The sequence below is a fragment of the Schistocerca americana genome, chromosome 6 (assembly GCF_021461395.2).
Source record: "Schistocerca americana isolate TAMUIC-IGC-003095 chromosome 6, iqSchAmer2.1, whole genome shotgun sequence".
In the NCBI taxonomy this organism is placed as follows: domain Eukaryota; kingdom Metazoa; phylum Arthropoda; class Insecta; order Orthoptera; family Acrididae; genus Schistocerca; species Schistocerca americana.
The window spans coordinates 544,380,441-544,524,619 of NC_060124.1; positions in this window are offsets into that span (position 1 = coordinate 544,380,441).

The window sequence follows — 144,179 nt, forward strand, 5'->3', positions numbered from 1 at the left end:
TTGACGATGAAACACAGAAATTGCATCCGAATTCAATACAAAAGGCACAATGGCGACTTAAGTAAATGAGGACTGACACTCTCACTTTCTATGATTTAAACCTCTCCTGTGAGTCCAGTTTTAGATTCCGATGCTTCTCTTCAGGTTTACTGTATCCCTTGGACCTTCTTAGTGACGTAGAAACACAGTAATTGCATCCGAATTCAATAGAAAAGGCACAATGCCGACTTAAGTACTAGAGGACTGACACTCTCACTTTCTATGATTTGAACTTCACCTGTGAGTCCAGTTTTAGATTTCGAAGATTCACTTCAGGTTTACTGTATCCCTTGGACCTTCTTATTGACGATGAAACACAGACTTTGCATCCGAATTTATTACAAAAGGCACAATGCAGACTTAAGTACAAGAGGACTGACTCCCTAACTTTCTATGTTTTGAACATCTCCTGTGAGTCCAGTTTTAGATTCCGATGCTTCCCTTCAGGTTTACTGTATCCCTTGGACCTTCTTATTTACGATGAAACACAGAGTTTGCATCCGAATTTAATACAAAAGGCACAATGCCAACTTAAGTACAAGCGGACAGACACTCTAACTGTCTATGTTTTGAACCTCTCCTGTGAGTCCAGTTTTAGATTCCGATGCTTCACTTTAAGTTTACTGTATCCCTTGGACCTTCTTATTTACGATGAAACACAGAGTTTTCATCCGAATATAATACAAAATACACAATGCCGACTTAAGTACAAGATAAATGACACTCTAACCTTCTACGTTTTGAAACTTTCCTGTGAGTCTAGTTTTAGATTCCTATGCTTCACTTCAGGTTTACTGTATACCTTGCACCTTCTTATTGACGATGAAACACAGAAATTGCATCCGAATTTAATACCAAAGGCACAATGCCGACTTAAGTAAAAGAGGACTGACACTCTCACTTTCTATGATTTAAACCTCTCCTGTGAGTCGAGTTTTAGATTCCGATGCTTCACTTCAGGTTTACAGTATCCCTTGGACCTACTTAGTGATGAAGAAACACAGAAATTGAATCCGAATTCAATACAAAAGGCACAATGCCGACTTAAGTACTAGAGGACTGACACTGTCACTTTCTATGATTTGAACTTCTCCTGTGAGTCCAGTTTTAGATTTCGAAGATTTACTTCAGGTTTACTGTATCCCTTGGACCTTCTTATTAACGATGAAATACAGAGTTTGCATCCGAATTTATTACAAAAGGCACAATGCCTACTTAAGTACAAGAGGACTGACTCTCTAACTTTCTATGTTTTGAACCTCTCCTGTGAGTCCAGTTTTAGATTCCGATACTTCACTTCAGGTTTACTGTATCCCTTGGACCTTCTTATTTACAATGAGACAGAGAGTAAGCATCCGAATTTAATACTAAGGGCACAATGCCGACTAAAGTACAAGACGACTGACACTCTAACTCTCTATGATTTGAAACTCTCCTGTGAGTGCAGTTTTAGGTTCCGACGCTTCACTTCAGGTTTACTGTATACCTTGCACCTTCTTATTGACGATGAAACACAGAAATTGCATCGGAATTAAATTCAAGATGCACAATGCCGACTTAAAAACAAGAGGACTGACACTCTAACTATCTATGATTTGAGCCTTCCCTGTGAGTCTTGTTTTAGATTCCGATGCTTCACTTCAGGTTTACTGAATCCCTTGGACCTTCTAATTGACGATGAAACACAGAAATTGCATCCGAATTTAATACAAAAGGTACAATGCCGACTGAAGTACAAGAGGACTGACACTGTAACTTTTTATGATTTGAACCTCTCCTGTGAGTCCAGTTTTTGATTCCGATGCTTCACTTCAGGTTTACTGTATACCTTGGACTTTCTTATTGACGATGAAACACAGAAATTGCATCCGAATTTAATACAAAAAGCACAATGGCGACTTAAGTAAAAGAGGACTGACACTCTCACTTTCTATGATTTAAACCTCTCCTGTGAGTCCAGTTTTAGATTCCGATGCTTCACTTCTGGTTTACTGTATCCCTTGGACCTTCTTAGTGACGTAGAAACACAGAAATTGCATCCGAATTCAATACAAAAGGCACAATGCCGACTTTAGTACTAGAGGACTGACACTCTCACTTTCTATGATTTTAACTTCTCCTGTGAGTCCAGTTTTAGATTACGAAGATTCACTTTAGGTTTACTGTATCCCTTGGACCTTCTTATTCACGATGAAACACCGACTTTGCATCCGAATTTATTACAAAAGGCACAATGCAGACTTAAGTACAAGAGGACTGACTCTCTAACTTTCTATGTTTTGAACATCTCCTGTGAGTCCAGTTTCAGATTCCGATGCTTCACTTCAGGTTTACTGTATCCCATGGACCTTCTCATTTACGATGAAACACAGAGTTTGCATCCGAATTTAATACAAAAAGCACAATGCCGACTTAAGTACAAGAGGACAGACACTCTAACTGTCGATGTTTTGAACCTCTCCTGTGAGTCCAGTTTTAGATTCCCATGCTTCACTTCAAGTTTACTGTATCCCTTGGACCTTCTTATTGACGATGAAACACAGAAATTGCATCCGAATTTAATACAAAAGGTACAATGCCGACTTAAGTAAAAGAGGACTGACACTCTCACTTTCTGTGATTTGAACCTCCCCTGTGAGTCCAGTTTTAGATTCCGTTGCTTCACTTCAGGTTTACTGTATGCCTTGGACCTTCTCATTGACGATGAGACACAGAAATGGCATCCGAATTTAATACAAAAGACACAATGCCGACTTAAGTAAAAGAGGACAGACACTCTAACTCTCTATGTTTTGAACCCCTCCTGTGAGTCCAGTTTTAGATTCCGATGCTTCACTTCAGGTTTACTGCATCCCTTGGACCTTCTCATTTCCGATGAAACACAGAGTTTTCATCCGAATATAATACAAAATACACAATGCCGACTTAAGTACAAGAGAAATGACACTCTAATTTTCTATGTTTTGAAACTTTCCTGTGAGTCTAGTTTTAGATTCCTAAGCTTCAATTCAGGTTTACTGTACGCCTTGCACCTTCTTATTGACGATGAAACACAGAAATTGCATCCGAATTTAATGCAAAAGGCACAATGCCGGCTTAAGTAAAAGCGGACTGACACTCTCACTTTCTATGATTTAAACCTCTCCTGTGAGTCCAGTTTTAGATTCCGATGCTTCACTTCAGGTGTACAGTATCCCTTGGACCTACTTAGTGATGAAGAAACACAGAAATTGCATCCGAATTTAATTCAAATGGCACAATGCCGACTTAAGTACTAGAGGACTGACACTCTCACTTTCTTTGATTTGAACTTCTCCTGTGAGTCCAGTTTTAGATTTCGAAGATTCCCTTTAGGTTTACTGTATCCCTTGGACCTTCTTACTGACGATGAAACACAGACTTTGCATCCGAATTTATTACAAAAGGCACAATGCAGACTTAAGTACAAGAGGACTGATTCTCTAACTTTCTATGTTTTGAACATCTCCTGTGAGTCCAGTTTTAGATTCCGATGCTTCACTTCAGGTTTACTGTATCCCTTGGACCTTCTTATTTACGATGAAACACAGAGTTTGCATCCGAATATAATACAAAAGGCACAATGCCGACTTAAGTAAAAGAGGACAGACACTTTCACTTTCTGTGATTTGAACCTCTCCTGCGAGTCCAGTTTTAGATTCCGATGCTTCACTTCAGGTTTACAGTATCCCTTGGACCTACTTAGTGAAGAAGAGACACAGAAATTGCATCCGAATTGAATACAAGAGGCACAATGCCGACTTAAGTACTAGAGGACTGACACTCTCACTTTCTATGATTTGAACTTCTCCTGTGAGTCCAGTTTTAGATTTCGAAGATTCACTTCAGGTTTACTGTATCCCTTGGACCTTCTTATTAACGATGAAATACAGAGTTTGCGTCCGAATATATTACAAAAGGCACAATGCCTACTTAAGTACAAGAGGACTGACTCTCTAACTTTCTATGTTTTGAACCTCTCCTGTGAGTCCAGTTTTAGATTCCAATACTTCACTTCAGGTTTACTGTATCCCTTGGACCTTCTTATTTACAATGAAACAGAGAGTTAGCATCCGAATTTAATACTAAGGGCACAATGCCGACTAAAGTACAGGAGGACATACACTCTAACTGTCTATGTTTTGAACCTTACCTGTGAGTCCAGTTTTGGATTCCGATGCTTCTCTTCAGGTTTACTGTATCCCTTGGACCTTGTTACTGACGATGAAACACAGAAATTGCATCCGAATTTATTACAAAAGGCACAATGCCGACTTAAGTAAAAGAGGACAGACACTATCACTTTCTGTGATTTGAACCACTCCTGTGAGTCCAGTTTTAGATTCCGATGCTTCACTTCAGGTTTACTGTATGCCTTGGACCTTCTCATTGACGATGAGACACAGAAATTGCATCCGAATTTAATCTAAATGGCACAATGCCGACTTATGTACAAGAGGAGAGACACTCTCACTTTCTGTGACTTGAACCTCTCCTGTGAGTCCAGTGTTAGATTCTGATGCTTCACTTTAGGTTTACTGTATACCTTGCACCTTCTCATTGACGATGAAACACAGAAATTGCATCGGAATTAAATTCAAAAGGCACAATGCCGACTTGAGTACAGGAGGACTGACACTCTAATTTTCTAATATTTCAACCTCTCCTGGGAGTCCAGTTTTTGATTCCGATGCTTCACTTCAGGTTTACCGTATACCTTGGACTTTCTTATTGACGATGAAACACAGAAATTGCATCCGAATTTAATACAAAAGGCACAATGCCGACTTAAGTACAAGAGGACTGACACTCTAACTTTCTACGATTTGAACCTTTCTGTGAGTCTAGTTTTAGATTCCTATGCTTCACATCAGGTTTACTGTATACCTTGCACCCTCTTATTGACGATGAAACACAGAAATTGCATCCGAATTTAATACAAAAGGCACAATGGCGACTTAAGTAAAAGAGGACTGACACTCTCACTTTCTATGATTTAAACCTCTCCTGTGAGTCCAGTTTTAGATTCCGATGCTTCACTTCAGGTTTACTGTATCCCTTGGACCTTCTTAGTGACGTAGAAACACAGTAATTGCATCCGAATTCAATACAAAAGGCACAATGCCGACCTAAGTACTAGAGGACTGACACTCTCACTTTCTATGATTTGAACTTCACCTGCGAGTCCAGTTTTAGATTTCGAAGATTCACTTTAGGTTTACTGTATCCCTTGGACCTTCTTACTGACGATGAAACACAGACTTTGCATCCGAATTTATTACAAAAGGCACAATGCAGACTTAAGTACAAGAGGACTGACTCCCCAACTTTCTATGTTTTGATCATCTCCTGTGAGTCCAGTTTTAGATTCCGATGCTTCACTTCAGGTTTACTGTATCCCTTGGACCTTCTTATTTACGATGAAATACAGAGTTCGCGTCCGAATTTGTTACAAAAGGCACAATGCCTACTTAAGTACAAAAGGACTGACTCTCTAACTTTCTATGTTTTGAACCTCTCCTGTGAGTCCAGTTTTAGATTCCGATACTTCACTTCAGGTTTACTGTATCCTTTGGCCGTTCTTATTTACAATGAAACAGAGAGTTAGCATCCGAATTTAATACTAAGGGCACAATGCCGCCTAAAGTACAAGAGGACTGACACTCTAACTCTCTATGATTTGAAACTCTCCTGTGAGTGCAGTTTTAGGTTCCGATGCTTCACTGCAGGTTTACTGTATACCTTGCACCTTCTTATTGACGATGAAACACAGAAATTGCATCGGAATTAAATTCAAAATGCACAATGCCGACTTAAAAACAAGAGGACTGACACTCTAACTATCTATGATTTGAACCTTCCCTGTGAGTATAGTTTTAGATTCCGATGCTTCACTTCAGGTTTACTGAATGCCTTCGACCTTCTAATTGACGATGAAACACAGAAATTGAATCCGAATTTTATACAAAAGGTACAATGCCGACTTAAGTACAAGAGGACTGACACCTTAACTTTCTAAGATTTGAACCTCTCGTGTGAGTCCAGTTTTTGATTCCGATGCTTCACTTCAGGTTTACTGTATACCTTGGACTTTCTTATTGACGATGAAACACAGAAATTGCATCAGAATTTAATACAAAAGGCACAATGCCGCCTTAAGTACAAGAGGACTGATACTCTAACTTTTTTATGATTTGAAACTCTCCTGTGAGTCCAGTGTTAGATTCCGATGCTTCACTTCAGGTTTACTGTATCCCTTGGACCTTCTTATTGACGATAAATCACAGAATTTTTATCCGAATTTAATACAGAAGGCACAATGCCGACTTAAGTACAAAAGGACTGAAACTCTAACTTTCTATGATTTGAACCTTACTGTGAGTCTAGTTTTAGATTCCTATGCTTTACTTCAGGTTTACTGTATACCTTGCACCCTCTTATTGACGATGAAACACAGAAATTGCATCCGAATTTAATACAAAAGGCACAATGGCGACTTATGTAAAAGAGGACTGACACTCTCACTTTCTATGATTTAAAACTCTCCTGTGAGTCCAGTTTTAGATTCCGATGTTTCACTTCTGATTTACTGTATCCCTTGGACCTTCTTAGTGACGTAGAAACACAGATATTGCATCCGAATTCAATACAAAAGGCACAATGCCGACTTAAGTACTAGAGGACTGACACTGTCACTTTCTATGATTTGAACTTCTCCTGTGAGTCCAGTTTTAGATTTCGAAGATTCACTTCAGGTTTACTGTATCCCTTGGACCTTCTTATTCACGATGAAACACATACTTTGCATCCGAATTTATTACAAAAGGCACAATGCAGACTTAAGTACAAGAGGACTGACTCTCTAACTTTCTATGTTTTGAACATCTCCTGTGAGTCCAGTTTTAGATTCCGATGCTACACTTCAGGTTTACTGTATCCCTTGGACCTTCTCATTTACGATGAAACACAGAGTTTTCATCCGAATATAATACAAAATACACAATGCCGACTTAAGTACAAGAGAAATGACACTCTAACTTTCTATGTTTTGAAACTTTCCTGTGAGTCTAGTTTTAGATTCCTATGCTTCACTTCAGGTTTACTGTATACTTTGCACCTTCTTATTGACGATGAAACACAGAAATTGCATCCGAATTTAATACAAAAGGCACAATGCCGACTTAAGTACAAGAGGACAGAAACTCTAACTCTCTATGGTTTGAACCTCTCCTGTGAGTCCAGTTTTAGATTCCGATGCTTCACGTTAGGTTTACTGTATACCTTGCACCTTCTTATTGACGATGAAACACAGAAATTGCTTCGGAATTAAATTCAAAAGGCACAATGCCGACTAAAATACAAGAGGTCTGACACTCTAACTTTCTAAGATTTGAACCTCTCCTGTGAGTCCAGTTTTTCATTCCGATGCTTCACTTCAGGTTTACAGTATCCCTAGGACCTACTTAGTGACGAAGAAACACAGAAATTGCATCCGAATTCAATACAAAAGGCACAATGCCGACTTAAGTACTAGAGGACTGACACTGTCACTTTCTATGATTTGAACTTCTCCTGTGAGTCCAGTTTTAGATTTCGAAGATTCACTTCAGGTTTACTGTATCCCTTGGACCATCTTATTAACGATGAATTACAGAGTTTGCGTCCGAATTTATTACAAAAGGCACAATGCCTACTTAAGTACAAGAGGACTGACTCTCTAACTTTCTATGTTTTGAACCTCTCCTGTGAGTCCAGTTTTAGATTCCGATACTTCACTTCAGGTTTACTGTATCCTTTGGACCTTCTTATTTACAATGAAACAGAGAGTTAGCATCCGAATTTAATACTAAGGGCACAATGCCGACTAAAGTACAAGAGGACTGACACTCTAACTCTCTATGATTTGAAACTCTCCTGTGAGTGCAGTTTTAGGTTCCGATGCTTCACTTCAGGTTTACTGTATACCTTGCACATTCTTATTGACGATGAAACACAGAAATTGCATCGAAATTAAATTCAAAATGCACAATGCCGACTTAAAAACAAGAGGACTGACACTCTAACTATCTATGATTTGAACCTTCCCTGTGAGTCTAGTTTTAGATTCCGATGCTTCACTTCAGGTTTACTGAATCCCTTGGACCTTCTAATTGACGATGAAACACAGAAATTGCATCCGAATTTAATACAAAAGGTACAATGCCGACTTAAGTACAAGAGGACTGACACTGTAACTTTCTATGATTTGAACCTCTCCTGTGAGTCCAGTTTTAGATTCCGATGCTTCACTTCAGGTTTACTATATCCCTTGGACCTTCTTATTGACGATGAAACACAGAGTTTGCATCCGAATTTAATTCAAAAGGCACAATGCCGACTTAAGTACAAGAGGACAGAAACTCTAACTGTCTATGCTTTGAACCTCTCCTGTGAGTCCAGTTTTAGATTCCGATGCTTCACGTTAAGTTTATTGTATACCTTGCACCTTCTTATTGACGATGAAACACAGAAATTGCTTCGGAATTAAATTCAAAAGGCACAATGCCGACTTAAGAACAAGAGGACTGACACTCTAACTTTCTAAGATTTGAACCTCTCCTGTGAGTCCAGTTTTTGATTCCGATGCTTCACTTCAGGTTTACTGTATACCTTGGACTTTCTTATTGACGATGAAACACAGAAATTGCATCAGAATTTAATACAAAAGGCACAATGCCGCCTTAAGTACAAGAGCACTGACTCTCTAACTTTCTGTGTTTTGAACATCTCCTGTGAGTCCAGTTTTAGATTCCGATGCTTCACTTCAGATTTATTGTATCCCTTGGACCTTCTCATTTACGATGAAACACAGAGTTTTCATCCGAATATAATACAAAATACACAATGCCGACTTAAGTACAAGAGAAATGACACTCTAACTTTCTATGCTTTGAAACTTTCCTGTGAGTCTAGTTTTAGATTCCTATGCTTCACTTCAGGTTTACTGTATACTTTGCACCTTCTTATTGACGATGAAACACAGAAATTGCATCCGAATTTAATACAAAAGGCACAATGCCGATTTAAGTAAAAGCGGACTGACACTCTCACTTTCTATGATTTAAACCTCTCCTGTGAGTCCAGTTTTAGATTCCGATGCTTCACTTCCGGTTTACTGTATCCCTTGGACCTTCTTATTTACGATGACACACAAAAATAGCATCCGAATTTAGTACAATAGGCACGATGCCGACTTAAGGAAAAGAGGACTGACACTCTCTCTTTCTATGATTTGAACCTCTCCTGTGAGTCCACTTTCAGGTTCCGATGCTTTATTTCAACTTTACTGTATACCTTGCACCTTCTTATTGACGATGAAACATAGAAATTGCATCGGAATTAAATTCAAAAGGCACAATGCCGACTTAAGTACAAGAGGACTGACACTCTAACTCTCTATGATTTGTAACTCTCCTGTGAGTGCAGTTTTAGGTTCCGATGCTTAACTTCAGGTTTACTGTATACTTTGCACCTTCTTATTGACGATGAAACACAGAAATTGCATCCGAATTTAATACAAAAGGCACAATGCCGACTTAAGTACAAGAGGTCTGGCACTCTAACTTTCTAAGATTTGAACCTCTCCCGTGAGTCCAGTTTTTGATTCCGATGATTCACTTCTGGTTTACAGTATCCCTTGGACCTACTTAGTGACGAAGAAACACAGAAATTGCATCCGAATTCAATACAAAAGGCACAATGCCGACTTAAGTACTAGAGGACTGACACTGTCACTTTCTATGATTTGAACTTCTCCTGTGAGTCCAGTTTTAGATTTCGAAGATTCACTTCAGGTTTACTGTATACCTTGGACCTTCTTATTAACGATGAAATACAGAGTTTGCGTCCGAATTTATTACAAAAGGCACAATGCCTACTTAAGTACAAGAGGACTGACTCTCTAACTTTCTATGTTTTGAACCTCTCCTGTGAGTCCAGTTTTAGATTCCGATGCTTCACGTTAGGTTTATTGTATACCTTGCACCCTCTTATTGACGATGAAACACAGATATTGCATCCGAATTTAATACAGAAGGCACAATGCCGACTTAAGTACAAGAGGACAGAAACTCTAACTGTCTATGTTTTGAACCTCTCCTGTGAGTCCAGTTTTAGATTCCGATGCTTCACGTTAGGTTTATTGTATACCTTGCACCCTCTTATTGACGATGAAACACAGATATTGCATCCGAATTTAATACAGAAGGCACAATGCCGACTTAAGTACAAAAGGACTGACACTCTAACTTTCTATGATTTGAACCTTACTGTGAGTCTAGTTTTAGATTCCTATGCTTCACTTCAGGTTTACTGTATACCTTGCACCCTCTTATTGACGATGAAACACAGAAATTGCATCCGAATTTAATACAAAAGGCACAATGGCGACTTATGTAAAAGAGGACTGACACTCTCACTTTCTATGATTTAAACCTCTCCTGTGAGTCCAGTTTTAGATTCCGATGCTTCACTTCTGATTTACTGTATCCCTTGGACCTTCTTAGTGACGTAGAAACACAGAAATTGCATCCGAATTCAATACAAAAGGCACAATGCCGACTTAAGTACTAGAGGACTGACACTCTCACTTTCTATGATTAGAACTTCTCCTGTGAGTCCAGTTTTAGATTTCGAAGATTCACTTTAGGTTTACTGTATCCCTTGGACCTTCTTATTCACGATGAAACACAGACTTTGCATCCGAATTTAGTACAAAAGCCACAATGCAGACTTAAGTACAAGAGGACTGACTCTCTAACTTTCTATGCTTTGAACATCTCCTGTGAGTCCAGTTTTAGATTCCGATGCTTCACTTCAGGTTTACTGTATCCCTTGGACCTTCTTATTTACGATGAAACACAGAGTTTGCATCCGAATTTAATACAAAAGGCACAATGCCGACTTAAGTACAAGAGGACAAAAAACTCCAACTGTCTATGTTTTGAACCTCTCCTGTGAGTCCAGTTTTTGATTCCGATGCTTCACTTCAAGTTTACTGTATCCCTTGGACCTTCTTATTGACGATGAAACACAGAAATTGCACCCGAATTTAATACAAAAGGTACACTGCCGACTTAAGTAAAAGAGAACTGACACTCTCACTTTCTGTGATTTGAACCTCTCCTGTGAGTCCAGTTTTAGATTCCGATGCCTCACTTCAGGTTTACTGTATGCCTTGGACCTTCTCATTGACGATGAGACACAGAAATTGCATCCGAATTTAATACAAAAGGCACAATGCCGACTTAAGTAAAAGAGGACAGACACTCTAACTCTCTATGTTTTGAACCCCTCCAGTGAGTCCAGTTTTAGATTCCGATGATTCACTTCAGGTTTACTGTATCCCTTGGACCTTCTCATTTACGATGAAACACAAAAATAGCATCCGAATTTAGTACAATAGGCACGATGCCGACTTAAGGAAAAGAGGACTGACACTCTCGCTTTCTATAATTTGAACCTCTCCTGTGAGTCCACTTGCAGATTCCGATGCTTTATTTCAGTTTTACTGTATACCTTGCACCTTCTTATTGACGATGAAACATAGAAATTGCAACGGAATTAAATTCAAAAGGCACAATGCCGACTTAAGTACAAGAGGACTGACACTCTAACTTTCTATGATTTGAACCTTTCTGTGAGTCTAGTTTTAGATTCCCATGCTTCACTTCAGGTTTACTGTATACCTTGCACCCTCTTATTGACGATGAAACACAGAAATTGCATCCGAATTTAATACAAAAGGCACAATGGCGACTTAAGTAAAAGAGGACTGACACTCTCACTTTCTATGATTTAAAACTCTCCTGTGAGTCCAGTTTTAGATTCCGATGCTTCACTTCAGGTTTACTGTATCCCTTGGACCTTCTTAGTGATGTAGAAACACAGTAATTGCATCCGAATTCAATACAAAAGGCACAATGCCGACTTAAGTACTAGAGGACTGACACTCTCACTTTCTATGATTTGAACTTCACCTGTGAGTCCAGTTTTAGATTTCGAAGATTCACTTCAGGTTTACTGTATCCCTTGGACCTTCTTATTGACGATGAGACACAGACTTTGCATCCGAATTTATTACAAAAGGCACAATGCCGACTTAAGTACAAGAGGACTGACTCCCTAACTTTCTATGTTTTGAACATCTCCTGTGAGTCCAGTTTTAGATTCTGATGCTTCACTTCAGGTTTACTGTATCCCTTGGACCTTCTTATTTACGATGAAACACAGAGTTTGCATCCGAATTTAATACAAAAGGCCCAATGCCGACTTAAGTACAAGAGGACAGACACTCTAACTGTCTGTGTTTTGAACCTCTCCTGTGAGTCCAGTTTTAGATTCCGATGCTTCACTTCAAGTTTACTGTATCCCTTGGACCTTCTTATTTACGATGAAACACAGAGTTTTCATCCGAATATAATACAAAATACACAATGCCGACTTAAGTACAAGAGAAATGACACTCTAACTTTCTATGTTTTGAAACTTTCCTGTGAGTCTAGTTTTAGATTCCTATGCTTCACTTCAGGTTTACTGTATACCTTGCACCTTCTTATTGACGATGAAACACAGAAATTGCATCAGAATTTAATACAAAAGGCACAATGCCGACTTAAGTAAAAGAGGACTGACACTCACACTTTCTATGATTTAAACCTCTCCTGTGAGTCCAGTTTTAGATTTCGAAGATTCACTTTAGGTTTACTGTATCCCTTGGACCTTCTTATTGACGATGAAACTCAGAAATTGCTTCCGAATTTAATACAAAAGGTACAATGCCGACTTAAGTACAAGAGGACTGACACTGTAACTTCCTATGATTTGAACCTCTCCTGTGAGTCCAGTTTTAGATTCCGATGCTTCACTTCAGGTTTACTATATCCCTTGGACCTTCTTATTTACGATGAAACACAGAGTTTGCATCCGAATTTAATTCAAAAGGCACAATGCCGACTTAAGTACAAGAGGACAGAAACTCTAACTGTCTATGTTTTGAACCTCTCCTGTGAGTCCAGTTTTAGATTCCTATGCTTCACTTTAGGTTTACTGTATCCCTTGGACCTTCTTATTTACGATGAAACACAAAAATAGCATCCGAATGTAGTACAATAGGCACGATGCCGACTTAAGGAAAAGAGGACTGACACTCTCGCTTTCTATAATTTGAACCTCTCCTGTGAGTCCACTTTCAGATTCCGATGCTTTATTTCAGTTTTACTGTATACCTTGCACCTTCTTATTGACGATGAAACATAGAAATTGCATCGGAATTAAATTCAAAAGGCACAATGCCGACTTAAGTACAAGAGGACTGACACTCTAACTCTCTTTGATTTGAAACTCTCCTGTGAGTGCAGTTTTAGGTTCCGATGCTTCACTTCAGGTTTACTGTATACCTTGCACCTTCTTATTGACGATGAAACACAGAAATTGCATCGGAATTACATTCAAAATGCACAATGCCGACTTAAAAACAAGAGGACTGACACTCTAACTATCTATGATTTGAACCTCCCCTGTCAGTCTAGTTTTAGATTTCGATTCTCCACTTCAGGTTTACTGAATCCCTTGGACCTTCTAATTGACGATGAAACACAGAAATTGCTTCCGAATTTAATACAAAAGGTACAATGCCGACTTAAGAACAAGAGGACTGACACTGTAACTTTCTATGATTTGAACCTCTCCTGTGAGTCCAGTTTTAGTTTCCGATGCTTCACTTCAGGTTTACTATATCCCTTGGACCTTCTTATTTACGATGAAACACAGAGTTTGCATCCGAATTTAATTCAAAAGGCACAATGCGGACTTAAGTACAAGAGGACAGAAACTCTAACTGTCTATGATTTGAACCTCTCCTGTGATTCCAGTTTTAGATTCCGATGCTTCACGTTAGGTTTACTGTATACCTTGCACCTTCTTATTGACGATGAAACACAGAAATTGCTTCGGAATTAAATTCAAAAGGCACAATGCCGACTTAAGTACAAGAGGTCTGACACTCTAACTTTCTAACATTTGAACCTCTCCTGTGAGTCCAGTTTTTGATTCCGATGCTTCACTTCAGGTTTACTGTATACCTTGGACTTTCTTATTGACGATGAAACACAGAAATTGCATCAGAATTAAATACAAAAGGCACAATGCTGCCTTAAGTACAAGAGGACTGAGACTCTAACTTTTTATTAATTGAACCTCTCCTGTGAGTCCAGTGTTAGATTCCGATGCTTCACTTCAGGTGTACTGTATCCCTTGGACCTTCTTATTGACGATAAAACACAGAATTTGCATCCGAATTTAATACAGAAGGCACAATGCCGACTTAAGTACAAAAGGACTGACACTCTAACTTTCTATGATTTGAACCTTTCTGTGAGTCTAGTTTTAGATTCCCATGCTTCACTTCAGGTTTACTGTATACCTTGCACCCTCTTATTGACGATGAAACACAGAAATTGCATCCGAATTTAATACAAAAGGCACAATGGCGACTTAAGTAAAAGAGGACTGACACTCTCACTTTCTATGATTTAAAACTCTCCTGTGAGTCCAGTTTTAGATTCCGATGCTTCACTTCAGGTTTACTGTATCCCTTGGACCTTCTTAGTGATGTAGAAACACAGTAATTGCATCCGAATTCAATACAAAAGGCACAATGCCGACTTAAGTACTAGAGGACTGACACTCTCACTTTCTATGATTTGAACTTCACCTGTGAGTCCAGTTTTAGATTTCGAAGATTCACTTCAGGTTTACTGTATCCCTTGGACCTTCTTATTGACGATGAGACACAGTCTTTGCATCCGAATTTATTACAAAAGGCACAATGCCGACTTAAGTACAAGAGGACTGACTCCCTAACTTTCTATGTTTTGAACATCTCCTGTGAGTCCAGTTTTAGATTCTGATGCTTCACTTCAGGTTTACTGTATCCCTTGGACCTTCTTATTTACGATGAAACACAGAGTTTGCATCCGAATTTAATACAAAAGGCCCAATGCCGACTTAAGTACAAGAGGACAGACACTCTAACTGTCTGTGTTTTGAACCTCTCCTGTGAGTCCAGTTTTAGATTCCGATGCTTCACTTCAAGTTTACTGTATCCCTTGGACCTTCTTATTTACGATGAAACACAGAGTTTTCATCCGAATATAATACAAAATACACAATGCCGACTTAAGTACAAGAGAAATGACACTCTAACTTTCTATGTTTTGAAACTTTCCTGTGAGTCTAGTTTTAGATTCCTATGCTTCACTTCAGGTTTACTGTATACCTTGCACCTTCTTATTGACGATGAAACACAGAAATTGCATCAGAATTTAATACAAAAGGCACAATGCCGACTTAAGTAAAAGAGGACTGACACTCTCACTTTCTATGATTTAAACCTCTCCTGTGAGTCCAGTTTTAGATTTCGAAGGTTCACTTTAGGTTTACTGTATCCCTTGGACCTTCTTATTGACGATGAAACACAGAAATTGCTTCCGAATTTAATACAAAAGGTACAATGCCGACTTAAGTACAAGAGGACTGACACTGTAACTTCCTATGATTTGAACCTCTCCTGTGAGTCCAGTTTTAGATTCCGATGCTTCACTTCAGGTTTACTATATACCTTGGAGCTTCTTATTTACGATGAAACACAGAGTTTGCATCCGAATTTAATTCAAAAGGCACAATGCCGACTTAAGTACAAGAGGACAGAAACTCTAACTGTCTATGTTTTGAACCTCTCCTGTGAGTCCAGTTTTAGATTCCGATGCTTCACGTTAGGTTTACTGTATACCTTGCACCTTCTTATTGACGATGAAACACAGAAATTGCTTCGGAATTAAATTCAAAAGGCACAATGCCGACTTAAGTACAAGAGGTCTGACACTCTAACTTTCTAAGATTTGAACCTCTCCTGTGAGTCCAGTTTTTGATTCCGATGCTTCACTTCAGGTTTACTGTATACCTTGGACTTTCTTATTGACGATGAAACACAGAAATTGCATCAGAATTGAATACAAAAGGCACAATGCCGCCTTAAGTACAAGAGGACTGAGACTCTAACTTTTTATGATTTGAACCTCTCCTGTGAGTCCAGTGTTAGATTCCGATGCTTCACTTCAGGTTTACTGTATCCCTTGGACCTTCTTATTGACGATAAAACACAGAATTTGCATCCGAATTTAATACAGAAGGCACAATGCCGACTTAAGTACAAAAGGACTGACACTGTAACTTTCTATGATTTGAACCTCTCCTGTGAGTCCGGTTTTAGATTCCGATGCTTCACTTCAGGTTTACTATATCCCTTGGACCTTCTTATTTACGATGAAACACAGAGTTTGCATCCGAATTTAATTCAAAAGGCACAATGCCGACTTAATTACAAGAGGACAGAAACTCTAACTGTCTATGTTTTGAATCTCTCCTGTGAGTCCAGTTTTAGATTCCGATGCTTCACGTTAGGTTTACTGTATACCTTGCACCTTCTTATTGACGATGAAAAACAGAAATTGCTTCGGAATGAAATTCAAAAGGCACAATGCCGACTTAAGTACAAGAGGTCTGACACTCTAACTTTCTAAGATTTGAACATCTCCTGTGAGTCCAGTTTTTGATTCCGATGCTTCACTTCAGGTTTACTGTATCCCTTGGACCTTCTTATTGCCGATAAAACACAGAATTTGCATCCGAATTTAATACAGAAGGCACAATGCCGACTTAAGTACAAAAGGACTGACACTCTAACTTTCTATGATTTGAACGTTTCTGTGAGTCTAGTTTTAGATTCCTATGCTTCACTTCAGGTTTACTGTATACCTTGCACCCTCTTATTGACGATGAAACACAGAAATTGCATCCGAATTTAATACAAAAGGCACAATGGCGACTTAAGTAAAAGAGGACTGACACTCTCACTTTCTATGATTTAAAACTCTCCTGTGAGTCCAGTTTTAGATTCCGATGCTTCACTTCAGGTTTACTGTATCCCTTGGACCTTCTTAGTGACGTAGAAACACAGTAATTGCATCCGATTTCAATACAAAAGGCACAATGCCGACTTAAGTACTAGAGGACTGACACTCTCACTTTCTATGATTTGAACTTCACCTGTGAGTCCAGTTTTAGATTTCGAAGATTCACTTTAGGTTTACTGTATCCCTTGGACCTTCTTATTGACGATGAAACACAGACTTTGCATCCGAATTTATTACAAAAGGCACAATGCAGACTTAAGTACAAGAGGACTGACTCCCTAACTTTCTATGTTTTGAACATCTCCTGTGAGTCCAGTTTCAGATTCCGATGCTTCACTTCAGGTTTACTGTATCCCTTGGACCTTCTTATTTACGATGAAACACAGAGTTTGCATCCGAATTTAATACAAAAGGCACAATGCCGACTTAAGTACAAGTGGACAGACACTCTAACTGTCTATGTTTTGAACCTCTCCTGTGAGTCCAGTTTAAGATTCCGATGCTTCACTTCAAGTTTACTGTATCCCTTGGACATTCTTATTTATGATGAAACACAGAGTTTTCATCCGAATATAATACAAAATACACAATGCCGACTTAAGTACAAGAGAAATGACACTCTAACTTTCTATGTTTTGAAACTTTCCTGTGAGTCTAGTTTTAGATTCCTATGCTTCACTTCAGGTTTACTGTATACCTTGCACCTTCTTATTGACGATGAAACACAGAAATTGCATCCGAATTTAATACAAAAGGCACAATGCCGACTTAAGTAAAAGAGGACTGACACTCTCACTTTCTATGATTTAAACCTCTCCTGTGAGTCCAGTTTTAGATTCCGATGCTTCACTTCAGGTTTACAGTATCCCTTGGACCTACTTAGTGACGAAGAAACACAGAAATTGAATCCGAATTCAATACAAAAGGCACAATGCCGACTTAAGTACTAGAGGACTGACACTGTCACTTTCTATGATTTGAACTTCTCCTTTGAGTCCAGTTTTAGATTTCGAAGATTCACTTCAGGTTTACTGTATCCCTTGGACCTTCTTATTAACGATGAAATAGAGAGTTTGCGTCCGAATTTATTACAAAAGGCACAATGCCTACTTAAGTACAAGAGGACTGACTCTCTAACTTTCTATGTTTTGAACCTCTCCTGTGAGTCCAGTTTTAGATTCCGATACTTCACTTCAGGTTTACTGTATCCCTTGGACCTTCTTAATTTCAATGAAACAGAGAGTTAGCATCCGAATTTAATACTAAGGGCACAATGCCGACTAAAGTACAAGAGGACTGACACTCTAACTCTCTATGATTTGAAACTCTCCTGTGAGTGCAGTTTTAGGTTCCGATGCTTCACTTCAGGTTTACTGTATATCTTGCACCTTCTTATTGACGATGAAACACAGAAATTGCATCGGAATTAAATTCAAAATGCACAATGCCGACTTAAAAACAAGAGGAGTGACACTCTAACTATCTATGATTTGAACCTTCCCTGTGAGTCTAGTTTTAGATTCCGATGCTTCACTTCATGTTTACTGAATCCCTTGGACCTTCTAATTGACGATGAAACACAGAAATTGCATACGAATTTAATACAAAATTTACAATGCCGACTGAAGTACAAGAGGACTGACACTGTAACTTTCTATGATTTGAACCTCTCCTGTGAGTCCAGTTTTACATTCCGATGCTTCACTTCAGGTTTACTATATCCCTCGGACCTTCTTATTTACGATGAAACACAGAGTTTGCATCCGAATTTAATTCAAAAGGCACAATGCCGACTTAAGTACAAGAGGACAGAAACTCCAACTGTCTATGATTTGAACCTCTCCTGCGAGTCCAGTTTTAGATTCCGATGCTTCACGTTAGGTTTACTGTATACCCTGCACCTTCTTATTGACGATGAAACACGGAAATTGCTTCGGAATTAAATTCAAAAGGCACAATGCCGACTTAAGTACAGGAGGACTGACACTCTAACTTTCTAAGATTTGAACCTCTCCTGTGAGTCCAGTTTTTGATTCCGATGCTTCACTTCAGGTTTACTGTATACCTTGGACTTTCTTATTGACGATGAAACACAGAAATTGCATCAGAATTTAATACAAAAGGCACAATGCCGCCTTAAGTACAAGAGGACTGACACTCTAACTTTCTATGTTTTGAACATCTCCTGTGAGTCCAGTTTTAGATTCTGATGCTTCACTTCAGGTTTACTGTATCCCTTGGACCTTCTCATTTACGATGAAACACAGAGTTTGCATCCGAATTTAATACAAAAGGCACAATGCCGACTTAAGTACAAGAGGACAGACACTCTAACTGTCGATGTTTTGAACCTCTCCTGTGAGTCCAGTTTTAGATTCCGATGCTTCACTTCAAGTTTACTGTATCCCTTGGACCTTCTTATTGACGATGAAACACAGAAATTGCATCCGAATTTAATACAAAAGGTACAATGCCGACTTAAGTAAAAGAGGACTGACACTCTCAGTTTCTGTGATTTGAACCTCTCCTGTGAGTCCAGTTTTAGATTCCGATGCTTCACTTCAGGTTTACTGTATGCCTTGGACCTTCTCATTGACGATGAGACACAAAAATTGCATCCGAATTTAATACAAAAGGCACAATGCCGACTTAAGTAAAAGAGGACAGACACTCTAACTCTCTATGTTTTGAACCCCTCCTGTGAGTCCAGTTTTAGATTCCGATGCTTCACTTCAGGTTTACTGTATCCCTTGGACCTTCTTATTTACGATGAAACACAGAGTTTGCATCCGAATTTAATACAAAAGGCACAATGCCGACTTAAGTACAAGAGGACAGACACACTAACTGTCTATGTTTTGAACCTCTCCTGTGAGTCCATTTTTAGATTCCGATGCTTCACTTCAAGTTTACTGTATCCCTTGGACCTTCTTATTGACGATGAAACAAAGAAATTGCATCCGAATTTAATACAAAAGGCGCAATGCCGACTTAAGTACAAGAGAAATGACACTCTAACTTTCTATGTTTTGAAACTTTCCTGTGAGTCTAGTTTTAGATTCCTATGTTTCACTTCAGGTTTACTGTATACCTTGCACCTTCTTATTGACGATGAAACACAGAAATTGCATCCGAATTTAATACAAAAGCCACAATGCCGACTTAAGTAAAAGCGGACTGACACTCTCACTTTCTATGATTTAAACATCTCCTTTGAGTCCAGTTTTAGATTCCGATGCTTCACTTCAGGTTTACAGTATCCCTTGGAACTACTTAGTGACGAAGAAACACAGAACTTGCATCCGAATTCAATACAAATGGCACAATGCTGACATAAGTACTAGAGGACTGACACTCTCACTTTCTATGATTTGAACTTCTCCTGTGAGTCCAGTTTTAGATTTCGAAGATTCACTTTAGGTTTACTGTATCCCTTGGACCTTCTTATTGACGATGAAACACAGACTTTGCATCCGAATTTATTACAAAAGGCACAATGCAGACTTAAGTACAAGAGGACTGACTCTCTAACTTTCTATGTTTTGAACATCTCCTGTGAGTCCAGTTTTAGATTCCGATGCTTCACTTCAGGTTTACTGTATCCCTTGGACCTTCTTATTTACGATGAAACACAGAGTTTGCATCCGAATTTAATACAAAAGGCAATATGCCGACTTAAGTACAAGAGGACAGACACACTAACTGTCTATGTTTTGAACCTCTCCTGTGAGTCCATTTTTGGATTCCGATGCTTCACTTCAAGTTTACTGTGTCCCTTGGACCTTCTTATTGACGATGAAACACAGAAATTGCATCCAAATTTAATACAAAAGGCACAATGCTGACTTAAGTAAAAGAGGACTGAAACTCTCACTTTCTGTGATTTGAACCTCTCCTGCGAGTCCAGTTTTAGATTCCGATGCTTCACTTCAGGTTTACTGTATGCCTTGGACCTTCTCATTGACGATGAGACACAGAAATTGCATCCGAATTTAATACAAAGGGCACAATGCCGACTTAAGTAAAAGAGGACAGACACTCTAACTCTCTATGTTTTGAACCCCTCCTGTGAGTCCAGTTTTAGATTCCGATGCTTCACTTCAGGTTTACTGTATCCCTTGGACCTTCTTATTTACGATGAAACACAGAGTTTTCATCCGAATATAATACAAAATACACAATGCCGACTTAAGTACAAGAGGAATGACACTCTCACTTTCTATGATTTAAACATCTCCTTTGAGTCCAGTTTTAGATTCCGATGCTTCACTTCAGGTTTACAGTATCCCTTGGAACTACTTAGTGACGAAGAAACACAGAACTTGCATCCGAATTCAATACAAATGGCACAATGCTGACATAAGTACTAGAGGACTGACACTCTCACTTTCTATGATTTGAACTTCTCCTGTGAGTCCAGTTTTAGATTTCGAAGATTCACTTTAGGTTTACTGTATCCCTTGGACCTTCTTATTGACGATGAAACACAGACTTTGCATCCGAATTTATTACAAAAGGCACAATGCAGACTTAAGTACAAGAGGACTGACTCTCTAACTTTCTATGTTTTGAACATCTCCTGTGAGTCCAGTTTTAGATTCCGATGCTTCACTTCAGGTTTACTGTATCCCTTGGACCTTCTTATTTACGATGAAACACAGAGTTTGCATCCGAATTTAATACAAAAGGCAATATGCCGACTTAAGTACAAGAGGACAGACACACTAACTGTCTATGTTTTGAACCTCTCCTGTGAGTCCATTTTTGGATTCCGATGCTTCACTTCAAGTTTACTGTGTCCCTTGGACCTTCTTATTGACGATGAAACACAGAAATTGCATCCAAATTTAATACAAAAGGCACAATGCTGACTTAAGTAAAAGAGGACTGAAACTCTCACTTTCTGTGATTTGAACCTCTCCTGCGAGTCCAGTTTTAGATTCCGATGCTTCACTTCAGGTTTACTGTATGCCTTGGACCTTCTCATTGACGATGAGACACAGAAATTGCATCCGAATTTAATACAAAGGGCACAATGCCGACTTAAGTAAAAGAGGACAGACACTCTAACTCTCTATGTTTTGAACCCCTCCTGTGAGTCCAGTTTTAGATTCCGATGCTTCACTTCAGGTTTACTGTATCCCTTGGACCTTCTTATTTACGATGAAACACAGAGTTTTCATCCGAATATAATACAAAATACACAATGCCGACTTAAGTACAAGAGGAATGACACTCTAACTTTCTATGCTTTGAAACTTTCCTGTGAGTCTAGTTTTAGATTCCTATGCTTCACTGCAGGTTTACTGTATACCTTGCACCTTCTTATTGACGATGACACACAGAAATTGCATCCGAATTTAATACAAAAGGCACAATGCCGACTTAAGTACAAGAGGACTGACACTCTAACTTTCTATGATTTGAAAATTTCTGTGAGTCTAGTTTTAGATTCCTATGCTTCACTTCAGGTTTACAGTATACCTTGCACCCTCTTATTGACGATGACACACAGAAATTGCATCCGAGTTTAATACAAAAGGCACAATGGCGACTTAAGTAAAAGAGGACTGACACTCTCACTTTCTATGATTTAAACCTCTCCTGTGAGTCCAGTTTTAGATTCCGATGCTTCACTTCAGATTTACTGTATCCCTTTGACCTTCTTAGTGATGTAGAAACACACTAATTGCATCCGAATTCAATACAAAAGGCACAATGCCGACTTAAGTACTAGAGGACTGACACTCTCACTTTCTATGATTTGAACTTCACCTGTGAGTCCAGTTTTAGATTTCGAAGATTCACTTTAGGTTTACTGTATCCCTTGGACCTTCTTATTGACGATGAAACACAGACTTTGCATCCGAATTTATTACAAAAGGCACAATGCAGACTTAAGTACAAGAGGACTGACTCTCTAACTTTATATGTTTTGAACATCTCCTGTGAGTCCAGTTTTAGATTCCGATGCTTCACTTCAGGTTTACTGTATCCCTTGGACCTTCTTGTTTACGTTGAAACACAGAGTTTGCATCCGAATTTAATACAAAAGGCACAATGCCGACCTAAGTACTAGAGGACAGACACTCTAACTGTCTATGTTTTGGACATCTCCTTTGAGTCCAGTTTTAGATTCCGATGCTTCACTTCAAGTTTACTGTATCCCTTGGACCTTCTTATTGACGATGAAACACAGAAATTGCATCCGAATTTAATACAAAAGGCACAATGCCGACTTAAGTAAAAGAGGACTGACACTCTCACTTTCTGTGATTTGAACCTCTCCTGCGAGTCCAGTTTGAGATTCCGATGCTTCACTTCAGGTTTACTGTATGCCTTGGACCTTCTCATTGACGATGAGACACAGAAATTGCATCCGAATTTAACAAAAGGCACAATGCCGACTTAAGTAAAAGAGGACAGACACTCTAACTCTCTATGTTTTTAACCCCTCCTGTGAGTCCAGTTTTAGATTCCGATGCGTCACTTCAGGTTTACTGTATCCCTTGGACCTTCTTATTTACGATGAAACACAGAGTTTTCATCCGAATATAATACAAAATACACAATGACGACTGAAGTACAAGAGAAATGACACTCTAACTTTCTATGTTATGAAACTTTCCTGTGAGTCTATTTTTAGATTCCTATGCTTCACTTCAGGTTTACTGTATACCTTGAACCTTCTTATTGACGATGAAACACAGAAATTGCATCCGAATTTAATACAAAAGGCACAATGCCGACTTAAGTAAAATCGGACTGACACTCTCACATTCTATGATTTAAACCTCTCCTGTGAGTCCAGTTTCAGATTTCGAAGATTCACTTCAGGTTTACTGTATCCCTTGGACCTTCTTATTAACGATGAAATACAGAGTTTACGTCCGAATATATTACAAAAGGCACAATGCCTACTTAAGTACAAGAGGACTGACTCTCTAACTTTCTATGTTTTGAACCTCTCCTGTGAGTCCAGTTTTAGATTCCGATACTTCACTTCAGGTTTACTGTATTTCTTGGACCTTCTTATTTACAATGTAACAGAGAGTTAGCATCCGAATTTAATACTAAGGGCACAATGCCGTCTAAAGTACAAGAGGACAGCCACTCTAACTGTCTATGTTTTGAACCTCTCCTGTGAGTCCAGTTTTAGATTCCGATGCTTCTCCTTAGGTTTACTGTATCCCTTGGACCTTCTTACTGACGATGAAACACAGAAATTGCATCCGAATTTATTAAAAAAGGCACAATGCCGACTTAAGTAAAAGAGGACTAACACTCTCACTTTCTGTGATTTAAACCTCTCCTGTGAGTCCAGTTTTAGATTCCGATGCTTCAGTTCAGGTTTACTGTATCCCTTGGACCTTCTTATTGACGATGAAACACAGAAATTGCAACCGAATTTAATACAAAAGGCACAATGCCGACTTAAGTACAAGAGGACAGACACTCTAACTGTCTATGTTTTGAACCTCTCCTGTGAGTCCACTTTTAGATTCCGATGCTTCACTTCAGGTTTACTGTATCATTTGGACCTTCTTATTGACGATGAAACACAGAAATTGCAACCGAATTTAATACAAAAGGCACAATGCCGACTTAAGTACAAGAGGACAGACACTCTAACTGTCTATGTTTTGAACCTCTCCTGTGAGTCCAGTTTTAGATTCCGATGCTTCAGTTCAGGTTTACTGTATCCCTTGGACCTTCTTATTGACGATGAAACACAGAAATTGCAACCGTATATAATACAAAAGGCACAATGCCGACTTATGTACAATAGGAATGACACTCTCACTTTCTATGTTATGAACCTCTTCTGTGGGACCAGTTTTAGTTTCTGATGCTTCACTTCAGGTTTACTGTATACATTGGAGCTTCTTATCGACGATGAAACACAGAAATTGCATCCGAATTTAATACAAACGGCACAATACTGACTTAAGTAAAAGTGGAATGACACTCTCACTTTCTGTGATTTGAACCTCTCCTGTGAGTCCAGTTTTAGATTCCGATGCTTCACTTTAGGTTTACTGTATACCTTGCACCTTCTTATTGACGATAAAACACAGAAGTTGTATCGGAATTAAATTTAAAAGGCACAATGCCGACTTAAGTACAAGAGGACTGACACTCTAACTTTCTAAGATTTGAACCTCTCCTGTGAGTCCAGTTTTTGATTCCGATGCTTCACTTCAGGTTTACTGTATACCTTGGACTTTCTTATTGACGATGAAACACAGAAATTGCATCCGAATTTAATACAAAAGGCACAATGACGACTTAAGTGCAAGAGGACTGACACTCTAACTTTCTATGATTTGAACCTCTCCTGTGAGTCCAGTGTTAGATTCCGATGCTTCACATCAGGTTTACTATATCCCTTGGATTTCTTATTGACGATAAAACACAGAAATTGCATCCGAATTTAATACAGAAGGCACAATGCCGACTTAAGTACAAGAGGACTGACACACTTACTTTCTATGATTTGAACCTTTCCTGTGAGTCAAGTTTTAGATTCCTATGCTTCACTTCAGGTTTACTGTATACCTTGCACCTTCTTATTGACGATGAAACACATAAATTGCATCCGAAGTTAATACAAAATGCACAATGCCGACTTAAGTAAAAGAGGACTGACACTCTCACTTTCTATGATTTAAACCTCTAATGTGAGTCAGTTTTAGATTCCGATGCTTCACTTCAGGTTTACTGTATCCCTTGGACCTTCTTAGTGACGAAGAAACACAGAAATTGCATCCGTATTCAATACAAAAGGCACAATGCCGACTTAAGTACTAGAGGACTGACACTCTCACTTTCTATGATTTGAACTTCTCCTGTGAGTCCAGTTTTAGATTCCGAAGATTCACTTCAGGTTTACTGTATCCCTTGGTCCTTCTTATTGACGATGAAACACAGAGTTTGCGTCCGAATTTATTACAAAAGGCACAATGCCGACTTAAGTACAAGAGAACTGACACTCAGCCTTCCTATGATTTGAACCTCTCCTGTAAGTCCAATGTTAGATTCCGATGCTTCACTTCAGGTTAACTGTATCCCTTGGACCTTCTTAGTGACGAAGAAACACAGAAATTGCATCCGTATTCAATACAAAAGGCACAATGCCGACTTAAGTACTAGAGGACTGACACTCTCACTTTCTATGATTTAAACCACTCCTGTGAGTCCAGTTTTAGATTCCGATGTTTCACTTCAGGTTTACTGTATCCCTTGGACCTTCTTAGTGACGAAGAAACACAGAAATTGCATCCGAATTTAATACAAAAGGCACAAAGCCGTCTGATGTACAAGAGGACTGACACTCACACTTCCTATGATTTGAACCTCTCCTGTGAGACCAGTTTTAGATTCCGATGCTTCACTTCAGGTTTACTGTATACCTTGGACATTCTTATTGACGATGAATCACAGAAATTGCATCCGAATTTAATACAAAAGGCACAATGCCGAATTAAGTAAAAGAGGACTGACACTCCAACTTTCTGTGGTTTTAACCTCTCCTGTGAGTCCAGTTTTAGATTCCGATGCTTCACTTCTGGTTTACTGTATACCTTGCACCATCTTACTGACGATGAAACACAGAAATTGCATCGGAATTAAATTCAAAAGGCACAATGCCGACTTAAGTACAAGAGGACTGACACTCTAACTTTCTAAGATTTCAACCTCTCCTGTGAGTCCAGTTTTAGATTCCGATGCGTCACTTCAGAATTACTGTATACCTTGGACCTTCTGATTGACGATGAAACACAGAAATAGCATCCGAATTTAGTACAAAAGGCACGATGCGGACTTAAGTAAAAGAGGACTGACACTCTAACTATCTATGATTTGAACTTCTCCTGTGAGTCCAGTTTTAGATTCTGATGCTTCACTTCAGGTTTACTGTATCCCTTGGACCTTCTAATTGACGATGAAACACAGAAATTGGATCCGAATTTAATACAAAATTCACAATGCCGACTTATGTACAAGAGGACTGACACTCTAACTTTCTATGCTTTGAACATCTCCTGTGAGTCCAGTTTTAGTTTCCGATGCTTCACTTCAGGTTTACTGTACCTCTTGGACCTTCTTACTGACGATGGAACACAGAAATTGCATCCGAATTTATTACAAAAGGCACAATGCCGACTTAAGTAAAAGAGGACTGACACTCTCTCTTTGTATGATTTGAAACTCTCCTGTGAGTCCAGTTTCAGATTCCGATGCTTCATTTCAGGTTTACTGTATACCTTGCACCTTCTTATTGACGATGAAATACATAAATTGCATCTGAACTTAATACAAAATGTACAATGCCGACTTAAGTACAAGAGGACTTACACTCTCACTTTCTATGATTTGAACCTTTCCTGTGAGTCCAGTTTTAGAATCCAATGTTTCACTTCAGGTTTACTATATCCCTTGGACCTTCTTATTGACGATGAAACACAGAAATTGCATCCGAATTTAATACAAAATTCACAATGCCGACTTATGTACAAGAGGACTGACACTCTCCCTTTCTATGATTTGAACCTGTCCTGTGAGTCCATTTTTAGATTCCGATGCTTCTCTTCAGGTTTACTGTATCTCTAGGACCTTCTTATTGACGATGAAACACAGAAATTGCATCCGAATCTAATATAAAAGGCACAACGCTGACTTAGGTCAAATTGGACTGACACTCTCTCTTTGCTATGATTTGAACCTCTCCTGTGTGTCCAGTTTTAGATTCCGATGCTTCACTTGAGGTTTACTGTATCCCTTGGACCTTCTTATTGACGATGAAACACAGAAAATGCATCAGAATTTAATATAAAAGGCAATATGCCGACTTAAGTACAAGCGGATTGACACTCTCTCTTTCTATGATTTGAACCTCTCCTGTGAGACCAGTTTTAGATTCCGATGCTTCACTTCAGGTTTACTGTATACCTTGGAACTTCCTATTGACGATGAAACACAGAAATTGCATCCGAATTTAATACAAAAGGCACAATGCCGATTTAAGTAGAAGAGGACTGACACTCTCACTTTCTGTGATTTGAACCTCTCCTGTGAGTCCAGTTTTAGATTCAGATGCTTCACTTCAGGTTTACAGTATACCTTGCCCTTCTTACTGACGATGAAACACAGAAATTACATCGGAATTACATTCAAAAGGCAGAATGCCGACTTAAGTACAAGAGGACTGACACTCTAACTCTCAATTATTTGAACCTCTCCTGTGAGTCCAGTTTTAGATTCCGATGCCTCACTTCAGGTTTACAGTCTACCTTGGACCTTCTTATTAACGATGAAACACAGAAATTGCATCCAAACTTAAAACAAAAGGCACAATGACGACGTAAGTAAAAGAGGACTGACACTCTAACTTTCGAAGATTTGAACGTCTCCTGTGAGTCCAGTTTTAGATTCCGATGCTTCACTTCAGGTTTACCGTATACCTGGGACCTTCTTATTTACGATGAAACACAGAAATTGCATCCGAATTTAATACCAAATGCACAATGCCGACTTAAGTACAAGAGGACTGATACTCTCACTTTCTATGATTTGAACCTCTCCTGTGAGTCCAGTTTTAGATTCCGATGCTTCACTTCAGGGTAACTGTATCCCTTGGACCTTCTTATTGACGATGAAACACAGAAATTGCATCCGAATTTAATACAAAAGGCACAATGCGGACTTAAGTAAAAGAGGACTGACACTCTCACTTTCTATGATTTGAACCTCTCCTGTGAGACCAGTTTTAGATTCTGATGCTTCACTTCAGGTTTACTGTATCCCTTAAACCTTCTTATTGACGATGAAATACAGACATTGCAACAGAATTCAATACAAAAGGCACAATGCAGACTTAACTAAAAGAGGACTGACACCCTCTCTTTCTATGATTTGACCCTCTCCTGTGGGTTCAGTTTTAGATTCCGATGCTTCACTTCAGGTTTACTGTATACCTTGCACCTTCTTATTGACGATGAAACACTGAAATTGCATCGGAATTAAATTCAAAAGACACAATTCCGACTTAAGTACAAGAGGACTGACACTCTAACTAACTATGATTTGAACCTCTCCTGTGAGTCCAGTTTTAGATTCCGATGCTTCACTTCAGGTTTACTGTATACCTTGCACCTTCTTATTGACGATGATACACTGAAATTGCATCCGAATTTAATACAAAAGGCACAATGCCGACTTAAGTACAAGAGGACCGACACTCTCACTTTCTGTGATTTGAACCTCTCCTGTGAGTCCAGTTTTAGATTCCGATGCTTCACTTCAGGTTTACTGTATCCCCTGGACCTTCTTATTGACGATGAAACACAGAAATTGCATCCGAATTTAATACAAAAGGCACATTGCCGACTAAGTAAAAGAGGACTGTCACGCTCTCATTCTATGATTTGAACCTCTCCTGTGAGTCCAGTTTTAGATTCCGATGCTTCACTTTAGGTTTACTGTATCACTTAAACCTTCTTATTGATTATGAAATACAGACATTGCAGCCGAATTAAATACAAAAGGCACAATGCAGAGTTAAGTAAAAGAGGACTGACACTCTCTCTTTCTATGATTTGAACCGCTCCTGTGGGTTCAATTTTAGATTCCGATGCTTCACTTCAGGTTTACTGTATCCCTTGGACCTTCTTATTGTAGATTGAACACAGAAATTGCATCCGAATTTAGTACAAAAGGCACATTGCCGACTAAGTAAAAGAGGACTGTCACGCTCTCATTCTATGATTTGAACCTCTCCTGTGAGTCCAGTTTTAGATTCCGATGCTTCACTTCAGGTTTACTGTATACCTTGCACCTTCTTAATGACGATGATACACTGAAATTGCATCGGAAATTAATTCAAAAGGCACAATGCCGACTTAAGTACAAGAGGACTAACCCACTCCCTTTCTATGATTTGAACCTCTCCTGTGAGTCCAGTTTTAGATTCCGTTGCTTCACTTCAGCTTTACTGTATACCTTGCTCCGTCTTATTGACGATACAACACAAAAATTGCGACGGAATTAATTTCAAAAGGCACAATGCCGACTTAATTGAAAGGGGACTGACACGCTAACTCTCTATGATTTGAACCACTCCTGTGAGTCCAGTTATAGATTCCGATGCTTCACTTCAGTTTTACTGTATACCTTGCACCTTCTTATTGACGATGAAACACAGAAATTGCATCGGAATTAAATTCAAAAGACACAATGCGGACTTAAGTATAAGAGGACTGACATTGAAACTATCTATGATTTGAACCCCTCCTGTGAGTCCAGTTTTAGATTCCGATGCTTTACTTCGGGTTTACTGTATCCCTTGGACCTTCCTATTGACGATGAAACACAGAAATTGCATCCGAATTAAATACAAAAGTCACAATACCGACTTAAGTACAAGAGGACTGCCACTCTCGTTTTCTATGATTTGAACCTCTCTTGTGAGTCCAGTTTTAGTTTCCGATGCTTCACTTCAGGTTTACTGTATACCTTGCATCTTCGTGTTGACGATGAAAAACAGAAATTGCATCCGAATTTAATACAAAAGGCACAATGCCGACTTAAGTAAAAGAGGACTGACACTCTCTCTTTCTATGATTTAAACCTCTCCTGTGAGTCCAGTTTAAGATTCCGATGCTTCACTTCAGGTTTACTGTATAACTTGCACTTTCGTATTGACGATGAAACACAGAAATTGCAACGGAATTAAATTCAAAAGGCACAATGCCGACTTAAGTACAACAGGACTGACACTCTAACTCTCTATGATTTGAACCTCTCCTGTGAGTCCAGTTTTAGATTCCGATGCTTCACTTCGGGTTTACTGTATACCTTGCATCTTCGTGTTGACGATGAAAAACAGAAATTGCATCCGAATGTAATACAAAAGGCACAATGCCGACTTAAGTAAAAGAGGACTGACACTCTCTCTTTCTATGATTTAAACCTCTCCTGTGAGTCCAGTTTAAGATTCCGATGCTTCACTTCAGGTTTACTGTATAACTTGCACTTTCTTATTGACGATGAAACACAGAAATTGCAACGGAATTAAATTCAAAAGGCACAATGCCGACTTAAGTACAACAGGACTGACACTCTAACTCTCTATGATTTGAACCTCTCCTGTGAGTCCAGTTTTAGATTCCGATGCTTCACTTCAGGTTTACTGTATACCATGCACCTTCTTATTGACGATGAAACACAGAAATTGCATCGGAATTAAATTCAAAAGACACAATACCGACTTAAGTACAAGAGGACTGACACTCTCACCTTCTATGATTCCAACCTCTCCTGTGAGTCCAGTTTTAGATTCCGATGCTACACTTCAGGTCTACTGCATCCCTTGGACCTTCTTACTGACGATGAAATACAGACATTGCATCGGAATTCAATACAAAAGGCACAATGCAGACTTAAGTAAAATAGGACTGACACTCTCGTTTTCTAAGATTTGAACCACTCCTGTGAGTCCAGTTATAGATTCCGATGCTTCACTTGAGGTATACTGTATCCCTCCGACCTTCTTATTGACGATGAAATGCAGACATTGCATCCGATTTTAATACAAAAGGTACAATGCCGACTTAAGTAACAGAGGACTAACACTCTAACTCTCTATGATATGAACCTCTCCTGTGAGTCCAGATATAGTTTCCGATGCTTCACTTCAGGTTTACTGTATACCTTGCACCTTCTTATTGACGATGAAACACAGAAATTGCATCGGAATTAAATTCAAAAGACACAATGCCGACTTAAGTACTAGAGGACTAACACTCTAACTCTCTATGATTTGAACCTCTCCTGTGAGTCCAGTTATAGATTCCGATGTTTCACTTCAGGTTTACTGTATACCTTGCACCTTCTAATTGACGATGGAACACAGAAATTGCATCGGAATTAAATTCAAAAGACACAATGCCGTCTTAAGTATAAGAGGACTGACACTCTGACTATCTATGATTTGGACCCCTCCTGTGAGTCCAGCTTTAAATTCCGATGCTTCACTTCGGGTTTACTGTATCCCTTGGACCTTCTTATTGACGAAGAAACACAGAAATTGGATCCGAATTTAATACAAAAGGCACAATGCCAACTTAAGTTCAAGAGCACTGACACTCTCGTTTTCTAAGCTTTGAACCACTCCTGTGAGTCCAGTTTTAGATTCCGATGCTTCACTTCAGGTTTACTGTAGACCTTGCACCTTCTTATTGACGATGAAACACAGAAATTGCATCCAAATTTAATACAAAAGGCACAATGCCGACTTAAGTAACAGAGCACTGACAGTCTCTCATTCTATGATTTGAACCTCACCTGTGAGTCCACTATTAGATTCCGATGCTTCACTTCTGGTTTACTGTATACCTTGCACCTTCTTATTGACGATGAAACACAGAAATTGCATCGGAATTAAATTGAAAAGGCACAATGCCGACTTAAGTACAACTGGACTGACATTCGAACTCTCTATGATTTGAACCCCACCTGTGAGTCCAGTTTTAGATTCCGACCCTTCACCTCAGGTTTACTGTAAACCTTGCACCTTCTTATTGACGATGAAACACAGAAATTGCATCCGAATTTAATTCAAAAGGCACAATGCCGACTTAAGTACAAGAGGACTAACACTCTAACTTTCTATGATTTGAACCTCACTTGTGAGTCCAGTTTTCGATTCCGATGCTTCACTTCAGGTTTACTGTATCCCTTGGATACCTTGTATACCTTGTATACCTTGCACCTACTTGTTGACGATGAAACACAGAAATTGCATCCCAATTTAATACAAAATTCACAATGCCGACTTATGTACAAGAGGACTGACACTCTCCCTTTCTATGATTTGAACCTGTCCTGTGAGTCCAGTTTTAGATTCCGATGCTTCACTTCAGGTTTACTGTATCTCTAGGACCTTCTTATTGACGATGAAACACAGAAATTGCATCCGAATCTAATATAAAAGGCACCACGCTGACTTAGGTCAAATTGGACTGACACTCTCTCTTTGCTATGATTTGAACCTCTCCTGTGAGTCCAGTTTTAGATTCCGATGCTTCACTTGAGGTTTACTGTATCCCTTGGACCTTCTTATTGACGATGAAACACAGAAAATGCATCAGAATTTAATATAAAAGGCAATATGCCGACTTAAGTACAAGCGGATTGACACTCTCTCTTTCTATGATTTGAACATCTCCTGTGAGACCAGTTTTAGATTCCGATGCTTCACTTCAGGTTTACTGTATACCTTGGAACTTCCTATTGACGATGAAACACAGAAATTGCATCCGAATTTAATACAAAAGGCACAATGCCGATTTAAGTAGAAGAGGACTGACACTCTCACTTTCTGTGATTTGAACCTCTCCTGTGAGTCCAGTTTTAGATTCCGATGCTACACTTCAGGTTTACAGTATACCTTGCCCTTCTTACTGACGATGAAACACAGAAATTACATCGGAATTACATTCAAAAGGCAGAATGCCGACTTAAGTTCAAGAGGACTGACACTCTAACTCTCAATTATTTGAACCTCTCCTGTGAGTCCAGTTTTAGATTCCGATGCCTCACTTCAGGTTTACAGTCTACCTTGGACCTTCTTATTGACGATGAAACACAGAAATTGCATCCAAACTTAAAACAAAAGGCACAATGCCGACGTAAGTAAAAGAGGACTGACACTCTAACTTTCGAAGATTTGAACGTCTCCTGTGAGTCCAGTTTTAGATTCCGATGCTTCACTTCAGGTTTACCGTATACCTGGGACCTTCTTATTTACGATGAAACACAGAAATTGCATCCGAATTTAATACAAAATGCACAATGCCGACTTAAGTACAAGAGGACTGATACTCTCACTTTCTATGATTTGAACCTCTCCTGTGAGTCCAGTTTAAGATTCCGATGCTTCACTTCAGGGTAACTGTATCCCTTGGACCTTCTTATTGACGATGAAACACAGAAATTGCATCCGAATTTAATACAAAAGGCACAATGCGGACTTAAGTGAAAGAGGACTGACAATCTCACTTTCTATGATTTTAACCTCTCCTGTGAGACCAGTTTTAGATTCTGATGCTTCACTTCAGGTTTACTGTATCCCTTAAACCTTCTTATTGACGATGAAATACAGACATTGCAACAGAATTCAATACAAAAGGCACAATGCAGACTTAAGTAAAAGAGGACTGACACTCTCTCTTTCTATGATTTGAACCTCTCCTGTGAGTCCAGTTTTAGATTCCGATGCTTCACTTCAGGTTTACTGTATACCTTGCACCTTCTTATTGACGATGATACACTGAAATTGCATCCGAATTTAATACAAAAGGCACAAAGCCGACTTAAGTACAAGAGGACCGACACTCTCACTTTCTGTGATTTGAACCTCTCCTGTGAGTCCAGTTTTAGATTCCGATGCTTCACTTCAGGTTTACTGTATCCCCTGGCCCTTCTTATTGACGATGAAACACAGAAATTGCATCCGAATTTAATACGAAAGGCACAATGCGGACTTAAGTATAAGAGGACTGACATTCAAACTATCTATGATTTGAACCACTCCTGTGAGTCCAGTTATAGATTCCGATGCTTCACTTCAGTTTTACTGTATACCTTGCACCTTCTTATTGACGATGAAACACAGAAATTGCATCGGAATTAAATTCAAAAGACACAATGCGGACTTAAGTATAATAGGACTGACATTCAAACTATCTATGATTTGAACCCCTCCTGTGAGTCCAGTTTTAGATTCCGATGCTTTACTTTGGGTTTACAGTATCCCTTAGACCTTCCTATTGACGATGAAACACAGAAATTGCATCCGAATTAAATACAAAAGGCACAATTTCGACTTAAGTACAAGAGGACTGCCACTCTCGTTTTCTATGATTTGAACCTCTCTTGTGAGTCCAGTTTTAGTTTCCGATGCTTCACTTCAGGTTTACTGTATACCTTGCACCTACTTGTTGACGATGAAACACAGAAATTGCATCCGAAGTTAATACAAATGGCACAATGCCGACTTAAGTAAAAGAGGACTGACACTCTAACTCTCTATGATTTGAACCTCTCCTGTGAGTCCAGTTATAGATTCCGATGCTTCACTTCAGGTTTACTGTTTACCTTGCACCATCTTATTGACGATGAAACACAGAAATCGCATCCGAATTAAATTCAAAAGACACAATGCGGACTTAAGTATAAGAGGACAGACACTCTAACTATCTATCATTTGAACCCCTCCCCGTAGTCCAGTTTTAGATTCCGATGCTTCACTTCGGGTTTACTGAATCCCTTGTACCTTCTTATTGACGAAGAAACACAGAAATTGCATCCGAATTTAATACAAAAGGCACAATACCGACTTAAGTACAAGAGGACTGACACTCTCGTTTTCTATGATTTGAACCTCTCCTGTGAGTCCAGTTTTAGATTCCGATGCTTCACTTCGGGTTTACTGTATACCTTGCATCTTCGTGTTGACGATGAAAAACAGAAATTTGCTTCCGAATTTAATACAAAAGGCACAATGCCGACTTAAGTAAAAGAGGACTGACACTCTCACTTTCTATGATTCCAATCTCTCCAGTGAGTCCAGTTTTAGATTCCGATGCTACACTTCAGGTCTACTGCATCCCTTGGACCTTCTTACTGACGATGAAATACAGACATTGCATCGGAATTCAATACAAAAGGCACAATGCAGACTTAAGTAAAAGAGGACTGACACTCTCGTTTTCTAAGATTTGAACCACTCCTGTGAGTCCAGTTATAGATTCCGATGCTTCACTTGAGGTATACTGTATCCCTCCGACCTTCTTATTGACGATGAAATACAGACATTGCATCCGATTTTAATACAAAAGGTACAATGCCGACTTAAGTAACAGAGGACTAACACTCTAACTCTCTATGATATGAACCTCTCCTGTGAGTCCAGATATAGTTTCCGATGCTTCACTTCAGGTTTACTGTATACCTTGCACCTTCTTATTGACGATGAAACACAGAAATTGCATCGGAATTAAATTCAAAAGACACAATGCCGACTTAAGTACTAGAGGACTAACACTCTAACTCTCTATGATTTGAACCTCTCCTGTGAGTCAAGTTACAGATTCCGATGTTTCACTTCAGGTTTACTGTATACCTTGCACCTTCTTATTGACGATGAAACACAGAAATTGCATCGGAATTAAATTCAAAAGACACAATGCCGTCTTAAGTATAAGAGGACTGACACTCTAACTATCTATGATTTGGACCCCTCCTGTGAGTCCAGCTTTAAATTCCGATGCTTCACTTCGGGTTTACTGTATCCCTTGGACCTTCTTATTGACGAAGAAACACAGAAATTGCATCCGAATTTAATACAAAAGGCACAATGCCAACTTAAGTTCAAGAGCACTGACACTCTCGTTTTCTAAGATTTGAACCACTCCTGTGAGTCCAGTTTTAGATTCCGATGCTTCACTTCAGGTCTACTGTAGACCTTGCACCTTCTTATTGACGATGAAACACAGAAATTGCATCCAAATTTAATACAAAAGGCACAATGCCGACTTAAGTGACAGAGCAATGGCAGTCTCTCATTCTATGATTTGAACCTCACCTGTGAGTCCACTATTAGATTCCGATGCTTCACTTCTGGTTTACTGTATACCTTGCACCTTCTTATTGACGATGAAACACAGAAATTGCATCGGAATTAAATTCAAAAGGCACAATGCCGAATTAAGTACAACTGGACTGACATTCGAACTCTCTATGATTTGAACCCCACCTGTGTGTCCAGTTTTAGATTCCGACCCTTCACCTCAGGTTTACTGTAAACCTTGCACCTTCTTATTGACGATGAAACACAGAAATTGCATCCGAATTTAATTCAAAAGGCACAATGCCGACTTAAGTACAAGTGGACTAACACTCTAACTTTCTATGATTTGAACCTCTCTTGTGAGTCCAGTTTTAGATTCCGATGCTTCACTTCAGGTTTACTGTATCCCTTGGACCTTCTTATTGACGATGAAACACAGAAATTGCATCCCAATTTAGTACAGAAGGCACATTGCCGACTAAGTAAAAGAGGACTGTCACGCTCTCATTCTATGATTTGAACCTCTCCTGTGAGTCCAGTTTTAGATTCCGATGCTTCACTTCAGGTTTACTATATACCTTGCACCTTCTTATTGACGATGAAACACAGAAATTGCATCCGAAATTAATACAAAAGGCACAATGCCGACTTAAGTACAAGTGGACTGACACTCTCACTTTCTATGATTTGAACTTCTCCTGTGAGTCCAGTTTTAGATTGCGATGCTTCACTTTAGCTTTACTGTATACCTTGCACCGTCTTATTGACGATGGCACACAAAAATTGCGACAGAATTAAATTCAAAAGGCACAATGCCGACGTAAGTACAAGAGGATTGACACTCTAACTTTCTATAATTTCAACCTCTCCTGTGAGTCCAGTTTTAGATACCGGTGCTTCACTTCAGGTTTACTGTATACCTTGCACCTTCTAATTGACGATGAAACACAGAAATTGCATCGGAATTAAATGCAAAAGGCACAATGCCGACTTAAGTAAAAGAGGACTGACACTCTAACTCTCTATGATTTGAACCTCTCCTGTCAGTCCAGTTATAGATTCCGATGCTTCACTTCAGGTTTACTGTATACCTTGCACCTTCTTATTGACGATGAAACACAGAAATTGCATCGGAATTAACTTCAAAAGACACAATGCGGACTTAAGTATAAGAGGACTGACACTCTAATTATCTATGATTTGAACCCCTCCTGTGAGTCCAGTTTTAGATTCCCATGCTTCACTTCGGGTTTACTGTATCCCTTGGACCTTCCTATTGACGATGAAACACAGAAATTGCATCCGAATTTAATACAAAAGGCACAATACCGTCTTAAGTACAAGAGGACTGCCACTCTCGTTTTCTATGATTTGAACCTCTCCTGTGAGTCCAGTTTTAGATTCCGATGCTTCACTTCAGGTTTACTGTATAACTTGCACCTTCTTGTTGACGATGAAACACTGAAACTGCATCCGAATTTAATACAAAAGGCACAATGCCGACTTAAGTAACAAAGGACTGACACTCTCTCTTTCTATGATTTGAACCTCTCCTGTGAGTCCAGTTTTAGATTCCGATGCTTCACTTCAGGTTTACTGTATACCTTGCACTTTCATATTGACGATGAAACACAGAAATTGCATCGGAATTAAAGTCAAAAATCACAATGCCGACTTAAGTACAACAGGACTGACACTCTAGCTCTCTATGATTTGAACCTCTCCTGTGAGTCCAGTTTTAGATTCCGATGCTTCACTTCAGGTTTACTGTATACCTTGCACCTTCTTATTGACGATGAAACACAGAAATTGCATCGGAATTAAATTCAAAGGACAGAATGCCGACTTAAGTACACGAGGACTGACACTCTAACTTTCTATGGTTTCAACCACTCCTGTAAGTCCAGTTTTAGATTCCGATACTTCACTTCAAGTTTACTGTATACCTTGGACCTTCTTATTGACGATGAAATACAGACATTGCATCCGAATTCAATACAAAAGGCACAATGCAGACTTAAGTAAAAGAAGACTGACACTCTAACTTTCTATGATATGAACCTCTCCTGTGAGTCCAGTTTTCGATTCCGATGATTCACTTCGGGTTTACTGTATCCCTTGGACCTTCTTATTGACGAAGAAACACAGAAATTGCATCCGAATTTAATACAAAAGGCACAATGCCAACTTAAGTTCAAGAGCACTGACACTCTCGTTTTCTAAGATTTGAACCACTCCTGTGAGTCCACTTTTAGATTCCGGTGCTTCACTTCAGGTTTACTGTAGACCTTGCACCTTCTTATTGACGATGAAACACAGAAATTGCATCCGAATTTAATACAAAAGGCACAATGCCGACTTAAGTAACAGAGCACGGACACTCTCTCATTCTATGATTTGAACCTCTGCTGTGAGTCCAGTATTAGATTCCGATGCTTCACTTCTGGTTTACTGTATACCTTGCACCTTCTTATTGACGATGAAACACAGATATTGCATCGGAATTCAATTCAAAAGGCACAATGCCGGCTTAAGTACAACAGGACTGGCACTCTCACTTTCTATGATTTCAACCTCTCCTGTGGGTCCAGTCTTAGATTCCGATGCTTCACTTCAGGTTTACTGTATCCCTTGGACCTTCTTATTGACAATGAAATACAGACATTGCATCCGATTTTAATACAAAAGGCACAATGCCGACTTAAGTAACAGAGGACTGACACTCTCTCTTTCTATGATTTGAACCTCTCCTGTGAGTCCAGTTTTAGATTCCGACGCTTCACTTCAGGTTTACTGTATACCTTGCACCTTTTTATTGACGATGAAACACAGAAATTGCATCGGAATTAAATTCAAAAGGCACAATGACGACTTAAGTACAACTGGACTAACACTCTAACTCTCTATGATATGAACTCCTCCTGTGAGTCCCGATTTAGATTCCGATGCTTAACTACAGGTTTACTGTATACCTTGCACCTTCTTATTGACGATGAAACACAGAAATTGCATCCGAATTTAATACCAAAGGCACAACGCCGACTTAAGTACAAGAGGACTAACACTCTCCCTTTCTATGATTTGAACCTCACTTGTGAGTCCAGTTATAGATTCCGATGCTTCACTTCGGGTTTACTGTATCCCTTGGACCTTCTTATTGACGATGAAACACAGAAATTGCTTCCGAATTTAGTACAAAAGGCACATTGCCGACTAAGTAAAAGAGGACTGTCACGCTCTCATTCTATGATTTGAAGCTCTCCTGTGAGTCCAGTTTTAAATTCCGATGCTTCACTTCAGGTTTACTGTATACCTTGCACCTTCTTATTGACGATGAAACACAGAAATTGCATCCGATATTAATACAAAAGGCACAATGCCGACGTAAGTACAAGAGGACTGACACTCTAACTTTCTATGATTTGAACCTCTCCAGTGAGTCCAGTTTTAGATACCGATGCTTCACTTCAGGTTTACTGTATACCTCGCACCTTCTTATTGACGATGAAACACAGAAATTGCATCGGAATTAAATTCAAAAGGCACAATGCCGACTTAAGTAAAAGAGGACTGACACTCTAACTCTCTATGATTTGAACCTCTCCTGTGAGTCCAGTTATAGATTCCGATGCTTCACTTCAGGTTTACTGTATACCTTGCACCTTCTTATTGACGATGAAACACAGAAATTGCATCGGAATTAATTTCAACAGACACAATGCGGACTTAAGTATAAGTGGACTGACACTCTAATTATCTATGATTTGAACCAATCCTGTGAGTCCAGTTTTAGATTCCGATGCTTCACTTCAGGTTTACTGTATACCTTGCACCTTCTTGTTGACGAAGAAACACTGAAACTGCATCCGAATTTAATACAAAAGGCACAATGCCGACGTAAGTACAAGAGGACTGACACTCTAACTTTCTATGATTTGAACCTCTCCTGTGAGTCCAGTTTTAGATACCGATGCTTCACTTCAGGTTTACTGTGTACCTTGCACCTTGTTGTTGACGATGAAACACAGAATTTGAATCCAAATTTAATACAAAAGGCACAATGCCGACTTAAGTACAAGAGGATTGACACTCTCCCTTTCTATGATTTGAACCTCTCCTGTGAGTCCAGTTTTAGATTCCGATGCTTCACTTCAGGTTTACTGTATACCTTGCACCGTCTTATTGACGATGGAACACAAAAGTTGCAACGGAATTAAATTCAAAAGGCACAATGCCGACTTAAGTACAAGAGGACTGACACTCTAACTTTCTATGATTAGAACCTCTCCTGTGAGTCCAGTTTTAGATACCGATGCTTCACTTCAGGTTTACTGTATACCTTGCACCTTCTTATTGACGATGAAACACAGAAATTGCATCGGAATTAAATTTAAAAGGCACAATGCCGACTTCAGTACAACTGGACTGACACTCTAACTCTCTGTGATTTGAACCCCTCCTGTGAGTCCAGTTTTTGATTCCGATGCTTCACTTCAGGTTTACTGTATACCTTGCACCTTCTTATTGACGATGAAACACAGAAATTGCATCCGAATTTATTACAAAAGGCACAATGCTGACTTAAGTACAAGAGGACTAACACTTTCCCTTTCTATGATTTGAACCTCACCTGTGAGTCCAGTTTTAGATTCCGATGCTTCACTTCAGGTTTACTGTATCCCTTGGACCTTCTTATTGACGATGAAACACAGAAATTGCATCCGAATTTAGTACAAAAGGTACATTGCCGACTAAGTAAAAGGGGACTGTCACGCTCTCATTCTATGATTTGAACCTCTCCTGTGAGTCCAGTTTTAGATTCCGATGCTTCACTTCTGGTTTACTGTATACCTTGCACCTTCTTATTGACGATGAAACACAGATATTGCATCGGAATTCAATTCAAAAGGCACAATGCCGGCTTAAGTACAACAGGACTGGCACTCTCACTTTCTATGATTTCAACCTCTCCTGTGGGTCCAGTCTTAGATTCCGATGCTTCACTTCAGGTTTACTGTATCCCTTGGACCTTCTTATTGACGATGAAATACAGACATTGCATCCGAATTCAATACAAAAGGCACAATGCAGACTTAAGTAAAAGAGGACTGACACTCTAACTTTCTATGATATGAACCTCTTCTGTGAGTCCAGTTTTCGATTCCGATGCTTCACTTCAGGTTTACTGTATACCTTGCAACTTTTTATTGACGATGTAACACAGGAATTGCATCCGAATTTAATACAAAAGGCACAATGCCGACTTCAGTACAAGTGGACTGACACTCTCAATTTCTATGATTTGAACCTCTCCTGCGAGTCCAGTTTTAGATTGCGATGCATCACTTCAGCTTTACTGTATACCTTGCACCGTGTTATTGACGATGGGACACAAAAATTGCGACATAATTAAATTCAAAAGGCACAATGCCGACGTAAGTACAAGAGGACTGACTCTCTAACTTTCTATGATTTGAACCTCTCCTGTAGGTCCAGTTTTAGATTCCGATGCTTCACTTCAGGTTTACTGTATACCTTGCACCGTCTTATTGACGATGGAACACAAAAGTTGCAACGGAAAGAAATTCAAAAGGCACAATGCCGACTTAAGTACAAGAGGACTGACACTCTAACTTTCTATGATTTGAACCTCTCCTGTGAGTCCAGTTTTAGATACCGATGCTTCACTTCAGGTTTACTGTATACCTTGCACCTTCTTATTGACGATGAAACACTGAACTTGCATTGGAATTAAATTTAAAAGACACAATGCCGACTTAAGTATAAGAGGACTGACACTCTAACTATCTATGATTTGAACCCCTCCTGTGAGTCCAGATTTAGATTCCGATGGTTCACTTCGGGTTTACTGAATCCCTTGGACCATCTTATTGACGATGAAACACAGAATTTGCATCCGAATTTAATACAATTGGCACAATCCCAACTTAAGAACAAGAGGACTCACACTCTTGTTTTCTAAGATTTGAACCACTCCTGTGAGTCCAGGTTTAGATTCCGATGCTTCACTTCAGGTTTACTTTATGCCTTGCACCTTTTTATTGACGATGAAACACAGAAATTGCATCCGAATTTAATACAAAAGGCACAATGCCGACTTCAGTAACAGAGGACTGACACTCTTTCTTTCTATCATTTGAACCTCTCCTGTGAGTCCTGTTTAAGATTCCGATGCTTCACTTCAGTTTTACTGTAAACCTTGCACCTTCTTATTGACGATGAAACACAGAAATTGCATCGGAATTAAATTCAAAAGGCACAATGCCGACTTAAGTACAACAGGACTGACACTCCCACTTTCTACGATTTCAACCTCTCCTGTGAGTCCAGTTTTAGATTCCGATGCTTCACTTCAGGTTTACTGTATCCCTTGGACCATCTTATTGACGATGAAATATGCATTCATCGTCAATGAGAAGGTGCAAGGTATACAGAAAACCTGAAGTGAAGCATCGGAATCTAAAACTGGACACACAGGAGAGGTTCAAATCATAGCAAGAGAGAGTGTCAGTCCTCTTTTACTGATGTCGGCATTGTGACTTTTCTATTACATTAGGATGCAATTTCTGTATTTCATCGTCAATATGAACGTCCAAGGGATACTGTAAACGGAATGCATCCGAATTTAATACAAAAGGCACAATGCCGACTTAAGTAACAGAGGACTAACACTCTATTTCTCTATGATTTGAACCTCTCCTGTGAGTCCAGTAATAGATTCCGATGGTTCACTTCAGGTTTACTGTATACCTTGCACCTTCTTATTGACGATGAAACACAGAAATTGCATCGGAATTAAATTCCTGAGACACAATGCCGACTTAAGTACAAGAGGACTGACACTCTAACTATCTATGATTTGAACGTCTCCTGTGAGTCCAGTTTTAGATTCCGATGCTTCACTTCAGGTTTACAGTATCCCTTGGACGTTCATATTGACGATGAAATACAGAAATTGCATCCTAATATAATAGAAAAGTCACAATGCCGACATCAGTAAAAGAGGACTGACACTCTCTCTTGCTATGATTTGAACCTCTCCTGTGTGTCCAGTTTTAGATTCCGATGCTTCACTTCAGGTTTTCTGTATACCTTGCACCTTCTCATTGACGATGAAACACAGAAATCGCATCGGAATTAAATTATAAAGGCACAATGCAGACTTAAGTACAAGAGGACTGACACTCTAACTCTCTATGATTTGATCCTCTCCTGTGAGTCCAGTTTTAGATTCCGATGCTTCACTTCAAGTTTACTGTATACCTTGCACCTTCTTATTGACGATGATACACAGAAGTTGCATCGCAATTAAATTCAAAAGGCACAATGCCGACCTAGGTATAAGAGGACTGACACTCTAACTATCTATGATTTGAACCCCTCCTATGAGTCCAGTTTTAGATTCCGATGCTTCACTTCGGGTTTACTGTATCCCTTGGACCTTCTTATTGACAATGAAACACAGAAATTGCATCCGAATTTAATACAAAAGGCACAATACCGACTTAAGTACAAGAAGACTGCCACTCTCGTTTTCTATGATTCGAACCTCTCCTGTGAGTCCAGTTATAGATTCCGATGCTTCACTTCAGGTTTACTGTATACCTTGCACCTTCTTATTAACGATGAAATACAGTAATTTCTTCCGAATTTAACACAAAAGGAACAATGCCGACTTAAGTAACAGAGGACTGACACTCTATCTTTCTACGATTTGAACCTGTCCTGTGAGTCCAGTATTGGATTCCGATGCTTCACTTCAGGTTTACTGTATACCTTGCACCCTCTTATTGACGATGAAACACAGAAATTGCATCGGAATTAAATTCAAAAGGCACAATGCCGACTTAAGTACAACAGGACTGACATTCTAACTCTCTATGATTTGATCCTCTCCTGTGAGTCCAGTTTTAGATTCCGATGGTTCACTTCAGGTTTACTGTATACCTTGCATCTTCTTATTGACGATGATACACAGAAATTGCATCGGAATTAAATTCAAAAGACACAATGCCGACTTAAGTATAAGAGGACTGACACTCTAACTATCTATGATTTGAACCCCTCCTGTGAGTCCAGTTTTAGATTCCGATGCTTCACTTCGGGTTTACTGTATCCCTTGGACCTTCTTATTGACAATGAAACACAGAAATTGCATCCGAATTTAATACAAAAGGCACAATACCGACTTAAGTACAAGAAGACTGCCACTCTCGTTTTCTATGATTCAAACCTCTCCTGTGAGTCCAGTTTTAGATTCCGATGCTTCACTTCAGGTTTACTGTATACCTTGCACCATCTTATTGACGATGAAACACAGAAATCGCATTTGAATTTAATACAAAAGGCACAATGCCGACTTAAGTAACATAGGACTGACACTCTCCCTTTCTTTGATTTGAACCTCTCCTGTGAGTACAGTTTTAGATTTCGATGCTTCACTTCAGGTTTACTGTATACCTTGCACATTCCTATTGACGATGATACACAGAAATTGCATCGGACTTTAATTCAAATGGTACAATGCCGACTTAAGTACAAGAGGACTGACACTCTAACTCTCGATGATTTGAACCTCTCCTGTTAGTCCAGTTTTAGATTCCGATGCTTCACTTCAGGTTTACTGTATACCTTGCACCTTCTTATTGACGATGAAACACAGATATTGCTACGGTATTAAATTCAAAAGACACAATGCCGGCTTAAGTATAAGTGGACTGACACTCTAACTATCTATGATTTGAACCCCTCCTGTGAGTCCAGTTTTAGATTCCGATGCTTCACTTCGGGTTTACTGTATCCCTTGTACCTTCTTATTGACGATGAAACACAGAAATTGCATCCGAATTTCATACAAAAGGCACAATGCCGACTTAAGTACTAGAGGACGGACACTCTCGTTTTCTATGACTTTAACCTCTCCTGTGAGTCCAGTTTTAGATTCCGATGCTTCACTTCAAGTTTACTGTATACCTTGCGCTTTCTTATTGACGATGAAACACAGAATTTGCATCCGAATTTAATACAAAAGGCACAATGCCGACTTAAGTAACAGAGGACTGACACTCTCTCTTTCTATGATATTAACCTCTCCTGTGAGTCCAGTATTAGATTCCGATGCTTCACTTCAGGTTTACTGTATACCTTGCACCCTCTTATTGACGATGAAACACATAAATTGCATCAGAATGAAATTCAAAATGCACTATGCCGACTTAAGTACAAGAGGACTGACACTCTCACTTTCTATGATTTGAACCTCTCCTGTGAGTCCCGTTTTAGATTCCGATGCTTCACTTCAGGTTTACTGTATACCTTGCACCTTCTTATTGACGATGAAACACAGAAATTGCATCGGATTTAAATTCAAAAGGCACAATGCAGACTTAAGTACAACTGGACTGACACTCTCACTTTCTATGATTTCAACCTCTCCTGTGAGTCTAGTTTTAGATTCCGATGCTTCACTTCAGGTTTACTGTATACCTTGCACCTTCTTATTGTTGATGAAACACAGAAATTGCATCGGAATTAAATTCAAAAGACACAATGCCGACTTAAGTACAAGAGGACTGACACTCTCACTTTCTATGATTTGAACCTCTCCTGTGAGTCCCGTTTTAGATTCCGATGCTTCACTTCAGGTTTACTGTATACCTTGCACCTTCTTATTGACGATGAAACACAGAAATTGCATCGGATTTAAATTCAAAAGGCACAATGCAGACTTAAGTACAACTGGACTGACACTCTCACTTTCTATGATTTCAACCTCTCCTGTGAGCCCAGTTTTAGATTCCGATGCTTCACTTCAGGTTTACTGTATCCCTTGGACCTTCTTATTGACGATGAAATACAGACATTGCATCCGAATTGAATACAAAAGGCACAATGACGACTTAAGTAAAAGAGGACTGACACTCTCTCTTTCTATGATTTGAACCTCTCCTGTGAGTTCAGTTTTAGATTCCGATGCTTCACTTCAGGTTTACTGTATATCTTGCACATTCTTATTGACGAAGAAACTCAGAAATTGCATCGGAATTAAATTCCAAAGGCACAATGCCGACTTAAGTACGACAGGACTGACACTCTAACTCTCTATGATTCGAACCACTCTTGTGAGTCCAGTTTTAGATTCCGATGCTTCACTTCAGGCTTACTGTATACCTTGCACCTTCTTATTGACGATGAAACACAGAAATTGCATCGGAATAAAATTCAAAAGGCACAATGCAGACTTAAGTAAAAGAGGACTGACACTCTCTCTTTCTATGATTTGAACCTCTCCTGTGAGTTCAGTTTTAGATTCCGATGCTTCACTTCAGGTTTACTGTTTACCTTGCACATTCTTATTTACGATGAAACACAGAAATTTCATCCGAATTTAACACAAAAGGAACAATGCCTACTTAAGTAACAGAGGACTGACACTCTCTCCTTCTACGATTTGAACCTCTCCTGTGAGTCCAGTATTAGATTCCGATGCTTCACTTCAGTTTTACTGTTTACCTTACACCCTCGTATTGACGATGAAACACAGAAATTGCATCGGAATTAAATTCAAAAGGCACAATGCCGACTTAAGTACAACAGGACTGCCACTCTAACTCTCTATGATTTGATCCTCTCCTGTGAGTCCAGTTTTAGATTCCGATGATTCACTTCAGGTTTACTGTATACCTTGCACCTTCTTATTGACGATGATACACAGAAATTGCATCGGAATTAAATTCAAAAGACACAATGCCGACTTAAGTATAAGAGGACTGAAACTCTAACTATCTATGATTTGAACCCCTCCTGTGAGTCCAGTTTTAGATTCCGATGCTTCACTTCGGGTTTATGTATCCCTTGGACCTTCTTATTGACAATGAAACACAGAAATTGCATCCGAATTTAATACAAAAGGCACAATACCGACTTAAGTACAAGAAGACTGCCACTCTCGTTTTCTATGATTCGAACCTCTCCTGTGAGTCCAGTTTTAGATTCCGATGCTTCACTTCAGGTTTACTGTATACCTTGCACCTTGTTATTGACGATGAAACACAGAAATTGCATCCGAATTTAATACAAAAGGCACAATGCCGACTTAAGTAACAGAGGAATGACACTCTCCCTTTCTATGATTAGAACCTCTCCTGTGAGTACAGTTTTAGATTTCGATGCTTCAGTTCAGGTTTACTGTATACCTTGCACATTCCTATTGACGATGATACACAGAAATTGCATCGGACTTTAATTCAAAAGGCACAATGCCGACTTAAGTACAAGAGGACTGACACTCTAACTCTCTATGATTTGACCCTCTCCTGTGAGTCCAGTTTTAGATTCCGATGCTTCACTTCAGGTTTACTGTATCCCTTGCACCTTCTTATTGACGATGAATCACAGAAATTGCATCCGAATGTAATACAAAAGGCACAATGGCGACTTAAGTTCGAGAGGATTGATACTCTCCCTATCTATGATTTGTACCTCTCCTGTGAATCCAGTTTTAGATTCCGATGCTTCACTTCAGGTTTACTGTATCCCTTGGACCTTCTTATTGACGATGAAACACAGAAATTGCATTGGAATTAAATTCAAAAGGCACAATGCCTACTTAAGTACAACAGGACTGACACTCTCACTCTCTATGATTTGAACGTCTCTTGTGAGTCCAGTTTTAGATTCCGATGCTTCACTTCAGGTTTACTGTATACCTTGCACCTTCTTATTGACGATGAATCACAGAAATTGCATCCGAATTTAATACAAAAGGCACAATGCCGCCTTAAGTACTAGAGGATTGACACTCTCCCTATCTATGATTTGAACCTCTCCTGTGAATCCTGTTTTAGATTCCGATGCTTCACTTCAGGTTTGCTGTATCCCTTGGACCTTCTTATTGACGATGAAACGGAGAAATTGCATCCGAATTTAGTACAAAAGGCACAATGCCGACTAAGTGAAAGAGGTGTGACACTCTCTCTTTCTACGATTTGAACCTCTCCTGTGAGTCCAGTTTTAGATTCCGATTCTTCACTTCGGGTTTACTGTATCCCTTGCACCTTCTTATTGACGATGAATCACAGAAATTGCATCCGAATTGAATACAAAAGGCACAATGACGACTTAAGTAAAAGAGGACTGACACTCTCTCTTTCTATGATTTGAACCTCTCCTGTGAGTTCAGTTTTAGATTCCGATGCTTCACTTCAGGTTTACTGTATACCTTGCACATTCTTATTGACGAAGAAACACAGAAATTGCATCGGAATTAAATTCCAAAGGCACAATGCCGACTTAAGTACAACAGGACTGACACTCTAACTCTCTATGATTTGAACCACTCTTGTGAGTCCAGTTTTAGATTCCGATGCTTCACTTCAGGCTTACTGTATACCTTGCACCTTCTTATTGACGATGAAACACAGAAATTGCATCGGAATAAAATTCAAAAGGCACAATGCAGACTTAAGTAAAAGAGGACTGACACTCTCTCTTTCTAAGATTTTAACCTCTCCTGTGAGTTCAGTTTTAGATTCCGATGCTTCACTTCAGGTTTACTGTATACCTTGCACATTCTTATTTATGATGAAACACAGAAATTTCATCCGAATTTAACACAAAAGGAACAATGCCTACTTAAGTAACAGAGGACTGGCACTCTCTCCCTCTACGATTTGAACCTCTCCTGTGAGTCCAGTATTAGATTCCGATGCTTCACTTCAGGTTTTCTGTTTACCTTGCACCTTCTTATTGACGATGATACACAGAAATTGCATCGGAATTAAATTCAAAAGACACAATGCCGACTTAAGTATAAGAGGACTGAAACTCTAACTATCTATGATTTGAACCCCTCCTGTGAGTCCAGTTTTGGATTCCGATGCTTCACTTCGGGTTTTTGTATCCCTTGGACCTTCTTATTGACAATGAAGCACAGAAATTGCATCCGAATTTAATACAAAAGGCACAATACCGACATAAGTACAAGAAGACTGCCACTCTCGTTTTCTATGATTCGAACCTCTCCTGTGAGTCCAGTTTTAGATTCCGATGCTTCACTTCAGGTTTACTGTATACCTTGCACCTTGTTATTGACGATGAAACACAGAAATTGCATCCGAATTTAATACAAAAGGCACAATGCCGACTTAAGTAACAGAGGAATGACACTCTCCCTTTCTATGATTTGAACCTCTCCTGAGAGTACAGTTTTAGATTTCGATGCTTCAGTTCAGGTTTACTGTATACCTTGCACATTCCTATTGACGATGATACACAGAAATTGCATCGGACTTTAATTCAAAAGGCACAATGCCGACTTAAGTACAAGAGGACTGACACTCTAACTCTCTATGATTTGAACCTCTCCTGTGAGTCCAGTTTTAGATTCCGATGCCTCACTTCAGGTTTACTGTATACCTTGCACATTCTTATTGTCGAAGAAACACAGAAATTGCATTGGAATTAAATTCCAAAGGCACAATGCCGATTTAAGTACAACAGTACTGACACTCTAACTCTCTATGATTTGAACCTCTCTTGTGAGTCCAGTTTTAGATTCCGATGCTTCACTTCAGGCTTACTGTATACCTTGCACCTTCTTATTGACGATGAAACACAGAAATTGCATCGGAATAAAATTCAAAAGACACAATGCCGACTTAAGTACAAGAGGACTGACACTCTCACTTTCTATGATTTCAACCTCTCCTGTGAGTCCAGTTTTAGATTCCGATGCTTCACTTCAGGTTTACTGTATCCCTTGCACCTTCTTATTGACGATGAATCACAGAAATTGCATCCGAATGTAATACAAAAGGCACAATGGCGACTTAAGTACGAGAGGATTGATACTCTCCCTATCTATGATTTGTACCTCTCCTGTGAATCCAGTTTTAGATTCCGATGCTTCACTTCAGGTTTACTGTATCCCTTGGACCTTCTTATTGACGATGAAACACAGAAATTGCATTGGAATTAAATTCAAAAGGCACAATGCCTACTTAAGTACAACAGGACTGACACTCTCACTCTCTATGATTTGAACCTCTCTTGTGAGTCCAGTTTTAGATTCCGATGCTTCACTTCAGGTTTGCTGTATCCCTTGGACCTTCTTATTGACGATGAAACAGAGAAATTGCATCCGAATTTAGTACAAAAGGCACAATGCCGACTAAGTAAAAGAGGAGTGACACTCTCTCTTTCTACGATTTGAACCTCTCCTGTGAGTCCAGTTTTAGATTCCGATGCTTCACTTCGGGTTTACTGTACACCTTGCGCCTTCTTATTGACGATGAAACACAGAAATTGCATCGGAATTTAATACAAAAGGCACAATGCCGACTTAATAACAAGAGGACTGACACTCTCACTTTCTATGATTTGAACGTCTCCTGGGAGTCCAGTTTTTGATTCCGATGCTTCGCTTCAGGTTTACTGTATACCTTGCAACTTCTTATTGACGATGAAACACAGAAATTGCATCGGAAAAAATTCAAAAGACACAATGCCGACTTAAGTACAAGAGGACTGACACTCTCACTTTCTATGATTTCAACCTCCCCTGTGAGTCCAGTTTTAGATTCCGATGCTTGACTTCAGGTTTACTGTATCCCTTGCACCTTCTTATTGACGATGAATCACAGAAATTGCATCCGAATTTAATACAAAAGGCACAATGCCGACTTAAGTACGATAGGATTGATACTCTCTCTATCTATGATTTGAACCTCTCCTGTGAATCCAGTTTTAGATTCCGATGCTTCACTTCAGGTTTACTGTATCCCTTGGACCTTCTTATTGACGATGAAACACAGAAATTGCATCGGAATTAAATTCAAAAGGCACAATGCCTACTTAAGTACAACAGGACTGACACTCTCACTCTCGATGATTTGAACCTCTCTTGTGAGTCCTGTTTTAGATTACGATGCTTCACTTCAGGTTTACTGTATACCTTGCACCTTCTTATTGACGATAAATCACAGAAATTGCATCCGAATTTCATACAAAAGGCACAATGCCGCCTTAAGTACTAGAGGATTGACACTCTCCCTATCTATGATTTGAACCTCTCCTGTGAATCCAGTTTTAGATTCCAATGCTTCACTTCAGGTTTGCTGTATCCCTTGCACCTTCTTATTGACGATGAAACACAGAAATTGCATCGGAATTTAATACAAAAGGCACAATGCCGACTTAAGTACAAGAGGACTGACACTCTCGCTTTCTATGATTTGAACGTCTCCTGGGAGTCCAGTTTTAGATTCCGATGCTTCGCTTCAGGTTTACTGTGTACCTTGCACCGTCTTATTGACGATGGAACACAAAAATTGCAACGGAATTAAATTCAAAAGGCACAATGCCGACTTAAGAACAAGAGGACTGACACTTTAACTTTCTATAATTTGAACCTCTACTGTGAGTCCAGTTTTAGATACCGATGCTTCACTTCAGGTTTACTGTATACCTTGCACCTTCTTATTGACGATGAAACACAGAACTTGCATCGGAATTAATTTCAAAGCCACAATGCCGACTTAAGTACAAGAGGGCTGACACTCTAACTCTCTATGATATGAACCCTTCCTGTGAGTCCAGTTTTAGATTCCGATGCTTCACTTCAGGCTTACTGTATACCTTGCACCTTCTTATTGACGATGAAACACAGAAATTGCATCGGAATAAAATTCAAAAGGCACAATGCAGACTTAAGTAAAAGAGGACTGACACTCTCTCTTTCTAAGATTTGAACCTCTCCTGTGAGTTCAGTTTTAGATTCCGATGCTTCACTTCAGGTTTACTGTATACCTTGCACATTCTTATTTACGATGAAACACAGAAATTTCATCCGAATTTAACACAAAAGGAACAATGCCTACTTAAGTAACAGAGGACTGACACTCTCTCCCTCTACGATTTGAACCTCTCCTGTGAGTCCTGTATTAGATTCCGATGCTTCACTTCAGGTTTTCTGTTTACCTTGCACCTTCTTATTGACGATGATACACAGAAATTGCATCGGAATTAAATTCAAAAGACACAATGCCGACTTAAGTATAAGAGGACTGAAACTCTAACTATCTATGATTTGAACCCCTCCTGTGAGTCCAGTTTTGGATTCCGATGCTTCACTTCGGGTTTTTGTATCCCTTGGACCTTCTTATTGACAATGAAACACAGAAATTGCATCCGAATTTAATACAATAGGCACAATACCGACATAAGTACAAGAAGACTGCCACTCTCGTTTTCTATGATTCGAACCTCTCCTGTGAGTCCAGTTTTAGATTCCGATGCTTCACTTCAGGTTTACTGTATACCTTGCACCTTGTTATTGACGATGAAACACAGAAATTGCATCCGAATTTAATACAAAAGGCACAATGCCGACTTAAGTAACAGAGGAATGACACTCTCCCTTTCTATGATTTGAACCTCTCCTGTGAGTACAGTTTTAGATTTCGATGCTTCAGTTCAGGTTTACTGTATACCTTGCACATTCCTATTGACGATGATACACAGAAATTGCATCGGACTTTAATTCAAAAGGCACAATGCCGACTTAAGTACAAGAGGACTGACACTCTAACTCTCTATGATTTGAACCTCTCCTGTGAGTCCAGTTTTAGATTCCGATGCTTCACTTCAGGTTTACTGTATACCTTGCACATTCTTATTGACGAAGAAACACAGAAATTGCATTGGAATTAAATTCCAAAGGCACAATGCCGATTTAAGTACAACAGTACTGACACTCTAACTCTCTATGATTTGAACCTCTCTTGTGAGTCCAGTTTTAGATTCCGATGCTTCACTTCAGGCTTACTGTATACCTTGCACCTTCTTATTGACGATGATACACAGAAATTGCATCGGAATAAAATTCAAAAGACACAATGCCGACTTAAGTACAAGAGGACTGACACTCTCACTTTCTATGATTTCAACCTCTCCTGTGAGTCCAGTTTTAGATTCCGATGCTTCACTTCAGGTTTACTGTATCCCTTGCACCTTCTTATTGACGATGAATCACAGAAATTGCATCCGAATGTAATAGAGAAGGCACAATGGCGACTTAAGTACGAGAGGATTGATACTCTCCCTATCTATGATTTGTACCTCTCCTGTGAATCCAGTTTTAGATTCCGATGCTTCACTTCAGGTTTACTGTATCCCTTGGACCTTCTTATTGACGATGAAACACAGAAATTGCATTGGAATTAAATTCAAAAGGCTCAATGCCTACTTAAGTACAACAGGACTGACACTCTCACTCTCTATGATTTGAACCTCTCTTGTGAGTCCAGTTTTAGATTCCGATGCTTCACTTCAGGTTTGCTGTATCCCTTGGACCTTCTTATTGACGATGAAACAGAAAAATTGCATCCGAATTTAGTACAAAAGGCACAATGCCGACTAAGTAAAAGAGGAGTGACACTCTCTCTTTCTACGATTCGAACCTCTCCTGTGAGTCCAGTTTTAGATTCCGATGCTTCACTTCAGGTTTACTGTATCCCTTGGACCTTCTTATTGACGATGAAACACAGAAATTGCATCGGAATTAAATTCAAAAGGCACAATGCCTACTTAAGTACAACAGGACTGACACTCTCACTCTCGATGATTTGAACCTCTCTTGTGAGTCCTGTTTTAGATTACGATGCTTCACTTCAGGTTTACTGTATACCTTGCACCTTCTTATTGACGATGAATCACAGAAATTGCATCCGAATTTCATACAAAAGGCACAATGCCGCCTTAAGTACTAGAGGATTGACACTCTCCCTATCTATGATTTGAACCTCTCCTGTGAATCCAGTTTTAGATTCCAATGCTTCACTTCAGGTTTGCTGTATCCCTTGCACCTTCTTATTGACGATGAAACACAGAAATTGCATCGGAATTTAATACAAAAGGCACAATGCCGACTTAAGTACAAGAGGACTGACACTCTAACTCTCTATGATATGAACCCTTCCTGTGAGTCCAGTTTTGGATTACGATGCTTCACTTCAGGTTAACTGTATACCTTGCCCCTTCTTATTGACAATGAAACACAGAAATTGCATCGGAATTTAATTCCAGAGACACAATGCCGACTTAAGTACAAGAGGACTGGCACTCTAACTATCTATGATTTGAACGTCTCCTGTGAGTTCAGTTTTAGATTCCGATGCTTCACTTCAGGTTTACTGTATCCCTTGGACGTTCTTATTGACGATGAAATACAGAAATTGCATCCGAATTTAATAGAAAAGGCACAATGCCGGCATCAGTAAAAGAGCACTGACATTCTCACTTGCTATGATTTGAACCACTCCTGTGAGTCGAGTTTTAGATTCCGATGCTTCACTTCAGATTTACTGTAAACCTTGCACCTTCTTATTGCCGATGTAACTGAGAAATTGCATCGGAATTAAATTCAAAAGGCACAATGCCGACTTAAGTAAAAGAGGACTAACTCTCTAACTCTCTATGATTTGAACCTCTCCTGTGAGTCCAGTTATAGATACTGATGCTTCACTTCAGGTTTACTGTTTACCTTGCACCTTCTTTTTGTCGATGAATCACAGAAATTGCATCGGAATTAAATTCAAAAGACACAATGCCGACTTAAGTATAAGAGGACTGATACTCTAACTAACTACGATTTGAAACACTCCTGTGAGTCCAGCTTTAGATTCCGATGCTTCACTTCGGGTTTACTGTATCCCTTGGACCTTCTTATTGACGATGAAACACAGAAATTGCATCCGAATTTAATACAAAAGGCACAATGCCAACATAAGTACAAGAGGACTGACACTCTCGTTTTCTAAGTTTTGAACCTCTCCTGTGAGTCCAGTTTTAGATTCCGATGCTTCACTTCAGGTTTACTGTATCCCTTGTACCTTCTTATTGACGTTGAAATACAGACATTGCATCCGAATTTAATACAAAAGGCACAATGCCGACTTAAGAAACAGAGGACTGACACTCTTCCTTTCTATGATTTGAACCTCTCCTGTGAGTCCAGTTTTAGATTCCGATGCTTCACTTCAGGTTTACTGTATACCTGGCACCTTCTTATGGACGATGAAACACAGAAATTGCATCGGAACTAAATTCAAAAGGAACAATGCCGGCTTAAGTACAACTGGACTGACACTCTGACTCTCTATGATATGAACCTCTCCTGTGAGTCCAGTTTTAGATTCCGATGCTTCACTTCAGGTTTACTGAATACCTTGCACTTTCTTATTGACGATGAAACACAGAAATTGCATCGGAATTAAATTCAAAAGACACAATGCCGACTTAAGTACAAGAGGACTGACACTCTCACTTTCTATGATTTCAACCTCTCCTGTGAGTCCAGTTTTAGATTCCGATGCTACACTTCAGGTTTACTGTATCCTTGGACCTTCTTATTGACGATGAAATACAGACATTGCATCCGAATTCAATACAAAAGGCACAATGCAGACTTAAGTAAAAGAGGACTGACACTCTTTCTTTCTATGATTTGAACCCCTCCTGTGAGTTCAGTTTCAGATTTCGATGCTTCACTTCAGGTTTACTGTATACCTTGCACATTTATATTGACGATGATACACAGAAATTGCATTGGAATTTAATTCAAAAGGCACAATGCCCACTTAAGTGCAAGAGGACTGACACTCTAACTCTCTATGATTTGAACCTCTCCTGTGAGTCCAGTTTTAGATTCCGATGCTTCACTTCAGGTTTACTGTATACCTTGCACCTTCTTATTGACGATGAAACACAGAAATTGCATCTGAATTTAATACAAAATGCACAATGCCGACTTAAGTACAAGAGGACTGACACTCTCGTTTTCAATGATTTTCACCTCTCCTGTGAGTCCAGTTTTAAATTCCGATGCTTCACTTCAGGTTTACTGTGTACCTTGCACATTCTTATTGACGATGATACACAGAAATTGCATCGGAATTTAATTCAAAAGGCACAATGCCGGCTTAAGTATAAGAGGAGTGACACTCTTACTATCTATGATTTGAACCTCTCCTGTGAGTCCAGTTTTAGAGTCCGATGCTTCACTTCAGGTTTACTGTATCCCTTGGACCTTCTTATTGACGATGAAACACAGAAATTGCATCCGAATTTAGTACAAAACGCACAATGCCGACTTAAGTACAAGAGGAATGACACTCTCTCTATCTATGATTTGAACCTCTCCTATGAGTCCACTTTCAGATTCCGATGCTTCACTACAGGTTTACTTTATACCTTGCACCTTCTTATTGACGATGAAACACAGAAATTGCATCCGAATTTAATACAAAATGCATAATGCCGACATAAGTACAAGAGGATAGACACTCTCCCTTTCTATAATTTGAACCTCTCCTGTGAGTCCAGTTTTAGATTCAGATGCTTCACTTCAGGTTTACTGTATCCCTTGGACCTTCTTATTGACGATGAAACACAGAAATTGCATCCGAATTTAAAACAAAAGGCACAATGCCGACTTAAGTAATAGAGGACTGACACTCTAACTATCTATGATTTGAACCTCTCCTGTGAGTCCAGTTTTAGATTCCGATGCTTCACTTCAGGTTTACTGTATCCCTTGGATCTTCTTATTGACGATGAAACACAGAAACTGCATCCGAATTTAATACAAAACGCACAATGCCGACTTAAGTACAAGAGGAATGACACTCTCTCTATCTATGATTTGAACCTCTCCTGTGAGTCCACGTTTAGATTCCGATGCTTCACTTCAGGTTTACTGTATACCTTGCACCTTCTTATTGACGATGAAACACAGAAATTGCATCCGAATTTAATACAAGACGCACAATGCCGACTAAGTAAAAGAGAACTGTCACTCTCTCTTTCTATGATTTGAACCTCTCCTGTGAGTCCAGTTTTAGATTCCGATTTTTCACTTCAGGTTTACTGTATACCTTGCACCTTCATATTGACGATGAAACACAGAAATTGCATCGGAATTTAATACAAAAGGCACAATGCCGACTTAAGTACAAGAGGACTGACACTCTCACTTTCTATGATTTGAACCTCTCCTGTGAGTCCAGTTTTAGATTCCGATGCTTCACTTCAGGATTACTGTATACCTTGCACCGTCTTATTGACGATGGAACACAAAAATTACAACGGAATTAAATTCAAAAGGCACAATGCCGACTTAAGTACAAGAGGACTGAACCTTTAACTTTCTATGATTTGAACCTCTCCTGTGAGTCCAGTTTTAGATTCCGAAGCTTCACATCAGGTTTACTGTATCCCTTGGACCTTCTTATTGACGATGAAACACAGAAATTGCATCGGAATTTAATACAAAACGCACAATGCCGACTAAGTAAAAGAGGACTGTCACTCTCTCTTTCTATGATTTGAACCTCTTCTGTGAGTCCAGTTTTAGATACCGATGCTTCACTTCAGGTTTACTGTATACCTTGCACCTTCTTATTGACGTTGAAACACAGAACTTGCATCGGAATTAATTTCAAAGGCACAATGCCAACTTAAGTACAAGAGGACTGACACTCTAACACTCTATGAATTGAAACTCTCCTGTGAGCCCAGTTTTTCATTCCGATGCTTCACTTCAGGTTTACTGTATACCTTGCACCTTCTTGTTGACGATGAAACACAGAAATTGCATCGGAATTAAATTCAAGAGACACAATGCCGACTTAAGTACAAGAGGACTGAAACTCTAACTATCTATGATTTAAACGTCTCCTGTGAGTCTAGTTTTAGATTCCGATGCTTCACTTCAGATTTACGGTATCCCTTGGACCTTCTTATTGACGATGAAATAAAGACGTTGGATCCGACTTCAATACAAAAGGCACAATGCAGACTTAAGTAAAAGAGGACTGACACTGTAACTATCTATGACTTGAACCTCTCCTGTGAGTGCAGTGTTAGATTCCGATGCTTCACTTCAGGTCTACTGTATCCCTTGGACCTTCTTATAGACGATGAAACACAGAAATTGCATCCGAATTTAATACAAAAGGAACAATGCCGACTTAAGTACAAGAGGACTGACACTCTCCCTTTCTATGATTTGAACCTCTCCTGTGAGTCCAGTTTTAGATTCCGATGCTTCACTTTATGTTTACTGTATCCCTTGGACCTTCTTATTGACGATGGAACACAGGAATTGCATCCGAATTTAGTACAAAAGGCACAATGCCGACTAAGTAAAAGAGGACTGTCACTCTCTCTTTCTATGATCTGAGCCTCTCCTCTGAGTCCAGTTATAGATTCCGATGCTTCACTTCAGGTTTACTGTATACCCTGCACCTTCTTATTGACGATGAAACACAGAAATTGCATCCGAATTTAATACAAAAGGCACAATGCCGACTTAAGTACAAGAGGACTGACACTCTCACTTTCTATGATTTGAACCTCTCCTGTGAGTGCAGTTTTAGATTCCGATGCTTTACTTCAGGTTTACTGTATACCTTGCACCGTCTAATTGACGATGGAACACAAAAATTGCAACATAATTAAATTCAAAAGGCACAATGCCGACCTAAGTACAAGAGGACTGACACTCTAACACTCTATGATTTGAACCACTCCTGTGACTCCAGTTTTAGGTTCCGATGCTTCATTTCAGGTTTACTGTATACCTTGCACCTTCATATTGACGATGAAACACAGAAATTGCATCGGAATTCAATTCAAATGGCACAATGCCGACATACGTACAAGAGGATTAACACTCTAACTATCTATGATTTGAACCTCTCCTGTGAGTCCAGTTACAGATTCCGATGCTTCACTTCAGGTTTACTGTATACCTTGCACCTTCTTATTGACGATGAAACACAGAAATCGCATCGGAATTAAATCCAAAAGCCACAATGCCAACTTATGTATAAGAGGACTGACACACTAACTATCTATGATTTGAACCCTTCCTGTGAGTCCAGTTTTAGATTCCGATGCTTCACTTCGGGTTTACTGTATCCGTTGGTCCTTCTTATTGACGATGAAACACAGAAATTGCATCTGAATTTAATACAAAAGGCACAATGCCGACTTAAGTACAAGAGGATTGACACTCTCCCTTTCTATGATTTGAACCTCTCCTGTGAGTCCAGTTTTAGATTCCGATGCTTCACTTCAACTTTACTCTATCCCTTGGACCTTCTTATTGACGATGAAACACAGAAATTGCATCCGAGTTTAGTACAAAAGGCACAATGCCGACTAAGTAACAGATGACTGTCACTCTCTCTTTCTGTGATTTGAGCCTTTCCTGTGAGTCCACTTTTAGATTCCGATGCTTCACTTCAGGTTTACTGTATCCCTTGGACCTTCTTATTGACGATGAAACACAGAAATTGCATCCGAATTTAATGCAAAACGCACAATGCCGACTTAAGTACAAGAGGAATGACACACTCTCTATCTATGATTTGAACCTCTCCTGTGAGTCCACTTTTAGATTCCGACGCTTCACTTCAGGTTTACTGTATACCTTGCACCTTCTTATTGACGATGAAACACAGAAATTGCATCCGAATTTAATACAAAACGCACAATGCCAACTAAGTAAAAGAGGACTGTCACTCTCTCTTTCTATGATTTGAACCTCTCCTGTGAGCCCAGTTTTAGATTCCGATATTTCACTTCAGGTTTACTGTATACCTTGCACCTTCATATTGACGATGATACACAGAAATTGCATCGGAATTTAATACAAAAGGCACAATGCCGACTTAAGTACAAGAGGACTGACACTCTCACTTTCTATGATTTGAACCTCTCCTGTGAGTCCAGTTTTAGATTCCGATGCTTCACTTCGGGATTACTGTATACCTTGCACCGTCTTATTGACGATGGAACACAAAAATTACAACGGAATTAAATTCAAAACTCACAATGCCGACTTAAGTACAAGAGGAATGACACTCTCTCTATCTATGATTTGAACCTCTCCTGTGAGTCCACTTTTAGATTCCGATGCTTCACTTCAGGTTTACTGTATACCTTGCACCTTCTTATTGACGATGATACACAGAAATTGCATCCGAATTTAATACAAAACGCACAATGCCGACTAAGTAAAAGAGGACTGTCACTCTCTCTTTCTATGATTTGAACCTCTCCTGTGAGTCCAGTTTTAGATGCCCATGCTTCACTTCAGGTTTACTGTATACCTTGCACCTTCTTATTGACGTTGAAATACAGAACTTGCATCGGAATTAATTTCAAAGGCACAATGCCAACTTAAGTACAAGAGGACTGACACTCTAACTATCTATGATTTGAACGTCTCCTGTGAGTCTAGTTTTAGATTCCGATGCTTCCCTTCAGATTTACTGTATCCCTTGGACCTTCTTATTGACGATGAAATAAAGACGTTGCATCCGACTTCAATAAAAGAAGGCACAATGCAGACTTAAGTAAAAGAGGACTGACACTCTCTCATTCTATGATTTGAACCCCTAATGTGAGTTCAGTTTTAGATTCCGAGGCTTCACTTCAGGTTTACTGTATACCTTGGACCTTCTTATTGACGATGAAACACAGAAATTGCATCGGAATGTAATTCAAAAGCACAATGCCGACTTAAGTATAAGAGGACTGACACTCTAACTATCTATGAAATGAACCCCTCCTGTGAGTCCAGTTTTAGATTCCGATGCTTCACTTCGGGTTTACTGTATACCTTGCACCTTCTTATTGACGATGAAACACAGAAATTGCATCGGAATGTAATTCAAAAGGCACAATGCCGACTTAAGTACAAGAGGACTGACACTCTAACTCTCTATGATGTGAACCTCCCCTGTGAGTCCAGTTTTAGATTCCGATGCTTCACTTCAGGTTTGCTGTATACCTGGCACATTCTTAATGACGATGAAACACAGAAATTGCATCGGAATTAAATTCAAAAGACACAATGCCGATTTAAGTACAAGAGGACTGACACTGTAACTATCTATGACTTGAACCTCTCCTGTGAGTCCAGTGTTAGATTCCGATGCTTCACATCAGGTCTACTGTATCCCTTGGACCTTCTTATTGACGATGAAACACAGAAATTGCATCCGAATTTAATACAAAAGGCACAATGCCGACTTAAGTACAAGAGGTCTGACACTCTCCCTTTCTATGATTTGAACCTCTCCTGTGAGTGCAGTTTTAGATTCCGATGCTTTACTTCAGGTTTACTGTATACCTTGCACCTTCATATTGACGATGAAACACAGAAATTGCATCCGAATTTAATACAAAAGGCACAATGCCGACTTAGGTACAAGAGAACTGACACTCTCGTTTTTTATGATTTGAACCTCTCCTGTGAGTCCAGTTGTAGATTCCGATGCTTCACATCTGGTTTACTGTATACCTTGCACCTTCTTATTGACGATGAAACACAGAAATTGCAACGGATTAAATTCAAATGGCACAATGCCGACTTAAGTACGACAGGACTGACACTCTAACTCTCTATGATTTGAACCTCTCCTGTGAGTCCAGTTTTGGATTCCGATGCTTTACTTAAGGTTTATTGTATACCTTGCACCTTCTTATTGACGATAAAACACAGAAATTGCATCGGAGTTAAATTCAAAAGACACAATGCCGACTTAAGTATAAGATGACTGACTTTCTAACTATCTATGATTTGAATCGCTCCTATGAGTCCAGTTTAAGATTTCGATGGTTCACTTCAGGTTTACTGTATCCCTTGGACCTTCTTATTAACGATGAAACACAGAAATTGCATCCGAATTTAATACAAAAGGCACAATGGCGACTTAAGTAACACAGGACTGACAATCTCTCTTTCTATGATTTGAACCTCTCCTGTGAGTCCAGTTGTAGATTCCGATGCTTCACTTCAGGTTTACTGTATACCTTGCACCTTCTTATTGACGATGAAACACAGATATTGCATCGGAATTAAATTCAAAAGGCACAATGCCGACTTAAGTACAACTGGACTGACACTCTAACTCTCTATGATTTGAACCTCTCCTGTGAGTCCAGTTTTGGATTCCGATGCTTCACTTCAGGTTTGCTGTATACCTTGCACCTTCTTATTGACGATGAAACTCAGAAATTGCATCGGAATTTAATTCAATAGACACAATGCCGACTTAAGTATAAGAGGACTGACACTCTAACTATCTATGATTTGAACCCCTCCTGTGAGTCCAGTTTTGGACTCCGATGCTTCACTTCAGGTTTACTGTATACCTTGCACCTTCTTATTGACGATGAAACACAGAAATTGCATCGAAATTAAATTCAAGAGACACAATGCCGACTTAAGTAAAAGAGGACTGACACTCTCTCTTTCTATGATTTGAACCTCAGCTGTGAGTTCAGTTTTAGATTCCCATGCTTCACTTCAGGTTTACTGTATGCCTTGCACATTCTTATTGACGATGTTGCACAGAAATTGCATCGGAATTTTATTCAAAAGGCACAATGCCGGCTTACGTATAAGAGGACTGACACTCTAACTATCTATGAAATGAACCCCTCCTGTGAGTCCAGTTTTAGATTCCGATGCTTCACTTCGGTTTTACTGGATACCTTGCACGTTCATATTGACGATGAAACACAGAAATTGCATCAGAATTATATTCAAATGGCACAATGCCGACATAAGTACAAGAGGATTAACACTCTAACTCTCTATGATTTGAACCTCTTCTGTGAGTCCAGTTATAGATTCCGATGCTTCACTTCAGGTTTACTGTATACCTTGCACCTTCTTATTGAGGATGAAACACAGTAATTGCATCGGAATTAAGTTCAAAAGTCACAATGCCGACTTAAGTATAAGAGGATTGACACGCCAACTATCTATGATTTGAACCTCTCCTGTGAGTCCAGTTTTGGATTCCGATGCTTCACTTCAGGTTTACTGTATACCTTGCACCTTCTAATTGACGATGAAACACAGAAATTGCATCGAAATTAAATTCAAGAGACACAATGCCGACTTAAGTAAAAGAGGACTGACACTCTCTCTTTCAATGATTTGAACCTCGGCTGTGAGTTCAGTTTTAGATTCCAATGCTTCACTTCGGGTTTACTGTATCCCTTGGACCTTCTTATTGACGGTGAAACATAGAAATTGCATCCGAATTTAATACAAAAAGCACAATGCCGACTTAAGTAAAAGAGGACTACACTCTCACTTTCTGTGATTTGAACCTCTCCTGTGAGTCCAGTTTTAGATTCCGATGCTTCACTTCCGGTTTACTGTATACCTTGCACCTTCTTATTGACGGCGAAACATAGAAATTGCATCGGAATTAAATTCAAAAGGCTCAATGCCGACTTAAGAACAAAAGGAATGACACTCTAACTCTCTATGATTTGAACTTCCCCTATGAGTCCAGTTTTAGTTTCCGATGCTTCACTTCAGGTTTACTGTATACCTTGCACCTTCATATTGACGATGAAACACAGAAATTGCATCCAAATTTAATACAAAAGGCACAATGCCGACTTAAGTAACATAGGACTGACACTCTCTCTTTCTATCATTTGAACCCCTCCTGTGAGTCCAGTTGTAGATTCCGATGCTTCACTTCAGGTTTACTGTATACTTTGCACCTTCTTATTGACGATGAAACACAGAAATTGCATCGGAATTAAATTCAAAAGGCACAATGCCGACTTAAGTACAACTGGAATGACACTCTAACTCTCTATGATTTGAACCTCTCCTGTGAGTCCAGTTTTGGATTCCGATGCTTAACTTCAGGTTTACTGTATACCTTGCACCTTCTCATTGACGATGAAACTCAGAAATTGAATCGGAATTTAATTCAAAAGACACAATGCCATCTTTAGTATTAGAGGACTGACACTCAAACTATCTATGATTTAAACCCCTCCTGTGTGTCCAGTTTTGGATTCCGATGCTTCACTTGAGGTTTACTGTATACCTTGCACCTTCTTATTGACGATGAAACACAGAAATTGCATCGGAATTAAATTCAAGAGACACAATGCCGAGTTAAGTACAAGAGGAATGACACTCTCTCTTTCTATGACTTGAACCTCTCCTGTGAGTCCAGTTTTAGATTCCGATGCTTCACTTCAGATTTATTGCGTACCTTGCACCTTCTTAATGACGTTGAAACACAGAAATTGCATCGGAATTTAATACAAAAGGCACAATGCCGTCTTAAGTACAAGAGCATTAACACTCTAACTCTCTATGATTTGAACCTCTCCTGTGAGTCCAGTTATAGATTCCGTTGCTTCACTTCAGGTTTACTGTATACCTTGCACCTTCTTATTGACGATGAAACACAGAAATTGCATCGGAATTAAATTCAAAAGACACAATGCCGGCCTAAGTATACGAGGACTGACAGTCTAACTATCTATGGTTTGAACCCCTCCTGTGAGTCCAGTTTTAAATTCCGACGCTTCACTTCGGGTTTACTGTATACCTTGAACCTTCTCATTGACGATGAAACACAGAAATTGCATCCAAATTTAATACAAAAGGCACAATGCCGACTTAAGTAACATTGGACTGACACTCTCTCTTTCTATCATTTGAACCTCTCCAGTGAGTCCAGTTGTGGATTCCGATGCTTCACTTCAGGTTTACTGTATACCTTGCACCTTCTTATTGACGATGAAACACAGAAATTGCATTGGAATTAAATTCAAAAGACACAATGCCGACTTAAGTATAAGAGGACTGACTATCGATGATGTGTACCGCTCCTGTGAGTCCAGTTTAAGATTTCGATGCTTCACTTCGGGTTTACTGTATCCCTTGGACCTTCTTATTGACGATGAAACACAGAAATTGCATCCGAATTTAATACAAAAGGCACCATGCCGACTTAAGTGAAACAGGACTGACACTCTCACTTTCTGTGATTTGAACCTCTCCTGTGAGTCCAGTTTTAGATTCCGATGCTTCACTTCAGGTGTACTGTATTCCTTGCACCTTCTTATTGACGATGAAACACAGAAATTGCATCGGAATTAAATTCAAAAGGCTCAATGCCGACTTAAGAACAAAAGGAATAACACTCTAACTCTCTATGATTTGAACCACTCCTGTGAGTCCAGTTTTGAACTCCGATGCTTCACTTCAGGTTTACTGTATACCTAGCACCTTCTTATTGACGATGAAACTCAGAAATTGCATCGGAATTTAATTCAAAAGACACAATGCCAACTTTAGTATTAGAGGACTGACACTCAAACTAACTATGATTTAAACCCCTCCTGTGTGTCCAGTTTTGGATTCCGATGCTTCACTTGAGGTTTACTGTATACCTTGCACCTTCTTATTGACGATGAAACACAGAAATTGCATCGGAATTAAATTCAAGAGACACAATGCCGAGTTAAGTACAAGAGGAATGACACTCACACTTTCTATGATTTGAACCTCTCCAGTGAGTCCAGTTTTTGATTCTAAAGCTTCACTTCAGGTTTACTGTATCCCTTGGACCTTCTTATTGACGATGAAATACAGACATTGCATTCGAATTCAATACAAAAGGCACAATGCCGACTTAACTACAAGAGGACTGACACTCTCGTTTTCTATGATTTGAACCACTCCTGTGAGTCCAGTTTTAGATTCCGATGCTTCACTTCGGGTTTACTGTATACCTTGCACCATCTTATTGACGATAAAACACAGAAATTGCATCGGAATTTAATACAAAAGGCACAATGCCGACTTAAGTAAAAGAGGAATGACACTCACACTTTCTATGATTTGAACCTCTCCAGTGAGTCCAGTTTTAGATTCCAATGCTTCACTTCAGGTTAACTGTATACCTTGGACCTTCTTATTGACGATGAAACACAGAAATTGCATCCGAATTTATTACAAAATGCACAATGCCGACTTAAGTACAAGAGGACTGACACTCTCACTTTCTGTGATTTGAACCTCGCCTGTGAGTCCAGTTTTAGATTCCAATGCTTCACTTCAGGTTTACTGTATACCTTGCACCTTCTTATTGACGATGAAACACAGAAATTGCATCGGATTAAAATTCAAAAGGCTCAATGGCGACTTAAGAACAAGAGGAATGACACTCTAACTCTCTATGATTTGAACCTGTCCTATGAGTCCAGTTTTAGATTCCGATGCTTCACTTCAGGTTTACTGTATACCTTGCACCTTCTTATTGACAACGAAACACAGAAATTGCATCGGAATTAAATTCAAAAGGCACAATGCCGACTTAAGTACAAGAATACTGACACTCTAACTATCTATGATTTGAACCTCTCCTGTGAGTACAGTTTTAGATTTCGATGCTTCACTTCAGGTTTACTGTATACCTTGCACCTTCTTATTGACGATGAAACACAGAAATTGCATCGGAATTAAAATCAAAAGGCTCAATGGCGACTTAAGAACAAGAGGAATGACACTCTAACTCTCTATGATTTGAACCGTTCCTATGAGTCCAGTTTTAGATTCCGATGCTTCACTTCAGGTTTACTGAATACCTTGCACCTTCTTATTGACGATGAAACACAGAAATTGCATCGGAATTAAATTCAAAAGGCACAATGCCGACTTAAGTACAACTGGAATGACACTCTAACTCTCTATGATTTGAACCTCTCCTGTGAGTCCAGTTTTGGATTCCGATGCTTAACTTCAGGTTTACTGTATACCTTGCACCTTCTCATTGACGATGAATCTCAGAAATTGAATCGGAATTTAATTCAAAAGACACAATGCCATCTTTAGTATTAGAGGACTGACACTCAAACTATCTATGATTTAAACCCCTCCTGTGTGTCCAGTTTTGGATTCCGATGCTTCACTTGAGGTTTACTGTATACCTTGCACCTTCTTATTGACGATGAAACACAGAAATTGCATCGGAATGAAATTCAAGAGACACAATGCCGAGTTAAGTACAAGAGGAATGACACTCTCTCTTTCTATGACTTGAACCTCTCCTGTGAGTCCAGTTTCAGATTCCGATGCTTCACTTCAGGTTTACTGTATACCTTGCACCTTCTTATTGACGATGAAACACAGAAATTGCATCCGAATTTAATACAAGAGGCACAATGCCGACTTAAGTACAAGAGGATTGACACTCTCCCTTCCTATGATTTGAACCTCTCCTGTGAGTCCAGTTTTAGATTCCGATGCTTCACTTCAACTTTACTGTATCCCTTGGACCTTCTTATTGACGATGAAACACAGAAATTGCATCCGAGTTTAGTACAAAAGGCACAATGCCGACTAAGTAACAGATGGCTGTCACTCTCTCTTTCTGTGATTTGAGCCTTTCCTGTGAGTCCAGTTTTAGATTCCGATGCTTCACTTCAGGTTTACTGTATACCTTGCCCCTTCTTATTGACGATGAAACACAGACATTGCATCGGAATTTAATACAAAAGGCACAATGCCGACTTAAGTACAAGAGGACTGACACTCTTACTTTCTATGATTTGAACCTCTCCTGTGAGTCCAGTTTTGTATTCCGATGCTTCACTTCAGGTTTACTGTATACCCTGCACCGTCTTATTGACGATGGAACACAAAAATTGCAACGGAATTAAATTCAAAAGGCACAATGCCGACTTAAGTACAAGAGGACTGACACTCTCTCTTTCTATGATTTGAACCTCTCCTGTGAGTCCAGTTTTAGGTTCCGATGCTTCACTTCAGATTTATTGCGTACCTTGCACCTTCTTAATGACGTTGAAACACAGAAATTGCATCGGAATTTAATACAAAAGGCACAATGCCGTCTTAAGTACAAGAGCATTAACACTCTAACTCTCTATGATTTGAACCTCTCCTGTGAGTCCAGTTATAGATTCCGTTGCTTCACTTCAGGTTTACTGTATACCTTGCACCTTCTTATTGACGATGAAACACAGAAATTGCATCGGAATTAAATTCAAAAGACACAATGCCGGCTTAAGTATACGAGGACTGACAGTCTAACTATCTATGGTTTGAACCCCTCCTGTGAGTCCAGTTTTAGATTCCGACGCTTCACTTCGGGTTTACTGTATACCTTGAACCTTCTCATTGACGATGAAACACAGAAATTGCATCCAAATTTAATACAAAAGGCACAATGCCGACTTAAGTAACAGAGGACTGACACTCACTCTTTCTATGATTTGAACCTCTCCTGTGAGTCCAGTTGCAGATTCCGATGCTTCACATCAGGTTTACTGTATACCTTGCACCTTCTTGTTGACGATGAAAGACAGAAATTGCATCGGAATTAAATTCAAATGGCACAATGCCGACTTAAGTAAAACAGGACTGACACTCTAACTCTCTATGATTTGAACCTCTCCTGTGAGTCCAGTTTTAGATTCCGATGCTTGACTTTAGGTTTACAGTATACCTTGCACCTTCTTATTGACGATGAAACACAGAAATTGCATTGGAATTAAATTCAAAAGACACAATGCCGACTTAAGTATAAGAGGACTGACTATCGATGATGTGTACCGCTCCTGTGAGTCCAGTTTCAGATTTCGATGCTTCACTTCGGGTTTACTGTATCCCTTGGACCTTCTTATTGACGATGAAACACAGAAATTGCATCCGAATTTAATACAAAAGGCACCATGCCGACTTAAGTGAAAGAGGACTGACACTCTCACTTTCTGTGATTTGAACCTCTCCTGTGAGTCCAGTTTTAGATTCCGATGCTTCACTACAGGCGTATTGTATTCCTTGCACCTTCTTATTGACGATGAAACACAGAAATTGCATCGGAATTAAATTCAAAAGGCTCAATGCCGACTTAAGAACAAAAGGAATAACACTCTAACTCTCTATGATTTGAACCTCTCCTGTGAGTCCAGTTTTGAACTCCGATGCTTCACTTCAGGTTTACTGTATACCTAGCACCTTCTTATTGACGATGAAACTCAGAAATTGCATCGGAATTTAATTCAAAAGACACAATGCCAACTTTAGTATTAGAGGACTGACACTCAAATTATCTATGATTTAAACCCCTCCTGTATGTCCAGTTTTGGATTCCGATGCTTCACTTGAGGTTTACTGTATACCTTGCACCTTCTTATTGACGATGAAACACAGAAATTGCATCGGAATTAAATTCAAGAGACACAATGCCGAGTTAAGTACAAGAGGAATGACACTCACACTTTCTATGATTTGAACCTCTCCAGTGAGTCCAGTTTTTGATTCTAAAGCTTCACTTCAGGTTTACTGTATCCCTTGGACCTTCTTATTGACGATGAAATACAGACATTGCATTCGAATTCAATACAAAAGGCACAATGCCGACTTAACTACAAGAGGACTGACACTCTCGTTTTCTATGATTTGAACCACTCCTGTGAGTCCAGTTTTAGATTCCGATGCTTCACTTCGGGTTTACTGTATACCTTGCACCATCTTATTGACGATAAAACACAGAAATTGCATCGGAATTTAATACAAAAGGCACAATGCCGACTTAAGTAAAAGAGGAATGTCACTCACACTTTCTATGATTTGAACCTCTCCAGTGAGTCCAGTATTAGATGCCAATGCTTCACTTCAGGTTAACTGTATACCTTGGACCTTCTTATTGACGATGAAACACAGAAATTGCATCCGAATTTATTACAAAGTGCACAATGCCGACTTAAGTACAAGAGGACTGACACTCTCACTTTCTGTGATTTGAACCTCGCCTGTGAGTCCAGTTTTAGATTCCAATGCTTCACTTCAGGTTTACTGTATACCTTGCACCTTCTTATTGACGATGAAACACAGAAATTGCATCGGAATTAAATTCAAAAGGCTCAATGGCGACTTAAGAACAAGAGGAATGACACTCTAACTCTCTATGATTTGAACCTGTCCTATGAGTCCAGTTTTAGATTCCGATGCTTCACTTCAGGTTTACTGTATACCTTGCACCTTCTTATTGACAACGAAACACAGAAATTGCATCGGAATTAAATTCAAAAGGCACAATGCCGACTTAAGTACAAGAATACTGACACTCTAACTATCTATGATTTGAACCTCTCCTGTGAGTACAGTTTTAGATTTCGATGCTTCACTTCAGGTTTACTGTATACCTTGGACCTTCTAATTGACGATGAAACACAGAAATTGCATCCGAATTTAATACAAAAGGCACAATGCCGACTTAAGCACAAGAGGACTGACACTCTCTCTTTCTGTGATTTGAACCTGTCCTGCGAGTTCAGTTTTAGATTCCGACGCTTCACTTCAGGTTTACAGTATACCTTGCACCTTCTTATTGACGATGACATACAGACATTCCATCCGAATTCAATACAAAAGGCACAATGCAGACTTAGGTAAAATTTGAATGACACTCTCTCTTTCAATAATTTGAACCTCTCCTGTGAGTTCAGTTTCAGATTCCGATGCGTCACTTCAGGTTTACTGTATACCTTGCACCTTCTAATTGACGATGATACACAGAAATTGCATCTTAATTTAAATGAAAAGGCACAATGCCGACTTAAGTACAAGAGGACTGACACTCTAACTCTCTATGATTTAAACCACTCCTGTGAGTCCAGTTTTAGATTCCGATGCTTCACTTCAGGATTACTGTATACCTTGCACCTTCTTATTGACGATGAAACACAGAAATTGCATCAGAATTAAATTCAAAAGACGCAATGCCGACTTAAGTACAAGAGGACTGACACTCTAACTATCTACGATTTGAACCTCTCCTGTGAGTCCAGTTTTACATTCCGATGCTTCACTTCAGGTTTACTGTATACCTTGCACCTTCTTATTGACGATGAAACACAGTAATTGCATCCGAATTTAATACTAAAGGCACAATGCCGACTTAAGTACAGGAGGACTGACACTCTCACTTTCTACGAATTGAACCTCTCCTGCGAGTCCAGTTTTAAATTCCGATGCTTCACTTCAGGTTTACTGTATTCCTTGCACCTTCTTATTGACGATGAAGCACAGAAATTGCATCGGAATTTAATACAAAAGGCACAATGCGGACTTACGTACAAGAGGACTGACACTATCAACTTCTACGATTTGAACCTCTCCTGTAAGTCCTGGTTTAGATTCCGATGCTTCACGTCAAAATTACTGTAAACCTTGCACCGTCTTATTGACGATGAAACACAGAAATTGCATCCGAATTTAACACAAAAGGTACAATGCCGACTTAAGCACAAGCTGACTGACACTCTAACTTTCTATTATTTGAACCTCTCCTGTGATTCCAGTTTTAGAATCCGATGCTTCACTTCAGGTTTACTGTATACCTTGGACCTTCTTATTGACGATGAAACACAGAAATTGCATTAGATTTTAATCCAAAAGGTACAATGCCGACTTAAGTACAAGAGGACTGACACTCACAATTTCTATGATTTGAACCTCTCCTGTGAGTCCAGTTTTAGATTCCGATGCTCCACTTCAGGTTTACCGTTTCCCATGGACCTTCTTATTGACGATGAAATACAGAAATTGCATCCAAATTTAATACAAACGGCACAATGCCGACTTAAGTACAAGGGGACTGACACTCTCACTTTCTATGATTTGAACCTCTCCTGTGTGTCCAGTGTTAGATTCCGATGCTACATTTCAGGTTTACTGTATCCCTTGGACCTTCTTATGGACGATGAAACACAGAAATTGCATCCGAATTTAATACAAAAGGCACAATGTTGACTTAAGTAAAAGAGGTCTGACACTATAACTCTCTATGATTTAAACCTCTCCTGTGAGTCCAGTTTTAGATTCCAATGCTTCACTTCAGGTTTACTGTACCTTTAGACCATCTTATTGACGATGAAACACAGAAATTGCATCCGAATTTAATGCAAAAGGCACAATGCCGACTTAAGTACAAGAGGACTGATACTCTCACTTTCTATGATTTGAACCTCTCCTGTGAGTCCATTTTTAGATTCCGATGCTTCACTTCAGGTTTACTGTATCCCTTGGACCTTCTTATTGACGATGAAATACAGAAATTGCATCCGAATTTAATACAAAAGGCACAATGCCGGCTTAAGTACAAGCGGACTGACTCTCTCTCTTTCTATGATTTGAACACCTCCTGTGAGTCCAGGTTTAGATTCCGATGCTTCACTTCAGGTTTACTGTATCCCTTGGACATTCTTATTGACGGTGAAACACAGAAATTGCATCCGAATATAATACAAAAGGCACAATGCCGACTTAAGTACAAGAGGATTGACACTCTCACTTTCTACGATTTGAACCTCTCCTGTTAGTCCAGCTTTAGATTCCGATGCTTCACTTCAGGTTTACTGTATACCTTGCACCTTCTTATTGACGATGAAACACACAAATTGGATCTGAATTTAAAACAAGAGGCACAATGCCGGCTTAAGTACAAGAGGACTGACACTCTCGCATTCTATGATTTGAACCTCTCCTGTGAGTCCAGTTTTAGATTCCGATGCTTCACTTCAGGTTTACTGTATACCTTGCACCTTCTTATTGACGATGAAACACAGTAATTGCATCCGAATTTAATACAAAAGGCACAGTGCCGACTTAAGTACAAGAGGACTGACACTCTCACTTGCTACGACTTGAACCTCTCCTGTGAGTCCAGTTTTAGATTCCGATGCTTCACTTCAGGTTTAATGTATACCTTGTACCTTCTTATTGACGATGAAGCACAGAAATTGCATCGGAATTCAATACAAAAGGCACAATGCTGACTTACGTACAAGTGGACTGACACTCTTACTTGCTACGACTTGAACCTCTCCTGTGAGTCCAGTTTTAGATTCTGATGCTTCACGTCAGGTTCACTGTATATCTTGCACCATCTTATTGACGATGAAACACAGAAATTGCATCCGAATTTAATACAAAAGGCACATGGCCGACTTAAGTAAAAGAGGACTGACACTCTCACTTTCTACGGTTTGAACCTCTCCTGTGAGTCCAGGTTTAGATTTTAATGCTTCACGTCAAAATTTCTGTATGCCTTGCACCTTCTTATTGACGATGAAACACAGAAATTGCATCCGAAATTAATACAAAAGGCACAATGCCAACTTAAGTACAAGAGGACTGACACTCTCGCATTCTATGATTTGAACCTCTCCTGTGAGTCCAGTTTTAGATTCCGATGCTTCACTTCAGGTTTACTGTATACCTATCACCTTCTTATTGACGATTAAACACAGTAATAGCATCCGAATTTAATACAAATGGCACAGTGCCGACTAAAGTACAAGAGGACTGACACTCTCACTTGCTACGACTTGAACCTCTCCTGTGAGTCCAGTTTTAGATTCCGATGCTTCACTTCAGGTTTACTGCATCCCTTGGACCTTCTTATTGACGATGAAACACAGAAATTGCATCAGAATTTAATACAAAAGGCACAATGCCGACTTAAGTACAAGAGGACTGACATTCACAATTTCTATGATTTTCACCTCCCCTGTGAGTCCAGTTTTAGATTCCGATGCTTCACTTCAGCTTTACTGTTTCCCTTGGACGTTCTTATTGACGATGAAACACAGAAATTGCATCCAATTTTAATACAATAGTCACAATGCCGACTTAAGTAAAAGAAGACTGGCACTCTCATTTTCTATGATTTGAACATCTCCCCTGAGTCCAGTTTTAGATTCCGATGTGTTTTTTCAGGTTTACTGTATACCTTCCACCTTCTTATTCACGATGAGACACAGAAATTGTATCGGAATTTAATACAAAAGGCACAATGCCGACATAAGTATAAGAGGACTGATACTCTCACTTTCTATGATTTGAACCTCTCCTGTGTGTCCAGTTTTAGATTCCGATGCTTCACTACAGGTTTACTGTATACCTTGGACCTTCTTATTGACGATGAAACACAGAAATTGCATCGGAATTAAATTTAAAAGGCACAATTCCGACTTAAGTACAAGAGGACTGACACTCTAACTATCTATGATTTGGACCTCTCCTGTGAGTCCAGTTTTAGATTCCGATGCTTCACTTCAGGTTCACCGTATACCTTGCACCTTCTTGTTGACGATGAAACACAGCAATTGCATGGGAATTAAATTCAAAAGGCACAATGCCGACTTACGTACAAGAGGACTGACACTCTAACTATCTATGATTTGAACCTCTCCTGTGAGTCCAGTTTTAGATTCCGATGCTTCAATTCAGGTTTACTGCATCCCTTGGACCTTCTTATTGACGATGAAACACAGAAATTGCATTCGAATTTAATACACAAGGCACAATGCAGACTTAAGTACTAGAGGACTAACGCTCTCTCTTTCTATGATTTGAACCTCTCCTGTGAGTCCAGTTTTACATTCCGATGCTTCACTTCAGGTTTACTGTATACCTTGCACCTTCTTATTGACGATGAAACACAGTAATTGCATCCGAATTTAATACTAAAGGCACAATGCCGACTTAAGTACTGGAGGACTGACACTCTCACTTTCTACGAATTGAACCTCTCCTGCGAGTCCAGTTTTAGATTCCGATGCTTCACTTCAGATTTACTGTATACCTTGCACCTTCTTATTGACGATGAAGCACAGAAATTGCATCGGAATTTAATACAAAAGGCACAATGCAGACTTACGTACAAGAGGACTGACACTATCAACTTCTACGATTTGAACCTCTCCTGTAAGTCCTGTTTTAGATTCCGATGCTTCACGTCAAAATTACTGTAAACCTTGCACCTTCTTATTGACGATGAAACACAGAAATTGCATCCGAATTTAACACAAAAGGCACAATGCCGACTTAAGCACAAGCTGACTGACACTCTAACTTTCTATTATTTGAACCTCTCCTGTGATTCCAGTTTTAGAATCCGATGCTTCACTTCAGGTTTACTGTATCCCTTGGACCTTCTTATTGACGATGAAACACAGAAATTGCATTAGAATTTAATCCAAAAGGTACAATGCCGACTTAAGTACAAGAGGACTGACACTCACAATTTCTATGATTTGAACCTCTCCTGTGAGTCCAGTTTTAGATTCCGATGCTTCACTTCAGGTTTACCGTTTCCCACGGACCTTCTTATTGACGATGAAACACAGAAATTGCATCCAAATTTAATACAAAAGGCACAATGCCGACTTAAGTAAAAGGGGCTTGACGCTCTCATTTTCTATGATTTGAACCTCTCCTCTGAGTCCAGTTTTAGATTCCGAAGCGTCACATCAGGTTTACTGTGTACCTTGCACCTTCTTATTGACGATGAAACACAGCAATTTTATCGGAATTAAATTCAAAAGGCACAATGCCGACTTACGTACAAGAGGACTGACACTCTAACTATCTATGATTTGTACCTCTCCTGTGAGTCCAGTTTTAGATTCCGATGCTTCACTTCAGGTTTACTGCATCCCTTGGACCTTCTTATTGACGATGAAACACAGAAATTGCATCCGAATTTAATACACAAGGCACAATGCAGACTTACGTACTAGAGGACTAACGCTCTCTCTTTCTATGATTTGAACCTCTCCTGTGAGTCCAGTTTTACATTCCGATGCTTCACTTCAGGTTTACTGTATACCTTGCACCTTCTTATTGACGATGAAACACAGTAATTGCATCCGAATTTAATACTAAAGGCACAATGCCGACTTAAGTACTGGAGGACTGACACTCTCACTTTCTACGAATTGAACCTCTCCTGCGAGTCCAGTTTTAGATTCCGATGCTTCACTTCAGGTTTACTGTATACCTTGCACCTTCTTATTGACGATGAAGCACAGAAATTGCATCGGAATTTAATACAAAAGGCACAATGCAGACTTACGTGCAAGAGGACTGACACTATCAACTTCTACGATTTGAACCTCTCCTGTAAGTCCTGTTTTAGATTCCGATGCTTCACGTCAAAATTACTGTAAACCTTGCACCTTCTTATTGACGATGAAACACAGAAATTGCATCCGAATTTAACACAAAAGGCACAATGCCGACTTAAGCACAAGCTGACTGACACTCTAACTTTCTATTATTTGAACCTCTCCTGTGATTCCAGTTTTAGAATCCGATGCTTCACTTCAGGTTTACTGTATCCCTTGGACCTTCTTATTGACGATGAAACACAAAAATTGCATTAGAATTTAATCCAAAAGGTACAATGCCGACTTAAGTACAAGAGGACTGACACTCACAATTTCTATGATTTGAACCTCTCCTGTGAGTCCAGTTTTAGATTCCGATGCTTCACTTCAGGTTTACCGTTTCCCATGGACCTACTTATTGACGATGAAACACAGAAATTGCATCCAAATTTAATACAAAAGGCACAATGCCGACTTAAGTAAAAGGGGACTGACACTCTCATTTTCTGTGATTTGAACCTCTCCTCTGAGTCCAGTTTTAGATTCCGAAGCGTCACTTCAGGTTTACTGTGTACCTTGCACCTTCTTATTGGCGATGAGACATAGAAATTGCATCAGAATTTAATACAAAAGGCACAATGCCGACATAAGTACAAGAAGATTGACACTCTCACTTTCTATGATGTGAACCTCTCCTGTGAGCACAGTTTTACATTCCAATGCTTCACTTCAGGTTTAATGTATCCCTTGGACCTTCTTATTGACGATGAAATACAGAAACTGCATCCGAAATTAATTCAAAGCACAATGCCGACTTAAGTACAAGGGGACAGACACTCTCACTTTCTATGATTTGAACCTCTCCTGTGTGTCCAGTGTTAGAATCCGATGCTTCATTTCAGGTTTACTGTATCCCTTGGACCTTCTTATGGACGATGAAACACAGAAATTGCATCCGAATTTAATACAAAAGGCACAATGTTGACTTAAGTAAAAGAGGTCTGACACTCTAACTCTCTATGATTTAAACCTCTCCTGTGAGTCCAGTTTTAGATTCCGATGCTTCACTTCAGGTTTACTGTATACCTTGCACCTTCTTATTGACGATGAAACACAGAAATTGGATCTGAATTTAAAACAAGAGGCACAATGCCGGCTTAAGTACAAGAGGACTGACACTCTCGCATTCTATGATTTGAACCTCTCCTGTGAGTCCAGTTTTAGATTCCGATGCTTCACTTCAGGTTTACTGTATCCCTTGCACCTTCTTTTTGACGATGAAACACAGTAATTGCATCCGAATGTAATACAAAAGGCACAGTGCCGACTTAAGTACAAGAGGACTGACACTCTCACTTGCTACGACTTGAACCTCTCCTGTGAGTCCAGTTTTAGATTCCGATGCTTCACTTCAGGTTTAATGTATACCTTGTACCTTCTTATTGACGATGAAGCACAGAAATTGCATCGGAATTCAATACAAAAGGCACAATGTTGACTTAAGTAAAAGAGGTCTGACACTCTAACTCTCTATGATTTAAACCTCTCCTGTGAGTCCAGTTTTAGATTCCGATGCTTCACTTCAGGTTTACTGTATACCTTGCACCTTCTTATTGACGATGAAACACAGAAATTGGATCTGAATTTAAAACAAGAGGCACAATGCCGGCTTAAGTACAAGAGGACTGACACTCTCGCATTCTATGATTTGAACCTCTCCTGTGAGTCCAGTTTTAGATTCCGATGCTTCACTTCAGGTTTACTGTATACCTTGCACCTTCTTTTTGACGATGAAACACAGAAATTGCATCCGAATTTAATACAAAATGCACATGGCCGACTTAAGTAAAAGAGGACTGACACTCTCACTTTCTACGGTTTGAACCTCTCCTGTGAGTCCAGGTTTAGATTCCAATGCTTCACGTCAAAATTACTGTATGCCTTGCACCTTCTTATTGACGATGAAACACAGAAATTGCATCCGAAATTAATACAAAAGGCACAATGCCAACTTAAGTACAAGAGGACTGACACTCTCGCATTCTATGATTTGAACCTCTCCTGTGAGTCCAGTTATAGATTCCGATGCATCACTTCAGGTTTACTGTATACCTTGCACCTTCTTATTGACGATTAAACACGGTAATTGCATCCGAATTTAATACAAATGGCACAGTGCCGACTAAAGTACAAGAGGACTGACACTCTCACTTGCTACGACTTGAACCTCTCCTGTGAGCCCAGTTTTAGATCTAGATGCTTCACTTCAGGTTTACTGCATCCCTTGGACCTTCTTATTGACGATGAAACACAGAAATTGCATCAGAATTTAATACAAAAGGCACAATGCCGACTTAAGTACAAGAGGACTGACACTCACAATTTCTATGATTTTCACCTCTCCTGTGAGTCCAGTTTTAGATTCCGATTCTTCACTTCAGCTTTACTGTTTCCCATGGACGTTCTTATTGACGATGAAACACAGAAATTGCATCCAAATTTAATACAATAGGCACAATGCCGACTTAAGTAAAAGAAGGCTGGCACTCTCATTTTCTATTATTTGAACCTCTCCCCTGAGTCCAGTTTTAGATTCCGATGTGTTACTTCAGGTTTACTGTATACCTTCCACCTTCTTATTCACGATGAGACACAGAAATTGTATCGGAATTTAATACAAAAGGCACAATCCCGACATAAGTATAAGAGGACTGATACTCTCACTTTCTATGATGTGAGCCTCTCCTGTGAGTCCAGTTTTAGATTCCGATGCTTCACTTCAGGTTTAATGTATCCCTTGGACCTTCTTATTGACGATGAAATACAGAAACTGCATCCAAATTTAATTCAAAGCACAATGCCGACTTAATTAAAAGAGGATTGACACTCTCTCTTTTTATGATTTGAACCTCTCCTGTGTGTCCAGTTTTAGATTCCGATGCTTCACTTCCGGTTTACTGTATACCTTGGACCTTCTTATTGACGATGAAACACAGAAATTGCATCGGAATTAAATTCAAAAGGCACAATTCCGACTTAAGTACAAGAGGACTGACACTCTAACTATCTATGATTTGAACCTCTCCTGTGAGTCCAGTTTTAGATTCCGATGCTTCACTTCAGGTTTACTGTATACCTTGCACCTTCTTATTGACGATGAAACACAGCAATTGCATCGGAATTAAATTCAAAAGGCACAATGCCGACTTACGTACAAGAGGACTGACACTCTAACTATCTATGATTTGAACCTCTCCTGTGAGTCCAGTTTTAGATTCCGATGCTTCACTTCGGGTTTACTGCATCCCTTGGACCTTCTTATTGACGATGAAACACAGAAATTGCATCCGAATTTAATACACAAGGCACAATGCAGACTTAAGTACTAGAGGACTAACGCTCTCTCTTTCTATGATTTGAACCTCTCCTGTGAGTCCAGTTTTACATTCCGATGCTTCACCTCAGGTTTACTGTATACCTTGCACTTTCTTATTGACGATGAGACACAGTAATTGCATTCGAATTTAATACTAAAGGCACAATGCCGACTTAAGTACAGGAGGACTGACACTCTCACTTTCTACGAATTGAACCTCTCCTGCGAGTCCAGTTTTAGATTCCGATGCTTCACTTCAGGTTTACTGTATACCTTGCACCTTCTTATTGACGATGAAGCACAGAAATTGCATCGGAATTTAATACAAAAGGCACAATGCAGACATACGTACAAGAGGACTGACACTATCAACTTCTACGATTTGAACCTCTCCTGTAAGTCCTGTTTTAGATTCCGATGCTTCACGTCAAAATTACTGTAAACCTTGCACCTTCTTATTGACGATGAAACACAGAAATTGCATCCGAATTTAACACAAAAGGCACAATGCAGACTTAAGCACAAGCTGACTGACACTCTAACTTTCTATTATTTGAACCTCTCCTGTGATTCCAGTTTTAGAATCCGATGCTTCACTTCAGGTTTACTGTATCCCTTGGACCTTCTTATTGACGATGAAACACAGAAATTGCATTAGAATTTAATCCAAAAGGTACAATGCCGACTTAAGTACAAGAGGACTGACAGTCACAATTTCTATGATTTGAACCTCTCCTGTGAGTCCAGTTTCAGATTCCGATGCTTCACTTCAGGTTTACCGTTTCCCATGGACCTTCTTATTGACGATGAAACACAGAAATTGCATCCAAATTTAATACAAAAGGCACAATGCCGACTTAAGTAAAAGGGGACTGACACTCTCATCTTCTATGATTTGAACCTCTCCTCTGAGTCCAGTTTTAGATTCCGAAGCGTCACTTCAGGATTACTGTGTACCTTGCACCTTCTTATTGGCGATGAGACACAGAAATTGCATCAGAATTTAATACAAAAGGCACAATGCCGACATAAGTACAACAGGATTGGCACTCTCACTTTCTATGATGTGAACCTCTCCTGTGAGCACAGTTTTACATTCCAATGCTTCACTTCAGGTTTAATGTATCCCTTGGACCTTCTTATTGACGATGAAATACAGAAACTGCATCCGAAATTAATTCAAAGCACAATGCCGACTTAAGTAAAAGAGGATTGGCACTCTCTCTTTTTATGATTTGAACCTCTCCTGTGAGTCCAGTTTTAGATTCCGATGCTTCACTTCACGTTTACTGTATCCCTTGGACCTTCTAATGGATGATGAAACACAGTAATTGCATCCGAATTTAATACAATAGGCACAATGCCGACTTAAGTACAAGAGGACTGACACTCTAACTTTCTATGATTTGAACCTCTACTGTGAGTCCAGTTTTAGATTCAAATGCTTCACTTCAGGTTCACTGTATACCTTGCACCTTCTAATTGACGATGAAACACAGAAATTGCATCCGAATTTAATACAAAAGGCACACTGCCGACTTAAGTACAAGGGGACTGACACTCTCACTTTCTATGATTTGAACCTCTCCTGTGTGTCCAGTGTTAGATTCCGATGCTTCATTTCAGGTTTACTGTATCCCTTGGACCTTCTTATGGACGATGAAACACAGAAATTGCATCCGAATTTAATACAAAAGGCACAATGTAGACTTATGTAAAAGAGGTCTGACACTCTAACTCTCTATGATTTTAACCTCTCCTGTGAGTCCAGTTTTAGATTCCAATGCTTCACTTCAGGTTTACTGTATCTTTTGGACCATCTTATTGACGATGAAACACAGAAATTGGATCTGAATTTAAAACAAGAGGCACAATGCCGGCTTAAGTACAAGAGGACTGACACTCTCGCATTCTATGATTTGAACCTCTCCTGTGAGTCCAGTTTTAGATTCCGATGCTTCACTTCAGGTTTACTGTATACCTTGCACCCTCTTATTGACGATGAAACACAGTAATTGCATCCGAATGTAATACAAAAGGCACAGTGCCGACTTAAGTACAAGAGGACTGACACTCTCACTTGCTACGACTTGAACCTCTCCTGTGAGTCCAGTTTTAGATTCCGATGCTTCACTTCAGGTTTAATGTATACCTTGCACCTTCTTATTGACGATGAAGCACAGAAATTGCATTGGAGTTCAATACAAAAGGCACAATGCTGACTTACGTACAAGAGGACTGACACTCTCACTTGCTACGACTTGAACCTCTCCTGTGAGTCCAGTTTTAGATTCTGATGCTTCACGTCAGGTTCACTGTATACCTTGCACCATCTTATTGACGATGAAACACAGAAATTGCATCCGAATTTAATACAAAAGGCTCATGGCCGACTTACGTAAAAGAGGACTGACACTCTCACTTTCTACGGTTTGAACCTCTCCTGTGAGTCCAGGTTTAGATTCCAATGCTTCACGTCAGAATTACTGTATGCCTTGCACCTTCTTATTGACGATGAAACACAGAAATTGCATCCGAAATTAATACAAAAGGCACAATGCCAACTTAAGTACAAGCGGACTGACACTCTCGCATTCTATGATTTGAACCTCTCCTGTGAGTCCAGTTTTAGATTCCGATGCTTCACTTCAGGTTTACTGTATACCTTGCACCTTCTTATTGACGATTAAACACAGTAATTGCATCCGAATTTAATACAAATGGCACAGTGCCGACTAAAGTACAAGAGGACTGACACTCTCACTTGCTACGATTTGAACCTCTCCTGTGAGTCCAGTTTTAGATTCCGATGCTTCACTTCAGGTTTACTGCATCCCTTGGACCTTCTTATTGACGATGAAACACAGAAATTGCATCAGAATTTAATACAAAAGGCACAATGCCGACTTAAGTACAAGAGGATTGACACTCTCACTTTCTACGGTTTGAACCTCTCCTGTTAGTCCAGCTTTAGATTCCGATGCTTCACTTCAGGTTTACTGTATACCTTGCACCTTCTTATTGACGATGAAACACAGAAATTGGATCTGAATTTAAAACAAGAGGCACAATGCCGGCTTAAGTACAAGAGGACTGACACTCTCGCATTCTATGATTTGAACCTCTCCTGTGATTCCAGTTTTAGATTCCGAAGCTTCACTTCAGGTTTACTGTATACCTTGCACCCTCTTATTGACGATGAAACACAGTAATTGCATCCGAATGTAATACAAAAGGCACAGTGCCGACTTAAGTACAAGAGTACTGACACTCTCACTTGCTACGACTTGAACCTCTCCTGTGAGTCCAGTTTTAGATTCCGATGCTTCACTTCAGGTTTAATGTATACCTTGTACCTTCTTATTGGCGATGAAGCACAGAAATTGCATCGGAATTCAATACAAAAGGCACAATGCTGACTTACGTACAAGAGGACTGACACTCTCACTTGCTACGACTTGAACCTCTCCTGTGAGTCCAGTTTTAGATTCTGATGCTTCACGTCAGGTTCACTGTATACCTTGCACCATCTTATTGACGATGAAACACAGAAATTGCATCCGAATTTAATACAAAAGGCACATGGCCGACTTAAGTAAAAGAGGACTGACACTCTCACTTTCTACAGTTTGAACCTCTCCTGTGAGTCCAGGTTTAGATTCCAATGCTTCACGTCAAAATTACTGTATGCCTTGCACCTTCTTATTGACGATGAAACACAGAAAATGCATTCGAAATTAATACAAAAGGCACAATGCCAACTTAAGTACAAGAGGACTGACACTCTCGCATTCTATGATTTGAACCTCTCCTGTGAGTCCAGTTTTAGATTCCGATGCTTCACTTCAGGTTTACTGTATACCTTGCACCTTCTTATTGACGATTAAACACAGTAATTGCATCCGAATTTAATACAAATGGCACAGTGCCGACTAAAGTACAAGAGGACTGACACTCTCACTTGCTACGACTTGAACCTCTCCTGTGAGTCCAGTTCTAGATTCCGATGCTTCACTTCAGGTTTACTGCATCCCTTGGATCTTCTTATTGACGATGAAACACAGAAATTGCATCAGAATTTAATACAAAAGGCACAATGCCGACTTAAGTACAAGAGGACTGACACTCACAATTTCTATGATTTCCACCTCTCCTGTGAGTCCAGTTTTAGATTCCGATGCTTCACTTCAGCTTTACTGTTTCCCTTGGACGTTCTTATTGACGATGAAACACAGAAATTGCGTCCAAATTTAATACAATAGGCACAATGCCGACTTAAGTAAAAGAAGACTGGCACTCTCATTTTCTATGATTTGGACCCCTCCTCTGAGTCCAGTTTTAGATTCCGATGTGTTACTTCAGGTTTACTGTATACCTTCCACCTTCTTATTCACGATGAGACACAGAAATTGTATCGGAATTTAATACAAAAGGCACAATGCCGTCATAAGTATAAGAGGACTGATACTCTCACTTTCTATGATGTGAACCTCTCCTGAGAGTCCCGTTTTAGATTCCGATGCTTCACTTCAGGTTTAATGTATCCCTTGGACCTTCTTATTGACGATGAAATACAGAAACTGCATCCAAATTTAATTCAAAGCACAATGCCGACTTAATTAAAAGAGGATTGACACTCTCTCTTTTTATGATTTGAACCTCTCCTGTGTGTCCAGTTTTAGATTCCGATGCTTCACTTCAGGTTTACTGTATACCTTGGACTTTCTTATTGACGATGAAACACAGAAATTGCATCGGAATTAAATTCAAAAGGCACAATTCCGACTTAAGTACAAGAGGACTGACACTCTAACTATCTATGATTTGAACCTCTCCTGTGAGTCCAGTTTTAGATTCCGATGCTTCACTTCAGGTTTACTGTATACCTTGCACCTTCTTATTGACGATGAAACACAGCAATTGCATCGGAATTAAATTCAAAAGGCACAATGCCGACTTACGTACAAGAGGACTGACACTCTAACTATCTATGATTTGAACCTCTCCTGTGAGTCCAGTTTTAGATTCCGATGCTACACTTCAGGTTTGCTGTATCCTTTGGACATTCTAATTGACGATGAAACACAGTAATTGCATCCGAATTTAATACAATAGGCACAATGCCGACTTAAGTACAAGAGGACAGACACTCTAACTTTTTATGATTTGAACCTGTACTGTGAGTCGAGTTTTAGATTCCGATGCTTCACTTCAGGTTTACTGTACACCTTGCACCTTCTTATTGACTATGAAACACAGAAATTGCATTCGAATCTAATACAAAAGCGCAATGCCGACTTATGTACAAGAGGAGTGACACTCTCACTTTCTATGATTTGAACCTCTCCTGTGTGTCCAGTGTCAGATTACGATGCTTCACTTCAGGTTTACTGTATCCCTCGGACCTTCTTATTGACGATGAAACACAGAAATTGCATCCGGATATAATACAAAAGGCACAATGCCGACATATGTAAACGAAGACTGACACTCTCTCTTTCTATGATTTGAACCTCTCCAGTGAGTCCAGTTTGAGATTCCGATGCTTCACTTCATGTTTACTGTATACCTTGCACCTTCTTATTGCCGATTAAACACAGAAATTGCATCCGAATTTAATACAACAGGCACAATGCCGACTTAAGTACAAGAGGACGGACAGTCACACTTTCTATGATTTGAACCTCTCCTGTGAGTTAATTTTTAGACTCCGATGCATCACTTAGGGGTTTACTGTATCCCTTGGACCTTCTTATTGACGATGAAATACAGAAATCGCATCCGAATTTAATACAAAAGGCACAATGCCGACTTAAGTACAAGCGGACTGACACTCTCTCTTTCTATGATATAAACCTCTCCTGTGAGTCCAGTTTTAGATTCCGATGCTTCACTTCAGGTTTACTGTATACCTTCCACCTTCTTATTGACGATGAAACACAGAAATTGCATCGGAATTTAATACTAAAGGCACAATGCCGACTTAAGGAAAAGAGGACTGACACTCTCACTTTCTATGATTTGAACCTCTCCTGTGAATCCAGTTTTAGATTCCGATGCTTCACTTCAGGTTTACTGTATCCCTTGGACCTTCTTATTGACGATGAAACACAGAAATTGCATCCGGATTTAATACAAATGGCACAATGCCGACTTAAGCAAAAGAGGACTGACAATCTCACTTTCTGTCATTTGAACCTCTCCTGTGAGTCCAGTTTTAGATTCCGATGCCGCACTTCAGGTTTACTGTGTACTTTGCACCTTTTTATTGACGATGAAACACAGAAATTGCATCGGACTTAAATTCAAAAGACGCAATGCCGACTTAAGTACAAGAGGACTGACACTTTAACTATCTATGATTTGAACCTCTCCTGTGAGTCCAGTTTTAGATTCCGATGCTTCACTTCAGGTTTACTGTATCCCTTGGACCTTCTAATTGACGATGTAACACAGTAATTACATCCGAATGTAATACAATAGGCACAATGCCGACTTAAGTACAAGAAGACTGACACTCTCACTTTCTACGATTTGAACCTCTCCTGTGAGTCCAGTGTTAGATTCCGATGCTTCATTTCAGGTTTACTGTATCCCTCGGACATTCTTTTGGACGATGAAACACAGAAATTGCATCCGGATTCAATACAAAAGGCACAATGCCGACACATGTAAAAGCGGACTGACACTCTCTCTTTCTATGATTTGAACCTCTCCTGTCAGTCCATTTTTAGATTCCGATGTTTCACTTCAGGTTTACTGTATACCTTGGACCTTCTTATTGACGATGAAATACAGAAATTGCATCCGAATTTAATTCAAAAGGCACAATGCCGACTTACGTACAAGCGGACTGACACTCTCTCTTTCTATGATTTGAACCTCTCCTGTGAGTCCAGTTTTAGATTCCGATGCTTCACTTCAGGTTTACTGTATCCCTTGGACATTCTTATTGACGATGAATCACAGAAATTGCATCCGAATATAATACAAAAGGCACAATGCCGACTTAAGTACAAGAAGACTCACACTCTCACTTTCTACGATTTGAACCTCTCCTGTGAGTCCAGTTTTAGATTCCGATGCTTCACTTCAGGTTTACTGTATACCTTGGACCTTCTTATTGACGATGAAACACAGAAACGGGATCCGAATTAAAAACAAAAGGCACAATGCCGACTTAAGTACAAGAGGACTGTCACTCTCGCATTCTATGATTTGAACCTCTCCTGTGAATCCTGTTATAGATTCCGATGCTTCACTTCAGGTTTACTGTATACCTTGCACCTTCTTATTGACGATGAAACACAGTAATTGCATCCGAATTTAATACAAAAGGCACAGTGCCGACTTAAGTACAAGAGGACTGACACTTTAACTATCTACGATTTGAACCTCTCCTGTGAGTCCAGTTTTAGATTCCGAAACGTCACTTCAGGTTTACTGTATACCTTGCTCCTTCTTATTGACGATGAGACACAGAAATTGCATCGGAATTTAATACAAAAGGCACAATGCCGACATAAGTACAAGAGGACTGACACTCTAACTTTCTATGATGTGAACCACACCTGTGAGTCCAGTTTTAGATTCCAATGCTTCACTTCAAGTTTAATGCATCCCTTGGTCATTCTTATTGACGATGAAATACAGAAACTGCATCAGAATTTAATTCAAAGCACAATGCCTACTTAAGTAAAAGAGGATTGACACTCTCTCTTTTTATGATTTGAACCTCTCCAGTCAGTCTAGTTTTAGATTCCGATGCTTCACTTCAGGTTTACTGTATACCTTGCACCTTCTTATTGACGATGAAACACAGGAATTGCATCGGAATTAAATTCAAAAGGCACAAAGCCGCCTAAAGTACAAGAGGAATGACACTCTAATTCTCTATGATTTGAACCTCTCCTGTGAGTCCAGTTTTAGATTCCGATGCTTCACTTCAGGTATACTATATACCTTGCACCTTCTTATTGACGATGAAACACAGAAATTGCATCGGAATAAAATTCAAAAGGCACAATGCTGACTTACGTACAAGGGGACTGCCACTCTAACTGTCTATGATTTGAACCCCTCCTGTGAGTCCAGTTTTAGATTCCGATGCTTCACTTCAGGTTTACTGTATCCCTTGGACCTTCTAATTGACAATGAAACACAGTAATTGCATTCGAATTTAATACAATAGGCAAAATGCCCACTTAAGTACATGAAGACTGACACTCTCACATTCTACGATTTGAACCTCTCCTGTGAGTCCAGTGTTAGGTCCCGATGCTTCATTTCAGGTTTACTGTATCCCTTGGACCTTCTAATGGACGATGAAACACAGAAATTGCATCCGGATTTAATACAAAAGGCACAATGCCGACATATGTAAAAGCGGACTGACACTCTCTCTTTCTACGATTTGAACCTCTGCTGTGAGTCCAGTTTTAGATTCCGATGCTTCACTTCAGGTTTACTGTATACCTTGCACCTTCTTATTGACGTTAAAACACAGAAATTGCATCCGAATTTAATACAAAAGGCACAATGCCGACTTAAGTACAAGCGGACTGAAACTCTCTCTTTCTATGATTTGAACCTCTCCTGTGAGTCCAGTTTTAGATTCCGATGCTTCACTTCAGGTATACTATATACCTTGCACCTTCTTATTGACGATGAAACACAGAAATTGCATCGGAATAAAATTCAAAAGGCACAATGCTGACTTACGTACAAGGGGACTGCCACTCTAACTGTCTATGATTTGAACCCCTCCTGTGAGTCCAGTTTTAGATTCCGATGCTTCACTTCAGGTTTACTGTATCCCTTGGACCTTCTAATTGACAATGAAACACAGTAATTGCATTCGAATTTAATACAATAGGCAAAATGCCCACTTAAGTACATGAAGACTGACACTCTCACATTCTACGATTTGAACCTCTCCTGTGTGTCCAGTGTTAGATTCCGATGCTTCATTTCAGGTTTACTGTATCCCTTGGACCTTCTTATGGACGATGAAACACAGAAATTGCATCCGAATTTAATACAAAAGGCACAATGTAGACTTATGTAAAAGAGGTCTGACACTCTAACTCTCTATGATTTTAACCTCTCCTGTGAGTCCAGTTTTAGATTCCAATGCTTCACTTCAGGTTTACTGTATCTTTTGGACCATCTTATTGACGATGAAACACAGAAATTGGATCTGAATTTAAAACAAGAGGCACAATGCCGGCTTAAGTACAAGAGGACTGACACTCTCGCATTCTATGATTTGAACCTCTCCTGTGAGTCCAGTTTTAGATTCCGATGCTTCACTTCAGGTTTACTGTATACCTTGCACCCTCTTATTGACGATGAAACACAGTAATTGCATCCGAATGTAATACAAAAGGCACAGTGCCGACTTAAGTACAAGAGGACTGACACTCTCACTTGCTACGACTTGAACCTCTCCTGTGAGTCCAGTTTTAGATTCCGATGCTTCACTTCAGGTTTAATGTATACCTTGCACCTTCTTATTGACGATGAAGCACAGAAATTGCATTGGAGTTCAATACAAAAGGCACAATGCTGACTTACGTACAAGAGGACTGACACTCTCACTTGCTACGACTTGAACCTCTCCTGTGAGTCCAGTTTTAGATTCTGATGCTTCACGTCAGGTTCACTGTATACCTTGCACCATCTTATTGACGATGAAACACAGAAATTGCATCCGAATTTAATACAAAAGGCTCATGGCCGACTTACGTAAAAGAGGACTGACACTCTCACTTTCTACGGTTTGAACCTCTCCTGTGAGTCCAGGTTTAGATTCCAATGCTTCACGTCAGAATTACTGTATGCCTTGCACCTTCTTATTGACGATGAAACACAGAAATTGCATCCGAAATTAATACAAAAGGCACAATGCCAACTTAAGTACAAGCGGACTGACACTCTCGCATACTATGATTTGAACCTCTCCTGTGAGTCCAGTTTTAGATTCCGATGCTTCACTTCAGGTTTACAGTATACCTTGCACCTTCTTATTGACGATTAAACACAGTAATTGCATCCGAATTTAATACAAATGGCACAGTGCCGACTAAAGTACAAGAGGACTGACACTCTCACTTGCTACGATTTGAACCTCTCCTGTGAGTCCAGTTTTAGATTCCGATGCTTCACTTCAGGTTTACTGCATCCCTTGGACCTTCTTATTGGCGATGAAACACAGAAATTGCATCAGAATTTAATACAAAAGGCACAATGCCGACTTAAGTACAAGAGGATTGACACTCTCACTTTCTACGGTTTGAACCTCTCCTGTTAGTCCAGCTTTAGATTCCGATGCTTCACTTCAGGTTTACTGTATACCTTGCACCTTCTTATTGACGATGAAACACAGAAATTGGATCTGAATTTAAAACAAGAGGCACAATGCCGGCTTAAGTACAAGAGGACTGACACTCTCGCATTCTATGATTTGAACCTCTCCTGTGATTCCAGTTTTAGATTCCGAAGCTTCACTTCAGGTTTACTGTATACCTTGCACCTTCTTATTGACGATGAAACACAGTAATTGCATCCGAATGTAATACAAAAGGCACAGTGCCGACTTAAGTACAAGAGTACTGACACTCTCACTTGCTACGACTTGAACCTCTCCTGTGAGTCCAGTTTTAGATTCCGATGCTTCACTTCAGGTTTAATGTATACCTTGTACCTTCTTATTGGCGATGAAGCACAGAAATTGCATCGGAATTCAGTACAAAAGGCACAATGCTGACTTACGTACAAGAGGACTGACACTCTCACTTGCTACGACTTGAACCTCTCCTGTGAGTCCAGTTTTAGATTCTGATGCTTCACGTCAGGTTCACTGTATACCTTGCACCATCTTATTGACGATGAAACACAGAAATTGCATCCGAATTTAATACAAAAGGCACATGGCCGACTTAAGTAAAAGAGGACTGACACTCTCACTTTCTACAGTTTGAACCTCTCCTGTGAGTCCAGGTTTAGATTCCAATGCTTCACGTCAAAATTACTGTATGCCTTGCACCTTCTTATTGACGATGAAACACAGAAAATGCATTCGAAATTAATACAAAAGGCACAATGCCAACTTAAGTACAAGAGGACTGACACTCTCGCATTCTATGATTTGAACCTCTCCTGTGAGTCCAGTTTTAGATTCCGATGCTTCACTTCAGGTTTACTGTATACCTTGCACCTTCTTATTGACGATTAAACACAGTAATTGCATCCGAATTTAATACAAATGGCACAGTGCCGACTAAAGTACAAGAGGACTGACACTCTCACTTGCTACGACTTGAACCTCTCCTGTGAGTCCAGTTCTAGATTCCGATGCTTCACTTCAGGTTTACTGCATCCCTTGGACCTTCTTATTGACGATGAAACACAGAAATTGCATCAGAATTTAATACAAAAGGCACAATGCCGACTTAAGTACAAGAGGACTGACACTCACAATTTCTATGATTTCCACCTCTCCTGTGAGTCCAGTTTTAGATTCCGATGCTTCACTTCAGCTTTACTGTTTCCCTTGGACGTTCTTATTGACGATGAAACACAGAAATTGCGTCCAAATTTAATACAATAGGCACAATGCCGACTTAAGTAAATGAAGACTGGCACTCTCATTTTCTATGATTTGGACCCCTCCTCTGAGTCCAGTTTTAGATTCCGATGTGTTACTTCAGGTTTACTGTATACCTTCCACCTTCTTATTCACGATGAGACACAGAAATTGTATCGGAATTTAATACAAAAGGCACAATGCCGTCATAAGTATAAGAGGACTGATACTCTCACTTTCTATGATGTGAACCTCTCCTGAGAGTCCCGTTTTAGATTCCGATGCTTCACTTCAGGTTTAATGTATCCCTTGGACCTTCTTATTGACGATGAAATACAGAAACTGCATCCAAATTTAATTCAAAGCACAATGCCGACTTAATTAAAAGAGGATTGACACTCTCTCTTTTTATGATTTGAACCTCTCCTGTGTGTCCAGTTTTAGATTCCGATGCTTCACTTCAGGTTTACTGTATACCTTGGACTTTCTTATTGACGATGAAACACAGAAATTGCATCGGAATTAAATTCAAAAGGCACAATTCCGACTTAAGTACAAGAGGACTGACACTCTAACTATCTATGATTTGAACCTCTCCTGTGAGTCCAGTTTTAGATTCCGATGCTTCACTTCAGGTTTACTGTATACCTTGCACCTTCTTATTGACGATGAAACACAGCAATTGCATCGGAATTAAATTCAAAAGGCACAATGCCGACTTACGTACAAGAGGACTGACACTCTAACTATCTATGATTTGAACCTCTCCTGTGAGTCCAGTTTTAGATTCCGATGCTACACTTCAGGTTTGCTGTATCCTTTGGACATTCTAATTGACGATGAAACACAGTAATTGCATCCGAATTTAATACAATAGGCACAATGCCGACTTAAGTACAAGAGGACAGACACTCTAACTTTTTATGATTTGAACCTGTACTGTGAGTCGAGTTTTAGATTCCGATGCTTCACTTCAGGTTTACTGTACACCTTGCACCTTCTTATTGACTATGAAACACAGAAATTGCATTCGAATCTAATACAAAAGCGCAATGCCGACTTATGTACAAGAGGAGTGACACTCTCACTTTCTATGATTTGAACCTCTCCTGTGTGTCCAGTGTCAGATTACGATGCTTCACTTCAGGTTTACTGTATCCCTCGGACCTTCTTATTGACGATGAAACACAGAAATTGCATCCGGATATAATACAAAAGGCACAATGCCGACATATGTAAACGAAGACTGACACTCTCTCTTTCTATGATTTGAACCTCTCCAGTGAGTCCAGTTTGAGATTCCGATGCTTCACTTCATGTTTACTGTATACCTTGCACCTTCTTATTGCCGATTAAACACAGAAATTGCATCCGAATTTAATACAACAGGCACAATGCCGACTTAAGTACAAGAGGACGGACAGTCACACTTTCTATGATTTGAACCTCTCCTGTGAGTTAATTTTTAGACTCCGATGCATCACTTAGGGGTTTACTGTATCCCTTGGACCTTCTTATTGACGATGAAATACAGAAATCGCATCCGAATTTAATACAAAAGGCACAATGCCGACTTAAGTACAAGCGGACTGACACTCTCTCTTTCTATGATATAAACCTCTCCTGTGAGTCCAGTTTTAGATTCCGATGCTTCACTTCAGGTTTACTGTATACCTTGCACCTTCTTATTGACGATGAAACACAGAAATTGCATCGGAATTTAATACTAAAGGCACAATGCCGACTTAAGGAAAAGAGGACTGACACTCTCACTTTCTATGATTTGAACCTCTCCTGTGAATCCAGTTTTAGATTCCGATGCTTCACTTCAGGTTTACTGTATCCCTTGGACCTTCTTATTGACGATGAAACACAGAAATTGCATCCGGATTTAATACAAATGGCACAATGCCGACTTAAGCAAAAGAGGACTGACAATCTCACTTTCTGTCATTTGAACCTCTCCTGTGAGTCCAGTTTTAGATTCCGATGCCGCACTTCAGGTTTACTGTGTACTTTGCACCTTTTTATTGACGATGAAACACAGAAATTGCATCGGACTTAAATTCAAAAGACGCAATGCCGACTTAAGTACAAGAGGACTGACACTTTAACTATCTATGATTTGAACCTCTCCTGTGAGTCCAGTTTTAGATTCCGATGCTTCACTTCAGGTTTACTGTATCCCTTGGACCTTCTAATTGACGATGTAACACAGTAATTACATCCGAATGTAATACAATAGGCACAATGCCGACTTAAGTACAAGAAGACTGACACTCTCACTTTCTACGATTTGAACCTCTCCTGTGAGTCCAGTGTTAGATTCCGATGCTTCATTTCAGGTTTACTGTATCCCTCGGACATTCTTTTGGACGATGAAACACAGAAATTGCATCCGGATTCAATACAAAAGGCACAATGCCGACACATGTAAAAGCGGACTGACACTCTCTCTTTCTATGATTTGAACCTCTCCTGTCAGTCCATTTTTAGATTCCGATGTTTCACTTCAGGTTTACTGTATACCTTGGACCTTCTTATTGACGATGAAATACAGAAATTGCATCCGAATTTAATTCAAAAGGCACAATGCCGACTTACGTACAAGCGGACTGACACTCTCTCTTTCTATGATTTGAACCTCTCCTGTGAGTCCAGTTTTAGATTCCGATGCTTCACTTCAGGTTTACTGTATCCCTTGGACATTCTTATTGACGATGAATCACAGAAATTGCATCCGAATATAATACAAAAGGCACAATGCCGACTTAAGTACAAGAAGACTCACACTCTCACTTTCTACGATTTGAACCTCTCCTGTGAGTCCAGTTTTAGATTCCGATGCTTCACTTCAGGTTTACTGTATACCTTGGACCTTCTTATTGACGATGAAACACAGAAACGGGATCCGAATTAAAAACAAAAGGCACAATGCCGACTTAAGTACAAGAGGACTGTCACTCTCGCATTCTATGATTTGAACCTCTCCTGTGAATCCTGTTATAGATTCCGATGCTTCACTTCAGGTTTACTGTATACCTTGCACCTTCTTATTGACGATGAAACACAGTAATTGCATCCGAATTTAATACAAAAGGCACAGTGCCGACTTAAGTACAAGAGGACTGACACTTTAACTATCTACGATTTGAACCTCTCCTGTGAGTCCAGTTTTAGATTGCGAAACGTCACTTCAGGTTTACTGTATACCTTGCTCCTTCTTATTGACGATGAGACACAGAAATTGCATCGGAATTTAATACAAAAGGCACAATGCCGACATAAGTACAAGAGGACTGACACTCTAACTTTCTATGATGTGAACCTCACCTGTGAGTCCAGTTTTAGATTCCAATGCTTCACTTCAAGTTTAATGCATCCCTTGGTCATTCTTATTGACGATGAAATACAGAAACTGCATCAGAATTTAATTCAAAGCACAATGCCTACTTAAGTAAAAGAGGATTGACACTCTCTCTTTTTATGATTTGAACCTCTCCAGTCAGTCTAGTTTTAGATTCCGATGCTTCACTTCAGGTTTACTGTATACCTTGCACCTTCTTATTGACGATGAAACACAGAAATTGCATCGGAATTAAATTCAAAAGGCACAAAGCCGCCTAAAGTACAAGAGGAATGACACTCTAATTCTCTATGATTTGAACCTCTCCTGTGAGTCCAGTTTTAGATTCCGATGCTTCACTTCAGGTATACTATATACCTTGCACCTTCTTATTGACGATGAAACACAGAAATTGCATCGGAATAAAATTCAAAAGGCACAATGCTGACTTACGTACAAGGGGACTGCCACTCTAACTGTCTATGATTTGAACCCCTCCTGTGAGTCCAGTTTTAGATTCCGATGCTTCACTTCAGGTTTACTGTATCCCTTGGACCTTCTAATTGACAATGAAACACAGTAATTGCATTCGAATTTAATACAATAGGCAAAATGCCCACTTAAGTACATGAAGACTGACACTCTCACATTCTACGATTTGAACCTCTCCTGTGAGTCCAGTGTTAGGTCCCGATGCTTCATTTCAGGTTTACTGTATCCCTTGGACCTTCTAATGGACGATGAAACACAGAAATTGCATCCGGATTTAATACAAACGGCACAATGCCGACATATGTAAAAGCGGACTGACACTCTCTCTTTCTACGATTTGAACCTCTGCTGTGAGTCCAGTTTTAGATTCCGATGCTTCACTTCAGGTTTACTGTATACCTTGCACCTTCTTATTGACGTTGAAACACAGAAATTGCATCCGAATTTAATACAAAAGGCACAATGCCGACTTAAGTACAAGCGGACTGAAACTCTCTCTTTCTATGATTTGAACCTCTCCTGTGAGTCCAGTTTTAGATTCCGATGCTTCACTTCAGGTTTACTGTATTCCTTGGACATTCTTATTGACGATGAAACACAGAAATTGCTTCCGAATATAATACAAAAGGCACAATGCCGACTTAAGTACAAGAAGACTGACACTCTCACTTTCTACGATTTGAACCTCTCCTGTGAGTCCAGTTTTAGATTCCGATGCTTCACTTCAGGTTTACTGTGTACCTTGCACCTTCTTATTGACGATGAAACACAGAAATTGGATCCGAATTAAAAACAAAAGGCACAATGCCGACTTAAGTACAAGAGGACTGACACTCTCGCATTCTATGATTTGAACCAATCCTGTGAGTCCAGTTATGGATTCCGATGCTTCACTTCAGGTTTACTGTATACCTTGCACCTTCTTATTGACGATGAAACACAGTAATTGCATCCGAATTTAATACAAAAGGCACAGTGCCGACTTAAGTACAAGAGGACTGACACTCTCACTTTCTACGACTTGAACCTCTCCTGTGAGTCCAGTTATAGATTCTGATGCTTCACTTCAGGTTTACTGTATGGCTTGCACCATCTTATTGATGATGAAACACAGAAATTGCATCCGAATTTATTACAAAAAGCACATGGCCGACTTAAGTACAAGAGGACTGACACTCTCACTTTCTACGATTTGAACCTCTCCTGTGAGTCCAGTTTTTGATTCCGATGCTTCACGTAAAATTTACTGTATGCCTTGCACCATCTTATTGACGATGAAACACAGAAATTGCATCCGAATTTAATACAAAATGCACAATGCCTACTTAAGTACAAGGGGACTGACACTCTAACTTTCTATGATTTGAACCTCTCCTGTGAATCCAGTTTTAGATTCCGATGCTTCACTTCAGGTTTACTGTATCCCTTGGACCTTCTTATTGACGATGAAACACAGAAATTGCATCGGAATTAAATTCAAAAGGCACAATGGCGCCTAAAGTACAAGAGGACTGACACTCTAATTCTCTATGATTTGAACCTCTCCTGTGAGTCCAGTTTTAGATTCCGATGCTTCACTTCAGGTATACTATATACCTTGCACCTTCTTATTGACGATGAAACACAGAAATTGCATCGGAATAAAATTCAAAAGGCACAATGCCGACTTATGTACAAGGGGACTGACACTCTAACTATCTATGATTTGAACCCCTCCTGTGAGTTCAGTTTTAGATTCCAATGCTTCACTTCAGGTTTACTGTATCCCTTGGACCTTCTAATTGACGATGAAACACAGTAATTGCTTCCGAATTTAATACAATAGGCACAATGCCCACTTAAGTACATGAAGACTGACACTCTCACATTCTACGATTTGAACCTCTCCTGTGAGTCCAGTGTTAGGTCCCGATGCTTCATTTCAGGTTTACTGTATCCCTTGGACCTTCTTATGGACGATGAAACACAGAAATTGCATCCGGATTTAATACAAAAGGCACAATGCCGACATATGTAAAAGCGGAATGACACTCTCTCTTTCTACGATTTGAACCTCTCCTGTGAGTCCAGTTTTAGATTCCGATGCTTCACTTCAGGTTTACTGTATACCTTGCACCTTCTTATTGACGATGAAACACAGAAATTGCATCCGAATTTAATACAAAAGGCACAATGCCGACTTAAGTACAAGAGGACTGATACTCACTTTTTCTATGATTTGAACCTCTCCTGTCAGTCCATTTTTAGATTCCGATGCTACACTTCAGGTTTACTGAATACCTTAGACCTTCTTATTGACGATGAAATACTGAAATTGCATCCGAATTTAATTCAAAAGGCACAATGCCGACTTAAGTACAAGCGGACTGAAACTCTCTCTTTCTATGATTTGAACCTCTCCTGTGAGTCCAGTTTTAGATTGCGATGCTTCACTTCAGGTTTACTGTATCCCTTGGACATTCTTATTGACGAAGAAACACAGAAATTTCATCCGAATATAATACAAAAGGCACAATGCCGACTTAAGTACAAGAAGACTGACACTCTCACTTTCTACGATTTGAACCTCTCCTGTGAGTCCAGTTTTAGATTCCGATGCATCACTTCAGGTTTACTGTTTACCTTGCACCTTCTTATTGACGATGAAACAGAGAAATTGCATCCGAATATAATACAAAAGGCACATTGCCGACTTAAGTACAAGAAGACTGACACTCTCACTTTCTACGATTTGAACCTCTCCTGTGCGTCCAGTTTTAGATTCCGATGCTTCACTTCAGGTTTACTGTATACCTTGCACCTTCTTATTGACGATGAAACACAGAAATTGGATCCGAATTAAAAACCAAAGGCACAATGCCGACTTAAGTACAAGGGGACTGACACTCTCGCATTCTATGATTTGAACCTCTCCTGTGAGTCCAGTGTTAGATTCCGATGCTTCATTTCAGGTTTACTGTATCCCTCGGACATTCTTATGGACGATGAAACACAGAAATTGCATCCGGATTTAATACAAAAGGCACAATGCCGACACATGTAAAAGCGGACTGACACTCTCCCTTTCTATGATTTGAACCTCTCCTGTCAGTCCATTTTTAGATTCCGATGTTTCACTTCAGGTTTGCTGTATACCTTGGACCTTCTTATTGACGATGAAATACAGAAATTGCATCCGAATTTAATTCATAAGGCACAATGCCGACTTACGTACAAGCGGACTGACACTCTCTCTTTCTACGATTTGAACCTCTCCTGTGAGTCCAGTTTTAGATTCCGATGCTTCACTTCAGGTTTACTGTATCCCTTGGACATTCTTATTGACGATGAATCACAGAAATTGCATCCGAATATAATACAAAAGGCACAATAGCCGACTTAAGTACAAGAAGACTCACACTCTCACTTTCTACGATTTGAACCTCACCTGTGAGTCCAGTTATAGATTCCGATGCTTCACTTCAGGTTTACTGTATACCTTGCACCCTCTTATTGACGATGAAACACAGTAATTGCATCCGAATTTAATACAAAAGGCACAGAGCCGACTTAAGTACAAGAGGACTGACACTCACAATTTCTATGATTTGAACCTCTCCTGTGAGTCCAGTTTTAGATTCCGATGCTTCACTTCAGGTTTACCGTTTCCCTTGGACCTTCTTATTGACGATGAAACACAGAAATTGCATCCAAATTTAATACAAAAGGCACAATGCCGACTTAAGTAAAAGATTACTGACACTCTCATCTTCTATGATTTGAAACTCTCCTGTGAGTCCAGTTTTAGATTCCGAAACGTCACTTCAGGTTTACTGTATACCTTGCTCCTTCTTATGGACGATGAGACAGAGAAATTGCATCGGAATTTAATACAAAAGGCACAATGCCGACATAAGTACAAGAGGACTGACACCTTCACTTTCTATGATGTGAACCTCACCTGTGAGTCCTGTTTTAGATTCCAATGCTTCACTGCAAGTTTAATGTATCCCTTGGTCATTCTTATTGACGATGAAATGCAGAAACTGCATCCGAATTCAATTCAAAGCACAATGCCGACTTAAGTAAAAGAGGATTGACACTCTCTCTTTTTATGATTTGAACCTCTCCTGTGAGTCTAGTTTTAGATTCCGATGCTTCACTTCAGGTTTACTGTATACCTTGCACCTTCTTATTGACGATGAAACACAGAAATTGCATCGGAATTAAATTCAAAAGGAACAATGCCGCCTAAAGTACAAGAGGACTGACACTCTAATTCTCTATGATTTGAACCTCTCCTGTGGGTCCAGTTTTAGATTCCGATGCTTCACTTCAGGTATACTATATACCTTGCACCTTCTTATTGACGATGAAACACAGAAATTGCATCGGAATAAAATTCAAAAGGCACAATGCCGACTTACGTACAAGGGGACTGACACTCTAACTACCTATGATTTGAACCCCTCCTGTGAGTCCAGTTTTAGATTCCGATGCTTCACTTCAGGTTTACTGTATCCCTTGGACCTTCTAATTGACGATGAAACACAGTAATTGCATCCGAATTTAATACAATAGGCACAATGCCGACTTAAGTACAGGAAGACTGACACTCTCACATTCTACGATTTGAACCTCTCCTGTGAGTCCAGTGTTAGGTCCCGATGCTTCATTTCAGGTTTACTGTATCCCTTGGACCTTCTTATGGACGATGAAACACAGAAATTGCATCCGGATTTAATACAAACGGCACAATGCCGACATATGTAAAAGCGGACTGACACTCTCTCTTTCTACGATTTGAACCTCTCCTGTGAGTCCAGTTTTAGATTCCGATGCTTCACTTCAGGTTTACTGTATACCTTGCACCTTCTTATTGACGACGAAACACAGAAATTGCATCCGAATTTAATACAAAAGGCACAATGGCGACTTAAGTACAAGAGGACTGATACTCTCTCTTTCTATGATTTGAACCTCTCCTGTGAGTCCAGTTTTAGATTCCGATGCTTCACTTCAGGTTTACTGTATACCTTGCACCTTCTTATTGACGATGAAACACAGTAATTGCATCCGAATTTAATACAAAAGGCACAGTGCCGACTTAAGTACAAGAGGACTGACACTCTCACTTTCTACGACTTGAACCCCTCCTGTGAGTCCAGTTTTTGATTCTGATGCTTCACGTCAAAATTACTGTATGCCTTGCACCTTCTTATTGACGATGAAACACAGAAATTGCATCCGAATTTAATACAAAATGCACAATGCCTACTTAAGTACAAGGGGACTGACACTCTAACTTTCTATGATTTGAACCTCTCCTGTGAATCCAGTTTTAGATTCCGATGCTTCACTTCAGGTTTACTGTATCCCTTGGACCTTCTTATTGACGATGAAACACAGAAATTGCATCCGATTTAATACAAAAGGCACAGTGCCGACTTAAGTACAAGAGGACTCACACTCTCACTTTCTACGATTTGAACCTCTCCTGTGAGTCCAGTTTTAGATTCCGATGCTTCACTTCAGGTTTACTGTATACCTTGCACCTTCTTATTGACGATGAAACACAGTAATTGCATCCGAATTTAATACAAAAGGCACAGTGCCGACTTAAGTACAAGAGGACTGACACTCACAATTTCTATGATTTGAACCTCTCCTGTGAGTCCAGTTTTAGATTCCGATGCTTCACTTCAGGTTTACCGTTTCCCTTGGACCTTCATATTGACGATGAAACACAGAAATTGCATCCAAATTTAATACAAAAGGCACAATGCCGACTTAAGTAAAAGATTACTGACACTCTCATCTTCTATGATTTGAAAGTCTCCTGTGAGTCCAGTTTTAGATTCCGAAACGTCACTTCAGGTTTACTGTATACCTTGCTCCTTCTTATGGATGATGAGACACAGAAATTGCATCGGAATTTAAAACAAAAGGCACAATGCCGACATAAGTACAAGAGGACTGACACTCTCACCTTCTATGATGTGAACCTCACCTGTGAGTCCAGTTTTAGATTCCAATGCTTCACTGCAAGTTTAATGTATCCCTTGGTCATTCTTATTGACGATGAAATACAGAAACTGCATCCGAATTTAAATCAAAGCACAATGCCGACTTAAGTAAAAGAGGATTGACACTCTCTCTTATTATGATTTGAACCTCTCCTATGAGTCTAGTTTTAGATTCCGATGCTTCACTTCAGGTTTACTGTATACCTTGCACCTTCTTATTGACGATGAAACACAGAAATTGCATCGGAATTAAATTCAAAAGGAACAATGCCGCCTAAAGTACAAGAGGACTGACACTCTAATTCTCTATGATTTGAACCTCTCCTGTGAGTCCAGTTTTAGATTCCGATGCTTCACTTCAGGTATACTATATACCTTGCACCTTCTTATTGACGATGAAACACAGAAATTGCATCGGAATAAAATTCAAAAGGCACAATGCCGACTTACGTACAAGGGGACTGACACTCTAACTATCTATGATTTGAACCCCTCCTGTGAGTCCAGTTTTAGATTCCGATGCTTCACTTCAGGTTTACTGTATCCCTTGGACCTTCTAATTGACGATGAAACACAGTAATTGCATCCGAATTTAATACAATAGGCACAATGCCGACTTAAGTACAGGAAGACTGACACTCTCACATTCTACGATTTGAACCTCTCCTGTGAGTCCAGTGTTAGGTCCCGATGCTTCATTTCAGGTTTACTGTATCCCTTGGACCTTCTTATGGACGATGAAACACAGAAATTGCATCCGGATTTAATACAAACGGCACAATGCCGACATATGTAAAAGCGGACTGACACTCTCTCTTTCTACGATTTGAACCTCTCCTGTGAGTCCAGTTTTAGATTCCGATGCTTCACTTCAGGTTTACTGTATACCTTGCACCTTCTTATTGACGACGAAACACAGAAATTGCATCCGAATTTAATACAAAAGGCACAATGGCGACTTAAGTACAAGAGGACTGATACTCTCACTTTCTATGATTTGAACCTCTCCTGTCAGTCCATTGTTAGATTCCGATGCTACACTTCAGGTTTACTGAATACCTTAGACCTTCTTATTGACGATGAATTACTGAAATTGCATCCGAATTTAATTCAAAAGGCACAATGCCGACTTAAGTACATGTGGACTGAAACTCCCTCTTTCTATGATTTGAACCTCTCCTGTGAGTCCAGTTTTAGATTCCGATGCTTCACTTCAGGTTTACTGTATCCCTTGGACATTCTTATTGACGCTGAAACACAGAAATTGCATCCGAATATAATACAAAAGGCACAATGCCGACATAAGTACAAGAAGACTGACACTCTCACTTTCTACGATTTGAACCCCTCCTGTGAGTCCAGTTTTAGATTCCGATGCTTCACTTCAGGTTTACTGTATCCCTTGGACCTTCTAATTGACGATGAAACACAGTAATTGCATCCGAATTTAATACAATAGGCACAATGCCGACTTAAGTACAGGAAGACTGACACTCTCACATTCTACGATTTGAACCTCTCCTGTGAGTCCAGTGTTAGGTCCCGATGCTTCATTTCAGGTTTACTGTATCCCTTGGACCTTCTTATGGACGATGAAACACAGAAATTGCATCCGGATTTAATACAAACGGCACAATGCCGACATATGTAAAAGCGGACTGACACTCTCTCTTTCTACGATTTGAACCTCTCCTGTGAGTCCAGTTTTAGATTCCGATGCTTCACTTCAGGTTTACTGTATACCTTGCACCTTCTTATTGACGACGAAACACAGAAATTGCATCCGAATTTAATACAAAAGGCACAATGGCGACTTAAGTACAAGAGGACTGACACTCTCGCATTCTATGATTTGAACCTCTCCTGTGAGTCCAGTTATAGATTCCGATGCTTCACTTCAGGTTTACTGTATACCTTGCACCCTCTTATTGACGATGAAACACAGTAATTGCATCCGAATTTAATACAAAATGCACAGTGCCGACTTAAGTACAAGAGGACTGACACTCTCACTTTCTACGACTTGAACCCCTCCTGTGAGTCCAGTTTTTGATTCTGATGCTTCACGTCAAAATTACTGTATGCCTTGCACCTTCTTATTGACGATGAAACACAGAAATTGCATCCGAATTTAATACAAAATGCACAATGCCTACTTAAGTACAAGGGGACTGACACTCTAACTTTCTATGATTTGAACCTCTCCTGTGAATCCAGTTTTAGATTCCGATGCTTCACTTCAGGTTTACTGTATCCCTTGGACCTTCTTATTGACGATGAAACACAGAAATTGCATCCGAATTTAATACAAAAGGCACAGTGCCGACTTAAGTACAAGAGGACTCACACTCTCACTTTCTACGATTTGAACCTCTCCTGTGAGTCCAGTTTTAGATTCCGATGCTTCACTTCAGGTTTACTGTATACCTTGCACCTTCTTATTGACGATGAAACACAGTAATTGCATCCGAATTTAATACAAAAGGCACAGTGCCGACTTAAGTACAAGAGGACTGACACTCACAATTTCTATGGTTTGAACCTCTCCTGTGAGTCCAGTTTTAGATTCCGATGCTTCACTTCAGGTTTACCGTTTCCCTTGGACCTTCATATTGACGATGAAACACAGAAATTGCATCCAAATTTAATACAAAAGGCACAATGCCGACTTAAGTAAAAGATTACTGACACTCTCATCTTCTATGATTTGAAAGTCTCCTGTGAGTCCAGTTTTAGATTCCGAAACGTCACTTCAGGTTTACTGTATACCTTGCTCCTTCTTATGGATGATGAGACACAGAAATTACATCGGAATTTAAAACAAAAGGCACAATGCCGACATAAGTACAAGAGGACTGACACTCTCACCTTCTATGATGTGAACCTCACCTGTGAGTCCAGTTTTAGATTCCAATACTTCACTGCAAGTTTAATGTATCCCTTGGTCATTCTTATTGACGATGAAATACAGAAACTGCATCCGAATTTAATTCAAAGCACAATGCCGACTTAAGTAAAAGAGGATTGACACTCTCTCTTATTATGATTTGATCCTCTCCTATGAGTCTAGTTTTAGATTCCGATGCTTCACTTCAGGTTTACTGTATACCTTGCACCTTCTTATTGACGATGAAACACAGAAATTGCATCGGAATTAAATACAAAAGGAACAATGCCGCCTAAAGTACAAGAGGACTGACACTCTAATTCTCTATGATTTGAACCTCTCCTGTGAGTCCAGTTTTAGATTCCGATGCTTCACTTCAGGTATACTATATACCTTGCACCTTCTTATTGACGATGCAACACAGAAATTGCATCGGAATAAAATTCAAAAGGCACAATGCCGACTTACGTACAAGGGGACTGACACTCTAACTATCTATGATTTGAACCCCTCCTGTGAGTCCAGTTTTAGATTCCGATGCTTCACTTCAGGTTTACTGTATCCCTTGGACCTTCTAATTGACGATGAAACACAGTAATTGCATCCGAATTTAATACAATAGGCACAATGCCGACTTAAGTACAGGAAGACTGACACTCTCACATTCTACGATTTGAACCTCTCCTGTGAGTCCAGTGTTAGGTTCCGATGCTTCATTTCAGGTTTACTGTATCCCTTGGACCTTCTTATGGACGATGAAACACAGAAATTGCATCCGGATTTAATACAAACGGCACAATGCCGACATATGTAAAAGCGGACTGACACTCTCTCTTTCTACGATTTGAACCTCTCCTGTGAGTCCAGTTTTAGATTCCGATGCTTCACTTCAGGTTTACTGTATACCTTGCACCTTCTTATTGACGACGAAACACAGAAATTGCATCCGAATTTAATACGAAAGGCACAATGCCGACTTAAGTACAAGAGGACTGATACTCTCACTTTCTATGATTTGAACCTCTCCTGTCAGTCCATTGTTAGATTCCGATGCTACACTTCAGGTTTACTGAATACCTTAGACCTTCTTATTGACGATGAAATACTGAAATTGCATCCGAATTTAATTCAAAAGGCACAATGCCGACTTAAGTACATGCGGACTGAAACTCCCTCTTTCTATGATTTGAACCTCTCCTGTGAGTCCAGTTTTAGATTCCGATGCTTCACTTCAGGTTTACTGTATCCCTTGGACATTCTTATTGACGCTGCAACACAGAAATTGCATCCGAATATAATACAAAAGGCACAATGCCGACATAAGTACAAGAAGACTGACACTCTCACTTTCTACGATTTGAACCTCTCCTGTGAGTGCAGTTTTAGATTCCGATGCTTTACTTCAGGCTTACTGTATACCTTGCACCTTCTTATTGACGATGAAACACAGAAATTGGATCCGAATTAAAAACAAAAGGCACAATGCCGACCTAAGTACAAGAGGACTGACACTCTCGCATTCTATGATTTGAACCTCTCCTGTGAGTCCAGTTATAGATTCCGATGCTTCACTTCAGGTTTACTGTATACCTTGCACCTTCTTATTGACGATGAAACACAGTAATTGCATCCGAATTTAATACAAAAGGCACAGTGCCGACTTAAGTACAAGAGGACTGACACTCTCACTTTCTACGACCTGAACCCCTCCTGTGAGTCCAGTTATAGATTCTGATGCTTCACTTCAGGTTTACTGTATGGCTTGCACCATCTTATTGATGATGAAACACAGAAATTGCATCCGAATTTATTACAAAAGGCACATGGCCGACTTAAGTACAACAGGACTGACACTCTCACTTTCTACGATTTGAACCTCTCCTGTGAGTCCAGTTTTTGATTCTGAGGCTTCACGTCAAAATTACTGTATGCCTTGCACCTTCTTATTGACGATGAAACACAGAAATTGCATCCGAATTTAATACAAAATGCACAATGCCTACTTAAGTACAAGGGGACTGACACTCTAACTTTCTATGATTTCAACCTCTCCCGTGAATCCAGTTTTAGATTCCGATGCTTCACTTCAGGTTTACTGTATCCCTTGGACCTTCTTATTGACGATGAAACACAGAAATTGCATCCGAATTTAATACAAAAGGCACAATGCCGACCTAAGTACAAGAGGACTGACACTCACTATTTCTATGATTTGAACCTCTCCTGTGAGTCCAGTTTTAGATTCCGATGCTTCACTTCAGGTTTACTGTTTCCCTTGGACCTTCTTATTGACGATGAAACACAGAAACTGCATCCAAATGTAATACAATAGGCACAATGCCGACTTAAGTAAAAGAGGACTGGCACTCTCATTTTCTATGATTTGAACCTTTCCTCTGAGTCCAGTTTTAGATTCTGAGGTGTCACTTCAGGTTTACTGTATACCTTGCACCTTCTTATTGACGATGAAACACAGAAATTGCATCGGAATTAGTTCAAAAGGCACAATGCCGACTTACGTACAAGAGGACTGACACTCTAACTATCTATGATTTGAACCTCACCTGTGAGTCCAGTTCTAGATTCCGTTGCTTCACTTCAGGTTTACTGTATCCCTTGGACCTTCTAATTGACGATGAAACACAGTAATTGCATCCGAATTTAATACAATAGGCACAATGCCGACTTAAGTACAAGAGGACAGACACTCTAACTTTCTATGATTTGAACCTCTACTGTGAGTCCAGTTTTAGATTCCGATGCTTCACTTTATTTTTACTGTATACCTTGCACCTTCTTATTGACGATGAAACACAGAAATTGCATTCGAATTTAATACAAAAGGCGCAATGCCGTCTTATGTACAAGAGGACTGACAGTCTCACTTTCTATGATTTGAAACTCTCCTGTGTGTCCAGTGTCAGATTCCGATGCTTCACTTGAGGTTTACTGTATCCCTTGGACCTTCTTATTGACGATGAAACACAGAAATTGCATCCGGATTTAATACAAAAGGCACAATGCCGACTTATGTAAAAGAGGACTGACACTTTCTCCTTCTATGATTTGAACCTCTCATGTGAGTCCAGTTTGAGATTCCGATGCTTCACTTCAGGTTTACTGTATACACTGCACCTTCTTATTGACGATGAAATACAGAAATTGCATCCGAATTTAATACAACAGGCACAATGCTGACATAAGTACAAGAAGACTGACACTCTCACTTTCTATGATTTGAACCTCTCCTGTGAGTCCATTTTTAGATTCCGATGCTTCACTTCAGGTTTACTGTATCCCTTGGACCTTCTTATTGACGATGAAATATAGAAATTGCATACGAATTTAATACAAAAGGCACAATGCCGACTTAAGTACAAGCGGACTAACACTCTCTCTTTCTATGATATGAACCTCTCCTGTGAGTCCAGTTTTATATTCCGATGCTTCACTTCAGGTTGACTGTATCCCTTGGACATTCTTATTGACGATGAAACACAGAAATTGCATCCGAATTTAAAACAAAAGGCACAATGCCGTCTTAAGTGCAAGGGGATTGACACTCTCACTTTCAACGATTTGACCTCTCCTGTGAGTCCAGTTTTAGATTCCGATGCTTCACTTAGGTTTACCTTATCCCTTGGACCTTCTTATTGACGATGAAGCAAAGAAATTGCATCGGAATGTAATACAAAAGGCACAATGCAGACTTAAATACAAGAGGACAGACACTCTCACTTTCTATGATTTGAACATCTCCTGTGGACCAGTTTTAGAATACGATGCTTCACTTTAGGTTTACTGTATACCTTCTACCTTCTTCTTGACGATGAAACACAGAAATTTCATCCGAATTTAATACAAAAGGCACAATGCCGACTTAAGTACAAGAGGACTGACACTCTCACTCTCTATGATTTGAACCTCTCCTGTGATTCCAATTTAGATTCCAACGCTTCACTTCAGGTTTAATGTATACCTTGCACCGTCTAATTGACTATGAAACACAAAAATTGCATGAATTAAATTCAAAAGCCACAATGCCTACTAAGGTACAAGAGGACTGACACTCTCACTTTCTACGATTTGAACCTCTCCTGTGAGTCCAGTTTTAGATTCCAATGCTTCACTTCAGATTTACTGTATACCTTGCACCTTCTTTTTGACGATGAAACACAGAAATTGCATCCGAATTTAATCCAAAATGCACAATGCCGACTTACGTACAAGAGGACTGAAACTCTCACATTCGACGATTTGAACCTCTCCTGTCAGTCCAGTTTTAGATTCCTATGCTTCACCTCGCGTTTACTGAATACCTTGCACCTTCGTATTGACGATGAAACACAGAAATTGCATCCGAATTCAATGCAAAAGGCACAATGCCGACTTAAGTACAAGAGGACTGACACTCTCACCTTCTACGATTTGAACCTCTCCTGTGAGTCCAGTTTTGGATTCCGATGCTTCACTTCAGGTTTTCTGTATACATTGCACCTTCTTATTGACGATGAAACACAGAAATTGCATCCGAATTTAATACAAAAGGCACAATGCCGACTTAAGTACAAGAGGACTGACACTCTCACTTTCTATGATTTGAACCTCTCCTGTGAGTCCAGTTTTAGATTCCGATGCTTCACTTCAGGTTTACTGTATCCCTTGGACCTTCGTATTGACGATGAAACACAGAAATTGCATCCGAATTTAATGCAAAAGGCATAATGCCGACTTAAGTAAAAGAGGACTGACACTCTCACTTTCTATGATGTGAACCTCTCCCGTGAGTCCAGTTTTAGATTCCGATGCTTCACTTCAGGTTTACTGCATCTCTTGGACTTTATTATTGACGATCAAACACAGAGTTTGCATCCGACTTTAATACAAAAGGCAAAATGCCGACTTAAGTACAAGAGGACTAACACTCTAAATTTCCATGATTTGAACCTCTCCTGTGAGTCCAGTTTTAGATTCCGATGCTTCACTTTAGGTTTACTGTATACCTTGGACCTCCTTATTGACGATGAAACACAGAAATTGCATACGAATTTTATACAAAAGGCACAATGCCGACTTAAGTAAAAGAGGGCTGACACTCTCACTTTCAGTGATTTGAACCTCTCCTGTGAGTCCAGATTTAGATTCCGATGCTTCACTTCAGGTTTACTGTATACCTTGCACCTTTTTTTTGACGATGAAACACAGAAATTGCATCGGAATTAAATTCAAAAGTCACAATGCCGACTTAAGTACGAGAGGACTCACACTCTCACTTTCTACGATTTGAACCTCTCCTGTGAGTCCAGTTTTAGATTCCGATGCTTCACTTCAGGTTTACTGTATACCTTGCACCTTCTTATTGACGATGAAACACAGTAATTGCATCCGAATTTAATACAATAGGCACAGTGCCGACTTAAGTACAAGAGGACTGACACTCACAATTTCTATGGTTTGAACCTCTCCTGTGAGTCCAGTTTTAGATTCCGATGCTTCACTTCAGGTTTACCGTTTCCCTTGGACCTTCATATTGACGATGAAACACAGAAATTGCATCCAAATTTAATACAAAAGGCACAATGCCGACTTAAGTAAAAGATTACTGACACTCTCATCTTCTATGATTTGAAAGTCTCCTGTGAGTCCAGTTTTAGATTCCGAAACGTCACTTCAGGTTTACTGTATACCTTGCTCCTTCTTATGGATGATGAGACACAGAAATTACATCGGAATTTAAAACAAAAGGCACAATGCCGACATAAGTACAAGAGGACTGACACTCTCACCTTCTATGATGTGAACCTCACCTGTGAGTCCAGTTTTAGATTCCAATACTTCACTGCAAGTTTAATGTATCCCTTGGTCATTCTTATTGACGATGAAATACAGAAACTGCATACGAATTTAATTCAAAGCACAATGCCGACTTAAGTAAAAGAGGATTGACACTCTCTCTTATTATGATTTGAACCTCTCCTATGAGTCCAGTTTTAGATTCCGATGCTTCACTTCAGGTTTACTGTATACCTTGCACCTTCTTATTGACGATGAAACACAGAAATTGCATCGGAATTAAATTCAAAAGGAACAATGCCGCCTAAAGTACAAGAGGACTGACACTCTAATTCTCTATGATTTGAACCTCTCCTGTGAGTCCAGTTTTAGATTCCGATGCTTCACTTCAGGTATACTATATACCTTGCACCTTCTTATTGACGATGAAACACAGAAATTGCATCGGAATAAAATTCAAAAGGCACAATGCCGACTTACGTACAAGGGGACTGACACTCTAACTATCTATGATTTGAACCCCTCCTGTGAGTCCAGTTTTAGATTCCGATGCTTCACTTCAGGTTTACTGTATCCCTTGGACCTTCTAATTGACGATGAAACACAGTAATTGCATCCGAATATAATACAATAGGCACAATGCCGACTTAAGTACAGGAAGACTTCACTCTCACATTCTACGATTTGAACCTCTCCTGTGAGTCCAGTGTTAGGTTCCGATGCTTCATTTCAGGTTTACTGTATCCCTTGGACCTTCTTATGGACGATGAAACACAGAAATTGCATCCGGATTTAATACAAACGGCACAATGCCGACATATGTAAAAGCGGACTGACACTCTCTCTTTCTACGATTTGAACCTCTCCTGTGAGTCCAGTTTTAGATTCCGATGCTTCACTTCAGGTTTACTGTATACCTTGCACCTTCTTATTGACGACGAAACACAGAAATTGCATCCGAATTTAATACAAAAGGCACAATGGCGACTTAAGTACAAGAGGACTGATACTCTCACTTTCTATGATTTGAACCTCTCCTGTCAGTCCATTGTTAGATTCCGATGCTACACTTCAGGTTTACTGAATACCTTAGACCTTCTTATTGACGATGAAATACTGAAATTGCATCCGAATTTAATTCAAAAGGCACAGTGCCGACTTAAGTACATGCGGACTGAAACTCCCTCTTTCTATGATTTGAACCTCTCCTGTGAGTCCAGTTTTAGATTCCGATGCTTCACTTCAGGTTTACTGTATCCCTTGGACATTCTTATTGACGCTGAAACACAGAAATTGCATCCGAATATAATACAAAAGGCACAATGCCGACATAAGTACAAGAAGACTGACACTCTCACTTTCTACGATTTGAACCTCTCCTGTGAGTGCAGTTTTAGATTCCGATGCTTTACTTCAGGCTTACTGTATACCTTGCACCTTCTTATTGACGATGAAACACAGAAATTGGATCCGAATTAAAAACAAAAGGCACAATGCCGACCTAAGTACAAGAGGACTGACACTCTCGCATTCTATGATTTGAACCTCTCCTGTGAGTCCAGTTATAGATTCCGATGCTTCACTTCAGGTTTACTGTATACCTTGCACCTTCTTATTGACGATGAAACACAGTAATTGCATCCGAATTTAATACAAAAGGCACAGTGCCGACTTAAGTACAAGAGGACTGACACTCTCACTTTCTACGACCTGAACCCCTCCTGTGAGTCCAGTTATAGATTCTGATGCTTCACTTCAGGTTTACTGTATGGCTTGCACCATCTTATTGATGATGAAACACAGAAATTGCATCCGAATTTATTACAAAAGGCACATGGCCGACTTAAGTACAACAGGACTGACACTCTCACTTTCTACGATTTGAACCTCTCCTGTGAGTCCAGTTTTTGATTCTGAGGCTTCACGTCAAAATTACTGTATGCCTTGCACCTTCTTATTGACGATGAAACACAGAAATTGCATCCGAATTTAATACAAAATGCACAATGCCTACTTAAGTACAAGGGGACTGACACTCTAACTTTCTATGATTTGAACCTCTCCCGTGAATCCAGTTTTAGATTCCGATGCTTCACTTCAGGTTTACTGTATCCCTTGGACCTTCTTATTGACGATGAAACACAGAAATTGCATCCGAATTTAATACAAAAGGCACAATGCCGACCTAAGTACAAGAGGACTGACACTCACTATTTCTATGATTTGAACCTCTCCTGTGAGTCCAGTTTTAGATTCCGATGCTTCACTTCAGGTTTACTGTTTCCCTTGGACCTTCTTATTGACGATGAAACACAGAAACTGCATCCAAATGTAATACAATAGGCACAATGCCGACTTAAGTAAAAGAGGACTGGCACTCTCATTTTCTATGATTTGAACCTTTCCTCTGAGTCCAGTTTTAGATTCTGAGGTGTCACTTCAGGTTTACTGTATACCTTGCACCTTCTTATTGACGATGAAACACAGAAATTGCATCGGAATTAGTTCAAAAGGCACAATGCCGACTTACGTACAAGAGGACTGACACTCTAACTATCTATGATTTGAACCTCACCTGTGAGTCCAGTTCTAGATTCCGTTGCTTCACTTCAGGTTTACTGTATCCCTTGGACCTTCTAATTGACGATGAAACACAGTAATTGCATCCGAATTTAATACAATAGGCACAATGCCGACTTAAGTACAAGAGGACAGACACTCTAACTTTCTATGATTTGAACCTCTACTGTGAGTCCAGTTTTAGATTCCGATGCTTCACTTTATTTTTACTGTATACCTTGCACCTTCTTATTGACGATGAAACACAGAAATTGCATTCGAATTTAATACAAAAGGCGCAATGCCGTCTTATGTACAAGAGGACTGACAGTCTCACTTTCTATGATTTGAAACTCTCCTGTGTGTCCAGTGTCAGATTCCGATGCTTCACTTGAGGTTTACTGTATCCCTTGGACCTTCTTATTGACGATGAAACACAGAAATTGCATCCGGATTTAATACAAAAGGCACAATGCCGACTTATGTAAAAGAGGACTGACACTTTCTCCTTCTATGATTTGAACCTCTCATGTGAGTCCAGTTTGAGATTCCGATGCTTCACTTCAGGTTTACTGTATACACTGCACCTTCTTATTGACGATGAAATACAGAAATTGCATCCGAATTTAATACAACAGGCACAATGCTGACATAAGTACAAGAAGACTGACACTCTCACTTTCTATGATTTGAACCTCTCCTGTGAGTCCATTTTTAGATTCCGATGCTTCACTTCAGGTTTACTGTATCCCTTGGACCTTCTTATTGACGATGAAATATAGAAATTGCATACGAATTTAATACAAAAGGCACAATGCCGACTTAAGTACAAGCGGACTAACACTCTCTCTTTCTATGATATGAACCTCTCCTGTGAGTCCAGTTTTATATTCCGATGCTTCACTTCAGGTTGACTGTATCCCTTGGACATTCTTATTGACGATGAAACACAGAAATTGCATCCGAATTTAAAACAAAAGGCACAATGCCGTCTTAAGTGCAAGGGGATTGACACTCTCACTTTCAACGATTTGACCTCTCCTGTGAGTCCAGTTTTAGATTCCGATGCTTCACTTAGGTTTACCTTATCCCTTGGACCTTCTTATTGACGATGAAGCAAAGAAATTGCATCGGAATTTAATACAAAAGGCACAATGCAGACTTAAATACAAGAGGACAGACACTCTCACTTTCTATGATTTGAACATCTCCTGTGGACCAGTTTTAGAATACGATGCTTCACTTTAGGTTTACTGTATACCTTCTACCTTCTTCTTGACGATGAAACACAGAAATTTCATCCGAATTCAATGCAAAAGGCACAATGCCGACTTAAGTACAAGAGGACTGACACTCTCACCTTCTACGATTTGAACCTCTCCTGTGAGTCCAGTTTTGGATTCCGATGCTTCACTTCAGGTTTTCTGTATACTTTGCACCTTCTTATTGACGATGAAACACAGAAATTGCATCCGAATTTAATACAAAAGGCACAATGCCGACTTAAGTACAAGAGGACTGACACTCTCACTTTCTATGATTTGAACCTCTCCTGTGAGTCCAGTTTTAGATTCCGATGCTTCACTTCAGGTTTACTGTATCCCTTGGACCTTCGTATTGACGATGAAACACAGAAATTGCATCCGAATTTAATGCAAAAGGCACAATGCCGACTTAAGTAAAAGAGGACTGACACTCTCACTTTCTATGATGTGAACCTCTCCCGTGAGTCCAGTTTTAGATTCCGATGCTTCACTTCAGGTTTACTGCATCTCTTGAACTTTATTATTGACGATCAAACACAGAGTTTGCATCCGACTTTAATACAAAAGGCACAATGCCGACTTAAGTACAAGAGGACTAACACTCTAAATTTCCATGATTTGAACCTCTCCTGTGAGTCCAGTTTTAGATTCCGATGCTTCACTTTAGGTTTACTGTATACCTTGGACCTCCTTATTGACGATGAAACACAGAAATTGCATACGAATTTTATACAAAAGGCACAATGCCGACTTAAGTAAAAGAGGGCTGACACTCTCACTTTCAGTGATTTGAACCTCTCCTGTGAGTCCAGATTTAGATTCCGATGCTTCACTTCAGGTTTACTGTATACCTTGCACCTTTTTTTTGACGATGAAACACAGAAATTGCATCGGAATTAAATTCAAAAGTCACAATGCCGACTTAAGTACGAGAGGACTGACACTTTAACTTTCTAAGATTTGAACCTCACCTGTGAGTCCAGTTTTAGATTCCGATGCTTCACTTCAGGTTTACTGTATACCATGGACCTTCTTATTGGCGATGAAACACAAAAATTCCATCCGAATTTAGTACAAAAGGCACAATGCCGACTTAAGTACAAGAGGACTGACACTCTCCTTTTCTATGGTTTGAACCTCTCCTGTGAGTCCAGTTTTAGATTCCGATGCCTCACTTCAGGTTTACTGTATCCCTTGGACCTTCTTAATGACGATAAAACACAGAAATTGCATCCGAATTTAATACAAAAGGCACAATGCCGACATAAGTAAAAGAGGACTGACACTCTCACTTTCTATGATTTGAACTTCTCCTGTGAGTCCAGTTTTAGATTCCGATGCGTCCCTTCGGGTTTACCATATACCTTGCACCTTCTTATTGACGATGAAACACAGAAATTTCGTCGGAATTTAATACAAAAGGCACATTGCCGTCATAAGTACATGAGGACTGACACTCTAACTTTCTATGATTTGAACCTCTCCTGTGTGTCCAGTTTTAGATTCCGATGCTTCACTTCAGGTTTACTGTATACCTTGGACATTCTTATTGACGATGAAACACAGAAATTGCATCCGAATTTAATACAAAAGGCACATTGCCGACTTAAGTACAAGAGGACTGACACTCTCACTTTCTACGATTTGAACCTCTCCTGTGAGTCCAGTTTTAGAATTCGATGCTTCACGTCAAGATTACTGTATACCTTGCACCTTCTTATTGACGATGAAACACAATAATTGCATCCGAATTTAATACAAAAGGCACAATGCCGACTTAAGCACAAGAGGACTGACACTCTCACTTTGTATGATTTGAACCTCTCCTGTGAGTCCAGTTTCAGATTCCGATGCTTCACATCAGGTTAACTGTATACCTTGCACCTTCTTATTGACGATCAAACACAGAAATTGCATCCGAATTTAAAACAAAAGGCACAATGCCGTCTTAAGTGCAAGAGGATCGACACTCTCACTTTCAACGATTTGACCTCTCCTGTGAGTCCAGTTTTAGATTCCGATGCTTCACTTAGGTTTACTTTATCCCTTGGACCTTCTTATTGACGATGAAGCAAAGAAATTGCATCGGAATTTAATACAAAAGGCACAATGCAGACTTAAATACAAGAGGACAGACACTCTCACTTTCTATGATTTGAACATCTCCTGTGGACCAGTTTTAGATTCCGATGCTTCACTTTAGGTTTACTGTATACCTTCTACCTTCTTCTTGACGATGAAACACAGAAATTTCATCCGAATTTAATACAAAAGACACAATCCCGACTTAAGTACAAGAGGACTGACACTCACACTCACTATGATTTGAACCTCTCCTGTGATTCCAATTTAGATTCCAACGCTTCACTTCAGGTTTAGTGTATACCTTGCACCGTGTAATTGACTACGAAACACAAAAATTGCATCGGAATTAAATTCAAAAGCTACAATGCCTACTAAGGTACAAGAGGACTGACACTCTCACTTTCTACGATTTGAACCTCTCCTGTGAGTCCAGTTTTAGATTCCGATGCTTCACTTCAGATTTACTGTATACCTTGCACCTTCTTTTTGACGATGAAACACAGAAATTGCATCCGAATTTAATCCAAAATGCACAATGCCGACTTACGTACAAGAGGACTGACACTCTCACATTCTACGATTTGAACCTCTCCTGTGAGTCCAGTTTTAGATTCCTATGCTTCACCTGAGGTTTACTGTATACTTTGCACCTTCTTATTGACGATGAAACACAGAAATTGCATCCGAATTCAATACAAAAGGCACAATGCCGACTTAAGTACAAGAGGACTGACACTCTCACCTTCTACGATTTGAACCTCTCCTGTGAGTCCAGTTTTAGATTTCGATGCTTCACTTCAGGTTTTCTGTATACCTTGCACCTTCTTATTGACGATGAAACACAGAAATTGCGTCCGAATTTAATACAAAAGGCACAATGCCGACTTAAGTACAAGAGGACTGACACTCTCACTTTCTATGATTTGAACCTCTCCTGTGAGTCCAGTTTTAGATTCCGATGCTTCACTTCAGGTTTACTGTATCCCTTGGACCTTCGTATTGACGATGAAACACAGAAATTGCATCCGAATTTAATGCAAAAGGCACAATGCCGACTTAAGTAAAAGAGGACTGACACTCTCACTTTCTATGATGTGAACCTCTCCCGTGAGTCCAGTTTTAGATTCCGATACTTCACTTCAGGTTTACTGCATCTCTTGGACTTTCTTATTGACGATCAAACACAGAGTTTGCATCCGACTTTAATACAAAAGGCACAATGCCGACTTAAGTACAAGAGGACTAACACTTTATATTTCTATGATTTGAACCTCTCCTGTGAGTCCAATTTTAGATTCCGATGCTTCACTTTAGGTTTACTGTATACCTTGGACATTCTTATTGACGATGAAACACAGAAATTGCATCCGAATTTTATACAAAAGGCACAATGCCGACTTAAGTAAAAGAGGGCTGACACTCTCACTTTCTGTGATTTGAACCTCTCCTGTGAGTCCAGATTTAGATTCCGATGCTTCACTTCAGGTTTACTGTATACCTTGCACCTTTTTATTGACGATGAAACACAGAAATTGCATCGGAATTAAATTCAAAAGTCACAATGCCGACTTAAGTACGAGAGGACTGACACTTTAACTTTCAAAGATTTGAACCTCACCTGTGAGTCCAGTTTTAGATTCCGATGCTTCACTTCAGGTTTACTGTATACCATGGACCTTCTTATTGGCGATGAAACACAGAAATTGCATCCGAATTTAGTACAAAAGGCACAATGCCGACTTAAGTACAAGAGGACTGACACGCTCCTTTTCTATGGTTTGAACCTCTCCTGTGAGTCCAGTTTTGGATTCCGATGCCTCACTTCAGGTTTACTGTATCCCTTGGACCTTCTTATTGACGATAAAACACAGAAATTGCATCCGAATTTAATACAAATGGCACAATGCCGACATAAGTAAAAGAGGACTGACACTCTCACTTTCTATGATTTGAACTTCTCCTGTGAGTCCAGTTTTAGATTCCGATGCGTCACTTCGGGTTTGCCATATACCTTGCTCCTTCTTATTGACGATGAAACACAGAAATTTCATCGGAATTTAATACAAAAGGCACAATGCCGACATAAGTACATGAGGACTGACACTCTAACTTTCTATGATTTGAACCTCTCCAGGGAGGCCAGTTATAGATTCCGATGCTTCACTTCAGGTTGACTGTATCCCTTGGACCTTCTTATTGAGGATGAAATACAGAAATTGCATCCGAATTTAAAACAAAAGGCACAATGACCACTTAAGTACAAGAGGACCGACACTCTAAATGTCTATGTTTTGAACCTCTTCTGTGAGTCCAGTTTTAGATTCCGATGCTTCACTTCGGATTTACTGTATCCCTTGGACCTTCTTATTGACGATGAAATACAGAAATTGCATCAGAATTTAATACAAAAGGCACAATGCCGACTTAAGTACAAGAGGACTGACACTCTCACTCTCTATGATTTGAACCCCTCCTGTGATTTCAATTTAGATTCCAACTTTTCACTTCAGGTTTAATGTATACCTTGCACCGTCTAATTGACTATGAAACACAAAAATTGCATCCGAATTAAATTCAAAAGCCATAATGCCGACTTAAGTACAAGAGGACTGACACTCTCACTTTCTATGATTTGAACCTCTCCTGTGAGTCCAGTTCTAGATTCCGATGCTTCACTTTAGGTTTACTGTATCCCTTGGACCTTCGTATTGACGATGAAACACAGAAATTGCATCCGAATTTAATGCAAAAGGCACAATGCCGACTTAAGTAAAAGAGGACTGACACTCTCACTTCCAATGTAGTGAACCTCTCCCGTGAGTCCAGTTTTAGATTCCGATGCTTCAGTTCAGGTTTACTGCATCTCTGGGACTTTCTTATTGACGATGAAACACAGAGCTTGCATCCGACTTTAATACAAAAGGCACAATGCCGACTTAAACACAAGAGGACTAACACTCTAAATTTCTATGATTTGAACCTCTCCTGTGAGTCCAGTTTTAGATTCCGATGCTTCACTTTAGGTTTACTGTATACCTTGGACCTTCTTATTGACGATGAAACACAGAAATTGCATCCCAATTTTATACAAAAGGCACAATGCCGACTTAAGTAAAAGAGGGCTGACACTCCCACTTTCTGTGATTTGAACCTCTCCTGTGAGTCCAGAATTAGATTCCGATGCTTCACTTCATGTTTACTGTATACCTTGCACCTTTTTATTGACGATGAAACACAGAAATTGCATCGGAATTAAATTCAAAAGGCTCAATGCCGACTTAAGAACAAAAGGAATAACACTCTAACTCTCTATGATTTGAACCTCTCCTGTGAGTCCAGTTTTAAACTCCGATGCTTCACTACAGGTTTACTGTATACCTTCGACCTTCTTATTGGCGATGAAACACAGAAATTGCATCCGAATTTAGTACAAAAGGCACAATGCCGACTTAAGTACAAGAGGACTGACACTCTCCTTTTCTATGGTTTGAACCTCTCCTGTGAGCCCAGTTTTAGATTCCGATGCCTCACTTCAGGTCTACTGTATCCCTTGGACCTTCTTATTGACGATAAAACACAGAAATTGCATCCGAATTTAATACAAAATGCACAATGCCGACTTACGTACAAGAGGACTGACACTCTCACATTCTACGATTTGAACCTCTCCTGTGAGTCCAGTTTTAGATTCCTATGCTTCACCTGAGGTTTACTGTATACTTTGCACCTTCTTATTGACGATGAAACACAGAAATTGCATCCGAATTCAATACAAAAGGCACAATGCCGACATAAGTACATGAGGACTGACACTCTAACTTTCTATGATTTGAACCTCTCCTGGGAGGCCAGTTATAGATTCCGATGCTTCACTTCAGGTTGACTGTATCCCTTGGACCTTCTTATTGACGATGAAATACAGAAATTGCATCCGAATTTAAAACAAAAGGCACAATGACGACTTAAGTACAAGAGGACCGACACTCTAAATGTCTATGTTTTGAACCTCTCCTGTGAGTCCAGTTTCAGATTCCGATGCTTCACTTCGGATTTACTGTATCCCTTGGACCTTCTTATTGACGATGAAATACAGAAATTGCATCAGAATTTAATACAAAAGGCACAATGCCGACTTAAGTACAAGAGGACTGACACTCTCACTCTCTATGATTTGAACCCCTCCTGTGATTTCAATTTAGATTCCAACATTTCACTTCAGGTTTAATGTATACCTTGCACCGTCTAATTGACTATGAAACACAAAAATTGCATCCGAATTAAATTCAAAAGCCATAATGCCGACTTAAGTACAAGAGGACTGACACTCTCACTTTCTATTATTTGGACCTCTCCTGTGAGTCCAGTTTTAGATTCCGATGCTTCACTTTAGGTTTACTGTATCCCTTGGACCTTCGTATTGACGATCAAACACAGAAATTGCATCCGAATTTAATGCAAAAGGCACAATGCCGACTTAAGTAAAAGAGGATTGACACTCTCACTTTCAATGTAGTGAACCTCTCCCGTGAGTCCAGTTTTAGATTCCGATGCTTCACTTCAGGTTTACTGCATCTCTGGGACTTTCTTATTGACGATGAAACACAGAGTTTGCATCCGACTTTAATACAAAAGGCACAATGCCGACTTAAACACAAGAGGACTAACACTCTAAATTTCTATGATTTGAACCTGTCCTGTGAGTCCAGTTTTAGATTCCGATGCTTCACTTTAGGTTTACTGTATACCTTGGACCTTCTTATTGACGATGAAACACAAAAATTGCATCCCAATTTTATACAAAAGGCACAATGCCGACTTAAGTAAAAGAGGGCTGACACTCTCACTTTCTGTGATTTGAACCTCTCCTGTGAGTCCAGAATTAGATTCCGATGCTTCACTTCAGGTTTACTGTATACCTTGCACCTTTTTATTGACGATGAAACACAGAAATTGCATCGGAATTAAATTCAAAAGGCTCAATGCCGACTTAAGAACAAAAGGAATAACACTCTAACTCTCTATGATTTGAACCTCTCCTGTGAGCCCAGTTTTAGATTCCGATGCCTCACTTCAGGTCTACTGTATCCCTTGGACCTTCTTATTGACGATAAAACACAGAAATTGCATCCGAATTTAATACAAAATGCACAATGCCGACTTACGTACAAGAGGACTGACACTCTCACATTCTACGATTTGAACCTCTCCTGTGAGTCCAGTTTTAGATTCCTATGCTTCACCTGAGGTTTACTGTATACTTTGCACCTTCTTATTGACGATGAAACACAGAAATTGCATCCGAATTCAATACAAAAGGCACAATGCCGACATAAGTACATGAGGACTGACACTCTAACTTTCTATGATTTGAACCTCTCCTGGGAGGCCAGTTATAGATTCCGATGCTTCACTTCAGGTTGACTGTATCCCTTGGACCTTCTTATTGACGATGAAATACAGAAATTGCATCCGAATTTAAAACAAAAGGCACAATGACGACTTAAGTACAAGAGGACCGACACTCTAAATGTCTATGTTTTGAACCTCTCCTGTGAGTCCAGTTTTAGATTCCGATGCTTCACTTCGGATTTACTGTATCCCTTGGACCTTCTTATTGACGATGAAATACAGAAATTGCATCAGAATTTAATACAAAAGGCACAATGCCGACTTAAGTACAAGAGGACTGACACTCTCACTCTCTATGATTTGAACCCCTCCTGTGATTTCAATTTAGATTCCAACTTTTCACTTCAGGTTTAATGTATACCTTGCACCGTCTAATTGACTATGAAACACAAAAATTGCATCCGAATTAAATTCAAAAGCCATAATGCCGACTTAAGTACAAGAGGACTGACACTCTCACTTTCTATGATTTGAACCTCTCCTGTGAGTCCAGTTTTAGATTCCGATGCTTCACTTTAGGTTTACTGTATCCCTTGGACCTTCGTATTGACGATGAAACACAAAAATTGCATCCGAATTAATTCAAAAGCCATAATGCCGACTTAAGTACAAGAGGACTGACACTCTCACTTTCTATGATTTGAACCTCTCCCGTGAGTCCAGTTTTAGATTCCGATGCTTCACTTCAGGTTTACTGCATCTCTGGGACTTTCTTATTGACGATGAAACACAGAGTTTGCATCCGACTTTAATACAAAAGGCACAATGCCGACTTAAACACAAGAGGACTAACACTCTAAATTTCTATGATTTGAACCTCTCCTGTGAGTCCAGTTTTAGATTCCGATGCTTCACTTTAGGTTTACTGTATACCTTGGACCTTCTCATTGACGATGAAACACAGAAATTGCATCCCAATTTTATACAAAAGGCACAATGCCGACTTAAGTAAAAGAGGGCTGACACTCTCACTTTCTGTGATTTGAACCTCTCCTGTGAGTCCAGAATTAGATTCCGATGCTTCACTTCAGGTTTACTGTATACCTTGCACCTTTTTATTGACGATGAAACACAGAAATTGCATCGGAATTAAATTCAAAAGGCTCAATGCCGACTTAAGAACAAAAGGAATAACACTCTAACTCTCTATGATTTGAACCTCTCCTGCGAGTCCAGTTTTAAACTCCGATGCTTCACTACAGGTTTACTGTATACCTTGGACCTTCCTATTGGCGATGAAACACAGAAATTGCATCCGAATTTAGTACAAAAGGCACAATGCCGACTTAAGTACAAGAGGACTGACACTCTCCTTTTCTATGGTTTGAACATCTTCTGTGAGCCCAGTTTTAGATTCCGATGCCTCACTTCAGGTCTACTGTATCCCTTGGACCTTTTTATTGACGATAAAACACAGAAATTGCATCCGAATTTAATACAAAATGCACAATGCCGACTTACGTACAAGAGGACTGACACTCTCACATTCTACGATTTGAACCTCTCCTGTGAGTCCAGTTTTAGATTCCTACGCTTCACCTGAGGTTTACTGTATACTTTGCACCTTCTTATTGACGATGAAACACAGAAATTGCATCCGAATTCAATACAAAAGGCACAATGCCGACATAAGTACATGAGGACTGACACTCTAACTTTCTATGATTTGAACCTCTCCTGGGAGGCCAGTTATAGATTCCGATGCTTCACTTCAGGTTGACTGTATCCCTTGGACCTTCTTATTGACGATGAAATACAGAAATTGCATCCGAATTTAAAACAAAAGGCACAATGACGACTTAAGTACAAGAGGACCGACACTCTAAATGTCTATGTTTTGAACCTCTCCTGTGAGTCCAGTTTTAGATTCCGATGCTTCACTTCGGATTTACTGTATCCCTTGGACCTTCTTATTGACGATGAAATACAGAAATTGCATCAGAATTTAATACAAAAGGCACAATGCCGACTTAAGTACGAGAGGACTGACACTCTCACTCTCTATGATTTGAACCCCTCCTGTGATTTCAATTTAGATTCCAACTTTTCACTGCAGGTTTAATGTATACCTTGCACCGTCTAATTGACTATGAAACACAAAAATTGCATCCGAATTAAATTCAAAAGCCATAATGCCGACTTAAGTACAAGAGGACTGACACTCTCACTTTCTATGATTTGAACCTCTCCTGTGAGTCCAGTTTTAGATTCCGATGCTTCACTTCAGGTTTACTGTATCCCTTGGACCTTCGTATTGACGATGAAACACAGAAATTGCATCCAAATTTAATGCAAAAGGCACAATGCCGACTTAAGTAAAAGAGGACTGACACTCTCACTTTCTATGAAGTGAACCTCTCCCGTGAGTCCAGTTTTAGATTCCGATGCTTCACTTCAGGTTTACTGCATCTCTGGGACTTTCTTATTGACGATGAAACACAGAGTTTGCATCCGACTTTAATACAAAAGGCACAATGCCGACTTAAGTACAAGAGGACTAACACTCTAAATTTCTATGATTTGAACCCCTCCTGTGAGTCAAGTTTTAGATTCCGATGCTTCACTTTAGGTTTACTGTATACCTTGGACCTTCTTTTTGACGATGAAACACAGAAATTGCATCCGAATTTTATACAAAAGGCACAATGCCGACTTAAGTAAAAGAGGGCTGACACTCTCACTTTCTGTGATTTGAACCTCTCCTGTGAGTCCAGAATTAGATTCCGATGCTTCACTTCAGGTTTACTGTATACCTTGCACTTTTTATTGACGATGAAACACAGAAATTGCATCGGAATTATATTCAAAAGGCTCAATGCCGACTTAAGGACAAAAGGAATAACACTCTAACTCTCTATGATTTGAACCTCTCCTGTGAGTCCAGTTTTGAACTCCGATGCTTCACTTCAGGTTTACTGTATACCTTGGACCTTCTTATTGGCGATGAAACACAGAAATTGCATCCGAATTTAGTACAAAAGGCACAATGCCGACTTAAGTACAAGAGGACTGACACTCTCCTTTTCTATGGTTTGAACCTCTCCTGTGAGCCCAGTTTTAGATTCCGATGCCTCACTTCAGGTCTAATGTAGCCCTTGGACCTTCTTATTGACGATAAAACACAGAAATTGCATCCAAATTTAATACAAAATGCACAATGCCGACTTACGTACAAGAGGACTGACACTCTCACATTCTACGATTTGAACCTCTCCTGTGAGTCCAGTTTTAGATTCCTATGCTTCACCTGAGGTTTACTGTATACTTTGCACCTTCTTATTGACGATGAAACACAGAAATTGCATCCGAATTCAATACAAAAGGCACAATGCCGACTTAAGTACAAGAGGACTGACACTCTCACCTTCTACGATTTGAACCTCTCCTGTGAGTCCAGTTTTAGATTCCGATGCTTCACTTCAGGTTTTCTGTATACCTTGCACCTTCTTATTGACGATGAAACACAGAAATTGCGTCCGAATTTAATACAAAAGGCACAATGCCGACTTAAGTACAAGAGGACTGACACTCTCACTTTCTATGATTTGAACCTCTCCTGTGAGTCCAGTTTTAGATTCCGATGCTTCACTTCAGGTTTACTGTATCCCTTGGACCTTCGTATTGACGATGAAACACAGAAATTGCATCCGAATTTAATGCAAAAGGCACAATGCCGACTTAAGTAAAAGAGGACTGACACTCTCATTTTCTATGATGTGAACCTCTCCCGTGAGTCCAGTTTTAGATTCCGTTGCTTCACTTCAGGTTTACTGCATCTCTTGGACTTTCTTATTGACGATCAAACACAGAGTTTGCATCCGACTTTAATACAAAAGGCACAATGCCGACATAAGTACAAGAGGACAAACACTCTAAATTTCTATGATATGAACCTCTCCTGTGAGTCCAATTTTAGATTCCGATGCTTCACTTTAGGTTTACTGTATACCTTGGACATTCTTATTGACGATGAAACACAGAAATTGCATCCGAATTTTATACAAAAGGCACAATGCCGACTTAAGTAAAAGAGGGCTGACACTCTCACTTTCTGTGATTTGAAACTCTCCTGTGAGTCCAGATTTAGATTCCGATGCTTCACTTCAGGTTTACTGTATACCTTGCACCTTTTTATTGACGATGAAACACAGAAATTGCATCGGAATTAAATTCAAAAGTCACAATGCCGACTTAAGTACGAGAGGACTGACACTTTAACTTTCTAAGATTTGAACCTCACCTGTGAGTCCAGTTTTAGATTCCGATGCTTCACTTCAGGTTTACTGTATACCATGGACCTTCTTATTGGCGATGAAACACAGAAATTGCATCCGAATTTAGTACAAAAGGCACAATGCCGACTTAAGTACAAGAGGACTGACACTCTCCTTTTCTATGGTTTGAACCTCTCCTGTGAGTCCAGTTTTAGATTCCGATGCCTCACTTCAGGTTTACTGTATCCCTTGGACCTTCTTATTGACGATAAAACACAGAAATTGCATCCGAATTTTATACAAAAGGCACAATGCCGACTTAAGTAAAAGAGGACTGACACTCTCACTTTCTATGAAGTGAACCTCTCCCGTGAGTCCAGTTTTAGATTCCGATGCTTCACTTCAGGTTTACTGCATCTCTGGGACTTTCTTATTGACGATGAAATACAGAGTTTGCATCCGACTTTAATACAAAAGGCACAATGCCGACTAAAGTACAAGAGGACTAACACTCTAAATTTCTATGATTTGAACCTCTCCTGTGAGTCCAGTTTTGAACTCCGATGCTTCACTTCAGGTTTACTGTATTCCTTGGACCTTCTTATTGACGATGAAACACAGAAATTGCATCCGAATTTTATACAAAAGGCACAATGCCGACTTAAGTAAAAGAGGGCTGACACTCTCACTTTCTGTGATTTGAACCGTCTCCTGTGAGTCCAGAATTAGATTCCGATGCTTCACTTCAGGTTTACTGTATACCTTGCACCTTTTTATTGACGATGAAACACAGAAATTGCATCGGAATTAAATTCAAAAGGCTCAATGCCGACTTAAGAACAAAAGGAATAACACTCTAACTCTCTATGATTTGAACCTCTCCTGTGAGTCCAGTTTTGAACTCCGATGCTTCACTTCAGGTTTACTGTATTCCTTGGACCTTCTTATTGGCGAAGAAACACAGAAATTGCATCCGAATGTAGTACAAAAGGCACAATGCCGACTTAAGTACAAGAGGACTGACACTCTCCTTTTCTATGGTTTGAACCTCTCCTGTGAGCCCAGGTTTAGATTCCGATGCCTCACTTCAGGTCTACTGTATCACTTGGACATTCTTATTGCCGATGAAACACAGAAATTGCATCCGAATTTAATACAAAAGGCACAATGCCGACTTAAGTAAAAGAGGACTGACACTCTCTCTTTCTATGATTTGAACCGCTCCTGTGAGTCCAGTTTCAGATTCAGATGCTTCACTTAAGGTTTACGGTATGCCTTGTACCTTCTTATTGACAATGAAACACAGAAATTGCATCCGAATTTAATACAAAAGGCACAATGCCGACTTAAGTACGTGAGGACTGACACTCTCACTTTCTGTTTTTTGAACCTCTCCTGTGAGTCCAGTTTTAGATTCCGATGCTTCACTTCATGTTTACTGTATCCCTTGGACCTTCTTATTGACGATGAAACACAGAAATTGCATCCGAATTTATTACAAAAGGCACAATGCTGACATAAGTACAAGAGGACTGACACTCTCACATTCTATGATTTGACCTCTCCTGTGAGTCCAGTTTCAGATTCAGATGCTTCACTTCAGGTTAACTGTATACCTTGCACCTTCTTATTGACGATGAAATACAGAAATTGCATCTGAATTAAATACAAAAGGCACAATGCCGACTTATGTACAAGCGGACTGACACTCTCTCTTTCTATGATATGAACCTCTCCTGTGAGTCCAGTTTTAGATACCGATGCTTCACTTCAGGTTTACTGTATCACTTGGACATTCTTATTGCCGATGAAACACAGAAATTGCATCCGAATTTAATACAAAAGGCACAATGCCGACTTAAGTAAAAGAGGACTGACACTCTCTCTTTCTATGATTTGAACCGCTCCTGTGAGTCCAGTTTTAGATTCCGATGCTTCACTTCGGGTTTACGGTATGCCTTGTACCTTCGTATTGACAATGAAACACAGAAATTGCATCCGAATTTAATACCAAAGGCACAATGCCGACTTAAGTAAAAGCGGACAGACACTCTCTCTTACTATGATATGAACCTCTCCTGTGAGTCCAGTTTTAGATTCCGATGCTTCACTTCAGGTTTACTGTATCCCTTGGGCCTTCTTATTGACGATGAAACACTGAAATTGCATCCGAATTTAATAAAAATGGCACAATGCCGACTTAAGCAAAAGAGGACTGACACTCTCACTTTCTGTCATTTGAACCTCTCCTGTGAGTCCAGTTTTAGATTCCGATGCCGCACTTCAGGTTTACTGTATACCTTGCACCTTCTTATTGACGATGAACCACAGAAATTGCATCGGAATTAAATTCAAAAGGCACAATACCGACTTAAGTACAAGAGGACTGACACTCTAACTTTCTAAGATTTGAACCTGTCCTGTGAGTCAACTTTTAGATTCTGATGCTTCCCATCAGGTTTACTGTATACCTTGCACCTTCTTATTGACGATGACACACAGAAATTGCATCCGCATTTAGTACAAAAGGCACAATGCCGACTTAAGTACAAGAGGACTAACACTCTAAATTTCTATGATTTGAACCTCTCCTGTGAGTCAAGTTTTAGATTCCGATGCTTCACTTTAGGTTTACTGTATACCTTGGACCTTCTTATTGACGATGAAACACAGAAATTGCATCCGAATTTTATACAAAAGGCACAATGCCGACTTAAGTAAGAGAGGGCTGACACTCTCACTTTCTGTGATTTGAACCTCTCCTGTGAGTCCAGAATTAGATTCCGATGCTTCACTTCAGGTTTACTGCATCTCTTGGACTTTCTTATTGACGATCAAACACAGAGTGTGCATCCGACTTTAATACGAAAGGCACAATGCCGACTTAAGTACAAGAGGACAAACACTCTGAATTTCTATGATATGAACCTCTCCTGTGAGTCCAATTTTAGATTCCGATGCCTCACTTCAGGTTTACTGTATCCCTTGGACCTTCTTATTGACGATAAAACACAGAAATTGCATCCGAATTTTATACAAAAGGCACAATGCCGACTTAAGTAAAAGAGGGCTGACACTCTCACTTTCTGTGATTTGAAACTCTCCTGTGAGTCCAGATTTAGATTCCGATGCTTCACTTCAGGTTTACTGTATACCTTGCACCTTTTTATTGACGATGAAACACAGAAATTGCATCGGAATTAAATTCAAAAGTCACAATGCCGACTTAAGTCCGAGAGGACTGACACTTTAACTTTCTAAGATTTGAACCTCACCTGTGAGTCCAGTTTTAGATTCCGATGCTTCACTTCAGGTTTACTGTATACCATGGACCTTCTTATTGGCGATGAAACACAGAAATTGCATCCGAATTTAGTACAAAAGGCACAATGCCGACTTAAGTACAAGAGGACTGACACTCTCCTTTTCTATGGTTTGAACCTCTCCTGTGAGTCCAGTTTTAGATTCCGATGCCTCACTTCAGGTTTACTGTATCCCTTGGACCTTCTTATTGACGATAAAACACAGAAATTGCATCCGAATTTTATACAAAAGGCACAATGCCGACATAAGTAAAAGAGGACTGACACTCTCACTTTCTATGATTTGAACTTCTCCTGTGAGTCCAGTTTTAGATTCCGATGCGTTCCTTCGGGTTTACCATATACCTTGCACCTTCTTATTGACGATGAAACACAGAAATTTCATCGGAATTTAATACAAAAGGCACAATGCCTACATAAGCACATGAGGACTGCCACTCTAACTTTCTATGATTTGAACCTCTCCTGGGAGGTCAGTTATAGATTCCGATGCTTCACTTCAGGTTGACTGTATCCCTTGGACCTTCTTATTGACGATGAAATACAGAAATTGCATCTGAATTTAAAACAAAAGGCGCAATGACGACTTAAGTACAGGAGGACCGACACTCTAAATGTCTATGCTTTGAACCTCTCCTGTGAGTCCAGTTTTAGATTCCGATGCTTCACTTCGGATTTACTGTATCCCTTGGACCTTCTTATTGACGATGAAATACAGAAATTGCATCAGAATTTAATACAAAAGGCACAATGCCGACTTAAGTACAAGAGGACTGACACTCTCACTCTCTATGATTTGAACCCCTCCTGTGATTTCAATTTAGATTCCAACTTTTCACTTCAGGTTTAATGTATACCTTGCACCGTCTAATTGACTATGAAACACAAAAATTGCATCCGAATTAAATTCAAAAGCCATAATGCCGACTTAAGTACAAGAGGACTGACACTCTCACTTTCTATGATTTGAACCTCTCCTGTGAGTCCAGTTTTAGATTCCGATGCTTCACTTCAGGTTTACTGTATCCCTTGGACCTTCGTATTGACGATGAAACACAGAAATTGCATCCGAATTTAATGCAAAAGGCACAATGCCGACTTAAGTAAAAGAGGACTGACACTCTCACTTTCTATGAAGTGAACCTCTCCCGTGAGTCCAGTTTTAGATTCCGATGCTTCACTTTAGGTTTACTGCATCTCTGGGACTTTCTTATTGACGATGAAATACAGAGTTTGCATCCGACTTTAATACAAAAGGCACAATGCCGACTTAAGTACAAGAGGACTAACACTCTAAATTTCTATGATTTGAACCTCTCCTGTGAGTCCAGTTTTGAACTCCGATGCTTCACTTCAGGTTTACTGTATTCCTTGGACCTTCTTATTGACGATGAAACACAGAAATTGCATCCGAATTTTATACAAAAGGCACAATGCCGACTTAAGTAAAAGAGGGCCGACACTCTCACTTTCTGTGATTTGAACCTCTCCTGTGAGTCCAGAATTAGATTCCGATGCTTCACTTCAGGTTTACTGTATACCTTGCACCTTTTTATTGACGATGAAACACAGAAATTGCATCGGAATTAAATTCAAAAGGCTCAATGCCGACTTAAGAACAAAAGGAATAACACTCTAACTCTCTATGATTTGAACCTCTCCTGTGAGTCCAGTTTTGAACTCCGATGCTTCACTTCAGGTTTACTGTATTCCTTGGACCTTCTTATTGGCGATGAAACACAGAAATTGCATCCGAATTTAGTACAAAAGGCACAATGCCGACTTAAGTACAAGAGGACTGACACTCTCCTTTTCTATGGTTTGAACCTCTCCTGTGAGCCCAGGTTTAGATTCCGATGCCTCACTTCAGGTCTACTGTATCACTTGGACATTCTTATTGCCGATGAAACACAGAAATTGCATCCGAATTTAATACAAAAGGCACAATGCCGACTTAAGTAAAAGAGGACTGACACTCTCTCTTTCTATGATTTGAACCGCTCCTGTGAGTCCAGTTTCAGATTCAGATGCTTCACTTAAGGTTTACGGTATGCCTTGTACCTTCTTATTGACAATGAAACACAGAAATTGCATCCGAATTTAATACGAAAGGCACAATGCCGACTTAAGTACGTGAGGACTGACACTCTCACTTTCTGTTTTTTGAACCTCTCCTGTGAGTCCAGTTTTAGATTCCGATGCTTCACTTCATGTTTACTGTATCCCTTGGACCTTCTTATTGACGATGAAACACAGAAATTGCATCCGAATTTATTACAAAAGGCACAATGCCGACATAAGTACAAGAGGACTGACACTCTCACATTCTATGATTTGACCTCTCCTGTGAGTCCAGTTTCAGATTCAGATGCTTCACTTCAGGTTAACTGTATACCTTGCACCTTCTTATTGACGATGAAATACAGAAATTGCATCTGAATTTAATACAAAAGGCACAATGCCGACTTATGTACAAGCGGACTGACACTCTCTCTTTCTATGATATGAACCTCTCCTGTGAGTCCAGTTTTAGATACCGATGCTTCACTTCAGGTTTACTGTATCACTTGGACATTCTTATTGCCGATGAAACACAGAAATTGCATCCGAATTTAATACAAAAGGCACAATGCCGACTTAAGTAAAAGAGGACTGACACTCTCTCTTTCTATGATTTGAACCGCTCCTGTGAGTCCAGTTTTAGATTCCGATGCTTCACTTCGGGTTTACGGTATGCCTTGTACCTTCTTATTGACAATGAAACACAGAAATTGCATCCGAATTTAATACAAAAGGCACAATGCCGACTTAAGTAAAAGCGGACAGACACTCTCTCTTTCTATGATATGAACCTCTCCTGTGAGTCCAGTTTTAGATTCCGATGCTTCACTTCAGGTTTACTGTATCCCTTGGGCCTTCTTATTGACGATGAAACACGGAAATTGCATCCGAATTTAATAAAAATGGCACAATGCCGACTTAAGCAAAAGAGGACTGACACTCTCACTTTCTGTCATTTGAACCTCTCCTGTGAGTCCAGTTTTAGATTCCGATGCCGCACTTCAGGTTTACTGTATACCTTGCACCTTCTTATTGACGATGAACCACAGAAATTGCATCGGAATTAAATTCAAAAGGCACAATACCGACTTAAGTACAAGAGGACTGACACTCTAACTTTCTAAGATTTGAACCTGTCCTGTGAGTCAACTTTTAGATTCTGATGCTTCCCATCAGGTTTACTGTATACCTTGCACCTTCTTATTGACGATGACACACAGAAATTGCATCCGCATTTAGTACAAAAGGCACAATGCCGACTTAAGTACAAGGAGACTGACACTCTCCTTTTCTATGGTTTGAACCTCTCCTGTGAGTCCAGTTTTAGATTCCGATGCCTCACTTCAGGTTTACTGTATCCCTTGGACCTTCTTATTCACGATAAAACACAGAAATTGCATCCGAATTTAATACAAAAGGCACAATGCCGACATAAGTAAAAGAGGACTGACACTCTCACTTTCTATGATTTGAACTTCTCCTGTGAGTCCAGTTTTAGATTCCGATGCGTCCTTTTTGGGTTTACCATATACCTTGCTCCTTCTTATTGACGATGAAACACAGAAATTTCATCGGAATTTAATACAAAAGGCACAATGCCGACATAAGTACATGAGGACTGCCCCTCTAACTTTCTATGATTTGAACCTCTCCTGGGAGGCCAGTTATAGATTCCGATGCTTCACTTCAGGTTGACTGTATCCCTTGGACCTTCTTATTGACGATGAAATACAGAAATTGCATCCGAATTTAAAACAAAAGGCACAATGACGACTTAAGTACAGGAGGACCGACACTCTAAATGTCTATGTTTTGAACCTCTCCTGTGAGTCCAGTTTTAGATTCCGATGCTTCACTTCGGATTTACTGTATCCCTTGGACCTTCTTATTGACGATGAAATACAGAAATTGCATCAGAATTTAATACAAAAGGCACAATGCCGACTGAAGTACAAGAGGACTGACACTCTCACTCTCTATGATTTGAACCCCTCCTGTGATTTCAATTTAGATTCCAACTTTTCACTTCAGGTTTAATGTATACCTTGCACCGTCTAATTGACTATGAAACACAAAAATTGCATCCGAATTAAATTCAAAAGCCATAATGCCGACTTAAGTACAAGAGGACTGACACTCTCACTTTCTATGATTTGAACCTCTCCTGTGAGTCCAGTTTTAGATTCCGATGCTTCACTTCAGGTTTACTGTATCCCTTGGACCTTCGTATTGACGATGAAACACAGAAATTGCCTCCGAATTTAATGCAAAAGGCACAATGACGACTTAAGTAAAAGAGGACTGACACTCTCACTTTCTATGAAGTGAACCTCTCCCGTGAGTCCAGTTTTAGATTCCGATGCTTCACTTCAGGTTTACTGCATCTCTGGGACTTTCTTATTGACGATGAAACACAGAGTTTGCATCCGACTTTAATACAAAAGGCACAATGCCGACTTAAGTACAAGAGGACTAACACTCTAAATTTCTATGATTTGAACCTCTCCTGTGAGTCAAGTTTTAGATTCCGATGCTTCACTTTAGGTTTACTGTATACCTTGGACCTTCTTATTGACGATGAAACACAGAAATTGCATCCGAATTTTATACAAAAGGCACAATGCCGACTTAAGTAAAAGAGGGCTGACACTCTCACTTTCTGTGATTTGAACCTCTCCTGTGAGTCCAGAATTAGATTCCGATGCTTCACTTCAGGTTTACTGTATACCTTGCACCTTTTTATTGACGATGAAACACAGAAATTGCATCGGAATTAAATTCAAAAGGCTCAATGCCGACTTAAGAACAAAAGGAATAACACTCTAACTCCCTATGATTTGAACCTCTCCTGTGAGTCCAGTTTTGAACTCCGATGCTTCACTTCAGGTTTACTGTATACCTTGGACCTTCTTATTGACGATGAAACACAGAAATTGCATCCGAATTTTATACAAAAGGCACAATGCCGACTTAAGTAAAAGAGGGCTGACACTCTCACTTTCTGTGATTTGAACCTCTCCTGTGAGTCCAGAATTAGATTCCGATGCTTCACTTCAGGTTTACTGTATACCTTGCACCTTTTTTTTGACGATAAAACACAGAAATTGCATCCGAATTTAATACAAAAGGCACAATGCCGACATAAGTAAAAGAGGACTGACTCTCTCACTTTCAATGATTTGATCTTCTCCTGTGAGTCCTGTTTTAGATTCCGATGCGTCACTTCGGTTTTACCATATATCTTGCACCTTCTTATTGACGATGAAACACAGATATTTCATCGGAATTTAATACAAAAGGCACAATGCCGACATAAGTACATGAGGGCTGACACTCTAACTTTCTAAGATTTGAACCTGTCCTGTGAGTCCACTTTTAGATTCCGATGCTTCACATCAGGTTTACTGTATACCTTGCACCTTCTTATTGACGATGACACACAGAAATTGCATCCGCATTTAATACAAAAGCACAATGCCGACTTAAGTACATGAGGACTGACACTCTCACTTTCTGTTTTTTGAACCTCTCCTGTGAGTCCAGTTTTAGATTCCGATGCTTCACTTCATGTTTACTGTATCCCTTGGACCTTCTTATTGACGATGAAATACAGAAATTGCATCCGAATTTAATACAAAAGGCACAATTCCGACTTATGTACAAGCGGACTGACACTCTCTCTTTCTATGATATGAACCTCTCCTGTGAGTCCAGTTTTAGATACCGATGCTTCACTTCAGGTTTACTGTATCACTTGGACATTCTTATTGCCGATGAAACACAGAAATTGCATCCGAATTTAATACAAAAGGCACAATGCCGACTTAAGTAAAAGAGGACTGACACTCTCTCTTTCTATGATTTGAACCGCTCCTGTGAGTCCAGTTTTAGATTCCGATGCTTCACTTCAGGTTTACGGTATGCCTTGTACCTTCTTATTGACAATGAAACACAGAAATTGCATCCGAATTTAATACAAAAGGCACAATGCCGACTTAAGTACAAGAGGACTGACACTCTCACTTTCTATGATTTGAACCTCTCCTGTGAGTCCAGTTTCAGATTCCGATGCTTCACATCAGTTTAACTGTATACCTTGCACCTTCTTATTGACGATCAAACACAGAAATTGCATCCGAATTTAAAACAAAAGGCACAATGCCGTCTTAAGTGCAAGAGGATTGACACTCTCACTTTCAACGATTTGACCTCTCCTGTGAGTCCAGTTTTAGATTCCGATGCTTCACTTGGGTTTACTTTATCCCTTGGACCTTGTTATTGACGATGAAGCAAAGAAATTGCATCGGAATTTAATACAAAAGGCACAATGCAGACTTAAATACAAGAGGACAGACACTCTCACTTTCTATGATTTGAACATCTCCTGTGGTCCAGTTTTAGATTCCGATGCTTCACTTTAGGTTTACTGTATACCTTCTACCTTCTTCTTGACGATGAAACACAGAAATTTCATCCGAATTTAATACAAAAGACACAATGCCGACTTAAGTACAAGAGGACTGACACTCACACTCTCTATGATTTGAACCTCTCCTGTGATTCCAATTTAGATTCCAACGCTTCACTTCAGGTTTAATGTATACCATGCACAGTGTAATTGACTACGAAACACAAAAATTGCATCGGAATTAAATTCAAAAGCTACAATGCCTACTAAGGTACAAGAGGACTGACACTCTCACTTTCTACGATTTGAACCTCTCCTGTGAGTCCAGTTTTAGATTCCGATGCTTCACTTCAGATTTACTGTATACCTTGCACCATCTTTTTGACGATGAAACACAGAAATTGCATCCGAATTTAATCCAAAATGCACAACGCCGACTTACGTACAAGAGGACTGACACTCTCACATTCTACGATTTGAACCTCTCCTGTGAGTCCAGTTTTAGATTCCTATGCTTCACCTCAGGTTTACTGTATACTTTGCACCTTCTTATTGACGATGAAACACAGAAATTGCATCCGAATTCAATACAAAAGGCACAATGCCGACTTAAGTACAAGAGGACTGACACTCTCACCTTCTACGATTTGAACCACTCCTGTGAGTCCAGTTTTAGATTCCGATGCTTCACTTCAGGTTTTCTGTATACCTTGCACCTTCTTATTGACGATGAAACACAGAAATTGCGTCCGAATTTAATACAAAAGGCACAATGCCGACTTAAGTACAAGAGGACTGACACTCTCACTTTCTATGATTTGAACCTCTCCTGTGAGTCCAGTTTTAGATTCCGATGCTTCACTTCAGGTTTACTGTATCCCTTGGACCTTCGTATTGACGATGAAACACAGAAATTGCATCCGAATTTAATGCAAAAGGCACAATGCCGACTTAAGTAAAAGAGGACTGACACTCTCACTTTCTATGATTTGAACCTCTCCCGTGAGTCCAGTTTTAGATTCCGATGCTTCACTTCAGGTTTACTGCATCTCTTGGACTTTCTTATTGACGATCAAACACAGAGTTTGCATCCGACTTTAATACAAAAGGCACAATGCCGACTTAAGTACAAGAGGACTAACACTCTAAATTTCTATCATTTGAACCTCTCCTGTGAGTCCAATTTGAGATTCCGATGCTTCACTTTAGGTTTACTGTATACCTTGGACATTCTTATTGACGATGAAACACAGAAATAGCATCCGAATTTTATACAAAAGGCACAATGCCGACTTAAGTAAAAGAGGGCTGACACTCTCACTTTCTGTGATTTGAACCTCTCCTGTGAGTCCAGATTTAGATTCCGATGCTTCACTTCAGGTTTACTGTTTACCTTGCGCCTTTTCATTGACGATGAAACACAGAAATTGCATCGGAATTAAATTCAAAAGTCACAATGCCGACTTCAGTACGAGAGGACTGACACTTTAACTTTCTAAGATTTGAACCTCACCTGTGAGTCCAGTTTTAGATTCAGATGCTTCACTTCAGGTTTACTGTATACCATGGACCTTCTTATTGGCGATGAAACACAGAAATTGCATCCGAATTTAATACAAAAGTCACAATGCCGACATAAGTAAAAGAGGACTGACACTCTCACTTTCTATGATTTGAACTTCTCCTGTGAGTCCAGTTTTAGATTCCGATGCGTCCCTTCGGGTTTACCATATACCTTGCTCCTTCTTATTGACGATGAAACACAGAAATTTCATCGGAATTTAATACAAAAGGCACAATGCCGACATAAGTACATGAGGACTGACACTCTAACTTTCTATGATTTGAACCTCTCCTGGGAGGCCAGTTATAGATTCCGATGCTTCACTTCAGGTTGACTGTATCCCTTGGACCTTCTTATTGACGATGAAATACAGAAATTGCATCCGAATTTAAAACAAAGGCACAATGACGACTTAAGTACAAGAGGACCGACACTCTAAATGTCTATGTTTTGAACCTCTCCTGTGAGTCCAGTTTTAGATTCCGATGCTTCACTTCGGATTTACTGTATCCCTTGGACCTTCTTATTGACGATGAAATACAGAAATTGCATCAGAATTTAATACAAAAGGCACAATGCCGACTTAAGTACAAGAGGACTGACACTCTCACTCTCTATGATTTGAACCCCTCCTGTGATTCCAATTTAGATTCCAACTTTTCACTTCAGGTTTAATGTATACCTTGCACCGTCTAATTGACTATGAAACACAAAAATTGCATCCGAATTAAATTCAAAAGCCATAATGCCGACCTAAGTACAAGAGGACTGACACTCTCACTTTCTACGATTTGAACCTCTCCTGTGAGTCCAGTTTTAGATTCCGATGCTTCACTTCAGGTTTACTGTATCCCTTGGACCTTCGTATTGACGATGAAACACAGAAATTGCATCCGAATTTAATGCAAAAGGCACAATGCCGACTTAAGTAAAAGAGGACTGACACTCTCACTTTCTATGAAGTGAACCTCTCCCGTGGGTCCAGTTTTAGATTCTGATGCTTCACTTCAGGTTTACTGCATCTCTGGGACTTTCTTATTGACGATGAAACACAGAGTTTGCATCCGACTTTAATACAAAAGGCACAATGCCGACTTAAGTACAAGAGGACCAACACTCTAAATTTCTATGATTTGAACCTCTCCTGTGAGTCCAGTTTTAGATTCCGATGCTTCACTTTAGGTTTACTGTATACCTTGGACCTTCTTATTGACGATGAAACACAGAAATTGCATCCGAATTTTGTACAAAAGGCACAATGCCGACTTAAGTAAAAGAGGGCTGACACTCTCACTTTCTGTGATTTGAACCTCTCCTGTGAGTCCAGAATTAGATTCCGATGCTTCACTTCAGGTTTACTGTATACCTTGCACCTTTTTATTGACGATGAAACACAGAAATTGCATCGGAATTAAATTCAAAAGGCTCAATGCCGACTTAAGAACAAAAGGAATAACACTCTAACTCTCTATGATTTGAACCTCTCCTGTGAGTCCAGTTTTGAACTCCGATGTTTCACTTCAGGTTTACTGTATACCTTGGACCTTCTTATTGGCGATGAAACACAGAAATTGCATCCGAATTTAGTACAAAAGGCACAATGCCGACTTAAGTACAAGAGGACTGACACTCTCCTTTTCTATGGTTTGAACCTCTCCTGTGAGCCCAGTTTTAGATTCCGATGCCTCACTTCAGGTCTACTGTATCCCTTGGACCTTCTTATTGACGATAAAACACAGAAATTGCATCCGAATTTAATACAAAAGTCACAATGCCGACATAAGTAAAAGAGGACTGACACTCTCACTTTCTATGATTTGAACTTCTCCTGTGAGTCCAGTTTTAGATTCCGATGCGTCACTTCGGTTTTACCATATATCTTGCACCTTCTTATTGACGATGAAACACAGAAATTTCATCGGAATTTAATACAAAAGGCACAATGCCGACATAAGTACATGAGGAATGACACTCTAACTTTCTAAGATTTGAACCTGTCCTGTGAGTCCACTTTTAGATTCCGATGCTTCACATCAGGTTTACTGTATACCTTGCACCTTCTTATTGACGATGACACACAGAAATTGCATCCGCATTTAATACAAAAGCACAATGCCGACTTAAGTACCTGAGGACTGACACTCTCACTCTCTATTTTTTGAACCTCTCCTGTGAGTCCAGTTTTAGATTCCGATGCTTCACTTCATGTTTACTGTATCCCTTGGACCTTCTTATTGACGATAAACACAGAAATTGCATCCGAATTTATTACAAAAGGCACAATGCCGACTTAAGTACAAGAGGACTGACACTCTCACATTCTATGATTTGACCTCTCCTGTGAGTCAAGTTTCAGATTCGGATGCTTCACTTCATGTTTACTGTATCCCTTGGACCTATTTATTGACGATGAAACACAGAAATTGCATCCGAATTTATTACAAAAGGCACAATGCCGACTTAAGTAAAAGAGGACTGACACTCTCTCTTCCTATGATTTGAACCGCTCCTGTGAGTCCAGTTTTAGATTCCGATGCTTCACTTCAGGTTTACGGTATGCCTTGTACCTTCTTATTGACAATGAAACACAGAAATTGCATCCGAATTTAATACAAAAGGCACAATGCCAACTTAAGTAAAAGCGGAACGACACTCTCTCTTACTATGATATGAACCTCTCCTGTAGTCCAGTTTTAGATTCCGATGCTTCACTTCAGGTTTACTGTATCCCTTGGGCCTTCTTATTGACGATGAAACACTGAAATTGCATCCGAATTTAATAAAAATGGCACAATGCCGACTTAAGCAAAAGAGGACTGACACTCTCACTTTCTGTCATTTGAACCTCTCCTGTGAGTCCAGTTTTAGATTCCGATGCCGCACTTCAGGTTTACTGTATACCTTGCACCTTCTTATTGACGATGAACCACAGAAATTGCATCGGAATTAAATTCAAAAGGCACAATACCGACATAAGTACAAGAGGACTGACACTCTAACTTTCTAAGATTTGAACCTGTCCTGTGAGTCAACTTTTAGATTCTGATGCTTCACATCAGGTTTACTGTATACCTTGCACCTTCTTATTGACGATGACACACAGAAATTGCATCCGCATTTAATACAAAAGGCACAATGCCGACTTAAGTACAAGGAGACTGACACTCTCCTTTTCTATGGTTTGAACCTCTCCTGTGAGTCCAGTTTTAGATTCCGATGCTTCACTTCAGGTTTACTGTATCCCTTGGACCTTCTTATTGACGATGAAACACAGAAATTGCATCCGAATTTATTACAAAAGGCACAAAGCCGACTTAAGTACAAGAGGACTGACACTCTCACATTCTATCATTTGAACCTCTCCTGTGAGTCCAGTTTTAGATTCCTATGCTTCACCTCAGGTTTACTGTATACTTTGCACCTTCTTATTGACGATGAAACACAGAAATTGCATCCGAATTCAATACAAAAGGCACAATGCCGACTTAAGTACAAGAGGACTGACACTCTCACCTTCTACGATTTGAACCACTCCTGTGAGTCCAGTTTTAGATTCCTATGCTTCACTTCAGGTTTTCTGTATACCTTGCACCTTCTTATTGACGATGAAACACAGAAATTGCGTCCGAATTTAATACAAAAGGCACAATGCCGACTTAAGTACAAGAGGACTGACACTCTCACTTTCTATGATTTGAACCTCTCCTGTGAGTCCAGTTTTAGATTCCGATGCTTCACTTCAGGTTTACTGTATCCCTTGGACCTTCGTATTGACGATGAAACACAGAAATTGCATCCGAATTTAATGCAAAAGGCACAATGCCGACTTAAGTAAAATAGGACTGACACTCTCACTTTCTATGATTTGAATCTCTCCCGTGAGTCCAGTTTTAGATTCCGATGCTTCACTTCAGGTTTACTGCATCTCTTGGACTTTCTTATTGACGATCAAACACAGAGTTTGCATCCGACTTTAATACAAAAGGCACAATGCCGACTTAAGTACAAGAGGACTAACACTCTAAATTTCTATCATTTGAACCTCTCCTGTGAGTCCAATTTGAGATTCCGATGCTTCACTTTAGGTTTACTGTGTACCTTGGACATTCTTATTGACGATGAAACACAGAAATTGCATCCGAATTTTATACAAAAGGCACAATGCCGACTTAAGTAAAAGAGGGCTGACACTCTCACTTTCTGTGATTTGAACCTCTCCTGTGAGTCCAGATTTAGATTCCGATGCTTCACTTCAGGTTTACTGTATACCTTGCGCCTTTTCATTGACGATGAAACACAGAAATTGCATCGGAATTAAATTCAAAAGTCACAATGCCGACTTCAGTACGAGAGGACTGACACTTTAACTTTCTAAGATTTGAACCTCACCTGTGAGTCCAGTTTTAGATTCCGATGCTTCACTTCAGGTTTACTGTATACCATGGACCTTCTTATTGGCGATGAAACACAGAAATTGCATCCGAATTTAGTACAAAAGGCACAATGCCGACTTAAGTACAAGAGGACTGACACTCTCCTTTTCTATGGTTTGAACCTCTCCTGTGAGTCCAGTTTTAGATTCCGATGCCTCACTTCAGGTTTACTGTATCCCTTGGACCTTCTTATTGACGATAAAACACAGAAATTGCATCCGAATTTAATACAAAAGTCACAATGCCGACATAAGTAAAAGAGGGCTGACACTCTCACTTTCTATGATTTGAACTTCTCCTGTGAGTCCAGTTTTAGATTCCGATGCGTCCCTTCGGGTTTACCATATACCTTGCTCCTTCTTATTGACGATGAAACACAGAAATTTCATCGGAATTTAATACAAAAGGCACAATGCCGACATAAGTACATGAGGACTGACACTCTAACTTTCTATGATTTGAACCTCTCCTGGGAGGCCAGTTATAGATTCCGATGCTTCACTTCAGGTTGACTGTATCCCTTGGACCTTCTTATTGACGATGAAATACAGAAATTGCATCCGAATTTAAAACAAAGGCACAATGACGACTTAAGTACAAGAGGACCGACACTCTAAATGTCTATGTTTTGAACCTCTCCTGTGAGTCCAGTTTTAGATTCCGATGCTTCACTTCGGATTTACTGTATCCCTTGGACCTTCTTATTGACGATGAAATACAGAAATTGCATCAGAATTTAATACAAAAGGCACAATGCCGACTTAAGTACAAGAGGACTGACACTCTCACTCTCTATGATTTGAACCCCTCCTGTGATTCCAATTTAGATTCCAACTTTTCACTTCAGGTTTAATGTATACCTTGCACCGTCTAATTGACTATGAAACACAAAAATTGCATCTGAATTAAATTCAAAAGCCATAATGCCGACCTAAGTACAAGAGGACTGACACTCTCACTTTCTACGATTTGAACCTCTCCTGTGAGTCCAGTTTTAGATTCCGATGCATCACTTCAGGTTTACTGTATCCCTTGGACCTTCGTATTGACGATGAAACACAGAAATTGCATCCGAATTTAATGCAAAAGGCACAATGCCGACTTAAGTAAAAGAGGACTGACACTCTCACTTTCTATGAAGTGAACCTCTCCCGTGGGTCCAGTTTTAGATTCTGATGCTTCACTTCAGGTTTACTGCATCTCTGGGACTTTCTTATTGACGATGAAACACAGAGTTTGCATCCGACTTTAATACAAAAGGCACAATGCCGACTTAAGTACAAGAGGACCAACACTCTAAATTTCTATGATTTGAACCTCTCCTGTGAGTCCAGTTTTAGATTCCGATGCTCCACTTTAGGTTTACTGTATACCTTGGACCTTCTTATTGACGATGAAACACAGAAATTGCATCCGAATTTTATACAAAAGGCACAATGCCGACTTAAGTAAAAGAGGGCTGACACTCTCACTTTCTGTGATTTGAACCTCTCCTGTGAGTCCAGAATTAGATTCCGATGCTTCACTTCAGGTTTACTGTATACCTTGCACCTTTTTATTGACGATGAAACACAGAAATTGCATCGGAATTAAATTCAAAAGGCTCAATGCCGACTTAAGAACAAAAGGAATAACACTCTAACTCTCTATGATTTGAACCTCTCCTGTGAGTCCAGTTTTAGATTCCGATGCCTCACTTCAGGTCTACGGTATCCCTTGGACCTTCTTATTGACGATAAAACACAGAAATTGCATCCGAATTTAATACAAAAGTCACAATGCCGACATAAGTAAAAGAGGACTGACACTCTCACTTTCTATGATTTGAACTTCTCCTGTGGGTCCAGTTTTAGATTCCGATGCGTCACTTCGGTTTTACCATATATCTTGCACCTTCTTATTGACGATGAAACACAGAAATTTCATCGGAATTTAATACAAAAGGCACAATGCCGACATAAGTACAAGGAGACTGACACTCTCCTTTTCTATGGTTTGAACCTCTCCTGTGAGTCCAGTTTTAGATTCCGATGCTTCACTTCAGGTTTACTGTATCCCTTGGACCTTCTTATTGACGATGAAACACAGAAATTGCATCCGAATTTATTACAAAAGGCACAAAGCCGACTTAAGTACAAGAGGACTGACACTCTCACAATCTATGATTTGAACCTCTCCTGTGAGTCCAGTTTCAGATTCCGATGCTTCACTTCAGGTTAACTGTATACCTTGCACCTTCTTATTGACGATCAAACACAGAAATTGCATTCGAATTTAATACAAAAGGCACAATGCCGACTTAAGTACATGAGGACTGACACTCTCACTTTCTATTTTTTGAACCTCTCCTGTGAGTCCAGACTTAGATTCCGATGCTTCACTTCAGGTTCACTGTATACCTTGCACCTTCTTCTTGACGATGAAACACAGAAATTGCATCGGAATGAAATTCAAAAGGCACAATGCCGACTTAAGTGCAAGAGGACTGACCCTCTATGATTTGAACCTCTCCTGTGAGTCCAGTTTTAGATTCCGAAGCTGCACTTCAGGTTTAATGTATACCTTGCACCTTCTTATTGACGATGAAATACAGAAATTGCATAGGTTTAAATTCAAAAGGCACAATGCCGACTTACGTACAAGAGGACTGACACTCTAACTATCTATGATTTGAACCTCTCCTGTGAGTCCAGTTTTAGATTCCGATGCTTCACTTCCGGTTTACTGTATCCCTTGGACCTTCTAATTGACGATGAAACACAGTAATTGCATCCGAAATTAATACAATAGGCACAATGCCGACATAAGTACAAGAGGACAGACA